Genomic DNA, 141,579 nt, shown 5'->3' with positions numbered 1-141,579 from the left:
AATTTCCCCTCTACTTGCTGTGCTGGAATCTTCTGTTGCCCCTGCTTGGCGCCCCAGGAGGTTGGCCCACAGGGCAGCATCAATGGGCCCCCTTGTCCTCTGTCTTCTGGCTGGACTGGGCCATCAAGGAGCCTGGCAGCAGAGCCGAGGGCAGGAGGCCAGCTCTTTCCCTGTGCCCAGCCAGGATGGCAGGTGACAGCTCCTGTGAGGCCTTTCCCTCTCTACCTCTCTCTGTCTCTCTGTCTCTCTGGATTCCAGTAAACACCTTCCTCACTCCTTCAGGCCCAATTCTGGCCCCAGGCACCACGATTTCCCTTTTGGTTTTCCAACCTCCTGCCCTCAACTTTGTAGATCATCCCTTTACTAAACTCTCCTCAAATTACCTGACTTAAGTGACCCTGACGGACACGTCCCTAAAGGCTGGTTAGGGTCAAGGATCTGGCCTCCCGCTGGCCCCTGGTGACCACAGTGCCACTCTTCCTCAGTTGCCACCAAAACCTCTCAGCTGTTCTGCTCTCCTGGCCAACACACAATACCTTCTAAGCCTGTGAGGCCCCATCTCAGGTGGACACACCCAGGGTCATCCGTAGGAGGGCCCCCCAGGCAAACCGCCCTACCTATAGGTCAACACACCCACCCCCTCCAGCACCCTTGCATTGTTCCCACAGTGGGAAGATGACGATTCCCAAGGAATTAAGCCCAACAGTCTGTTCTTGAAGTCCAGGTAAAGATTGTAGACCCTGCTCTGAGCCATTAAAGCTTTTCTTACGAACTCTAAGCCCCGAAACTACACTAAAAGTTTAAACTCATCATTGGGAATCCTTCACATCAGCTCACGTGTCCTGTCACCATGGCCCCGTGTTCCTTAGAGGCTCTTGTGCCCTCTTATACGACAAGTGATTCCTAACCTTCCTGCCCCAGATGGAGATTCAACCATTTACAAAAGAGCTGTTTAAAAACAAACAAGCTCATAGATACAGAGAGTACAGATTGGTGGTGTCAGAGGCAGGGGGTGGGGATTAGGGGAAATGGGTGAAGGAGGTCCAAAGGTACCAAAAAAAAAAAAGACGTTAAAGAAAATAGGCAGGACTTCTGTGGCGGTCCCAGTGGTTAAGACTCCACGCTTCCACTGCAGGGGGCATGAGTTGGATCCCTGGTTGGGGAACTAAGATCCTGCATGCCACACGGTGTGGCCAAAAAAAAAAAAAAAAAAAAGTATACAAAAGAAAACAGGGAGATTCTCCACTGACTAGAGGATAACAGAGGATCGTTGAAAAGAAAGAGCTCTTAGCGTAAGAAGTAGCCTTGCCATTGAGTTTATCAGAAGCAAAGCAGTGCTAAGAGTCACATGTACACAAAAGGGCTGAATGCTGGGGGGCCCGGAGACACGGCATGAAGGTGTGCGTCAGTCAGCCATCAGCTTGGGTTTGCAAGCAGGGCCATCCAAAAATGAAATAGGAGAGAGATAGTATGAGACAGATGGCCAGCCAGGATCAGGATGGACAAGGGCCACGGAACCACTCACAGAGTCCACTAGGCAATGATGCTACAGATGTATCTGGAATGGAAACCACAGCTCCATGAAGAAAGGCTGCATCTACATCTAGGGCGGTAAGTATAGAAGAGGAGCCCAGAATCCCTTATTGTACAAAAAAGCACAATAGCCTCCAAAGACCACTGGGGGATTGGCAACAGGACACGCCAGCTAATAGGAAGGAGTCCCAGTGGTGAACCAGGAGAATTTTCAGCATCAAATAACAGGAATGGATTCAAACAAACAAACACACCAGCTCACTTCTCTCTCACTGCCTCCCCTACACTCCCTGGCTTCCACTGGAGTGTGATTCCTCCCTGATTCTGGAAGCCTTTCTCCTCTTGTGGCCCCTGCTCCATCCTCTCCAGGCAGCCACTCCCAGGACCCTCTCCCAGCACTGGTCCAGCTCGGCACAGCCTTGTTGAGAAGGACTCCAGGGAGGACCGGTGCCCACTTAGGGCTGTTCTTAATTTCCCCTGATATTATCTATTAACCTCACAGAGCATTTCATAGTGCAAGGACTGGGCCTGTGTGCCTGCTTGCTACTCAGAGAAATTCCACTTCCTTCAACTGATAAGATGGGACCCTTGCCCCTCCCCGTCTACAGGTCAAGTAGAGTAAAGGTGGGATGGAAACTGTCCTACCCCCCCATGTCCTCCTTAAACAATCCTTGGCTCACTCTGTTTTCTTTCTTTTGACCTTCCCTTGCTCGAAGGGAAGACAGAAATAAGTAAGTTTGGCTCTTAGTAGAAGCACCCAAAAGTATTCCAGTGGCCTTTGTCAAGAGTGAGAGTAAACCCACGGTCCCTGCCCGTAGGAGCCGATACTTGATTACAAGGCTTCCTATGAATGAGTCCCTGCTCCGTAAAGAGGCAGAAATCACCATAGGTGAAATGTCTGGGCAGGAAACAGAATTCAGCGGTTTGTCAAAGACATAAAATGTCAATGCTCAGCGTCCTCAGAGGTGTTCAAACACACCCCCCTCATCTGATAGACGCTGAAACAAAGATGCTGAGAAAAAGGCCCAGAGAAGGAAATAGCTCTTCAGTCTGGTCCAGGACTAAAGAGTTCTGTGGTGGCAGCACCAGGCCCAGGCTAGTATTCTTCCCATATCCACGGCCCCCGCCCCGTGGCTCCCCTGCAGTCCTCAGACGCCCCGCAGCAGCCTTTGGCAGCCCTCTTGCTCAGGTCATTTTGAGTGTGGAGTTTTCTAAGCAGGCCCCTTCCCTAGAAACTGCTCTAACCAAACATGCAGGTCTGATAAGGAACAAAACAAACCTTTTCAAAACAGTCCCACCCAAGGGAGGGGGACGGGCCACTTTGTTTTCTTGTGTGGTGAGAACCGGGCTGGCCTGGAAGGGAGGCAAGACTGGGTCCTGGTCCTGCCTCAGGCATTTCACAGCTGCCTGATCTTAAGCAAACCCGCCCCTTCCTCTCTAGGCCTTTGTTTTTTGTTTGTTGGTTGGTTTGTTTTGTTTTTTTAATAAGATGGAGATAACTATTGTCCTGGATGACCTCTAAAGTGCCTGGTCAGAGCTAACATTTGATGATTCCATAGTTTTCTGGGAGGACGGTTTTGAGATCTTTTGTATTGCTTTCATACCACCTCATTCTACAGCAGCACAGTCCAATAGAAACATACTAGGAGCCATATATATACGTGTGTGTGTATATACACATATACATTTCTTCTAGTCCCATCAAAAAAAATAAAAAGCAGGTGAAGTTAATTTTAATAATAGATTTTACTTAGCCCGATATATTCAAAATATTTCATCATGTAATTAGTACAAAACAAATTATTGAGATATATCACATTATTTTTTTTGTACTAAGTCTTTGAAATCCAGTGTGTATTTGTGATTGTGGACTAACCACACTCCAAGTGCTCAGTGGGCACTTGTGGCCACTGGCTACCATGCTGGACAGCATAGGCCTAGGGTTTATCTCAGCAGTGACCAAACCCAACCAGACTTCCTACCTCGGGCCTCACGCTCCTATAGTCCATTATAAAAAGAACATCGTGTCACTCCCCAGCTTAAAAGATGTCTGATATCTCCTGCTCTTGGAAGACAAGGTCTGCACACCCTGTCATGATTTAAAAGACCCTCTACGGCTTCCCTGGTGGCACAGTGGTTAAAAATCCGCCTGCCAATGCAGGGGACACGGGTTTGGGCCCTGGTCCAGGAAGATCCCACATGCCGCGGAGCAACTAAGCCCGTGCACCACAACTACTGAGCCCATGTGCCACAACTACTGAGCCCATGCACCACAACTACTGAAGCCCGTGCGCCTAGAACCCGTGCTCCACAGCAAGAGAAGCCACCGAAATGAGAAGCCCGCGCACCACAGTGAAGAGTAGCCCCCGCTCACCGCAACTAGAGAAAGCCCACGCGCAGCAACCAAGACCCAACGCAGCCAAAAATATAAAATATTTATTAAAAAAAGAGAAATGCATAATAAAAGACCCTTCACAATCCAGCCCTAATTTCCCTTTTAAACTTTTCTCTCTCCTCTTCCCTTCCAAGAGGTGGCCACCACAGGCTTTTCTGTCCTCCACTTGGGGATCTCCTTGAGGATTCGTTCCTTCCTTCGTTCATTCAAGAAGCACCTACTAAACGTCAGGCAGCGTCGGGGGAGACGGACCCAACTCAAAGGGTGTAAGGCACCTTCTCTGACCGACTCTTACCCCTCCCCACACGCCCGCCCCACCGAGGTCCAGTCTCTCGAAGCCCCACCTCGCTCCAGGTTTACCCCTCGTCGTCACCCAGCTGGATGGTTTGTCCCCATGTCCTTCTCCCACAGCCTCCAGGGCAAGGAATGTGCATTCTTGGCGCTTTCTTCCACGCCTGCCATATCACGAATGTTCAATAAACCGATGAATGACCAACCAATCAATCCCCACTTTCTCATCTGAGGAACTAGAGCACGAAACAGGTTGAGGGGACCTTCAGGCCTGATGTCCCAGTATTGAAACTAGCCTTCCCACAGGGGGCCGGATGGGCTAGGATCCCCGCACAGCCTGAGACGCGCCCCCAACCCAGCAAGGCATTAACGTATGCAAGCTTCCCGACCACCAACCCCAACCAACCCGTCCCTGCCGGCGTGTCAGCTGGGGACCCGAAAGGAACAGGGGCGTGGCCACTGGGGACCCGAAAGGAATGGGGCGTGACCGCGAGGTACCCGAAAGGAACAGGGGCGGGGCGCAGGCTTCGGCGCGCTGGAGCGGGTGGGTAAGAGGCCTCCGACCCAGCGCCGGGGAGGAGCAGCAGAGCACTCGGCCCGGGGGGAGGTGGGCGTGGCGGCGGCGCGGGAGGAACTACAAATCCCAGGGGGCGTCACCCCGAGAGGCGGAAGGGGCGGTCTCGGGCGGGGCGGGCCCGAGCGAGACTGAACGAGGCCAGAGGGGTGTGAGGGCCCTGCTCCGGCTGCTGGCGGAGCGCTCTGGAGACCATGTCCAGCGGCAGCAGCTGCAGCCAGACCCCAAGCCGGGCCATCCCCGCCACTCGCCGGGTGGTCCTCAGCGACGGCGTGCACCTGCCGCCCGGGGACTACAGCACCACCCCCGGCGGCACACTCTTCAGTACCACCCCGGGAGGTAGGCACGGGCTCGGGGGTCGCCGCGCTCCCGCTCTGGGTGCGGGCGGTGTGGAGAACGGACTGGGCGGAGCTCGAGGGCTCGGTAACCGCCAGCTGGACGTGGCGACCTGGCTCCGGGGCGCGGCGACTGGGAAGAACGGATACGGGGCATCAGGGAGGCGGTGAGGGTCACGGAGGTGGCCACAGGGAGCGCACAGGGGGCCGCCTTCAATAGACCGCTCTCTGGGTGCGAACTCCAGAGCCGCGGCTGCAAATGCCACCACATTAGTTTCCTTCTTTCTGGGAGAGACAGCTGAGTCCTCTCACCCAAACAAACGCACGCTTCCAGGACTGGCACATGCTAAGGTGTGCTGCCCCTTGTGGGTGCTGGGGGCAGTTTTGAGGCGGAATAGGGTGGGGTCAGGGTGACCCACGAACCAAGAAGAGGCCGGGCCTGGGGTTTTTATGGAACAGGTTGTTGGCGTCACTGCCTCTTGCAGAGCCCTTTTTCCTTCCCGAGGCACCCCCAGCTTTGGGCTGAGGGTGCTCGCCTGCTCCAGCAGTGCCTCGACGACACGGGTGGCAGATCGCCCTTTTACGCGTGTGGTTCTCAGCGAAGGGACTTGGGGCCGCGGGCCGCGCTGTGCAGAAAAACACGTTCTTCTGCCCAGGGGGGAGGGGAGGGAACCGTGTGACCTCCCTGAGAATGGATGAGGAAGAGGAAGCTGAGCTGGCGCGGGTGGGGGCCCGCCTTGGGCTGTCCTCGGGAGCCTGGCGTTCCCTTCCAGTCCCGGAGTCCCGGCGCACGGGCGCTGATGAAACCTGCCCGCGCGTTTGCATGATGAAACCCTCGTGCTCACCACTTCCCTCTCGTCCTCGCGCTGTTTTCACCCGCTTCTGCCCTTCCCCCCTCCTCTTCCACCCTCTTCCACCGCTCCTTCCCAAACTACTCGAAAACCGCCGCAGATTCTGGCGCTCCGCTGAGACCCACGGGTGGGGACGGACGTGCGCGGGCGGGGCTGCAGCCTCGTCGCCTGCCAGCGTCGGGGCCACATGCTTATTTTCTCAGGCAGCTGTCCCGCCACCAGCGACCACTGCCAGATCCGAGGTCCGGAGCTGTTTGATCCAAAACATACAATGTTAGAGCTGTTAGCGATCTTAGACGTTCTTGTACAACGGTGCCGCCTTATTCTATGGAACGCGGTACTGAGGCCCCAAATACGTGCCCACTGTGCAGTGTCACACCGTTTCCACAGACTGAAGAAGAAATAGCAGCCAAGCATAGAGGGGAGAAATGCTGCCTCATCTATTAAAAACGATCCGAGGAAAAGTTCCCAGCAACCCTTGCTACCCCTCTTTGACTCAAGTTCTCTTTCCATGCTGGAACTTATATAGTCCATGCTGTTCTGCTTTTTCTGTGTCATGATGTGCCTACCTGGACTTTTCTGGACAGTTTTGGGGCTCCTTCAAGTGAGGGTGTGAACCTGTGCTTGATCTGTTCGGGGTGGGCACTGAGGCAGGCCTGAGGCTCAGGTGGCCCGATTTTGAAGCTTTGTTGCTAGATGGGGTGGGTCGGATTGGAGCAATAGCCAAGGGTGCCGTTGATAGGGAGCTCCCACTTCTCACTTTGCACTGGGAAATAGGGCTTTGGGGCAGACCTCAGCCAATCTTCCTCCTTTCGAAGGTCTTCAGTTGAGAGAGAGAAGAAGGGGCATCAGAGTGTAACTTCGTTTCTGAGGCCAACAGGAAGGAAGCTAGCAGTGCCCAGAGCCTAAAGCCAGGTCTTTCTTGTCTGGGGTGTCCAGCCGGGGAGGCACAGCTCACAGCCCATAACCTGGAGGATCCAGGCTTGCCTCTGCCTCAGCCAAGTTGTGGAGTCTTCCTCCAAAGCCCACTTCAGCCCAACCCTTTGCCGCCCCTTTGCCCAGGGCAGAGGAGCTTGACCTAATGGGAAAAGGTCATTCCTGGCCCCCTTCTGCTTCAGTCTGGAGTGCTGTTTCTCAGTCTTCGATGTGCGTACGAATTACCTGGGGACCTCATTTCAATGCAGATTATGATTCTGTAGGTTTGCGGTCGGGCCTAAGATTCTGCATTTCTTTTTCTTTTTTTTTTTTTTTAAATCTTTATTGGAGTATAATTGCTTTACAATGGTGTGTTTTTTAAATCTTTATTGGAGTATAATTGCTTTACAATGGTGTGTTAGTTTCTGCTTTATAACAAAGTGAATCAGTTATACATATACATATGTTCCCATATCTCTTCCCTCTTGCGTCTCCCTCCCTCCCACCCTCCCTATCCCACCCCTCCAGGCGGTCACAAAGCACCGAGCTGATCTCCCTGTGCTATGCGGCTGCTTCCCGCTAGCTATCTACCTTACGTTTGGTAGTGTATATGTGTCCATGCCTCTCTCGCTTTGTCACAGCTTACCCTTCCCCCTCCGCATATCCTCAAGTCCGTTCTCCAGTAGGGCTGCGTCTTTATTCCTGTCTTACCCCTAGGTTCTTCATGACATTTTTTCCCTTAAATTCCATATATATGTGTTAGCTTACAGTATTTGTCTTTCTCCTTCTGACTTACTTCACTCTGTATGACAGACTCTAGGTCTATCCACCTCATTACAAATAGCTCAATTTCATTTCTTTTTATGGCTGAGTAATATTCCATTGTATATATGTGCCACATCTTCTTTATCCATTCATCCCATGATGGACACTTAGGTTGTTTCCATCTCCGGGCTATTGTAAATAGAGCTGCAATGAACATTTTGGTTCAATGACTCTTTTTGAATTATGGTTTTCTCAGGGTATATGCCCAGTAGTGGGATTGCTGGGTCATCTAACTAGCTCCCAGTGATTGGTGTAAGTACCACACTCCGAGTACCCAGGAATTAGTGGAATGTGACAGCCCTCACCGTTTCAGTCCTCTGCGGTCTGACCAAAAGTGATGCTTCTATCCAGGTAAACTTCTCTTGAGGTTGGGTTTGGCATCCATCTTTAAACCAGGGTCTGGAGAGCCAGGCTTTTTTTTCTTTTTTTTTTTTTTTTTGCGGTAAGCGGGTCTCTCACTGTTGTGGCCTCTCCCTTTGCGGAGCACAGGCTCCGGACGCGCAGGCTCAGCGGCCATGGCTCATGGGCCCAGCCGCTCCGCGGCATGTGGGATCCTCCCAGACTGGGGCACGAACCCGCGTCCCCTGCATCGGCAGGCGGACTCTCAACCACTGCGCCACCAGAGAAGCCCGAGCCAGGCTTTTGACAGAGTCTTCCTGGGTGGGAAGTGTCAGGAACTACTGGAGTAAAGTGTCTGCCGGTCACTCTTGCTGGGAAGAGCACTGCAGTGTCTGTCCCTGGGGCAGAATGAGAGCAGGTGACCTGAGCCATTTCCATGCCTGTGACTCACTTTGCTTTCCATGGTCATTAACCCCACACAGGCTGAGTCACTGATCTGAAGTTAGGTATCTGGAGAACTTAAGAGAAATTTACTTCAGGGAGTGTCACAGATGAATATTTGAGTCTGTGGAGTCTTGTGGGTTTTTTTTTTTTTTAATTTTATTGAAGTATAGTTGATTTACAATGTGTTAATTTCACTGTACAGCAAAGTGATTCAGTTATACATATATATTCCTTTTCATATTCTTTTCCATTAGGGTTTTTTTTTTTTTTTTTTTTTCTTTTTTGGCCACGCTCTGCGGCATGAGGGACCTTAGTTCCCTGACCAGGGATCGAACCTGTTCCCTGACCAAGGATCGAACCTGTGCCCCCTGCCTTGGAAGCACAGAGTCCTATTCACTGGACTGCCAGGGAAGTCCCTCCATTAGGGTTTATCACAGCATACTGAATATAGTTCCCTGTGCTATACAGTAGGACCTTGTAGTTTATCCATTCTATATATATTAGAATAGTTTGCATCTGCTAATCCCAAACTCCCAATCCTTCCCTTCCCCACCACCCCTTTCCCTTAGCAACAAGTCTGTTCTCTATATCTGTGAAGTCTTAAAAATCTCCAGTAACACCATAAACCAGCAGAACCTTTGAGTGGGTCAGATACCTTCATCCACCCTTCCCCCACCAACCTCTACGTTCCCAGTTCCTTATTGGATGTTTGACCCCAAAGCTATAGGGGTTATTGCTTGGGTGGTAGTCATACCTAAGTCCCGGACCTGGATAAGGTTAATCAGAGGTACGCAGGTAGGACTACAGGTGTTACTGGCACCCTATTTGGTTAGACAAACAAAGTCTGTGCCCAGGAAGCTTACCTTAGGGCAGCTCCCAGGTCTGGCTGTGGAACAGACAGTGCCGGGAAGATGGGGAGGTGGGCTGGGCACTGAAGCTGGGGTACAGCCAGTGTCCCCAGACCTTAGTCACATTGTCTCTTTTTTTTAAAAAATAAATTATTTTATTTTATTTATTTATTTTTGTCTGCGTTAGGTCTTCGTTGCTGTGCGCGGGCTTTCTCTAGTTGCGGTGAGCAGGGGCTACTCTTCGTTGTGGCGCGCTGGCTTTTCATTGAGGTGGCTTCTCTTGTTGCGGACCACGGACTCTAAGCACGCGGGCTTCAGTAGTTGTGGCACGCGGGCTCAGTAGTTGTGGCTCGCGGGCTCTAGAGCACAGGCTCAGTAGTTGTGGCGCACGGGCTTAGTTGCTCCGTGGCATGTGGGATCTTCCTTGATCAGGGATCGAACCCGTGTCCCCTGCATTAGCAGGCGGATTCTTAACCACTGCGCCACCAGGGAAGTCCACATTATCTCTTTATTACAGGTTAAAAGAACTTGACATTAAGGCAAGGAGGGAACTGTAATGGGCCTCCTTTTACACTGGCCTGAGCTTCCTTTTAAAGCGTTTGGAACATTCCACACTACGTGCCTCATTAAAGACTTTGACGAGGACCCTGGTGTAGAGCATCCCAGACTCCCTCCAATGCCCATGGCCTCCCTGTTCTTAAGGCCTTTATGGCATGGGAAGACAGTGTGACCTCGAGGGCTTGCGTTGCAAGTTAGAAAGATGAAGTCACACCTGAAATAGAATTATAAGCATCAGCGTTTTATCTATAGACTGAAGCAATTAGACAGACACCCCACGCCACCCCTGAGAACCTGTATGATATTAAGTGAGAATTGCCCGCTCTAAGTAGTCGGCCTGGTAGGCCTTACATTCTAACAATGCAGACACAGCTGTTGGATTTGAATTGCCTTCAGAAGCTTATGTATTTTTTTCCTCAAAGGTGGCAGGGCCTCATTATTTGAAAAAGGAGTTTTTTTGTTTTTTCCTGAAAGAGCAAAGAAGTCCTTCATTACCACGTTTGGTGAAAGGGCCAGCAGGATGGTACCATATTGTTCTCTTGGTATAAAGTAGTGAGGCGTTTGCTTGTCAGGTCGTTATTTGATGTCGTTCCTGGAAGAGGAATTAGGAAAGGGCAGCATTACTGAAAAAAGGATTGCTTCTTAAGGTGAAACGGACAAAAGGTATTCATTTGTGTGCATAGATCCTTGTGTGTTCAAACAAACAAAGGAAAAATCTGTTACTTTCTCATCTTACTGAGATCCATGCCAGCATTCTTCCTGCTTTATGATTCATAACAGTGAATCATGTGTATTTGTTTACGTGTTTGTTCCCTAGGTTAGATAGGAAGTTCTTTCAGAGACGGCTTATTTTGCAGTGCCACCAGCTACGTGTGATGTCTAGAAGGTGAAGGGTTGAAAAGACTCCTGCAGTGAAAGCATTCTCAGGGTAACCTAGTGTCTCTACCACCAGGCCTGGGTCTGAGCTGGCTTAGTAAGAATATTTAGAATTTTCTTTTCTGTCCTTTCAGTTACAGGTATAGTTATTTATCTTGGAAAGTCCCAGAGGCAGAAGCTAACTTTCTCTGAACTTTCCCACTTATCCCAGTATTATTCCCAATCATTATGGAGCAGAAAGTGGAAGGAAGTGACTTTTTATACTGAGCAAGTCAGTATTGGGGCCCAGGTCTTAGACACTAGGATTGCTGCTCTTTATTTACTTGTTTGCAGCCAGTATTGCTGACTAGGTGGAAATAGGTGACATCTATCCATGGCATTTGGATGCTCAAGACATGGGCCTTGTAACCCCATTGCTTATGCCCATGAAGGTTCATGGGGAGAGCTCAGATACTAGACCCAGAGATACTTGCCTTGATGAGAATGGCTGTATCAGTTAGCTACTGCTGTATAACAAGCCATCCCCAAACTTAGTAACTTCAACAACAACTACAATCTGTTATTTCTCTTCATTCTTTGGGCCAGTTGGGCATTTTTTGATCATCTTGCCTGAGCTACTTCTGCATACAGTTGGCAGCTGGATTGCCCTGGGCTGGAAGGTCCAAGATGGCCTTAGCCACCTGTCTGGGCATTGCTGGGGACAGCTGGAAAGTTGGGCTCTCTTTCTGTCCTCGTGGTCTCACATCATTCAGAATGTGGGCTTATTTACATGGCAGTTTGCAAGGCCTCTTAAGGCCTAGGCTCAGAAGTCACATAATGTCACTGACATGGTATTCTGTCAGTCAAGGCAAGCTGCAGGCTAGCCCAGATTCAACGAGAGGGGAAAATAACTCCTTTGAATGAGGGAAGCTGCATGTGCAAACAGGGATTGGAGGATTTATGTGGACCACACTTTTAGACGATGTTCCACAAGGGCCAAGCCTCAAAGAACAGTCCTTTAAGGAGACTTAACTGCCCGTCCTGCTGTGTAGCCAGCAGAGCCAGGGCCAGGTGTAGAAGCAGACAGGAATCACAAGCCTGTGTATTGACTGTTGGTTTAAGAACAGAGGACACCTTCCTGATAATATTGAGTCATAGATCCCATGCCCCATTTTCAAGCCCTTCTGTCCAGCTCCAGAACGCAAACCATACAGATGGCCATGGTGCCAGGCCACTGGGCCATACATTCACTTGGTGTCATGCCTTCTCTTACTAACTGCCGCCCAGCCTACCTCTTTCCCTTTCAAGCAGCCGGGCTTTGGGTACACCCTTCAGAGGAGCCCGTGCTTGCCCAGCCCTGCTCAGCACTCGCATTTGAACATCCTTGACTTTCTGGAATACTGGCAAGAGGATGATGTCAGGTGTCTGAGCCCAGCAGTCCACAGGTGGGTGGGAGGGAGACTACTGGGGGTGCAGGCGGGTTCACAGTCAGCACACGCCTGGTGAGGCACACGGTGTGCAGGTGAAGAACTGGGTCTCTTGCCTTAAAGAGTGGGTGCGTATAAGTGGGCTTCTCTCTCTCTATTTTTTTTTTTTAAAAGGGCTCTGGGGAGTGGCAGGGAGACTTCACAAAGGAAGCAGACTTGGGTTTTATTTTATTTAAAAAATTTTTTTAAATCTATTTTATTTTATTATTATTATTATTTTTGGCTGTGTTGGGTCTTTGTTGCTCCACGCGGGCTTTCTCTGCCTGCGGTGCGGGAGCTACTGTTCGCTGAGGTGAGCGGGCTTCTCATTGTGGTGGCTTCTCCTGTTGCAGAGCACGGGCTCTAGACACGTGGGCTTCATTAGTTGCAGCATGGGGGCTCAGTAGTTGTGGCTCACGGGCTCTAGAGCACAGGCTCAGTAGTTGTGGCACACGGGCTTAGTTGCTCCGTGGCATGTGGGATCTTCCCAGACCAGGGCTCGAACCCGTGTCCCCTGCATTGGCAGGCGGATTCTTAACCACTGTGCCACCAGGGAAGCCCTGGGCTTCTCTCTTCTGCTCTTCTGAACAAAAGGGGAAAGTGGGCCTATATTAATTTGCTAGGGCTCCCGTAACAAAATCCACAGACTGGGTAGTTTAAACAACAAGTTTATTTTCTCCTTGGTCTGGAAGCTGGAAGTCCAAGATCAAAGTGCCGGCAGGCTTGGTTTCTCCTGAGGCCCTGTCCTTGGCTTGCAGACCGCAGCCCTCTTGCTGCCTCTGCACCTGGTGGGTGTCCTTCTTCTGTGGAATCTCTCTCTCCTCTTACAAGGACACCAGCATGTTGTTTTAGGGCCCCTACCCAATGGCCTCATTTTAACATAATGGCCTGTTTAAAAGACCTTCTCTCCAATTAGGGTTACACTGAGGTACTAGGGGTTGGGGCTTCTGCATGTGAATTTGGGGGGTGCCATTCACAAAAAACAGGGCCCCTCCCATTTCCAGCAACAACAGGGGTGGGGCATTTCAGACGGGCACTCCCCTGTTGGTAGTGAGTTTCAGAGGCAGCCTTACCTGGCTCTGCCAGGTGCACAGGGAACGGGGAGGAGCTGGGCCCGCCCAGAAGAATTCATTCAACTATTTTGTTCTGAATGTCCCTGTAAAAGCCTTGTCCCTTCTGCTTAATTTTCGAATCAACTGGCCTATTCCCTCATGGGGCCTGAAGGGGGGGCCCTTTGCCACTCGCTGGTGGCACCTTTGTTACTCCAGGACCTTCATAAGACCCCTTGACCCTTGAGAACATGGGCATCTTGGTTCTCTCTGCAGAGCTGGCGGGGCCAGACGTGAAGGGGAGGCTTGGAGGGAGCCTGCTCTTCTACTTCTCTACCAAGATTCTCTCCCAGACCGGTCGGCTTTGCTTGCCAAGCAGACTGCCCAGCAAGAACAGCCGCCCAGGCAAGGACAGGGAGGGAGAGCCCTGCGGGCCCGCGTGGCTGCAGCTGTGCCTCCCGGTCGTCGGGGCACCGCCGGTGAGCCGGCTGGAAGCTCATCCGAGTGCGTGGCTCCCGGGAGGCTGGCCCGCGTCCGAGCACAGGCGTCCGGCCCTCCGCCTGACCGTGTTGTGAAATGCTCTCCCGCCCCTGGAAGGGGAACAGCAGTTCTAGGAATTCCGCGCTTGTACTCTTGTTGGGCCTCACGTCCTGGGGAGGAGCGCTTCTGCCTGGGAGGCCCGGGGAGAGCGAGGGACCAGCGTCTCAACTTACAGGAGCCGCCGCTACCAGACGCGGCTTGGCCCCGAGGGGAGGGCGAGACCACAGGGGGGGCAGGGGATGAAGAAGGAATCTAGGAGGCCTCCCTCCCAGGGAATGTCCTGTTCTGGCCAAACAGGCGGGAAAGGAGGCAGAAATCTGGAGACCCCTGCGACTTCCCCAGTGGCCGGTGCGGTGGCCCCACTGCCCTGCTCGTTATAAACCGAGGCTGGTGTTTAGGGTCGGAGGTGACATGGACTGTGTCTGCCTCAGGATGGCTGCGAGGGGCCGGCCTTTCTGAGCCTCAGTTTCCTGTCTGCGAGTCGAGGACAATGTGTTTCCCTCCTGGGGGTCGAGGGGGCCGTGGAGACCTAGCAGGTCAGGCTCTGAGCGCCGCCCCTCTGCCCACAGGCAGACAGGGCTCACGTGGTGATGTGATCTTCAGGCCACTCCTGGGAGGTGCGGGTCTTGTTGGCACCGAGCTGTGGAATGAAGCTGGGACTGGGAGATGAGGGCTGGTGTGTGGCACACCCGGGTTTGAGCCCAGAACTGCTGTGTCCCCGGCCCCGAGCTAGTTACACTTGAAAAGCACCTGCCCACAAGGAGATCCTAAAAATAAACGGTTGGTGTCAGAGCTGAAACAGACCTGAGAGATTACCTCTAAATCCTGGCACGGGGTTGGTGCTTTAAAAATAGTTAGAATGAGCCCAGAACAAGCCCTTGTTTACCGGTGAGGAAACCAGACCCTAGGGAAGGTCTGCCTTGCTTTATATGTTCAAACAAGCTGTCCTCACCCCAAAACTTGCCTGGAGAAAAAATGCCATTCTTGCATTTGGTGCACATAAGGAGTTTAAAGTCCCAGATGACACCAGTTATCAAACATGCCATGGTTCTTTTTAATTTTTTGGCCACACTGTACAGCACATGGGATCTTAGTTCCCCCACCGGGGATCCAACCCACGGCCCCTGCAGTGGAAGCGCAGAGTCTTAACCACTGGACCGCCAGGGAAGTCCCCTTGTGGTGTTTTTTTTGTTGTTGTTTCTGTTGCTGTTTTTAAATTAAATTATTTATTTATTTATTTGGTTGTGCCGGGTCTTAGTTATGGCAGGCGGGCTCCTTGGTTGCGGCCCGTGGGCTCCTTAGTTGTGGCAGGTGGGCTCCTTAGTTGCGGCTTGCAAACTCTTAGTGGCGGCATGCATGTGGGATCTAGTTCCCTTACCAGGGATCGAACCCCAGCCGCCTGTGTTGGGAGCACGGAGTCTTACCCACTGCGCCCCCAGGGAAGTCACCTTGTGGTGGTTCTTGAAGCATGTTTCTGTGGACCAAAAAAGGATGGAGGACGCCTTTACCCTCCCCCATCTCCACCCTTGCCCTTTCCCCACAAGTCTCTTCGCAGGGTTGCTTGCCTTCCCTCTGATTTGTCCCAGTTCTTTGTGTTTCTTTGTTTTGGCCCCCATACAACTGATCCCTGGTGTGGATGGGACTGATTAAAGGGTAAAGTATGTCACCTGAAGCCACACTGGCCATGGTACTAGCTAGGGTTTGGTTTGTTTAGGGCTTACTTTGTGTCAGCCACTGTGCTGCCCCACGCAGTGACCCTGTGAAGTTGCACTGTCGTCACCACCATCATCCCCATTCTACAGAGGAAGAAATCGAGGCACAGAGACGTGGAGCAATAACGCCCAGAGTGGGTACAGCCAGCAAGTGGGAGAGCTGGGTCTCTGACCACCAGGCTGTAGGAAGAGCAGCGCTGTATTCTCTCCCACCAACCCCTACTCCAGTGTTGTTCCCACCCTTTCTCTCCATAGCTGGGAACTCTGGCAGCCCGCTGGACTTACGGCGATGCATTTGAATGGGCTTTCAGTTAGAAGGCAGCCTCAGTTATTCTCTATATGTAGTTCGAGACCCAACCTTGAACTCTCTCCCAGCACCCAACAGGATCCCAGCTACACAAACGGTTGGAAGTGTGATGGGGGTGGGGGTGGTCCGCCTCTCTTCTCCCCCCAGCCCTGCAGGGTGGCAGGTTCTGGATTCCCCTGCTCTGCACCTCCAGTACCTCCCATCTGAGTCGCCCATGGACCAACCCCCAGTTCGGGGCAGTGCAGAATTGGGGTGATTTGGATGATTCTCTGGCTCAGGGGGTTAGGGTCAGGGGGCTTGGATTCTCTGTTGCCAGCAGTACACACGGGGTAGGTCTCTCCCTGTCCCTCTGTGATCCCCACCTATGCCTCCATTTTTAGACTCCACACACTTGACAGTAATCGTTTGTTTCCAGGTCTTTCTCCTCCGACTAAGTGTGTGTCTGAGATCAGGGAGCTGTTCCTATATCTAACGGTCCCTTACATCCCTCACATCTGGCCTACTGTGGTCCAAAGGGGTTCAGTGAGGGACTTTTCCCTGGCGGTCCAGTGGTTAGGACTCAGCGCTTCCACTGCAGGGGGCACAGGTTTGATCCCTGGTCGGAGAACTAAGATCCCCGCAAGCCCCATGGCGCGGCCCAAAAACAAACAAACAAAGGGGTTCAGTGAGTGAATACACGACCGACCCAGCACACCTATTCTCAGGGCATGGGACTGAGCAAAGACCGGCAATTTTGTGGGTGAGTGTTAACACTTCTGATCCTTGAATACAGTTCTGGAGTTAAAGTCTAGCGTGGACGGGGCTGGTACACATGGCCTGGAGGTGCTGGAGGAGTGAGCTTACCACTCCTTCCCCAGCCCAGCAGAGAGCCCCCTGGGCTTTCATGAGGTGGGGAGGCTATCTTGTTCCAGCCACGGCAGTTTTAACTTGACTTACTAGGAAAGGAGATTCTGACCTTATATCCTTATTTATTTGTTTGCTTAATATCCCTATATCCTTATTACAGTTTTGTATTAAAAAAAAAAGTTCAGTGTAAAAGATGTTTTCTTTGCCTTAATCCTTATCTCACCCCCAGAGATAACCAAATACAAAATATAGTTCTGTGACGTTTTCATGAAATACTGTGGACAGTGTACACTTTTCTTATTCCAAATAGTACCTGCACAGCATTGCATTGTAGGTCTGATCCATAACTTATTTAACCTGTCCCTTAGTTTAAAAAAAAAAATCAAAGTTGTATATATATAAAGTTATAGGACTTCCCTGGTGGCTCAGTGGTTAAGAATCCGCCTGCCAATGCAGGGGACACAGGTTCAAGCCCTGGTCCTGGAAGATCCCACATGCTGCAGAGCAACTAAGCCCATGTGCCAGAACTATTGAGCCCGCATGCCACAACTACTGAAGCCCGCGCGCTCAGAGCCCATGTTCCGTAACAAGAAGCCACCACAATGAGAAACCTGCACACTGCAAGGAAGAGTAGCCCCCGCTCGCTGCAACTAGAGAAAGCGTGCGTGCAGCAACGAAGACTCAATGTAGCCAAAAATAAGTAGATAGATAGATAAACAAGTAAATAAATAAATTTATTTTTAAAAAAGTAGACAGGGACTTCCCTGGTGGCGCAGTGATTAAGAATCGCCTGCCAGGGCTTCCCTGGCGGCGCAGTGGTTGAGAGTCCGCCTGCCGATGTAGGGGACACGGGTTCGTGTCCCGGTCCGGGAAGATCCCACATGCCGCGGAGTGACTGGGCCCATGAGCCATGGCCGCTGAGCCTGCGCGTCTGGAGCCTGTGCTCCGCGACAGGAGAGGCCACAACAGTGAGAGGCCCAAGTACTGCGAAAAAAAAAAAAAAAAAAAAGAATCGCCTGCCAAGGCATGGGACACGGGTTCGAGCCCTGGTCTGGGAAAATCCCACATGCCGCAGAGCAACTAAGCCCACAAGCCACAACTACTGAGCCTGTGCTGTAGAGCCCGCAAGCCACAACTACTGAGCCCGCACGCCACAGCTACTGAAGCTGGCGCGCCTAGAGTCCGTGCTCTGCATCAAAAGAAGCCACCACAATGAGAAGCCCACACACCTCAATGAAGAGTAGCTGCCACTCACCACAACTAGAGAAAGCCCACACACAGCAACGAAGACCCAATGCAGCCAAAAAAAAAATAAATAAAAATTAAAAAAATAAAAACAGTAAACTGATTTAAAAAAAAAAGAAAAAAGACATCTCTCAATTCAGGAAAAGTCTCTTTTCTTTTTTTCTATTTAAGTAAATTCTTTTGATCAAATTTTCTTTTCTCTCTTTCTTGACTTCCTATTATCCAGGATTTGGGTACTATCTCTAATTGGTTATCTTTTTGTCTTCTGCTCCCTTTATTATCTGTTTCCTCCTGTTGGTTTTGATTTGTTTTGTTTTGTTTTTGATTGCTGCGTGCAGGCTTTCTCTAGTTGCGGTGAGCAGGGGCTACTCTTCGTTGAGGTGCACAGGCTTCTCATTGCAGTGGCTTCTCATAGCGGAGCATGGGCCCTAGAGCACACGGGCTTCAGTAGTGGCGGCGTGTGGGCTCCATAGTTGTGGCTCGCAGGCTCTAGAGCACAGGCTCGGTATTTGTAGCTCGTGGGCTCTAGAGCGCGCGGGCTCAGTAGTTGTAGCTTGTGGGCTCTAGAGCGCGGGCTCAGTATTTGTAGCTCATGGGCTCCAGAGTGCAGGCTTAGTAGTTGTGGCACGTGGGCTTAGTTGCTCCGCGGCATGTGCAGTCTTCCCGGACCAGGGCTCGAACCCGTGTCCCCTGCATTGGCAGGCAGATTCTTAACCACTGCACCACCAGGGAAGTCCCTGTTGGTTTATTTGAATCTCTCATTAAATGTTGTGAGCTTTTTTCAGAAATGCAAGGAGACATTTGACTGTTTATATTTAAGAGTGAGGTGCTTAAGAGCTGACCAGAAACCCCTTGTGAGTTGTGGAGACTGGTGGACTCAATCTAGTGGCTAGTTGGTTTTTTGCATTTGGGGTACCCGCCTCCCAAAATCCGTTTCTACAGATCTTTATCTTTACTCTTGATTCTGAGGCAGGGCAGGGCTGGGGATTTGAGGCCACCGTTCAGGAGATCAGCTTTACTTATTTTCCCTGTCACCCCTCCTCCTGGGTGAGGAATGTGTGGCACCTCTCCCTGTTCTCAGTCCCCATCCCCATTTTCCTTGATGCCTCTAATTCCTGAACCTTCCTGGGTTCTGACCCCGCTTGCTTCCTGTTGTAACCTCCACTGCCACCTTCCTGCATTAAGTTGTCACCCTTTCCTTCTCTCTGTTAGAACCACAACTCCATTCACTTTCTGTCTTCATGTATCGTGATTTGGAGAACAGTTGGACCCCTTTTGCATCCAGGTGGGAGCATGTGCTTCTACTTGTTCTTGGTGTTTTGCACGACTTGTGAGAGAAGCAGCAGGGAACACTGTCTTGGCTCTACCAGCTGGAAGCTGCCTAGATCCTCAAAAGCTTTTGTTTATAGAAACCTAGTGGAGGTGGGTCATTTTCCCTTACATGGAGAGGAAGTAGGCCCTCAGCTAAAGAGTGTTACGTGGGCACCGGCTAGTGTGACACCCACATGCGCCAGAGGATCACACTTGACCAGCACCTCGCTCAGCCTCGCAGGGACCGTGGCATCCCCTGCTGGTTCCCACTTCCCGTCCACGTAATGCAGGCCACGTCCCCAGTTCCGGGAGACAGCAGCAGCCTTGTCACCTAAGGTTTCCTGTTTTTGACAGTATGGGACTGTGTGTGTTTTGTAAAGTTTGCGTCTTCTGTGGGAGGCTTAGGGAATTTCCAGAAGATCACTGTTCACTGAAGCTGTGTGATGGTGGATCCCATGAAGGGTTGGAAGAAGAAAGGGTTAAAAAGCCAAAGCAACTTCATGTCCAGCTCCTATCCTTCACCAGCCCCAAATTAGTCAGTGGTGGCTTTGTGGTCTCCTCCCCTCCCAGGCTCCATGCCTTGTCAGCTGATTTTCTGAACGCCCTGTTTACCATCCTACAGCCTCCATCCCTGGCTGAATTGTTCTGATGGTGGCTGTCTTGGGTGCCACCTCTGCTGGCATTTAGATTATGGATTTTATTAACTGAAATGAGGATTTTTATTTTTAAATAAGTGCACTAGCCATAGGATAAAGGGCACATTGTTTATTTCTTTTTCTCTTTTAAGCGTAATTACTGACTTTTCAAATGCTGGGGGCTACTTCTGAGTATGTACCCTGAAGAATTGAAAGGAGGGTCTCAAGATATTTGCACACCCATGTTCCTAGTAGCATTATTCACAATAACCAAAAGGTAGATGCAACCCGAATGTCTGTGGATAAACACAATTGGTATAGCCATACAATTGAATGTTACTGAGCCCTAAATGGAAGGAAATTCCCACATGGGGTCCAACCATGTAGATGAACCTTGAGGGCATTATGCTAAGTGAAACGAGCCAGTTGCAAAAAGACAAATACTGTATGATTCCACTTATATGAAGCACCTAGAGCAGTCCAGCTCAGAGAGACAGAAAGTGGAGTGGTGGTTGCCAGGGGCTGGGAGAGCGGGGAGTTGTTTCCTGGATAGAGTTTCAGTTTGGCAGGATGAAAACAGTCCTGGAGATGGGTTGTACAACCACACGGATGTACTTACACTACTCAACTGTACATTTTAAAATTAGTTCAGATGGTAAGTTTTATGTTATTTCTATTTTACCACACTTGTTTAAAAAATTGTTGAGGGCTAGTGACCTTGAAAGAACCTCCCAGAAGCTGCTGACCTCCAAGTTCTTTTTTTTTTTAAATTAATTTATTTTATCTGTTTATTTTTGTCTGCGTTGGGTCTTGGTTGCTGCACGCGCTTTCTCTAGTTGCGGCGAGCGGGGGCTACTCTTCGTTGTGATGTGCAGGCTTCTCATTGTGGTCGCTTCTCTTGTTGTGGAGCATGGGCCCTAGGCCCGCGGGGTTCAGTAGTTGTGGCACATGGGCTCAGTAGTTGTGGCTCATGGGCTCTAGAGTGCAGGCTCAGTAGTTGTGGCGTACGGGCTTAGTTGTTCCATGGCATGTGGGATCTTTCCCGGACCAGGGCTCAAACCCATGTCCCCTGCATTGGCAGGCAGATTCTTAACCACTGTGCCACCAGGGAAGCCCTCCAAGTTCTTTTTTGAGGCAATTGAATCTCCAGCTCTTAGGTTCAACTCCAATGGGGTCAGTTCCCTACTCTGTGGTGAACAAACCAACAAAAAAAGCCAAGGTGGTATTAAGGAGTTTGGGATTAGCAGATATAAACTCTTATATATAAAATAGATTAAAAAGGTCCTACTGTATAGCACAAGGAACTGTATTCAATATCCTGTGATAAACCATAATGGAAAAGAATATGAAAAGAATATATATATATGTATGTATGTATATGTGTGTGTGTATATATATGTGACTGAATCACTTTGCTGTACACCAGAAACTAACACACTATTGTAAATCAACTATACTTCAATAAAAATAAGGAAAAAAATGATGGACTTCCCTGGTGGTTCAATGGTTAAGATTCCACCCTTCCACTGCAGGGGGCACGGGTTCGATCCCTGGTCAGGGAAGTTCCACATGCCGTGCAGTAAAGTGCCAGGCCGTGAGAACTAAGAAACAGAAAAATGGTCCCATCTCTGAAGCCAGGACGTCCTCCCTCAAGGAGAGGGCTCCGTTGTTCTCCATTTGTAGCCCACTGGGCTCATAGGCACACAGCCCTTCATGGTACAGGTGAGGCCCGAACGGCGGGGGGCCGGAGGCAGGCACAGAGGGTGAGGTGCACAGGGCCACCCGGCTGGTTGATAGCAGAGCCTAACGTACAGCGCCGTTCTGTGTGCTTTGCTGTCCACGCCTCCCCCTGGGAAACGTGAGCTCTGAGCTTTTGTCTTGCTGGTGATGAGGGGCAGGGCTGTCAGCCTCAGCAATACTGCCTCTCAGAAGAGGAGAGCAAGGCTGGGCGGCTATCTAGACAGGCCCGAGTCTGACTGGGACAACTCAGCAAGGAGGCAGAGTTCACCTTGGGTATCTCTCACCATCCTCTGCTCTCCAGCAGCCCGGGTCATCCTCAGCACTGGAGCCCGGTCTTATTAACTCACATCAGAGCTCAGATGCAAACCGGTCCCTCTCCTGGCTCCAAGGGTTAACAGAGAGGCACTGCTCGACATCGAGAAATGAATCTCAGCTCTTGGAATGTCTCTCAGTAGAGCCATTAAGTGAGGGACGTATTTCAGGGCTGTTGATAAGGAAGGGCATTCCTGAAGTCCTTGCATCCTGGTTTCTAAACTGGGGCCATTCACCATCCATCTGCAGTCTTTATTGATTTATTTTTTCATTGGAATATAGCTGATTTACAATGTTGTGTTAGTTTCAAGTGTACAGCCCAGTGATTCAGTTATGTAATACATATATATATAAATCTATTCTTTTTCAGATTCTCTTCCATTACAGGTTATTACAAGACATTGAATATAGTTTCCTGTGCTGTACAGTAGGCCCTTGTTGGTTATCTATTTTATATATAGTAGTATGTATATGTTAATCCCAAACTCCTAACTTATCCCTCTCCCTCATCTGCAGTCTTTTATTTACTTATTTATTTATTTATTAAGGGCTGCATTGGGTCTTCGTTGCTGCACGCAGGCTTTTCTCTAGTTGTAGCGAGCGGGGGCTCCTCTTCATTGCAGTGCGCGGGCTTCTCGTTGCGGTGGCTTCTCTTGTTGTGGAGCACGGGCTCGTCGTGCGTGGGCTTCAGTAGTTGTGGTACACGGGCCCAGTAGTTGTGGCTCACGGGCTCTAGAGCGCAGTCTCAGTAGTTGTGACTCACAGGCTTAGCTGCTCCGCGGCATGTGGGATCTTCCCAGACCAGGGCTCGAACCCTTAAGTGGTCAAGCGGATTCTTAACTACTCCACCACAAGGGAAATCCCCCCTCTGCAGTCTTTATCATACTTTGCATTCTACTTGTACATATATTTAATATTTCTTTTTATATCACCTTCTCTTTTAAATTTAGTTTTTATTATTACATATATCATGTAATATATAACATGTACTATTACCATATTCAATTATATCCTATTGTATTTATTAAAAGGAAGCTTGATATCACAACTGTATATGGAAAAACCAGACTCACTTGCTGTAAATAGAAGGTAGCTATAAAAAGAAACATAATGACAAGAAGACAGTTTTAAATTCTGGCTAGATTCCTCTGCCTGGTAATGGCTAGGAGCCTGGGGCCTGCTCCTGTTGAGAAGGGAGCCGTCAGCAAATGTTCAGGAGGTGTTATGTTACTAGGACCACGCTGGTGCTTCTGAGATAATCAGGATTAAACAAGGGCCCAATGGGAGTAACCTTCTCAGTCTTCACTCTTGTTTGAGGAATCAGCTGGCCTCCCTCCAGGCTCCTGGGTCCTCTGCTTGAGAAAACACTCCCTTTTTAAGGAGTCTCGCAGGCAGCTGCCCTCATAGGAGGGGTCCTGGGTGCTTTAAGGATAGTGAATCATAAGCCATGGTTCCTCACCCTAGGGTGACACTTGAGAAAGGAGAGTCACCCTCTCTCCTGTGTAGAAGCCCTGAAGTGCAGGGACGCATCGGAGCGGATAGGTAAAGGATGCTGGGGGTGGGGGTGTCTCAGGGGAGATGGGCTGAGTGAAGAGCGGCGTGGGGCGGGAGGGCTTGAGTCCAGACAGGAAGCGTTCTCATTTTTTACTGGTTGGGGGGATCACTTGATTTTTCTCTTTGCCCCTCTGTAAAATGGAGTTAAAAGATTCTGGATATCCCACGAGGGTGCTGTAAGGACAGAATTGAAAAATGCATAAAAAACGCACTTTCTCCGCTGTCGGATGTGATTGTCGTGAGTGGCGACACCGAGCACAGGGTCTGGGAGTGAGTTGGTGGGCTGTGAGCAGCAAGCACAGGGGAGGATGGATGCGGTCAGGTGGCCACAGGATCGCCCGTGTGACGGGGAGCCGGGGCAGTTTGGTAGCAGCAGGGTCCTGGGCTGCAACCAGGCATGAGTAAGCCTCACTCCTCCGTCCGGGCTTTTGCAGGAAAACCTGCCACCTGCGCTGCAGCCACACCTCAAAGACATGGGGGAAAACAGCAGGCTGGCGGGGAGCGGGCGGTCCGCCATGGCGTTATCAATGTCCCCGCCCCCTGCCAGGTACCAGGATCATCTACGACCGGAAGTTCCTAATGGAGTGTCGGAACTCACCTGTGACCAAAACGCCCCCGCGGGACCTGCCCACCATTCCCGGGGTCACTAGCCCTGTGGGTCATGAGCCCCCTACAGAAGCCAGCCAGGACCACCTGAGCAGCAGCCCAGAGGACAAGCCGGCGGGCGGTGAGTGGCCGGGCTCGGCCAGGCTCTCCCTGGGGAAGGGAATGCGAGTGGTCCCATCCGCTCAGGGGGAGTTCCAGGAGGGGGAATGATACTCCTGCTTGGAACTGCCCAGAGTCCAGAGGGTGCGGGTCGGGACTGGAGTGTAGAGCTTTCATCGGAACCAGCTTTCCCAGGGAAAGGGGCCCAGGAACCGGAGGAAAGGCGATGTGGCCTCAGAGAATCTCATTAGTGGGGAGCTTGCCAGGGGATCGCGCAGCCACTTCGATAAGTACTTTAATAACCTTTGTGTAACTGTCCCTGAAGTGCTGCCGTGTGTCTGTGATGCTCGGAACCCACCCGCGATATTTGTGGGCAGGAGGTGACATCAAAGTCACCGCGTCCTCACCCTCTAGGAAATTACATGTCTGTGGGATCAGAAAGGCAACCGGGATGCCTTCTGTTAGGGTGTCCATAGCGGATTCTGGAGACGGTAGAAACAGTGCAACCAGTTGTTTCTGCAGGTACCACATGGGGTAGCTGGGTCCTTCCTGGTGTCCGTTCCCCACACCCCCTGCCAAGCGATCAGAGCAGCCACCCCGACAGAGGCGTGTGAATGCCCTCTTTGTGGCATCGGGACCGGCTGGCCGGAGCATCTGTGCGCTCCCGCTACGTGGAGGACGCAGCATAAGCACTCGGAGACAACCTGAGTCAGCCTGGAGGCCGCTGACCCTTCACGCAGAGGCGGTACACCAAGCCCAGACAGGAAGCAGCTGGGACCTCAGGCTGGGCTGGCTCTGCGGACAGCAGCAGAGAACCCATCTCCCCAGAACTCATCGCCTGCAGGATGTGGTTCTTTATTAACTCGGGAACCCCACCTCCCAAGACAGGCCCCAGTTGCCTTGCCTTCAGACTTGGAGAGCCTTGGAGGGAAGGGAGGTGGACTCGGGCACAGAGAGCGCAGTTCCCTGCCCTTTGTTACAGGATGGAGAGAAGGAGGGATAGAGTCACGTGGTCGGTCCCCCTGCTTAAACCAAAGACTGGTAGTTGAGGATGGAGGTTGTCAACACCTGAAATGGTTGTGTCACCACTACCTGAAGGCTGTCTGTCGCCCGCACTTGCACACCCTCTTCCCTCCCAGTTTCTAGAACTGCTCTGGCCCATAACAAATGCAGGTTAGCCCAGCAGTGCCCCAGGCTGACAGCTCTGACCCCACAGTAACAGCCTAGTGGTCTGCATGGTTGTTGGGATGGGGTGTAGTGGAGGAGGGGGATGTGATTTTCCATTTTGCTTAACTGGCTATGAGAAGCCAGGGCTCCTGCCCTTGGACCCACATATTTGTGGGTAGACGAGGGTAGTTGTTCCCCTCTGGGCGTCACAGCAGACATCCTGCCCTGTGGAACTTTGGAGCAGCCTTGGCCAGGAGACTGTGAAGGAGGCAGTTCCATTAAAAAGGAAAACAAGGGAATTCCCTGGCGCTCCAGTGGTTAAGACTCCACGCTCCCAGTGCAGGGGGCCCGGGTTCAATCCCTGGTCAGGGAACTAGATCCCGCAAGCCACAGCTAAAAGATCCCTCACACGGCAACGAAGATCCCGAGGGCCGCAACTAAGACCACGCACAGCCAAATAAATAAATTAATTTTTTAAAAAAAGAAAAAAACAAGCTGCCGCAGCATGAATTACTTGAAAATTTTAATGGTAAGAGTTGGACAAGGGCAGTGAGTGGCTGAATTACCCAAATAGCTTCTGTATCGCAGGGTCAGGCTGTTCTGTGGGGAATCGGATGCATGCCTAGTAGGTCAGGGTACCACTTTCTAAACCAGAAGTTGGGACATGTGCTCAGAAAGGACTTACGTTTAAGAAACATTTGGGAAGTTGTATTTATTTCAAATCACAAGGAGCCATTCACTCTTATTACAAAATTCAGGGCTGTCACCTCTCCTGTGGGGAGACGTGGTCTCTGTGCTTCATTTGGGATTGGGGGAGGGAGCACAGCTGGACGTGTGTTTCCAGGAATTCCTGGTCCTGCCCTCTCTCCATTCTCCTTGGAAGCACAAACCTGGCCCTGCTCTCCTTGTGGGAACAGCAGAATGGGAAACCACGCCTCTTCTTGGCCTCTAGAATGTCAGCGCTACCACTTGCCTGTGGCTCACCTGGCCCTCTGTCTCTTCTCTCCCCAGGTGAAGAGTCACAGTTTGAGATGGACATTTAAAGGGCCAGCCGTCGGAGTGAGCAATGCCGCTTGGGCCCCAGAGGCCCGTCTCGGGAGAAGAGTCACACCAGCCAGGCTTTGTGAAAGTTACCATCCTGGGCAGCTGTCGGTGTGGAGCCTTCCAGCCCCGCCCGCTGCTCCCTCGCTCAGGGCACCTGCTCCCCTCCCCCTTCGTGGACACCAGCAGATACCTCCGTGTGCCTCCAGCCCTGCAGGAGCTGTCACCCCGAGGGCAGTGACCTCAGGCACACCCTGCAGCCCAGGGCCAGCTAGTGGATACGCTCCGGCTCTCCCAGCCCCCTCCTCCGGGGGGGCGCACCCACCCCTTCCTCAGGTTGGTGTGTGGGAAAGCTCCCCTCCCTCTCCCTTCCCAGGAAAGGAAATAAAAGCCTTCGCCCTAGGGCCAAGAGTTGGCCCCTGTCTGAGCTCTTTTCACCTCCATGTGGATAGCTAATGCCGACTACTCTGTACCATGCTTGTCAGGCGCTTTCTATACAGCATCTCACTTGACCGTCACACGGATCCCATGGGGTGAGTAGAGCACGTGATGGCCTCGCTGTCCAGCTCGGGAAGGTAACAGCGCACGCGGGTCCAGGACAGATGTCATCGGGGCAGGGTTGGAGCTGTACTACTCTCCATCTCCTGTTTTGCGGTGCTAGGTGCTACCTCTTTTCTGGGCTGTGTCGCCCCCAAATGTGTCCAGTGGCTCAGTCACCTTAGCTCTGCAGGCCCTTCCCTGAAAGCATCAAAGGGAAGGAGAGCCTGACCCCCCGCTGACATCGACTTACTGATCCACGTGCCCCTGGTGTCTGTCAAGTGTCCATTTGTATGAGCTGCCAGGGGAACACGGACGTGAGAAGCTCTCTGCCTTGGGGATTTCACTGAAATGTAAGATTTGCCCATGAGACAAGGTAGCATAAAAGAGGTTGTATAGTGTTGGTAACCAGCGAGTGGTCCATGCAAGGGGAGGCTTCATGGAGGTGATGCTACCGCTGGGTCCTGAGAACGACTGGCTGGGGGGAGGCAGGGGCCCATGTTGCCAAGGGCAGGTGGTCTTGGGGAACCAGGCTGTACAAGGACAAGACATCAAGTTCCCTGCTTTGGCCAGAGCGGGCAATTTGTGAGGGTAGGGGTGGCTTATGAATGACCAAAAAAGGGGTGCCAGATTTCTAAGGGCCCTGAATGCCAGGTAGAGGTCCCTGCTGAGAAGCAGCAGGTGTTTCTCATCACGGGGTATGCGGGGGGGGGGGTGGGTGGATGGCCTTTGACCACGAGGGCATGGCTGACCTGGACCTCACCAGCTCTGGACTCAGCACTTGTCAACCTGCCGTTTGGGGAGCAGAAGGCCTTAGTGGCCAGGTCCCTTGCCTGTTTTTTGTTTGGTTTTTTTTTCGGTACGCGGGCCTCTCATTGCTGTGGCCTCTCCCGTTGCGGAGCACAGGCTCCGGACACGCAGGCTCAGTGGCCATGGCTCACGGGCCCAGCCGCTCCGCGGCATGTGGGATCCTGCCGGACCGGGGCACGAACCCGCGTCCCCTGCATCGGCAGGCGGACTCCCAACCACTGCGCCACCAGGGAAGCCCCTTGCCTGGTTTTTTTCTATAGCTGAGTTGGAGTCTCCTCTCCTGGCAAAGAATGTGACGGCAGCTGGAATCCCTGTGCCTGGTGACAGTGTGCAGAAGGACCCGGCCGTGGGGACATGTTGACTCCAGGCATGCAGCACATCCTTTTCCCATGGCTAGGGAGTAAGATGGTGGAGGGGCCACCACCTGAGCAAAGGCAGCAACTAAAGCCCCAACTAGGATCAAACTAGAGATTGGCCCAGTCTTCCCAATGCCTCAGCTTTTCCCCTAGAAGCGTCTCCCTCTCCCCTTCTGACATGCAACCAGAGGCCTTGCTCACAAGTCTACATGATCACAAGTGCATTCCCCTTCTTGGTCCTGCCTCTCAGGATCCAAGGGACAGAGTATAAAAGTTGGCCTCTCAGGGGCTTCTCTGGTGGCGTAGTGGTTGAGGGTCCGCCTGCCGATGCAGGGGACACGGGTTCGTGCCCCGGTCCGGAAGGATCCCACATGCCGCGGAGCGGCTGGGCCCGTGAGCCATGGCCGCTGAGCCTGCATGCGTCCGGAGCCTGTGCTCCGCAACGGGAGAGGCCACAACAGTGAGAGGCCCTCGTACCGGAAAAAAAAAAAAGTTGGCCTCTCTGACAATAAGAATATTCTTCACAAGTTGTGAGCCTTTCCCACAGAACACAAGTATCTCTTCCAGAAAACCCAGGTATTTCTTGAGCATCATCCTGGCTGGGTGCTGTGGAGTGGCAAAGGTCTGTGACACAGTCCTTGTCCTCGATGAAGTTAAAATCTTGTTGGGGAGATAAGGCCCCCGTGGTCCCATTTAACATCCACTGAGATATTCAAGGAAACCTTCATAGTTGGGCCTGCCCACCCTCGGGCATCACCAAAAGCTCTGTTTTTGCATTCGGGGGACCCAGTGACAACTGTGGGGCAGGTGCCACATGCTATGAACCAGGAAAATACAGCTATTAAGCTACACTGTGTGTTTCCCAAGGAGCTTACAACCTGATCCAGAGATGAGGGGTACTGTGAGTGGTAGAAGGACACCAAGGGATGTCATAAAGCAATGCTGACGTGATTGTCCAATGCGCGGAGGCTGTGTCGATGCCATGGGTTAAGGGAACAGGAGAACCTTCACGGAGGAGAAGGGATTTTGTAGGACAGGTAGGGTTTTTTTTTTAATAAATTTATTTTTAAATTTTATTTTATCTTTGGCTGCGTTGGGTCTTCGTTGCTGGGCGTGGGCTTTCTCTAGTTGCGGCGAGCGGGGGCTGCTCTTCGTTGCCGTGCATGGGCTTCTCATTGTGGTGGCTTCTCTTGTTGCGAGGCACGGGCTCTAGGTGCACAGGCTTCAGAAGTTGTGGCGCGTGGGCTCAGTAGTTGTGGCTCACAGGCTCAGTGGCTGTGGCGCACGGCCTTAGTTGCTCCACGGCATGTGGAATCTTCCTGGACCAGGGCTCAAACCCGTGTCCCCTGCATTGGCAGGCGGATTCTTAACCACTGAGCCACCAGGGAAGCCCGACAGGTAGGGTTTTAATGTAGGGGGGGCCTTCCTGGATCATGGATGGCCTGAGGTACAGGGGCCAGGAGAGCACAGTAGCTGGAGAAATGTCAAAGCTGGTGGGTTTTCTGAATGTGAATCAAGAGGCTACCCGAGGGCAGTGCAGATGGGAAGAGGTATAGCCTCTGACCACTTGGTGAGGTGGAGGAAATCATGGTCTGAGTGACCCAGAAAGGAATGCCAGTTTAGGGGTGGCACAGAGTAAGCAGTGAGAAGGCCAAAACAGAACCTTGGGGAATGTTTCTAGCAAGCACAAGCGGAGCGTAGGGCCTGATCAAATGATTTTTCTAATCTCCACTGCTGTTGGCACAGCTGTGGGCATACCTCCAACTCCCAGGTAGCCAGACTGAGGTTCCATCGTAGGCCATCTTTCTACTGGTACCCTCTAGTGTGATGGTCACCGCTAAAGGACTCAAAAAAAGGCCCAAGGACACAGGGCCAAGCGCGAGGTCCCATGGTCTGAAACCAGTACTTCAGGAAGGGCGGGCTTCACCGACAGACCCAGCACGGGGTCTTTTCCAGCTGAGCCCACCCTCGTTCTGATTTAACGAGCCTTTGCTAAACCTCATGCACACGCGGCAGGATGCCAGGCCTTGAGGCGATGCAAGAGAATTTCAAGACAAACACCTGAGAAAGTATGAAGCGATCCCAGGAGGTGCGATGAAGTGCCAGTGACTGAGAGTGACAGGCCAGTGGGACAGGAGCAGGCGGAGCGTGCAGATGGCGTGGAGGCCGCAGAGGGGACCAGTGAGCGTGGGTGTGTCTGGGATGGACATGGTGTGTGTAAGGGTGTCATGTGAGGCTGAAGAGTGCTGGGTAGCACCAGGTAAACTGAAGTAGTATAGGATTAGATTACTGAGGGGAAAAACTGGTCGAATGCCTTCTCTATGTCTGGAGATTTACTACAATCTTATTTATGGTCCCAATAACATAAGGTGAGTGTTTTTATTTCCATTTCACACATGTCCATGGCTAGTGTGTGTCAGAATTAGGATTCCAACTCTGTCCAGCTCCAAAACCCATGCTTTTTTAAAAATAAATTTATATTTATGTTTTGGCTGCAATGGGTCTTCCTTGCTGTGCATGGGCTTTCTCTAGTTGTGAGCGGGGGCTACTCTTCGTTGCAGTGCATGGGCTTCTCATTGCGGTGGCTTCTCTTGTTGCAGAGCATGGGCTCTAGGTGTGCGGGCTTCAGTAGTTGTGGCATGTGGGCTCAGTAGTTGTGGCTCGCGGGCTCTAGAGCGCAGGCTCAGTAGTTGTGGTGCACGGGCTTAGTTGCTCCGTGGCATGTGGGATCTTCCCAGACCAGGGCTCAAACCCGTGTCCCCTGCATTGGCAGGCGGATTCTTAACCACTGCGCCACCAGGGAAGCCCAAAACCCATGCCCTTTGTACCATATTGGTTGGAACTGAGGTCTGGGCTTTAGGAGATTGGTGGCATTTTCTCATTTGTGCAAAGGTTATTTATCGAGTACCTACCATGTGCCTATGTGCAGGCACTGTTTTAGGCACTGGAGAGCAAAGCAAAGCCTTGCTTTCCAGAGCCGACCTGGCGAGGCAACATGCCTTTAGCAATTGAGGCAAGTGTGATTCTTGCTTTGTGCATCCAGCTTTCATTGCTGAAATCACAAACCTGGCCTCCTCAAAATAAGCTTCAGGATTTAACGAGTCCAGGCCTCCCCGACCCCCCTCAGGGGACACGCGCCCCTTGCTTCAGGACAATTAATCCCGTGTGGAAGAGCCAGCACCCCAGCGATAGGCAACAGACGCCTCAGTTCCTGGAATTAACTAGAACAAAGCCTCTCTCCTCTCTGCAGCCGGTTGAAGGAGTGTGAGAAGGTAAGGAAGCTGCAGATTAATTGGAGAAAAGTGTGGCACTTAAAGATTAGGTTTTCTTGGGACTTCCCTGGTGGTCCAGTGGGCAAGACTCCACGCTCCCAGTGCAGGGAGCCCGGGTTGGATCCCTGGTCAGGGAACTAGATCCCACACGCATGCCGCAACTAAGGAGTGTGCCTGCCGCAACTGAGACCCGGTGCAGCCGACATTTAAAAAAAAAAGAAAAAAAAGGATAGGTTTTCTTGAATGCACACATTCTGAAGAGTATGACTTGAATGTGTCCTGCAGGGAGAGTGGCAGAGAGGAGGCCCCATGACCAAAGTAGAGGTGCATCCCTCCTCCCCCAGCTGTTCAGAGGCCAGAGCACAGGGAGACAGTTGTAAAAGGAAGACTTTGAGCTGTCATTTTGTTCTGAAGAGGAAGGAAGGTTTTTAGTTTCCAGGTACGATAGTCAACTCAGTGCTGCCTCCTGCTGGAAGACTCCGTTAAAACAAGGAAGGGAGCATCCCTCTCAAAGTGACTCAGTTCCATTCATTCCCTTAGGTGAAGAAAAGCTAAGGGTGGTGCCTGTGTTCAAACTTCTCCTAGTCCGTCCACCCCAACCTGGGAGAAGCAAGACTGCCCTCCAAAAGGACAGGCAGGACTTGGAACTGTTAAAAACTTCTGAGCCTCTGTAGGAGAGGTTCCGATTTGCGTTGGAATCCTGGGTATAAGTGTACTTGTCACTCAGGCAATCCCCCAACTCCTGGGACAGTTTCTGCTTCTGAGCCCTCCGAGAATCACCGGAAGCCCACCCAGAGCTGTGTCTCCTGGCTCCCAAGCTGAGCCTCTAACAGACGAGGGACCTCTACAGCAAGCTAGAAAGCTCTGATATCTGCCAAGAGGCGTGTTGACACCCAAATACTCTGCAACCTGATGAACTTGCTACGCCTTTACTCAATTCACTGACCAGTTATGCCACTGGACCTGGTCCGATCTGGGGAGAGAGAGTAGTATAACTTTCTCTCTCTGAACCTGTGTAGATGGCAGCCTAGATTGGCCTTTTCGGGCAAGGGGCCATCCCGCTGCCCAGGGGCAAAAGAGATCTTTGTGTGCGGGCACTTTGTAGAGTGTGTGTCCTGTGGTTCATCCCCTCCACCTGTTCAGCCCTAGGTATGGGAGCGCTCCAACCGCAGAGGACACGATGGCAGCACCATTCTTCGCTGTAGTCAGGATTTAATTGGGGACTTCCTTGGCGGTTCAGTGGTTAAGACTCCACACTTCCACTGCAGGGGGCACAAGTTCGATCCCCAGTTGGGGAGCTAAGATCCCACAAACCGTGTGATGCAGCCCCCAAAAAAATTTATTGGAAGCACCACTCAACAGTGACAGAATGTTGACAGAATGTCCTATTTAGCACCTCCAACCAGAACCTCCAGCCACTGGCTCCTCTATGCCTCCTGGAGACTCCAGCTTCTTGCTCCAGACCTGTAGGGTTGAGGATGGGTCATTGGAAACAGGAGGGAGAGCTGTTGATCCTGACCCGTGAGACAGCTGGCCTGCGTGTGTGACACTCACATGTGGGTGCCACACACCGTGTATGTGACCAGAGGGGTAATTGGGTTCAGGGTGGAGGGGATAGCAGAGGACCCTGGCTCTTGGGCCTGCACCATGAACACTTAAATCCTGGAGTAACTGCGTGAAAGTTGGTGGTTCACTCAGAACCTTCCTTTTGTCGAGGAGGGGAAAGAAAGGAGGTCAAGATTTTGTCTCTTGGGACTTCCCTGGCGTTCCAGGGGTTAGGACTCCGCACTTCTGCTGGGGGCATGGGTTCGATCCCTGGTCTGGGAACAGATCCCGCAAGCCGTGTGGCCCAGCCAAAAAAAAAAAAGGATTAAAAAGGAATTCTCTGGTGGTCCAGTGGTTAGGATTCTGCGCTTTCACTGCTGTGGCCCCGGTTTGATCCCTGTTCAGGGAACTAAAATCCTACAAGCCTTGCCAAAAAAAAAAAAAAATTTCGTCTCTTCCTACACCTGAATGAGGCAAGCTCACTCTCAGGTGTCCCCTACTTTGAGTCTCCTCAGATAACTGCTGTCCTCTTGACCTTCCCCAGATGGTTGGGGGTTCCTGTACCACACAGCTTCCTTTACACTCAGCTTCTCACTACAGCTCATGCCCCGCAATTCCAGCAGAACAACCACCTACCACAGCCTGGTTAGGACTTGATAGGACTAGAGCAAGGGAAAATCCCTCACTCTTTCCCTGCCCACCTTTCTGGCCTTCAACAAAAAGCTTTCCATGGGGACTCCCCGGAGAAACTCCCTAGGGCCTAACCCACGCATTCTAAACAGGCTCTATCACGAGCTCCCGGAAGAACTGGAGGAGGAGGGATGCATCTTGTTTGCATGCTGTGATTTAAATAAATACGGGGAGTTCCCTGGTGGTCCAGTGGTTAGGGCTTGGTGCCTTCACTGCCGAGGGCCTGGGTGTCCCTCAATCCACGCTGTGCGGCATAAATAAATAAATAATCTTCGTCCCAGTCCTAAAGCAGAGCTCCTAAGACCCTTGGAATTTCCTGTGATGAGAGTAATACAGGTGTCTACTGGTAAGTTAATGAGGTGACTTTGTGAAATCTAAAGATGCCGGGCACAGGTCACCAGGGGAGCCAATCACGTGATTAGAAGGTTGGAACTCTCGGTCCCACCCGTGACCTGAGGGGAGAGGGGCTGGAGACTGAACGCAATCACCAGTGGTCAGTGATTAATCAATCATGCCTGTGTAATGAAGCCTCCATAAAAACCCAGAAGGAGAGGGTTCAGAGAGCTTCCTTGCTCGTGAGGATGTGGGGAGATGTGGAGAGAGTGGGGTGCTGTGAGAGCACGGAAGCGCTGCACCCTCTCCCCACACCTTGCCCTATGCATCCCTGCCATCTGGAAGTAAACAGTTTCTCTGAGCTCTGTCAGCTGCTCTGGCAAATTAATGGAACCCGAGTGGGGTGCAGGGCGTGGGAACCTCTGATCTCTACCCAGTCGGTCAGAGGCACAGGTGACAACGTGGACTCGCTGTTGGTGTCTGAAGTGGGGGAGGAGGGACAGTCTTGTAGGACTGAGACCCTAACCTGTGGGAGCTGATGCCATCTCCAGGTAGACAGTGTCAGAATTAAATTGTAGGTCACCCTGAGAATTGCCTGGTGGTGTGGGGGAACCCTCTCCCCACGCACTGGAATTGGTACCAGCATCAGTAGGTCCATGCCCTCGTAGCGCTCAGGATGGGACCTGAGCTTCCAACGCTGTTCCTCCTTATCACCCTGCCACATCAGCGCTTCTCAAGTTTTTCTGGGCCACACCACACGGCCTGCGGGATCTTCCATTGCGGAGCACAGGCTCCGGACGCGCAGGCTCAGCGGCCATGGCTCACGGGCGCAGCCGCTCCGCGGCATGTGGGATCTTCCCGGACCGGGGCACGAACCCGCGTCCCCTGCATCGGCAGGCAGACTCTCAACCACTGCGCCACCAGGGAAGCCCGGCCTGCGGGATCTTAGTTCCCTGACCAGGTGACGAGCCTGCACCCCTTGCAGTGGAAGCGCAGAGTCTTAACCACTGGAGCACCAGGGAAGTCCCAGCGCTTCTCAACTTTAGAGGGTATCAGAATGACCTGGAGGGCTTGGTAAGACACAGGTCGCTGGGTGGAACCCCCTGAGTTTCTGATGCTAGGTCTTGCAGTGGAGCCTGAGAATTTTTATTTCTAATAAGTCCCCAGATGAGGCTGATGCTGCCAGTCCTGGGAATGCACTTTAAAAACTGCTGAGCTACGTAACTTGACAACATCAGCTCCGCTCATCCAAGCCTATCACAGCAAACCTACATCCACGACAAGGGCCAGAGTGGAGAACCAGCCGGTCGGTGCCCCTGTGTCCTCGGATAGACAAAGACAACTTGTTTCCAAACTTCTCAGATGCCAGAGGAGCCCGTTACTGAACCCTCTGGGCTGCTTTCCCCAGGGATTGGTGACAACTTTGGCCTCATAGTGAGACAAGCCTCATTCATAGGAGAGAAATGCAATACCGTTCATCAACAAACATTTCTTGAGTGTTTTCTATGTGCCAGCCATTGGGCTAGGTGTCTGGGATACATCGGTGAACAAAATAGATAAAAATCCCTACCCACATGGAGAATTACCTCTTTCTAATAAAAGGAAGGATAGAACTCTTTTTAAATGTGTTGAGTAGGACCCAGATACCTTGTTACTGGAAGTAATCAGGAGTCTTTAGTCAACTCAGTTTATAAACACTAGAGATTAAGGTCCAAGAGCTCCAGCAGAGACTAAAGGAATGCTCCAGTGAGATGAAACACCACAATAATTACCTTCATCTTTCGGACAATTACAAGGAACACAGAGTGCTTTGTTTTGCTTTATAGAGGATTAAAAAACCACTGGGGCATGGGGTGGGGCGGGGGAGAGCAGGGGGAACCCTAGGAATCTAGGGTTCTGGGCATCTAACCAACTGCACTTTTTAAGGAAAGTATCCAGAGACTTTTGGCAAAGGCTGGTACAGGGATGGGGCATGCTTGTTTCCGTACAAGTTCTCTCTGTAAGACACTGAAGCCTTTGGGAGTCCAGAATCCTCTCTATAAAGTACACATACAGTTCTTCTGGAGGGCAAACACTTTCATCTTTGCCAGTGTCATGGATGTAATTCTTGGTCCACAGCTCAAGATGGCAAGGAATATATCTTTTTATAACTGTCGACTGAAAAAAATGCACAACCTAAAAGTTGAGAAGTATGTTTTATTTTGCAGACGAAACTGAGGACTTAAGCTCAGAAGCCAGCCTCTCAGATAGTTCTGAGGGACTGCTCTGAAGAGGTAAGGGAAGAGCCAGGGTATGTAGGAGTTTTTGCAACAAAGACCCCGTAGTCGGAACATCAAAAGATTACTGTTGGGACTTCCCTGGTGGCACAGTGGTTAAGAATCCGCCTGCCAATGCAGGGGACACGGGTTCGAGCCCTGGTCCGGGAAGATCCCACATGCCGCGGAGCAACTAAGCCCGTGTGCCACAACTACTGAGCCTGCGCTCTAGAGCCCGTGAGCCACAACTGCTGAGCCCACATGCCACAACTACTGAAGCCCAAGCACCTAGAGCCCGTGCTCCGCAACGAGAAGCCACCACAATGAGAAGCCCGTGCACCGCAACGAAGAGTAGCCCCCGCTTACCACTAGAGAAAAACACTTGTGCACAGCAACAAAGACCCAACGCAGCCAAAAATGAAAAAGTAAAAGATTATTGTTAATTAAAGAAAACCAGACATCTCGAGTTAATGAATTTAGTGTGCTTTTCTGTGCACGCATGATGCAAGAGTCTGGGCTCACTGAAATCACTCCTTTGATATGCACCTTAGCTTAGCTATCTAGGGCCAGCATCCTGCTTTCTCCATCCTAAAGCCCCTCAGGGTGCACAGCTGGGGCGGCTATAATGTGACGGCTTGATGGCTGCAACATCCTTTGTCTACTGATGTGGCAGGTGACATTTTTCATCCACATAATCCAACCTAATTTCTCATTACAATCTCTTTACATTTCTTTGTATAATCCAACACAGAATTTCTTGTGAACTGTGTTCTGTTGCGGGTGGTACATCCAGGCTTCATTTGAGGCTCCTCTCTCTTCCTGGGGACAGGGTTGCAGGTGTCAGGGTCCGGGCAGCTGGTGCTTGATGCTATCTATGCATTTAGGCATCCACCGAGCCTTCCCTCGTCCCACCTGGTATCCAGTTATGGGCCCACGTGTGTCATTGAAGCCTTGGCCCTTCAGCTCCGGCTGCTCCCTCCGCTACGTATGGACCAGGTTAGAGGACACGGGAGTCTTCCTGCCTCCTCTGGGCCACACCAGGGCACCCACATCTCCGCAAGGCTGAGTCCCAGTCTATCTGGACTTACTACATAGTCATGGCCCATCCCTTTCTCATCTCCTGGGTAATCTCTTCGTGTGGGAGGAAAAAGCATTTACCCCAAACATCTTAGTTATGTGCAGCGTCCTTTCTGTTCTTCTAAGAACATGTATTATAGGGGTTTATTTTTGCCGCACGGCTTGCGAGATCTTAGTTCCCCAACCGGGGATCGAACCAGTGCCGCCAGCAATGGAAGCGCAGAGTTCTAACCACTGGGCCACCACAGAAGTCCCTGTAAAGGCTATTTCTTTTTCATGCAGCGCTTTCTCCCGGAGGCACATTAGAACCACGTGGGAAGCTTTTTTAACGCTCTCAGTTTCTGGATCCCTCTTTTATAGGGTTCAGTTATATTGTCCAAAGGGTATTGTCTTTTTTTTTAATAAGATGTTGGGAGTAGGAGTTTATTAATTAATTAATTAATTTTTGCTGTGTTGGGTCTTCGTTTCTGTGCGAGGGCTTTCTCTAGTTGTGGCAAGCGGGGACCACTCGTCATCGCGGTGCGTGGGCCTCTTACTACCACGGCTTCTCTTGTTGCGGAGCACAGGCTCCAGACGCGAAGGCTCAGTAGTTGTGGCTCACGGGCCTAGTTGATCCGCGGCATGTGGGATCTTCCCAGACCAGGGCTCAAACCCGTGTCCCCTGCATTAGCAGGCAGATTCTCAACCACTGCGCCACCAGGGAAGCCCACTGTCTTCTTTTTTTTTTTTTGCGGTATGCGGGCCTCTCACTGTTGTGGTCTCTCCCGTTGCGGAGCACAGGCTCCGGACGCGCAGGCTCAGCGGCCATGGCTCATGGGCCCAGCCGCTCCGCGGCATGTGGCACCTTCCCAGACCGGGGCAGGAGCCCGTGTACCCTGCATTGGCAGGCGGACTCTCAACCACTGCGCCACCAGGGACGCCCATGTCTTTTTTGTTTTAAGCGCCCCAGGTGATTCTAATGCAAAGCCAGGGTTATACACTTTGTGGAAAGGGAGAGAGGGAAGGAGTGTGGCAAGAAGACTAAAGAGGGAAAAGAGGGGAAATTTACGATTTCAGAACTCTTCTGCTACATCAAGTAATAGCTAAGCAGGGTTAGTTATTGTGAGTTTTAAACAAAGCCCTGTTGTAACCAAGCAGGATGTTATGGGGCCTTCCCAGGACAGAACCCCTCCCCCATATCCTCTGCTTTAGCTCCTCTCTGAAGCACCTAGATAACAGTATCTGGCACACATTTCCTGAGTTGTTTTCCAGACGCTAAAACCACCACCAAATGGAAGAAATTAACTACTTGATGACCATGAGCACGTAGCCCCCAGCCCTGCTGGAGCCTAAGGATTGTTAACCCCTGTGACACCACCCTGGCCAATCAGAGAACTGTGCACCCTGGGACTTCCCCTTCCTCATCTTGCCTTTAAAAATGCTTTCCTGGGACTTCCCTGGTGGTTCAGTGACTAAGACTCTGTGCTCCCCATGCAGGCGGCCTGGGTTTGATCCCTGGTCAGGGAACTAGATCCCATATGCTGCAACTAAGACCTGGTACAACCAAATAAATAAATATTTTTTAAAAAATAAAAATGCTTTCCAGAAACCCATCTGGGAGTTCGATCTTTTGAGTACTAGCTGCCTTGGACTCCTTTCTTGGTGTCCTGCAGTAAATGCTACACTCCTTCACCACCACACCTTCCCTGAGTTCCAAAGTCTCAGGTGGAGGAGATGTCAGTAGATTGGCTTCACTTCGGACCCAAGTTTGGCTCAGTAACACTTTGGAAAAGGAGCACATTAGAGAAGCTCGTGGGGAGATGAAATAGAGCTAGAGACACTCTGCTCCCTGCTACTCCAACTGTGATCCTCAGCCTAGCATCCTTGCCATCACCTGGGAGCTTGTTAGAAATCTCAGGTCCCATCCCCAGATGTCTGGCTTCTGTGAAGTACTGCTTGAGCCACTCCAGCTGGCCCTCCATATCAACAGGGTCTGCATCTGTGGATTCGACCAACTGCAAATCAAAAACACATACTTTTTAAAATTCCAGATAATTCTAAAGAGCAAAACTTGAATATCTCATACACCAGCAACTATATACATAGCTCTTACATTGTATTAGGTATTATGGGTAACATAGAGATGATTTAAAGTGTACAGGAGGATTTGTGTAGGTTGTATGCATTTTATATAAGGGACTTAAGCATCTGAAGACTTTGGTTTTCTCAGGGGCCCTGGAGCCAATCCCCCTGATTCCAAGGGATGACTATATTTTACTAAGGGCAGGCTCCTGGGAGGAGGCAGATCTAATAGTGGGTTGTTAAGTGGTAGGAATTTCTGGAAAGCTTCATTCATTTCTGAGGGAACAGCAAGAAAATATTCATGCAAGAGGTGAGTGTAGGTGCTGACACAGAGATGTAAAATGGACACAGATTTGGGTCAGTTTCTGCAGAATTAGAATCCAGTTCAGTTCACATGTATCTCTGTTTTCCTTTTAAATGAGAAGAAAATCCTCAGTTCCTTAAGGGTCTGGACCATTTTTTCTCTGCTCCAAAGGTGACAGAAATAGTGTTGTTGAACCCAAGTTCACGTACCCAACACACAGTGAGGCCCTACAAACCAAAACCATCAGCGTTTGGAGCAGAGAAAGGCTTATTGCAGGGCCCAGCAGGAATGGGCAGCTTGTGCTCAGAAGACCCAAACTCCCAGATGGTTTTCAGGGAAGAGTTTTTAAAGGCAACGTCTGGGGTGATGGCTGCGGGGTGTGTCACTTTCTCCTAATTGGGTGGTGGTGAGGTAACAGTGGTGTTCCAGGAATGTCAATCATCAACTTTCTGGTTCCAACCAGTCTGGGGTCTCAGCAAGTAGTCACCATCCTCCACCTGGGTGGTGGGGTTGGGGGAGGTCTTAGTTCCTATATAAACAACCCAAAGATCTGTGTCAGATTGTGATGTATATCCCTTGAGGAGGAACTAGGACTCTGTTTCATGGCTGAACTGTTGTTTTTGACTGCTTTTCCTTTGCTTCTGCATTCCTTCACTTCTCTAATTAATAACTGCTTGAATGTGGTCTTTGGAACTCAGGGAAGGTGGAGGAGACTAAAGCCTTTTCCTACAAAAAGAAGTGGGGGAGGGGAATTTCCTGGTGGTCCAGTGGTTAGGACCTTGCGCTTCCCCTTCCCCTGCAGGGGGCACGGGTTTGATCCCTGGTCGGGAATGAAAATCTTGCTAAGCCACGCAGCACAGCCAAAAAAAAAAAAAAAAAAGCGGGGGGTGGGGGGAGGGAAAGGCTTTTGTACCCTGGCAGTTTCAATCCCCCTTTTCTGTGATGCTCCTCAATCTTTAGGGGAACAGGTACAGGACAAGAAAGGGAGGGAATAAAGTTTTGGATACAGAGGTTAACCATAAACTCGGCTGGGGAACTCGGTTTTGGGGGACTAGGTTTCAGTAGGTTAGTTCACTTTAATACCTGTCTTGGGAGTTCCCTTGTGGCCTAATGGTTAGGATTCCAGGTTTTCACTGCTGGGGCCCAGGTTCAATCCCTGGTTGGGGAACTGAGATCCCACAAGCCACGCGGCCAAAACAAAAACAAAAATAAAACAAAACAGGGCTTCCCTGGTGGCGCAGTGGTTGAGAGTCTGCCTGCCGATGCAGGGGACATGGGTTCGTGCCCCGGTCCGGGAGGATCCCACATGCTGTGGAGCGGCTGGGCCCGTGAGCCACGGCCGCTGAGCCTGTGCGTCCGGAGCCTGTGCTCCGCAACAGGAGAGGCCACAGCAGTGAGAGGCCCGCATACCGCCAAAAAATAAAAATAAAAATAAAATAAAACAAAACAAAAAAACCTGTCCTGGTGTTACCTGAAAACTGGGTCTCCTCTTGGTGGATGTCGAGCCATAAGATATAACCAAGCCAAAGATAAGAAGAAGGAAGGACTTAGTACTTGTATCAAGTAAAGAGAACACCAGGGATCTTTCTCAAAGTAGTGTTTCCAAATAGCAAAACTGGGAAAGTTTTAACCTAAGGGTACGTGCATGTTCATGAAGGGGCTTGAGCAGTGGACAGTCCAAGCTTTAGTTGATTGAAGTCAGGAGGGTCAGAAAAGGTCAACATCATCACCCCTTAGGTTCCAGTTGATCTGGTGATTGAGCACTTGAAGAGGGATTTAAATTCTGCAAAACAGCTCAAGACAGTGCTTTAGGCTAGTCCTTACCATTGAAGTAGAACTGGGAGTCTTTACATCTGATTTGTTATCTTTGCCATTGTTAATTCTCTTGCCTGTTAAGTTTGTCCTTTTGTTCCCTTAAGATCATTATTACAGTAAGTCCCCTACATACGAACAAGTTCTGTTCCGAGGGTGCATTCGTAAGTCCAATTTGTTCATAAGTCCAACAAAGTTAGCCTAGGTACCCAACTAACACAATCATCCATATAGTGCTGTACTGTAATAGGTTTATACTACTTTTCACACAAATAATACATAAAAAACAAACAAAAAATAAAGAAAACATGTTTAATCTTCCAGTACAGTACCTTGAAAAGTACAGTAGTCCAGTACAACAGCTGCCACACAGGGGCTGGCACTGAATGAACAGACAAGAAGAGTTACTGAGGGGCTTCCCTGGTGGCACAGTGGTTAAGAATCTGCCTGCCGATGCAGGGGACATGGGTTCGAGCCCTGGTCCGGGAAGATCCCACATGCCACGGAGCAGCTAAGTCCGCGAGCCACAACTACTGAAGCCCGCGGGCCTAGAGCCCACGCTCGGCAACAAGAGAAGCCACCGCAGTGAGAAGCCCGCACACCGGAACAAAGAGCAGCCCCTGCTCAATGCAACTAGAGAAAGCCTGCATGCAGCAACAAAAACCCAACACAGCCAAAAATAAATACATAAAATAAATAAATTTATTTAAAAAAAAAAGAAGAGTTACTGACTGGAGGAGGGAGTGGAGGTGAGAGATGGTAGAGCTGCAGGGTCATCAGCAATAGGAAACAGAGGGCAAGCTGCAATTTCACTCATGCCGGATGTTGATGGCACAGGTTCTGGTTCCTTGCTGGAACTGAAGCAGGAGAGAAGGGGGCAGGGCACAATCTTTAAAAGAATGACATAGCCCAGGGACACGACATAAACTAATTAGAACAGGTCCAAGATGGCGGACAAGATGACTTCCACTAGACCTTGAGCTTCTGAATAGACTCATTGTAACACACCCACGGGTGCCATGACAGTTCCAAGGCCAACCATAAAGGTCAAAAAGGGGGCGGTGGCCCAATTCCTGGAAATATCCGCCCCTTCCCCAAAATACTTGGAATAGTCCTCCCTTTCATAAGCCTATGAAATTACCCACCCCTATAACAACTGACAACCCTGTACCCTAGGGGCTGCTCTCACCTTCTGACATGGCCCACATGGCCCTCTGTCTGTGGAGTGTGTTTCTCTCTAAATAAATCCACTTCTTACCTATCACTTTGTTTCTCACTGAATTCTTTCTGCCATGAGACATCAAGACATCATGCAACAGACTAGCAAATTTAGCAGATGTTGACATTTTTCCCTATTGACTCAGGTTTTCTCTTTATAGAGGTAAAAGGAAAAGGTGGGAAGATTTGTCTACACAGCTATTTCTACTTCCAGCCCTCTATTCACTTCTCAATCCATTGCAATGTGAATTCTGCCCCCACCACTCTATTACTCCATTGAAATCATTTAGGACTTTTAAAATGAATGTTACCAAACTAAAGTTAGGTCTGCTGGCCAAACGTGAAGCAAATTCAATCTACCAACACCAGGATGTGGTGAAGGAAAATACAGCATTTATTGCAGGGCACCAAATGAGGGAGTGGGAGACAAGCTGCAGATCCACTCTCCAACTTGGTCTTTGAGTCTGGGGTGTTTTAAAGGGGAAGACCAAAGAGGCTGGGATTAAACACTGTCTTGTGACATTTCACATTTTGATTAAGAACACTGGTTCTGGGCTTCCCTGGTGGCGCAGTGGTTGAGAGTCCGCCTGCCGATGCAGGGGATGCGGGATCGTGCCCCGGCCCGGGAGGATCCCACATGCCGCAGAGCAGCTGGGCCCATGAGCCATGGCCGCTGAGCCTGCGCATCTGGGGCCACAACAGTGAAAGGCCCGCGTACCGCAAAAAAAAAAAAAAAAAAAAGAACACTGGTTCTTAATCATAGTTTCGAGAGTCAGAATGTCTCTGGTTTACATTCTGTGGCCAGGGTCTATTAGCTCATCTTGCCCTGGAGAAACAATCTGAGTTTGTACGTTAATGGTGATGTCTATAATAGCAATTTTAGTATATTAACGATGTTATTGACCACAGCAATTTTAATCATCTGACTCTGGTTGATTACTGTTCAGTAAACAAGGAATTGAGCTCAGAGGGGACAAGAAAGGGAATGAAGTTTTAGATAGAGAGATTAATCATAAATTGAGTAAGGGAACTCGGTTTTAGGGGGACTTGGTTTCAGATCATTCATGACTTTCATTTAAAATGCAGATGCTGTCCAGGGTTCAATCCCCAGACCACTGCCCTTTGAAAACAATGCTATACCAGTGTTTTTCAAATTTGGGTCATCAAATCGATTTAGTGTGTCACTACTGGCATTAAAAAAAAAAAAGATATAGGGAATTCCCTGGCAGTCCAGTGGTTAGGACTTGGCACTTCCATTGCCAGGGCCTGGGTTCAATCCCTGGTCAGGGAACTAAGATCCCACAAGCCATGCGGTACCGCCAAAAAAACCCCCCAAAACAGGGACTTCCTTGGAGGTCCAGTGTAAGACTTTGCCTTCCAATGCAGGGGGTGCGGGTTCAATCCCTGGTCCGGGACCTAAGATCCCACATGCCTTGCGGCCAGAAAACCAAAACCTAAAAAGAAGCAATATCGTAACAAATTCGATAAAGACTTAAAAAAAAAAATGGTCCACATTAAAAAAAAAACTTAAAAAGCAAAATAAATAAAAACCACTGAAGAGTATACTTAAAAAAAACAAAAAATACATGAACAAGATTTCTTTAATAGCTGGAAATTTTACATCATCTTATTTCCGTTCTTCTTCCTTCATAAGATAAAGTGGAACATATATATATGCACCCACATATAAAAATATATAGGTAATTAATACATATGTGTATATATCTTTTTTTACTAAAGGCTAAATACTTCTCTGCAATAAAAATATGTATAAAAGTTGAAATTAAATTTTTATATACTTTCTGTGACCATAAATCTCTAGTGTTAAAATATTTCTTCAGTCAATTATCAGTATACAACTGATCGAATAAACATAGTATACATTTTGATTACTAAACATAAAAATTAAAATTGTATTAGAGATGCAATTCTTAATGAGACTGAGGATTCGATTTTCAGTTAATCCATATATCCATGAATATCGCTACTGCTAGAATGAGACAGGTTCAGCATCAATTCTATTCCTATTTTTCGTGTTTATAGATATAAGAGCTGACAACCTCTGTTTACATAAACAAGCAGATTCCCATTTAGAAATCAGTTCAACTCAATTCTTTCAACGACTTCAAAGTTCTATGCCAAATCACATGGTGATCTCTTACCAATTACTTTTTTTGTTGTTATTTTGTTTTGGCCGTGTTGTGCGGCTTGCGGTATCTCAGTTCCCTGACCAGGGATTAAACCTGGGCCTCCACGGTGAAAGCGCCGAATCCTAACCACGGAATTCCCCAATTACTTTTTTGATTTAAATTTTCAATTAATTTTAAAGTCACAAAATTAAGCCGCCCATCTCCAGACGCCACTAGGAAACCTGCTCAAAGTGGCAGATCACGAGGGCAGTACAACAAACTACTTCTGGGCGGGAAGACGTTTCCCACGTCTAACGGTGAGGAAAGTCTGCAATGCACATCACAGCCTTCAAAGCCTCTAGGCTGCCAGCGCTCTCAAGGCGCCTCATCCGCGCGGTGATTTCGTCCCGGTCACGAAAATGCGCAGCGTCCACCCTGAAATGAAGTGAGCCCTAGAGGAAATCCAACGAGTAATCTCATCTCCTCCGCCTTCACGTGGCTCGGTCTGTAGCTACCCAGCCCCGAGGCCCCGCCCACCTCTGTCTGCCCTGCCGACCTTAAAGCGTCGGCTTAGAGCGCGCCTTCCCTTGGCAGGCGGTGTACTCACTGCGAATCTTTACTATTTGAAGGCTAGAGGGCCAGTGAGCGACTCGCGCGAGACGCAGACAGTATTCTCGCGAGAAGTCTGGGAGGCGGCAGTGATGGCGGCGGCGGGAACCGTACCCGGCCCGGGAGTGAATGCAGGACCCGGCCCGGCAGTGGCTGCAAATGCAACACCGGCAGAAGAAGGGGAAACGAAGCCGGTAGTAGCGGTAGCAGCCGCTCCGGCCGGGGAGGGGACGTCTGCTGCTCCAGCCGCGGAGCCTGGCTCTGGAGAGGCCGAAAGCGGGTGAGACGTCCTGCAGCCCAAGGACAGAGGGAGGGAGGGGGACGAGGGGGGAGGGGAGGGAGGCCCGCCCCTCTCGGAATCCCGCGGCTCCTGGGAGCCCTCCGGCCCGCCCCTTCCGAACCCAGGCCCTGCGGCCAGCCGCTCGCCCGGCTCCCTCCCGGACCTTAGTCCCGCTCGCCGCTTGGCCTGTCCCCTCTGAACTGTATCTCAGGCTACGCCTCTTTCGCACCTTTTAGGCCAAGTTTCTCCTCCTACCTCCCGGCCCTTGCACACCAGCAGGGTGCTGATAGGTCACTTTCTAGCAGGAACCCTTCAAAAATCCCAGAGAGGAAACCACTTTGCGCTGCCAGACTGGTGGAAGTAATGGTCCCTCTGAAAACAGAGCGGAAAAGCTGCATCTCTTCGAACCTCCCCCAGGACCAGTTCCATCCCCTGTAGACTTGTCTGTAAGAGCCGATTAGGTTTCCTTGATGCGCCATGGGCTTGGGTTTATCTTGGCTGCATTCTTCCTAATGCTGGACATCCAGTCTGAGAACAGTCTTTGCTGAAAAAAGTAGGAGTGAAGTTCAGCTGTACTTTGATCATCATCTTTAGGAATAGGTGTTTTCAGGTGTGTTTCTCTTGAAAATTCTTCTTTCTGAGTGCTTTCTTTATTTTACAGGGATGCAAACTCAGTTGATGTAAGTGGTGGCTTGGAGACAGAATCCTCTAATGGAAAGGATATGCTAGTAAGTATTTCTTTTGGATGTTTGCAAAGCAAAATAGGGTTGGTTTTTAAAGTTTTTAAGCGAATCAAAAATACAGTCAGGTCAACTAACTTGATTCTCTCATGGTTCTGTGGACACAGGAAGGTGCTGGGGATACTTCAGAGGTGATGGATACTCAGGCGGGCTCCGTGGATGAAGAGAATGGTCGCCAGTTGGGAGAGGTGGAGCTGCAGTGTGGAATATGTACCAAATGGTTCACAGCAGACACCTTTGGCATAGATACCTCGTGAGTATTTTTCGTAGACTTTGTAAGAATCACTTTGTAAGTGTTAGATCTCAACACGTCCAACAGTTGAATAGTCAGTGCGTAGGCAAACGTAAATGCGTAGTGTTTCCTGTGTCTCCTGATCCCTGTTCAGTGAGTAGTAGGCTTTGAATCAGGAATTGTTTTAATAGCCTGAGCATGTCTTCTCTCTACTAAGGGCAAGCCCTCAACAGGTATAATGATAGTTATTATCCCTGTGTTTGCACTTCGGGCCTGGACGGGAGACAAACCATGTAATTACAAAGCATTAAACAAACAAATCTGAGACAATGTCATTTAAACCTTGTATTGGGTATTGTGGATTTGGGGGAAAGGGTTGGTGTATGTAGTGGAAAAAGCCTGATGTCAAAAATTTGAGATGGCCAGTCCTCTTCATGCCTGAGCCATCCTTTTTTTCCTTTTGGTTTCTAATTCACTCCCTTTAAGTGTCCTGAATTCTCTCCTCAGCAAAACCAATTTCCAGTCTTTACACCTCTTCTAGTGAATTAAAATCATTTTATGAACGATTGAGAATGAAAGACGCCTTTACTTATTCTGAGTATTCGGTCAACAGCTAGCAAGGCAGCATTACTGACTCACTGTCTATGGAAATAACTATACTGCTGCCTCTGGGGTGTTCTTTATGGTCCGTATTATACAAATACATTTAGATAAGACTGTCTCAGAATAGGGTTGCGATGTCAATTCTGAAATTAATCCCCCTTGGATGGGTTTGTGAAGAAATAACCTTCCTTTATAATTTGATAACTGCTTTCTAGTTAAAAAGTTAAAGAAATACTAATGTTCTGATTAATATGTGACTGGTGAGCAAGGATAGAATGTTTAAAAAAGAAAGAAAGTTACTGAAGGATCAGGAAGAAGTGATCTCGGTAGAAAGACCTATAGGGAAAATATATAAGGTGGTCAGTTAGAAAAGACCTAAAATTGGGCCACTTTTGCCAAGGAGAATTTGGATAAACAGGGTCTAGGAAAGGAAATTTATCAGAGTGATAATGTGGAACAATCCATCAATGAATCAAACCACAGTTCAGAAGTTTGGTAGAGACCAGTTTGTACCTGAATTTGAGAAGTTATACCTAAAACCCAGCAGGTAGGACAGATTATTGTTTATGGCTGAGATGGAGGAAGTGAGTGAGCTAGCAGGGTATGAAAAAGGCTGCTCTAAACACCTGATTGTATTTGAATTAGGTAACTATATACCTGCCTATCTCTTCTGTAAGTGAGCTTATCACAATGGACTGTTTAATGGAAGGGGCTCTAGAGAGAGCTAAAGGTAAGGGAACTCGATCTTAACAGTCCTAAGGATATTTCTTAATTCCTTGAGTGGTGGCAGTAGACACACATTTGGGAACATCTCTTTAAGGATACCTTAAACCAGTTTCAGCAAAGTCCAAGATAAACCTGCCTTTATTTTGATTCCTTCTCTTCCAACTTAAACCAGTCTTCTGTTTTTCTTTTACTTTCTCCTTTTCAGGACCAAGCTCTCCCTATACTTTTCCAGTCACCCAGTACAGCCACCACACTTCTCTAATGCATGGTTCCTGTTAGCCCTCAGTCTCTCCCTCCACCAGTTTCTTCCTCTCTGCCTTCAAACAGGCCTTCTCTTGGCCCCAGCTCACCTCTTAGGAGATTTCCTCTATGATACAAGCAGTCTTAGTGGTTAGGACTCCTTTTATTTCATGCCCACCCCCATCAAATCAGCTACCAAGCTTGACCAGTTTATTTTCTTCTTGTGCACTTGCTTGTCCTTTCCATTTTTATTGTTTCACTCGAGGTGAGGGCTTTTTTTTTTTTTTAACCTTCTGCTGGAACGGCTACAGAAGCTTCTTCCATATTCCTGTTTCTAATCTCTTCTTCCCTTCAGACCCATCCTATCACTAAACTTACTGCTTTCACAAGGTGGCTTCCCCTTCAAGCTGTTCCTGTTACCCACAGAGAAGATCCACTTCCACGGGCATGTAAGGCCTCTTGTACTTCTTACCTTTCAAGCCTTATCTTTTACCATACCCCCGACAACTCCCCTCCCCTGGCCAAACTTGTGTACACCAGTTTGCCCCTTGGCCTCCTAGTTTGCACTTTCTCATCTTTACACAAAACAGTTTGCCTGTAGCAAAGAAGACCAACTCATCTTTCCAAATCCTAATTTGTGTCCTCAAAAAATCTTCCCTAACTCTTAAATCTGAAGTTACTCCTTGGGTCCTTTAAACTCTTAAATAAGACTAACTGTCATCTGTAGGATTCATTTGGTAATGAGGCAAGTCATGTTTTGTGACTTCTGTGTTGTTCTTGAATAATTATTTACATTTTAAAATTAATCTTTTTATACCTGTCTGCCCTTTCCAACAATGGTATTGGCACTTTACAAAGATACTTGGATATAATATAAATACAGATATTTAAATGTAAAGATATTTAAAGAGACTACTTTGTCTTCTTCCACAAGTCGCCTGGTATACTCTTTTAGGTGCTTACAAACTATAATAAACTAGCTTGGATAGGGCTCAGGTCAGAACCTTGCAGATGCCGAATTATCAACTATAACGGATAATGTCTTACTAAATTTTTGTGACAGAAAAATCCAGGTATTTGTAAAAATATGAGCCCTGTTTTGGTGACCTTTTTTTTTTGACCCTGCTGCGCAGCATGTGGGATTTTAGTTCCCCGACCAGGGACTGAACCTGTGCCCCCTGCAATGGAAGCGTGGAACCCTAACCACTGGACCGCCAGGGAATTCCCTTGGTGACCTTTTTAAGTTTTAAGAGTATATTAATATATTAGCGTTATTATGTAACTTTCACTGAGGGAGAGGATCCCCGTTGATTTACTTCTCATAAGTGTGTGTTCAGAACTTCACTAATTTGCACAATTTGGCTGTTCTCCAGATCCTGTCTACCTTTCATGACCAACTACAGTTTCCACTGCAATGTATGCCATCATAGTGGGAATACCTACTTCCTCCGGAAGCAAGCAAGTAAGGACAAACTCCGGAGTACTGCAAAGTGACTGTCCTCTGGTTAGCTGGCAAAGAAAAGGGATTTGGGCTCAGGCGAATCAGGAAACCTTTGCTTGGTAGCTGGTAGAAGTTACCTTGGGGCTTAGCTCTGAATAATTGCTATTGTCCATTTCAGATCAAATGATGACTCTATTCTTTGCTGCTGTGGTTGTTAATCTGTGGACCACCTAGTTGAATATTCTTTTGGTAACAGGGATATATTACTACAGGTAACTTTTTCTTCCTTTTTGTTTTTATAGACTTGAAAGAAATGTGCCTTAGTGCTTTGGCCAACCTAACCTGGCAGTCCCGAACACAGGATGAACATCCGAAAACCATGTTCTCCAAAGATAAGGTAGAGATAGAATTATTGTAATTGCAATTATGCCAAAGAATCAGGAGGAACTTCTAAATACAGTGGACCCTTGAACAGCATGGGTTTGAACTTCACTGGTCCATTTATATGCAGGTTTTTTTCACTAAGTACATCCTACAGTACTACACATTTCAAGGTTGATTGAATCCTTGGATGTAGAACCACGAATACAGAGGGCTGACTGTAAACCTACGTGAGGATTTTTGACTGTGTAGACAGTCGGTGCCCCTAATCCCAGAGTTGTTCAAGGATCAACTGTACAGTCTAACAATAAGTTCTTTCCCCCCAATTTTTATGAATATATGACTAATTCAGTGGTTACTTTGTTCTCATTTCATGTGATTTACTAACTTCCTGGTGTGTGCTCATTGTGTCATTGGCTTAGCTATTAGAAGGATGAATCCTTATATTAAAAAAGAGTGTATTTAAAAAAAAAGAAAGATAAATCCTTAAATAGTTTTGATTGGCTTTATAGAAGCAAACAACTGTCTGTCCCACAGTTAATAATCAGACCTTGAGGTGAACCTTCTCAGCTTAGTTTGAGCTGTTTTTATGGATGCCAATCACAGATTTTGTCAGGGGAAAAGGCCAGTTTATTAAAAAGATTCATCCTTTATTGTTAAACTGGAAAACAGCATGACTAAAGTCAGGACTCAGAATTAGATGATCAGCCCGTCCGTGAGTCTTTCCTACTGTGACTCATGGTAACAAAATATGACTTAAGTAAATTTTATAACTTTGAAGTTTACGCTGTGACCTGGTATACACGCATATGTACCTGCTCTCATTTAAAACTGGGGCCCCCTCTGATCTTTTCCCTCTGCGTGCCGATATTTTCTATTCTAGTCAACGCTAGTATTCACCTACAAAATTGATTTTATAGCCTACTAATTGATTGCAGCCTTCAGTTTGAAAGACACTGGTTGGGGAATTCCCTGGCTGTCCAGTGGTTAGGACTTGGAGCTTCCGTTGCAGGGGCCACGCTTCTACTGCAGGGAGCACGGATTCGATCCCTGGTTGAGGAGTTAAGATCCTGCAAGCCGTGCGGCCAGGCCCAAAAAAAAAAAAAAGAAAAAGAAAAAGAAAGACACTGGTTGGTGTAGGGTATTTAGTGAGACGAATATCTTCAGGATCAGACTGACCAGGGCCTTTTCTACTAAACAGAGAGGTTAGACTTAATCCTGTAAGCCGGAGGAGTCAGCTGAGGGTCCCCTCCCCACGCCTCACCCCCCTCAACCTTTTTTCCTACATTAAAAAGAATGCATTTAAATAGAGGTGTGCTGTGATTAGGTTTGCCTCTTATTTTTTTCTCTAAATTGTTATTCTGAATTTTTCAAATATATAGAAAAATTCAAATAGTACAATGAACATCTGTTTATTCTTTCTCTAGATTTGCCAGCTGTTACCATTTTGCTGTGTTTGCTTTATCTCCCCATATCTATATATTCCCCCTAAGCTCATGTGAGACTAAATTGTAGGTATTACACTTTACCCAATATTCTCTCATAACCACAGTACGGTGATCATACTGAAAAACCTTAATGTTGGTGCAATACAACTATCTTATATATACAGATTATATTTTTGTGTATTGAGTGTATATTTTCTGAGTATTTTTATTGTCTAAATGATATCCGTCATAGCTTTTTCTTCTATCCAGGACCTGATCAAGGATCACACATTAAATTTAGTTGTAATGTCTCTTTTATCTCTAGAATAGTTCCTTTATTTACTTTGTTATTTTAGTCTACTATAACATTTGAAATTTTGAAGAGCCTAGACCGTTACTTGCCATGATGCTCCTCAATTTGCATTTATCTGATTATTTCCTTATGATTAGGTTCGGGTTAAACATTTTTGGCAAGAATATTATGTAGATAGTGTGTGTTTGTCACATCAGGAGACATAAGATATTGCTTTGTTTTATTATTAGTGATCCTAAATTTGACCACTTGGGTAAAGAGGTTATTTATTAGTCGTCCTGAATTTAACTACTTGATGTTTCCATTGTAAAGAGACCCCTTTTTCTTTGTAATTATTAAGTAATTTATCCTTTGAAGCAGTGGTTGTAGCAGCCATTGACTGTCCTAGCCTGAAGCAGTTAATAGAATGGTCATTGTAAACAGAATACATTTACTGGTTTACAGTTCTTCTGTAAAGAAGAGTCCTCCCCCCCACCGTTGTTGTTGTTTTGAATTTTAAGAATCACTGATTTTTATAGTCCATTATGGGATTTCTGGATTTCTGATGCTCAGATTTGACCAGTGTAGACCCATCCCGGCTGACTCCTGACACTTTTTGATATGTCCCTCTTCAGTCTTTGAACTCTTCCTTACTTTCTGGAACAACAGAACATTGTGCTTTGCCTGATTCAGCCTCGTTCCTTTTAGTAAAGATTTGGTGTTCACGGAACTGATTCTGGCGGAAGGTGTTAGCGGCGGACAAACTCTGGTGGGCTGGGGGAGGTGGCCTAGGAGGGGGGGAAGTTGGTGCCAGAGGATCAAGCTCAGAGATTGTTGTAGTCATGCAAGCAGGGACTGGCGAGGACCACAGTCAAAGCAGTGGGGGTGGAAAGGAGCCCTGATTGGTGAAAAGTTTCTGAAATTTAAAAATTCATTTAGTGGGACTTCCCTGGTGGTCCAGTGGTTAAGAATCTGATGTTCCAGTTCAGGGAACACGGGTTTGATCCCTGGTTGGGGAACTAAGATCCCACATGCCGCTAGACTACTGATCCCTCACACTCTTGAGCCTGCGCCAAAACTAGAGAGAAGCCCGCACGCGGCAACTAAGACCCGACACAGCCAAATAAATAAATAAATTAATATTTAAAAAAATTCACTTGGTGACCATTTAGACGTGCAGGCTGTGCGAGAAGAACAAGAGTGACTCCGTGTGTCAAGCCTGTGACTCTGGGTGACGGGCGATTCTGAGTGTTAAGAGCAGATTTATGAGGTGAGGTACAGAGTTCAGTCTCGGTCAGGAGAAGTCTGAGGTGCCTGCGGGGTTTCCAGATGGAGATGTCTCTGGTGGGAAGGAACGGGAGCTCAGGAGAGAGAGTACCTGGGAGTCATCTTACAGAGTCAGGGCAGGTCTTTTCCCTTTAACTGGATTATGAGCCCTGTGTGACTAAGAGTTGTATATACTTGTTTGAATCAGAATCTTTTTTTTTTTTTTTTTTGGCTGTGCCTTGCTGCATGCCGGCTCTTAGTTCCCCGACCAGGGATCGAAGCCGTGCCCCCTGCAGTGGAAGCGCGGAGTCTTAACCACTGGACCACCAGGGAAGTCCTTGTATATGTATACTTGTTTGAAATTCCCCACAACCTATATGTTGTTCGCATGCAATTATGTATTTGTTCAGTTATTAAAAGGCAAAACATGAATTTGTCTTTTGATTCTGACAAGGTCTTTGAAAATGCTGGGGGGTTTTTTTTGTGAATATAATTTTGAAAGCAACTATAAAAGCTTTAGTATATTTTGTTTTAAAAATTAGGATATCATACCATTTATTGATAAATATTGGGAGTGCATGACGACCAGACAGAGACCTGGGAAAATGACCTGGCCAAATAACATTGTTAAAACGATGGTAAGTAGGCTAAAATTGACTAGACTCAACATTTAGAAAACCAGTGTTCCTTGTAAGAATTTATATATATATATATATATGTGTATATATATATTTTTGGTCTCACTGAAATAGTGTGATGACTGAGAAAATGAGAACAACCTAGTATTAAATCTTGGAGCGCAATTGTAAATTTTAGTAGTTTTCACACAAAATCAGTGAACTGCATATTGTGTCTTACATGAAGACATGGTAGTTTTTTTTTTTTGCGGTACGCGGGCCTCTCACTGCTGTGGCCTCTCCCGTTGCGGAGCACAGGCTCCGGACGCGCAGGCTCAGCGGCCATGGCTCACGGGCGCAGCCGCTCTGCGGCATGTGGGATCTTCCCGGACCGGGGCACGAACCCGTGTCCCCTGCCTCGGCAGGCGGACTCTCAACCACTGCGCCACCGGGGAAGCCCAAGACATGGTAGTTTTATGTATGATGCTGAAACCTTTGTCCAGTGCACTTTGGCAAGTATAATTTTTTATATTGAAATTGGAGACAATTGTTTTCTTGGATTAAAAAAAAAAAACTCTGAACATTATTGTCCTTAGAATTAGAGAGAGCACCTGGGGAGAAGTCAGCACAAGCTGTTAACAGTATGTATCTCTGTGAGATGCAGGGATGGGTGAGGGTTATGAAGGACGGTGGCTCTCATTTTTTTAAGTTTCTCTATTGTTTGAATTTTTTGATGGTCATGCATTAATTTTCTAATCAGGGAAAAACAATACTGTTGTGTGTTGGGTTTTTTTCTGGTGGGGGGCGGGCTTTGGGGTTTGGAGATTACACCTAGGGATTGGAGTTAATGGTTCATCATCCATTCATTTTAAGTATAAAATTTCCAGTAATACTAAAATGCTGTTTCCTTTTAGAGTAAAGAAAGAGATGTATTCTTAGTAAAGGAACACCCCGATCCTGGGAGTAAGGACCCAGAAGAAGATTACCCCAAATTTGGCCTTCTGGATCAGGTACATTAATATGCTTCATAATCCCCTTTTGATTTTTAAGCCATGGGGACAGAGAGAATCAGGCTTTGTTGACATTTGTATGTTTGCCACGTACAAATGCCCATAGCATGGTGGGTTCCAAATAAATGGTTCTTACTACACATGGAAAGAAAGAACACTCACCTTAAACCAGGAGACTGGTGTTTTAGTTCTGGCCCTTCCCTAAAATGTTATGACTCGATGCGTATCATTTTTATCTTTTTTAATTTCCATTTCCTCACTTGTAACACAAATATGCCATTCCAAGTTATTTCTCCTTTTCTTTCCATCTCAAATTTTGCTCTAAAAACATTTGTTAGTGTGAAGAAAAATTTGCTGTGAAGAAGAATTTGTGTTGTGTATCTAGCATAATATGAGGAAAAAGAAAACTTCCCCTCTTTGTTTAAATGGCAGGTGTCACATTCAGCATCTCAGGAGGTCAAATCTTTCAGCTGTGCCTTAAAATGTTTGATTTGCCCACATTGAAAATTTAAGATTTCATATAGAAATTCAGATTTCTGCCTTTTCTTGTAAAATGCAAAGCTCTAAGAGAAAAAAATTCGAAGCTCTGACTACACTGGGTCTAGTTCCCACAGGGAGGTGCGCCCCCCAGCACGGGTTGGTTGCCACTCATCCTCATTCTTAAACCACTTGGAGCCTTACACTTGGCTGCGTCACGTGTGATACTGGCTGATCCCTGAAGCATCTAAGTTTGGGACCTCTGCAGGTTTCAGATCTAGGTTGTCATTCAATTAGAATTTCTCCTGTTCTTTTGAGCATTGCCAGGTTGGTTTGATTAGATAGCCTCCCTTTATAATTGAATATTTTTCCCTCTAGGATCTTAGTAACATTGGTCCTGCTTATGACAACCAAAAACAAAGCAGTGCCGTGTCTACCAGTGGGAATCTAAATGGTAAGTGTTTCAGTGTCTCATTGATGAAATACTTGTAAGCTGTTGAATTCAGATGTGCCTAGAATTGGGCAGTCTTTGGGTTGACTCTTAACTGGATATTTACTAAGATGCTTTAAAGTCCAAATCTCAATTTTTAGGAGCTAGCCAAGGTTTGACAGATGGTAGTAGGGGAGAACTTTTTTGTCACTTTACACTACAGTTTGGTCTTAAGTGAAACAGATTTAGCATAAGACAAGGTACAATTTTAAGGTCAGATTCGCTGTGTTTATATTAGACTCCCCATCTGTATCTTCTTAACTAACACTTTAGATTCACTTGCTCTGCGCTCTTTTTCCTTAATTCAGCTGTTATATAATACACTTCCTGCCCATCTTCTCATTTTTCTTGCCCTTAATCTTCAGCTTATTCACGTGAGAGCATTTCTGTGTTATCACCCACTGTAGCATATTTTTCTCTCTAACCCATCTAAGAGCAGGAAAGCCCTTTGCTGCTAAGGGTAATCTAATGAGAGTGGGTAAAATGGGGAGGTAGCTAGTTATTCATCTGACACACGGTGTCATTACCTTGTCTTTTAGAGTGGTAGCATCTTAAATATGTAATCATTCCACTGTTACTAATATTCTGAGATGGGTGGGAAATAGCTAAGTGTATTGTTCATCTTTTTACATTATTTGTAAAAATTATGTAATTGTTAAATTACATAATTGTAATTTTAATCTCCTTTTAATTGTTAACATTTGACAAATACATGGTGCCACTTCTGTTCTTACAGGTGGAGCCTCTTTTGGAGGTAAATTCCTCCTCTGTCTTCTTTCAGCCTCTCAGACTTAAGTATTTTGTGTTTTGGAAAATGCTTTTCGCTGAGTTGTGGTAGAAGCTAAACCTAAGTTAAATTTTTAAAGCATTGTGGAGATGGTGGCAGTAGCACTCGATATGAAACAGTAGTTCCGGTTTAATGTTAGTAATTGGAAGCTTGTACGTTGTCATATTCTGCCTAACATGGCCAGCAGTCCCCTTTGTGTTGCTTGTTTTGTTCAAGATGGATCTAAAACTTCTCTCAAAATAATTGAAATGCAGATGCCAATAAAAACTTAATAGTTTTTTGATTAAGGTAACTTGAACTAGAGATGTTAATGATGCAGCCGTTTAACATTAAGCCTTTTATGAGGACTAGGAATGACAACCTGGTATGTTCGTAAAAGGAAGTTCAGCATGAATCTGGTCCTGTCTACGCAGAATATGACCTGCCTTCAGTGTCTTGATCCTCTTTTTTTTTCTTCTTTTTTTTTATTTTTTTTGCGGTACGCGGGCCTCTCACTGTTGTGGCCTCTCCCGTTGCGGAGCACAGGCTCCGGACGTGCAGGCTCAGCGGCCATGGCTCACGGGCCCAGCCGCTCCGTGGCCTGTGGGATCTTCCCGGACCGGGGCACGAACCCGTGTCCCCTGCATCGGCAGGTGGACTCTCAACCACTGCGCCACCAGGGAAGCCCATTGATCCTCTTTTTATTGCAGCGGAACTGCTGATAATTTCCAAGCTTGCCCCAAATTAAGATACAGTACTTCATGCAGTTGTTTACATAAAGGTGTTTTCCTACAGTCCAGGGATATTTTCTGGAAGTTCGAAAAACAAACAGAGGAATGACAGAACTGGACAAATATTTGAGTACCTTTTTAGAAATATACAAGGTAGTATTCCTTGTGGCCCTTGTATGTAGCTCATTTTTTTAAAAATAAAATTTATAAATTCTCTATGGGTATTTTCTCTTAATTCCACAAGCCAGGTTAGTCTAACCTAAATTTGGGGCATTGGCACAATTTTAATAATTGGAAAGATCGCCTGCTAAATTTAAAGCCGCCCTTCCTGCTCGTGTCACAGACAGCCATACTGGATGCCTAGCGGCACTGGACAGAACCACCTTTTTAGTACCTCTGTTTTTGTTTTCCACGTTTGGTGTACTTTTGTCTTGTTGGAAATTCAAGTCCAGTGCTTTAGCAGATGCTGTGCCTCTCTTATGCTTATGGAGTGTGCGCCATGTGGAGTTCAAGCACGCGCGCACCCCCCTCGTAGTGGGGATATTCTCTCCTTATGGGTGTTTGTATTCATTTGGGTGGAAAAGGGTTTTATCAATGCACTTGTGTCTAGCTGTGGGTGTTTGGGATCTGAACGAGTGAAAATGCATTTGTGTCACATCCTCGGAAAGTGTACTAGTAGTTGCAGTTCATTTAAGAAGTGAAGGCCTAAACTATAACACAGGTATCGTTAGTGCTAGGTTCACTGGACTTACTGCCAGAACTCAGAGTCCTGGGGTGGGAGCCGCTCGGCAGACTCGTTCTGAACCAGGGTGAAGCGCAGTCTGCTTTCAGGCAGGAAATCCTCCTGTGGTGTTACACAAATGCACGCAGGGAGTGTTAGCATCCCCGTGGGGCATCTGGCACAGCTCATTGAAAGTGATCTGCCTTTTCTTTAAAGGGGGAATTGCAGCGGGAAGCAGTGGAAAAGGAAGAGGAGCTAAGCGCAAGCAGCAGGATGGCGGGGCCACAGGGACCACCAAGAAGGCCCGGAGGTGGGCAGAACACCCACCCCACTCACCACTGTTAGAGTGCCCTCTGCGGCTGGCAGAGTCCGTCAGCGGGGAAGGGCTCAGGTGTCTGAGGACGCAAGCCTGTCCCTTTTCTCAAATCCATAGCACTTTGAGGGGTAAATGAGCCCCAGACTAGGTGACCTGTTTTAGGAACTTGTTACTAAGTGAAACAGCCCTGGGGCAACAGCCCTGGGGCAGCACACCTGTGGTGATTTACCTGGGAGTAAAGTTCCATTAAGGCATCTTGAGGAAGAGTAGATGGACCAGAGAGAGTGAAACAGATACTGAATGTTAGCTCTTTTACATAAACTTTCTGCCTCTCCTCTCTGATGGCTGTTCCCTTCACTTTGTTCAGTACTGAGGTGGCGAGATCCAGGTCATTTCTTATTCAGCCTGGAAACAGGTAGTAAATGCTCATATCTTTTGAGTTTCTGTTCATTAGTTATAGTAATAAATATGCTAAAGGCAGCTGCCCTTGTTCCTCTGCACCCTTTCTCCCCTGTGGTCTACTGGCTCAGTTTCATAGGTATCCATACAGATTAAAGTAATTTTCATTTCCCCGTTTTGCCTGCAGAGGGCAGGATCATCTATTTGAATAATGAAAAGCATTTGAAGTTACATGTGTTCCAGCAGAACTCTAATAAATCAGAGGCCTTTCTTACAGAATTGAAGGCACTGGAGCTAGAGGGGGTTTTAGTTTCTTGATTTTATTTTTTCCTTTCTGCAGTGACCCTTTGTTTTCTGCTCAGCGCCTTCCCCCTCATGGCTACCCCTTGGAACACCCATTTAACAAAGATGGCTATCGGTATATTCTAGCTGAGCCCGATCCCCACGCCCCTGACCCTGAGAAGCTTGAACTCGACTGCTGGGCAGGAAAACCGATTCCTGGAGACCTCTACAGAGCCTGCTTGTATGAACGGGTTTTGTTAGCCCTACATGATCGAGGTAGGTAAGCTATTAATGTTCGTGTTGGACCCAGTGTTACTTTGAACATCTGTCGTCAGCTGTGTCCCGTCTAGAATTCGACGGACACGTCATTCTGCTACCGCTCCCTTACCCCCATCTCTGACTACACGCAGCCGGGATGTGCAAGAAATAATTTCTTCCTTTTCTCTTCTTATACACTCTAGCCAATTATATATGGTATGTGGGGTTTTTTTAACTTCCTATTTTGAACTAATTTTAAACTTACAGTACAGTTGCAAAAATAATAGAATTTCCATATATCCCTTATCAAGCTTCTCCTAATAATAAGATCTTACATAACCATAGTACAGTTATCAAAACCAGGAGATTAAATAACATCAGTAAATGGTATGAACGAAACTAAAGACTTTATTTCAATTTCACCAGTTTTTCCTCTAGTGCCTCTTTTCTAGGATCTCACATTGCATTTAGTTATTTCTCCTTAGTCTGTTGCAGTGTTAATCAGTTACTTTGTTGACTGTTCCTCAGTGAGGGTCTGTCTGACTTTTTTTCATGATTAGACTGAGGTGTTGCACTTTTGGAAGAACACCGCAGACATGAATCCTTCCCACTGCATCACCTCATGAGCTGGTGATGTCGATGTATGTGTCTTATTATTGGTTGTGTTAAGGTGGTTTCTGCTGTCTCTATTGTCTTTCCCTTTGTAGTTCATAAATATCTTAGGGAAAGATACTGCGAGGCTATGCAAGTATCCCGTTTCTCTGTAAAGTTTTGCCCACTAATTTTAGCATCCATCAGTGGATCTTGTCGGCAACAGTTGTTAATGTGGTATTTGCCTGATCGTTTGCTATTCCTTTTCTTTATTATTTAATTGATTATTTTTATCAGTGTGCATTTAACAGATATTTATTTTGTTGCTCAAATTACTCCAGCTTTGGCCATTAGGAGCTTCTTTAGGTTGGTTCCTTTTTTTTTTTTTTTTAATTGAAGTATAGTTGACTTACAATATTGTATTACTTTCGGGTGTACAACATAGTGATTCAATATTTTTATAGATTATACTCCATTTAAAGTTATTATAAAATAATGGCTCTATTTCCTGATGCTGTACAATATATCCTTAAAGCATCATTGTTTTTTTTTAATTGGGGTATAGTTGCTTTATTTATTTTTTATGTTTTTATTGAGTGTTTGTTTTATGCATAGTGGTTTGTACCTCTTGATCCCCTAACCCTATCTCGCCCCTCTTCCCTTCCCTCTCCTCCTGGTAACCACTAGTCTGTTCTCTATATCTGTCAGTCTCTTTCTGTTTTGTCACGTACATTCATTTGGTTTTTTAGATTCCACATATAAATGATCACAGAGTATTTGTCTTTCTCTGATTTAGTTCACTGAGCATAATACCCTCCAGGTCCACCTACGTTGTTGGGAATGGAATCTTGTGTCCTTTTGATAAGCCCCATCATTTTTTTTTTCCTTACTTGCTGATGTCACAAGATGTTTTTGGTTCATCTCACATTTTCCGTGCTCCAGGCCAAGTATCGGCTCCGTCTCCAAGGAGCCCGGGTTCCTTTGATTGGAGAATGGTGTTTAGAAATGAAGATGTGAGTGTTCTGTGTGCTTACTGTTACAGGGTGTTGCTTCTAGGCTCCCTCCGTGGACCGAGGTGGGAAATGTATGTCGGTATCCTGAACGACACATATATACATGCCTATACTGAGTTTACTTTGCTACCTTGGATTTTAATCAAACACCACAAGGTTATTTCAGCCTTCCACCTTTCCATATTTGTAACTTCTTTCTTGAACAGTAAAACCTGACTCTAATTACCTCCAATACATTTTCTTACTCGTTCATGTCTAATATGCACATAAAGTGGTTTGAGAATTGCAAACCACTGTAGGAAACATTCCCTAACTAGATTACAGCATTTATGAACAGCTCTTTCTGTCTTAGCCTTGCATATCCCATCAGGATAATGCTTACTTAGGTTAGGTTAGTTCTTTCCTTCCCCGCCTCCTTCAGCGTGCTTGTTTTTCATTTGTGATACGGTAGGCTCAGTTGTTAGTGTTGGTATGCCATTTGGGGTTCTCCCACATCTTGGGGGCGTGTGCATCTGTGTCAGGGGAGAGTTTGAAGGGTATGTGCAACATTACTGCAGTTCTAGAGCTACTGTTGTTCACAAAGGTTTGCCCAGAGTGTCATCCCTCCCCACCCCTGCTGCCCCACTCTCATTTCCTCTTTTTCTCCCACTTTCCCACCCACCCTCTACTTGACCAGTCTCTCTGGTTTCCAGTTCATCCTTTATTCCTTCTGCACAGGTGAGCACACACGCGTGTATTTCCTTTATCTCCTTTTTTCGTACATGAAGGGCAGCATGCTGTAGATAGTCTTGCATTTTGCTGCATGCGGTTACTCCATGCCAGTTCAAAGAGCTCATCCTCAGTTTTTTCTTTTTTTAACTTTATGATATGGCATTATGTGGAGGTACATGGTTTATTCAACCACTCTGAATATGGGCATTTAGATTGTTTCCAGGGTTTTGGATTCATCAAAGAGGCAGTGAATAACCACGGGTGTGTGTGTTTTTGTATTGGTGGTGGTATACGTTCATGGTTGAATTCTAGAAGTGGAATTGCTGGACCAAACGGTAAGTACGTATATACCTAGTTTTTGTTAGATATTGCCAAATTCCCCTTCAAATGGCTGTGCCGGTTTGCATTCCCACCGCAACGTAGAGAATGTTTGTTTCCCCATAACCTCACAAACAGAAGGTGTTGTCCTAGATTTTAATTTTGGCCAGTCTGAGAGGTGAGAAATGGGAATCTCAGTGTTTCAGTTTGTGTTTCTTTGAGTTTGAACATTTTCTTTCATGTTTAAGAGTCATTACCTTGTGAATTATGTTTGTGTGTTTTTATTTCCCATTTATCTGTTGGAATTTTGGTCTTTTGTCCCTTTATATGCTAGGGATGTTAGCCCTTTGTCTGTGGAATACGTTGTAAACATTTTCTCCCAGTTTGTCAGTTGTCTTTTAACTTTATGACTTTTTTGTCATGCAAAACTCTTTTTAATGTATAATAGTTCTTTTAATGGCATAATTTATTCAATTATTCAGAGAATAGCATTCATTATCTGTTAGAATGTGAAAGTGAATTTAAATAAACTACTTTTAGACAAGTGTACCTCATGGATTTCTTTGCTGTTTTTCTGAAGTATTAATGCAAATCCAGATAGCATATTATTTCACCCTGAGATATCTCAGTATTTATCTCCAACAAGGCTTTTTTTTTTTTTTTTTTTTTTTTTTTTTTTTGTGGTATGCGGGCCTCTCACTGCTGCAGCCTCCCCTGCTGTGGGGCACAGGCCCCGGACGCACAGGCCCAGCGGCCATAGCTCACGGGCCCAGCCACTCCGCGGCATGTGGGATCTTCCCAGACTGGGGCACGAACCCTTGTCCTCTGCATCGGCAGGCGGACTCTCAACCACTGCGCCACCAGGGAAGCCCCTCCAACAAGGATTTTAAGAAACGTAACCACTGTGCCATTATCTTACCTGATAGAGGTGAATAATAATTTCTTAATTATTGAATACTCAGTCCATATTCACATTTCCACAGTTGTTTAAAATATGCCTCTTTCAGTTGTTTCTTTGAATTGAATCTAAACATGTCCATATAGTTATTCCATTGGGAAGCCCATTCATTGTTTCTTGAATTGATGCTAAAAGCTGTAACACTTGTACTGATGCTAGTCATTCAGAAGTGGAGTCAAGTGAAGTCACTTGGACGTAATCCCTCAGTTTAATGACCATTGTACATGGATCGGTTTGACTCCTGTGAGTGACAAGCATACTTTGATAGTAAGGAAGGGCCAGATAAGTGACTTCAGGGTTTAAGAAGTGAGCCTTATTGTGTTTCACTATACATAATAGCTATAGTTCTGGAGGGGAAAAAATGGGAGAACGCTGGCCCTTATTTAGCAGTAACATGTTAGAATTTAATACGTAGGATAGCAGTGCCTGCCTGCTGTTTATGCTGAGCCTTTTAAAAGTTAATAATAAATCTATATTGTATCTTTTAAACTTCTTATTTTGAGATAATCTCAGATTTATTTAAAAAAAAATTGTGAGAACAGTGCTAAACTTTTTTTTTTCCTGAACTACTTGAGAGTCAGTTGCCATGATGCTGTTTCACCTTTGAGAACTTTATTGTGTATTTCTTACAAACAAGGACATTCTCCTTGTGTTACCTAGTGCTGCATAATGAATTACCATAAAACTTAGCATTCTAAAACTACCAGTGTTTATCATCCCATAGTTTCTGAGAGTTGGGAATCTGGGAGCAGCTTAGCTGTGTGGTCTGGCTCAGGAAAACTCAGAAAGTGGCAGTCAAGCTCTTAGCTGGGGATGGCGGTCTGTTTCCAAGATGGCTCAGTCACGTGGCTTTGACGGGACACCCTCAGGTCCTCACTGTGTGGGCCTCTCCATAGACTGCTAATTTGTCCTCGTCTATGGAAGCTAACTTCTCCTAGAGCAAGTTCTCCAAGAGAGCTGTAAAGAGTTTGACCTGTCTTGAAGTGGGACAGTCACTTCAACTTCATTATATTTGTTAAAAGAAATTAGTTGCTAAATTCAGCCCACACTCAAGTGGAGGGAAATTAGGCTCCACCTCTTGAAAGGAAGAATATGAAAGAACTAGTGGATATTTTTTTAAACTTTCACATCTTACAGAGCTGACACAACGATCAAAATCAGGAAATTAGCATCTGATTACAACCATCCGGTGCTCATGTTCTATCCAAGCTTGCCCAGTTGATCCAGAACGTCCATTATAGCAGAAGGGTCCGGTTGAGAATCATTTGCTGCATTTAGTTGTCGTGACTCTTAAGTCTTCAGTCTGGAACAGCTTCCCCATCTTTCCTAGACTTTGACCTGGGGGCTTTTGAAAGTTAGAAGGCAGTTATTTTACAGAATATCCCTCAGTTTGGTTTCATCTTGTTCCTAATGATCCAAGTTCTGCATCCTCAACAGGAATATCACAGAAATAATCTCACATACTACATCCTGTAGGTGGTGCAGGACTTGAATGTGTCCCATTACTGGTGATGTCCGCTGATCATTTGGCTAAGGTGGTATCTGCCAGGTTTATCCACTGGAAAGTTACTCTTTTTTCCCTTTGTAATTAAAAAGTTTTGTGAGGAGGTAGACCCTTTAATATCCTGTTCTGTCACAGACACTTAACCTTGCTCAGCCCCACCTAATGGCTTTAGGACTGAATTGATCAGGAAGGAGTAAAGGAAGAAGTATTTGTATTTGAGAAGGTAGAATTTGCCAAATACCTGAGAAAGTTCTGTTAAACAATGTGCATTTAATTTAGGGAGGTTATCATTGTATCTCCTGAATACAAGAGCCATTGCGGGGTCACGGAAAGAGTGCAGGGCCAGGGCTTCAATCAGGTTCTGCCAACTGCGGTGTGATCTTGAACAGCCACGTGGTCTGCTTCTCCACTGGAGGTGGGAGTTGTGAGGGGGAGTCTGTCTGGCCATCTGTCTACCTACTTACCTACCTACCTATGAAAGTACTTCATAAATCGTAAGCCTTTATAAAAGCTAATGAAACTACATTTTGTTCTTCCAGCAGAATTCAGACAACTTCTAGAGTCCCACAAATACTGTTTCAAATGCTTTTCCCTCAGTTAAGTCCTAATTGGGTTGGAGATGCTTCTACAACTATAAAATCAACCTACACAGCACGAAAATACTCTCCTGCCTTTTGTCATTTTTTGCTTCACTTCCAAGTCACAGTGTCCCTTCCAGTTGGTTTAGATTGTCCCCTTATGTTACATAATGGTCTCTTAGTAAAGTAAGATTCAAACTATATGCAAAGGTCGAAAGGTGAATACAATGAAGCTCCATAGAGTTTTCACCCAGATTTAACAGTTATTAAGGTTTTGCCGTATTTGTTTTATCCGCTCCTTTATTTCACTCTTTTTAAAAAATTTTTAAGAAGTAAGTCTCACCCTATGTACTCTTAAAAATATGTATCTCTAAAAAGTATGGAGTTTGCCTTTATAGCCACAAGCTCTTATTACACTTAGCAAAACATATAATTCCTTGCTATCATCTGAATTCAGTCCAAATCAGATTTCCTTGATTGTCTCAAATATCGTTTTATCTTCCCACAAAATACTTACTAATTACAAAGGGGAAATAGTAATTTTATAGTGGAGAAACCTGGAAGGCACCACCTTAACCAAGTGATCAGAGTTTAACATCACCATTTGGACAGCAAGTGCTTCCTGACCTGACGTACTGAGAGGCCCAGCAGTACTGCAGTGGTGTCCCGGCAGAGGCATGACCTGGACCCAGACAGGAGGAAGCATGGGACAGACAAATGTTTGAGGGACATTTCTACAAACCAAGTGACCCAGTACCCTTCAGAATGTCAGGGTCGTGAAAGACCTGAGGAGACGCAACAACTAGATGAAATGGGGGATCTTGGATTAGATTCTGGAACAAAAAAAGGATGTTATTTGGATAATTGGCTTAACTCAAAGGTGACCTATAGATTAGTGTAACAGTATTGTGTCAGTGTCAATTTTCTGGTTTTGATCCTTGTGTGATGGTCACAGATGGTGTTAGCACTTGGCAAGCCGAGTGAAGGACATGTGAGGACTCCACTATTTTTGAAACTTTGAAATTGTTTCAAATAAAAAGTCTTGTAAAGGGTGGTTTATTCACATCAGGATCCAAACACATTACAATTGGTTTGTTATATTAGGGAATAGACAAGTATAATTAGTTTTAACCTGCCATCTTAAATAATCACATTTAAGGGCTTCCCTGGTGGCGCAGTGGTTGAGAGTCCGCCTGCCGATGCAGGGGACACGGGCTCATGCCCCGGTCTGGGAAGATCCCACATGCCGCGGAGCGCCTGGGCCCGTGAGCCATGGCCGCTGAGCCTGCGCGTCCGGAGCCTGTGCTCCGCAACGCTAGAGGCCACAGCAGTGAGAGGCCCGCGTACCGCAAAAAAAAAAAAAAAAAAAAAAAATCACATTTAGTAAAAACTGATTACTCAACAGCTTTCTTCCTTTTTCTTTCTTTCTCCTCCTTCATCTATATCTGGAGACTTTTAAACTCCTGAACTAATATTTCAAATTCCTGACTTGATATTTCTGATTTTTTATTTCGTTTTATTGGAGGGTAAGAGTTTGTGGCAGTTGTCTCCAAGTATTTCAAATAAGTTGCAGGCCTTTGTTTTAATCTCCATCACTGCAGCTCCCCAGTTAAAGATCTCCGATGACCGGCTGACTGTGGTTGGAGAGAAGGGCTACTCTATGGTTCGGGCTTCTCATGGGGTTCGGAAAGGTGCCTGGTACTTTGAAATCACGGTGGATGAGATGCCGCCAGACACCGCTGCCAGACTGGGCTGGTCCCAGCCGTTAGGTAAGCTGGGGCTATGATACGGACGTGGCAACTGGTGGAGAGGTATAGACCATCTGGCTAAGCTTCATGACTTGTATGCTTATTGGATTGTGGTCATAAAATTCAATTCCTGAGGGTTTAGGTGGTTTGCAGTTCCTAGGAATATTTTTATAATTCATTGCTTGTGAGAAATAGTTTGTTAGCCATTTTACAAAACTGGCAAAAAAGTAAAAAAAGAATATTTTCCTTTAGCAAACCAGAGTTGACTTGCAGTTCTGACTTCCTGTATATCTTTTTATTGGGACAGGTAACCTTCAAGCTCCCTTAGGTTATGATAAATTTAGCTATTCTTGGCGGAGCAAAAAGGGGACCAAATTCCACCAGTCCATTGGCAAACACTACTCTTCTGGCTATGGACAGGGAGATGTCCTGGGATTTTATATCAGTCTTCCTGAAGACACAGAGACAGCCAAGTCACTGCCCGATACCTATAAAGATAAGGTGAGTCTGTCCTCCCGAGAGATTCCTGGGTTGAAGACCTGTGGCGGCTGATGCCTTCAACTGTGTGTTCTCTTAATGATGCTTATCCATTTACGTCTTTCCCAACGTTTCATTTTGAAAATTTTAAGACATAACAAAATTGAAAGAACTTAAAAGTCAGTGTCCGAATACCCATCACCTAGATTCTGCCACTAACATGTTATGCATTCATTCCTCCACCCGCACACCCACCCACCCACACATTCATCCATGTTTTTTTAACCCCCGCCAAGTACTTAAGGGTGCATATCATTAGCTAGAGATTAACTTTTGTTTAGTTTTTTCTTTTGATATAAAATTTACAATATAAAATGAAATGTACAAATTTTAAGTGTACGTTCACTGAGTTTTGAGGTTGAGCCAATCCCCCGTGGAGACGTTGAATCTTACGCCTCAGGAAGTTCCCTCATACTCCATCCTAGTCAGTGCCAGCTCCTACCGGCACTGAGGCAACTACTGTTGTGAATTTTACCCGCATCACAATTCTGTTCCATTCGTTTTGCTTGTTCTTGAACTCATGTAAATGGAACCATGCAGTGTGTGATCTTTTGTGTCTGGCTTTTATTGTTTGTTATAATGCTTTTGAGGTTCTTCCATGCTGTTACAGGAATCTGTGGTTTGTTCCTTTTTACTGCAGGGTAGTTTCCATTGTGCGATACCACAGTGCTTACCCATATTCCTATTAATGGACACTGGGGCCATTTCAAGTTCAGGTTTATTATACATAAAGTTGCTATGCGTATTCTTGTACAGACCTTTTTTGTCAACATGTTTTTATTTCTTTTTAGTCAATGCCTAGAAATAGAATTACTGGGTCATTATACATTTAGTTTTATAGGAGATTGTCAGACTCTCCATTCCCACTAACAGTGTATGAGTATTTTAGTTGCACTACATCCTTGCTAGCATTTGTTGTTATCAAACAATTCTAGCCACTTTGGTGGGGTGTGTAGTAGTATCTCATTTGGTTTAAATTAGCATTTCTTTGGCGACTAATGATATTGGACATTTTTTCATGTGCTTACTGGCCATTCATCTGTCTTCTTTTGTGAAGTTTCTGTTCAAATATTTTGACTTTTTTAAAAAATTGGGTTGTTTGTCATCTTAATGAGTTGTAGAAGTTCTTCATATATTCTGGATTACAGTCTTTTGTTGGAAATGGCTTTTTAAAAAGTATTTTTCTCCTACTCTGACTCTTCTATTCATTTTCTTAATGGTGTCTTCTGATGAACTGAAGTTCTTAATTTTTATGAAGTGCATCTCAGGTTTTTCTTTACAATTATATTGGTTTCTATGAGTTAATAAATCTTTGCCTGCTCTCAGGAAGTCATGAAGGTATTCTTCCATGTTTTCTTTGAAAACATGGTTTTAGCTCTTAATCTAGGTTTCTGATCCACCTTGAATTCATTCTTGTGAATGACGTGGAGTAGAGGTCAAGGTTAGTTTTTTTTTTTATAAATTTATTTATTTATTTTTGGCTGTGTTGGGTCTTCGTTGCTGCACGTGGGCTTTCTCTAGTTGTGGCGAGCGGGAGCTACTCTTCGTTGGCGGTGCACGGGCTTCTTATTGTGGTGGCTTCTCTTGTTGCAGAGCACGGGCCGTAGGTGTGTGGGCTTCAGTAGGTGTGGCACGCAGGCTCAGTAGTTGTGGCGCACGGGCTTAGTTGCTCCGCGGCATGTGGGATCTTCCCAGACCAGGGCTTGAACCCGTGTCCCCTGCATTGGCAGGTGGATTCTTAACCACTTCACCACCAGGTAAGCCCCCAAGTTTAGGGTTTTTTTTTCTGTGTTGATACCCACTTATTCTAGCCCCATTTTTTGAAAACTCCTTTCCTCATTTCTTTGGTTCCTTTTGTGACAGTCCAGTGACTGTGGAGATCGATTCCTGGGCTCTCTGTTCCGCTGATCTATTTGTTGACCTTTATTTCTGCCAATGCCACACTGTCCTTATTATGGTAGCTTTAGAGTAAGTGCTTAAATTGGGTGGTGTCTCCTCCAAGGTTGTGCTGATAATAAGCAGTCAGAGCACATTGTATTGGTGGCATCACACTGCTGACTGTCGTCACTCCTGCCACCACCTAGAACCTTCAGCCATATGAGTGCTTGGTTCTACAGTGCACAGAGGTCTACGGTTACCACGAGGATACTATTGGAATCCTTAAAATTATTTACTGTTTCATTTCCATTATAAAAATTTGTTTTTAATTTGAATAAGCAATTACTAATATGTCCATAAAATGGAATACTGTGGAACTGTTCAGAAGAAAATGAATGTCAGAGAATTCCCTGGCGGTCCAGTGGCTAGGACTCCACGCTTTCACTACTGAGGGTGCAGGTTCAATCCCTGGTCAGGGAACTAAGATCCCACGAACCACCTGGTGCAGCCACAAAAACAAGTTAAAAAAAAAATTAATGTCATATGTTTACCTGGGAGTGAATAGTTAAACAGTCTTAGGAACCAGTAAGAAAGGAGTGACCCAGAGACCACCTGTGGGAGAAACAGGTAGGGAACTAGGAGGGAAGGAAGTGACCCCCCCCCCAAATCTTAGTAAGGGCCTTTTGTGAAAATATTTAACAAGCATGTGCCATCTGGTAATTCTAAAGACACACATAGTTGTTCAAAATCTAACAAAGCTGACTCTGCAAAGATTTTAAATTTCTGTTCAGAACACAAGGACTCAGTGCTATTTGTGTGAATCTGGCTTTCCCCCCCCCCATGATGATGTAGCTGATGCTTCATTTTTCCTTTTTTTTTTTTTTCTTTCCTTCTCTCTTGGTTTTCAAGGCTTTGATAAAGTTCAAGAGTTATTTGTATTTTGAAGAAAAAGACTTTGTGGATAAAGCAGAGAAGAGCCTAAAGCAGACTCCCCATAGCGAGGTGAGTCATGGTCATCAAAATGTCAGAATTAGAAGAATTTGAACATTGGGTCCAACCCCCTTATTATGAAAGTGAGGGAATTGAGGCCCACAGCGGGGGATGAAGGGATTTCTGCTAACACAGCAGCAGCAGGGCCAGCACACTCTCCTGCCTGCCGTGTTTTGTTCTTTCTGGGCTACCTGCTGCTGCTATGAGAGCAATGACCTGGATTCTTAGAGAAAAGGGGGTATAAAACAGTGGCCAAATCAGAAAGCCTGAGGGCAATTGAGGAAGCAAGTCAGAGATACTTATCCTTTGTCAGAGGAGGTAGCAAGTGCGGAAGGAGGAAACTGGAATAGGAGATTCAGGGTCTCGGTATGTGACCCGGGGGGCAGCAGGAGCTGTGATGGCTCATTCAGTGCCTTCTAGAACTTTCCTGCCTCCCTTCTCCAGGGTTGTTGGGAACATGTTTGCCCAAGGTCATGGCACAATCAAAGAAGGGCTGGTGCATCTGGACCAACCACAGGGGCCCAAAATAGAAGGGGAAGGGATGGAAGAAAGTTCTGAGCTGGAAACATTTTTCCATAAAAATGCTGTGAAGCCACATGCATCAGTAATAGAAGCAAATGTAGGAGAAATAAACTAGGATTCCGATTGTTTTTAGGGAAAAAGTAGTAAAGGGAAACAGTTAATTGAACTAAGGAGATGACACAGCCAGAAAATACAGCCAGGCAGAAGATAGCTGTCGCTGGGAAGAAGAGGTAGAGAAAGTTACTTCAGAAAAAGGAGCCTTTTCTGAAGTCCATCCATAGTGGTTAAGAGAATATTCCGGATAGTTTTGAGAGAGAAAGGACAAAGAAATAAGGATTCAGAGACTTTTTTTTTTTTTTTTTTTTTTTTTTGCGGTACGCGGGCCTCTCACTGCTGTGGCCTCTCCCGCTGTGGAGCACAGGCTCCGGACGCGCAGGCTCAGTGGCCATGGGTCATGGGCCCAGCCGCTCTGCGGCATGTGGGATCTTCCCGGACCGGGGCACGAACCCGCGTCCCCTGCATTGGCAGGCGGACTCTCAACCACTGCACCACCAGGGAAGCCCGGATTCAGAGACTTTGACAGAAGATCGTGCGAGATTTTCAAAGTAGAAATGCAGAAGTGAGGACCTGAGGCAAGGGAAGGGGACAGATAAATGAGCTCAGAAGGGTATAGTTCCAAGGGATCAGTGGATGACCAGTTACCTTTTATAAATATAATGCAATGAAAAACAGAAAGTGGAACTGTTTGATATAAGTAGCATAGGAATTCAGAAAGCAAATAAGCCTGAGGACCAAGGAAAAAAGAAAAAAAGGCACCATTGCACCTCAAAAAAACCCCCAAAACCTGAGGACCAGCTGGAATAGAGCATGTAGATAGGCTCTGAAAAATCTAAGGTATTACATAAATGTCAGCTATTGCTATTACACAAGCTACATGCTATTCTTAGGATTTCTTCAGGTGCTGCCACCATATTGCTGATAAAGGGTTCTCCAACGGAGTTCGTTTTTAGTTTGTTCTTTTTTACAATTCTGAAGTAAAACCATGGTTTTTATTTCAGATAATTTTTTATAAAAATGGTGTCAATCAAGGTGTGGCTTACAAAGATATTTTTGAGGGGGTTTACTTTCCGGCCATCTCGCTGTACAAGAGCTGCACGGTACGTATCGTCTGTTCATCCTGTGAACACAACTTGAGGGAGATAGGTGGACGGTTGTGGTGAAAGAGCCACTGATGGGATTCTAGAAAGAAATGTGAAAGGCCTAGGAGTGGGATGGGAGCATATTCCTACTGTTACTGCTTGTTCCAAAAACATGTGGGTCCTCCACGAAGTATTTGCTTGGACAGGTAAAGATCATGCAGTTATGGTAAAGCCCCCATACCTTTCCTTTGGATGTACTGTGTGGTCACTGTTGTTCAGTATAAAGGATATAAAGTATTTACACGCATAAATCAATTTGGTGTTATGTGTCGTGATAACCTACCATCATTAGTAACTGTTGCTTATAGTGAATTTTAAAAAAATATGATCCAGCATGAAGGGACTATCATTAGAGCCTACCAGCTAAAGAAACCAAATTATTTGAAAAGGCAATGCCTGGAAGTTTCCATGTCTTCTTACTCTGTCAGTAGCCCCCATTGAAGTAATATAAGGAAATCTTTAGGTGATAAACAGAAATCAGCACAAGTTTATTTTATTTACCTAATTCTTGATGGCTATTATAGGATATTGACCACCTTTAGCAGTATTAATGTATATCATTTGTTTCAGTCATACCGTGAATATCACAGCTACATTTAAAGCGAGAAATTTCCCATGTCACATTAAGGTTTTCACTACTTTCTTCTTTTGTTTCTTCATGTCTGCTTGGATTGAATTTATCCCAGGTCTCCATTAACTTCGGACCGTGCTTCAAGTATCCTCCAAAGGATCTCATGTACCGCCCTGTGAGTAACGTTGAACATGTCTGCGTGCATCCTCAGTCTTCTTGCTGCAGTTACTCCAGTCTCACCTCACCTATCTGTTCCTTGTTCCTCCCGCAGATGAGTGACATGGGCTGGGGCGCCGTGGTGGAACACACTCTGGCTGACGTCTTGTATCACGTGGAAACAGAAGTGGATGGGAGGCGGAGTCCCCCGTGGGAACCCTGACCAAGTCCCTTTTTCTTTGCAGACACGGACTTCCTGGGCATAATATGAGCGGGTTTTGTTTTTGTTTTTTAACTGTGACAAATGTTTTCCTGAAGATACTGCAGAACATGGCCTCTGCTGTAGCAAATTAGAGGCCGGGTGGGTCTGAGAGAGACTCCTTGCCCTTCAGCACTGTCCCTTCTATCACGGCTTTTACTTCGTGTGCCATTCCCAACAGCTGCCGACCCTGGGATCCCATAAGCGCCCTGTGAACTGGGCCTGTGCCATGTACCCCACCAGCTGAGACTTGCTGCTTACTGTGTTTTCTAAGGAATGGGTAACCTTGCCCAAGTAGCTAACATGTTTAAAGACATGTCCTTCTGTGGGCATTGCCTCCATCCTGCCTGGTTCCCAAGGAAGTGGTGGGCCTGTTTCTGAGAACAGCTGAACTCCATGGCTGTACATTCCAAATCAGTCTAACAGCTCTTCCCTTTCACCGTGGGTGTGTTTTTGTTATTAATTTTGAGGTGTACCTTTGAACACTGGGATCTATAGTAGAACTATACTTGTGAAGGGAACTTGCTTGCAGCTTTAACAATTAGAAACTCTTCCCAAATAAAACTTGTCTTCGAGTGTGTGTGGCACTTTGCTTCCCTTTCAGGTTGGGGTCCATGTGGCGACAGTGTCGGAACAATAAGGCACTCTGAGGAAGGGGAGCCAGCCTTGGAGGAGAGACAGGTTTCTATCTCCACCCTCCCCTGTTGCTTCGTTCCCTCCAGCCAATTTGACCACCCCCTCTTATCCTGTGAAACCCCTCTCAAGAAGGTGAACAGGGGCACTTCCCTGGGGGTCCAATGGCTAAAGCTCCGTGCTTCCAATGTAGGAGGCCCAGATTCAATCCCTAGTCAGGGAACTGGATCCTATATGCCGCAACTAAAGATCCTGTGTGCCACAGCTAAGACCCGGCACAGCCAAATAAATATTTTAAAATAAATTTATTTATTTTTGGCTGCATTGGGTCTTCGTTGCTGCACGTGGGCTTTCTCTAGTTGCAGCGAGCGGGGGCTACTCTTCGTTGCAGTGTGTGGGCTTCTCGTTGCGGTGGCTTCTCTTGTTTCGGAGCATAGGCTCTAGGTACGCGGGCTCTAGACCGCAGGCTCAGTAGTGGCGCATGGGCTTAGTTGCTCCGAGGCATGTGGGATCTTCCTGGACCAGGGCTCGAACCCGTGTCCCCTGCATTGGCTGGAGGATTCTTAACCACTGCGCCACCAGGGAAGTCCTAAATAAATATTTTTTTTAAGAAAAGGTGAACAGGAACTTAAAAGGGTAAATGGTCTCCCTCCAGTTTTTCCCTTTGAACTTGTGTGTTGATCTGTGCAGGTTATGTTCCTGCCTTGCTTATCTTCCTTTGTAATACCTGATGATTAAAGGACAGTTTTCAGAAGACTAAAAACTGGAATGTAAGAATGAGCCTTCCCCGGGGGTCCCTAAGTGCTTCCTTGTCCTCCTTTTAATCAGTGGCAATGCAGTCCTCCCAGGATTGCTCCAGACTTCCCTGTGTGTAACTTCCTACCTAGGTTAATAGAGTGGTTCACCAAGAGTCCGGTAATATGTTGCCAAGGATCCCTATATATTATGCCTGTTTAATTTCCCAAATTTCAAGTGACTGTTGGTATCTTAACACAGAAGCTTTGACTAATGTATTTGTCTCCTAATGAATCACCCAGACCCAGGGTCTTTGTTTCGGTCATTCCACCTCTCTTAACAGGAAACCCAGCAGAATCAGGCTGAGGTCTATTCATTCGTGGTCTTATGGAGCAGACTTGGTTATAAAGCTTCTGGATCATCAGGGTTTGAAGAACTCTAAGTAAACGAGGATGGTGTTATCTAGAGGAAGCTGGAGATGAATTCTTTGTAGATGAATTACCACACATGTAAGTTGTGCACCCGCTCTCCATTTAAATGGTCAAATTAGGGTTTTGTGCATTTCGCTTTCATACATTGGAGGTTACAGAAATAATGATTTTTGCCTGTTTATACTGCATATTCTGTGTGTGTGTGTTGATTAGATTCATTTGAAGGGCTCAAAGAATACCCACTCTTCTTATAGTCCTATATGAAATGGTTTCTGTAAGCAGATCATCACTGACAATTCATTTTATTCCAGTGTAAAATTAAACAAGTGAGAAAATACCTCCCCAGGTACCTCAAAGACACAGTTGCATAGTTTGAAAAAGGCAAATTATAATCAAACTCAAAACCATGGTGTGTGTTGAAAGCCCATTTGTTTACTCTCAGCCTGTTCTCTTGAAACCGGAGCATATGTTGCTCTACACATCTTTCAACAAGTAACCCTTTCTCTTAGCTGGGAGTGGATGATAATTCTGTTCTAGAAACACTTTTACAATTATCCCATCTCACTCTGAAGCTCCTGGCTGGATAAACATAATTTCATCTATGCCTAAAATAGACTGCTAAGAAACAATCAGAATAAATATTAATAAATATCTCTATCAGTTCTAACTTCTCAATACCTCAATAAATTATAACAGCATTCCTGCTGCTGCTCATTTGTTTAATAAATAAGCTAGAACTCTAATTCTAAATGGTGTAAATCATCAGTGCTGTTAGCACTGGAATGGAAAAGCTTCAAGTGATAATGGTTAGGTTTTCATCCTACTTACACGTTTTAGCCAAATAACCCCATCTCAACTTACATTTTTTAAGCACCAATTCTCTGAATCTTGGAAAGGGATTTTGCTGTCACCCTATCACCCCTTCTTCCAGCCATCTCCTCCAAAACAGTAAAACATTGACCTGTTAAAGCAGAGAAATTGGCAGCCCCGAGTCAAGCTAAGAGGAAATGTAATAGACTCCAAACTAAAGATTCAGCTCCCTTTTTAGGTCTAAACAATCACTAATGGGAAAGTAATAAAATTTGCTTTTGTTTGATTTTATCTTAGTAATACCATTCTGTCGCTTGCCTTTGGTTCTATCATTTTAATTAGGTAAATAAAAATCTTCAGTCATAATCTTCATCTTCCAATGCCCGTTGATCAGCTACCAGCTATAGAGTTCTTTTAAGAACTGATTTAGTCTTGTGCTTATCGTGTAAATTAAATTTTTATGAAAGATTCCGGTAACAGATCCTACATAATTAATGACCTAAGTCCCCTGGAGTTTTTCCTTTGAGTGAGGTAGGGGACTTAGTTTAACGAATTAGTCTTCATCCTTGACTCCTTTAGTATGAAGTTGCAATTGACTGGCATGGATTTTAAGAGTAGAGTTTTAAAACAGGTACAGACTAAAGTTTTTGTGTTAGTTACGATTCTTTATTCTGACTACTGCTCATGGAAGAAGTAGGGGAATCAGTCTGATAATTAGTTTTGTATTTTTTCATTAAGATAACTTGAACTAGAGTTCTGGACGGTATCTGCTGTGGGAGTTGCTTGTTCTTTGGCGCAGTTCTCTACCGTCTTGGTGGAGGAGCAGAGGGTTTCAGGAGGCTCTATGTAAGACCTGCTCTTTCTGCACACATTGCCCGCAAGGCATGGAGCTCTTGAGCTCATCAAGCGTGCGGTCCTAATCCTTGTATTTTGCACCCTCTGCACCCTGCGTTCGTTAACTGGTAGCATTTTAAAGATGTTTCTAGGTAGACAAGTAAGGACCCAGAAAAAAAATTTTTACAAATATTTTGGGACCCCTGTGCTTCATTTTACAGCTAATCAGTGAATGAAGTTAAAAGAGCCTTGTCCCCACTTTCTTGGTACTAAAATGTTACCCATCTGAGTTCTAGTATCATACTGGACACGCACCACCATCCCATCCCACTGTCCCTGGATGAAGATCTTTAACAGACTTGTAGGCTTCCAGCAGGGACCTCCTCGTGAGCCTGCAAGCGCGCTCAGCTGGGAGCCGTTGGCAGCAGCAGGCTGGTCTTCAACACCTGGCTTCCAGAGCGGGGCGGGACTCCAGGCGCTGGCGCAGGTGGTTGGCAAAATCCACCTGGGTCTGCGAGAGGACCTGGTTGATGATAGTCTTTGGCAGCCATCCCTAGAGTTGAAGTTAGAAGAATTTGGCCATCTTGTGGGTGACAGTCTGCTCTACAGACGCTGCCGTGCCTGGTCACACACCGGGTGGGTTGCCTAGGCTTGGCCTTCTAGCCCTGTTGGTCCGTGCCCCCGTTCAGTTGATCAGGGTCAGGGGCTGGAGGACTGCATTACTGCCCTGCTGTCATGACCGTGTCAGAAGCGCTGGATTTGCTGTCCAGGCAGATTTCAGCCCTGTCTTCCCAGTGGTGTGACCCTGAGCTAGCTACCATACCTTCTTGGGCTGAAGTTTCCTTGTTTTTAAAAATAACTACAGAATTGAAATTTGATATGAGAAGTAAGAGGGAGCCAGTGCAGGCTTCTGAGATGATGGAATAGCAGTTAGGCCATCACTCCAGTGTCCCCTCTGCAACGGTCTAGTTCCCTCAAAATGGAGGCTCTTTCCAGTTGTGTGCGGGATGATGTGGGAGCAGTAAGAGCCTACTTTGCTCACCACCGCCTGTCTCGAGCACCCCCCACCCCGCCCCTTACCTTGAGGTCAATGTTGAGCAGCCAGGTGAGTTTGGTCTTTGAGGGGCTTCCAGCCAGGGGATGGAGCACCATGCAGGTGGGGCCGTGCTCAGCTCTGCCGGGTGAAGACACGTCAGGTCAGGGGGACAAGGCCGAGTTCTCAAACGCTGACTAGTCTTCCCAGATCTCATCAGAGAAGTGTCCTTTGCCAAGGGTGACATTTAACAGTTGGCACGGTTACCAGCTCATCAGAACAAATGCTGACTGGAGCTGGAGCTGAAGCCTGGAGGCCTCCTGCGGTGCCTTTTAGTCGCTGGATGACGGAGAGGTCAAGGAAGGGTCCAGGGTGGTGCTAGGGCCCCTGGGAAACTCAGGTAGCAACTGTTCTAAGTGGTATGGGTTCTGTTTTAATCAACATTACAGTGGGACCTGAGCATACCAGCTAAACCTCAGCCCTACTTTTTAAAAAATCTTTATTGGAGTATAATTGCCTTACATTGTTGTGTTAGTTTCTGCTGTATCACAAAGTGAATCAGCTATACGTATACTTATATCCCCATATCCCCTCCCTCTTGCGTCTCCCTCCCACCCTCCCTATCTCACCCCTCTAGGTGGTCACAAAGCACCGAGCTGATCTCCCTCTGCTATGCGGCTGCTTCCCACTAGCTTTATATTTTACATTTGGTAGTGTATATATGTCCATGCCACTCTCTCACTTTGTCCCATCAGCCCTACTTCTTGTTTTAGAAAATTACTGAGGTTCTTAAACTTGCTGGGAGGGTCAGGACAAACTGGTTATGTAAGTGTGGCCAGTCTTGTCTTCCCCGCACTGCAATGGAAAATGAGACTTCCTCTGTGAAAGGTAGCTGAGGGTAGGAACCGAGGATTGGTTTCTTAGAGCTGGGGATGTATCACACACTTGGCAGGTGCATGTCCCCAGCCTGTGTTAAAAAAGGGAGCTTTTAAGGCTGCTGCCAGTGTTACCTGATGACGCCCTTCTGCTCGGGCATCTCCCCGTAGTGTGTGGCCATGCCAGCCAGCACACACACGGAGCCCCGGCGCTTGGTACAGCGCACACTCACGAAGTCTCGGGGCCCCACAAGGTTTCCTGCCGCCTCTGCGGCCAACTCGTGAGTGATGACTGTGTCTTTTCCAATCTTCTGCAGGACCTGCCAGGCCACAGAGAACCAGAGTCACTACTCAGCCAGGTGGGGGGCCGAGGCACACTGCAGCTCACAGCCCCCTCCCGACTGCTGTGGCCATCCTTCCGCCTGGGCCTCCCCACCTTGATCTCCTTGACATTCGGGTTCCACTCGCCCATGGCCTCCATGTGCTCCACGAGCTCTTCGTAAAGCCTCTCCATGGGCTGGTCCACTACCACCTCCAGCCGGAACACCTTGCCCACGTCTGGGATCACTTTACTCAACACTTCGTCCCCATTCGCCTATCGGCAGGGAAGAGAGGAGCCCCAAGGGAAAGGTTAGAAAAAAATATTCCCGGCCTAGGACACGTAGACAGTGCCAGGCAAGGGAGGAGGGGAACAGCCAGGGGAATTCTAGGCTAAGCCTGAGTAAGCCTGGAACCATCTCTGATTAAGGTAGAGGAGGTCATCTTTCCTGCTGCCTGCCTCGTACATCTGCTGAGGACTGGGGAGGTGACCTGCCTGTTCCCTGGGCCCTTTTTTCCTGGGTGTAAATGTTGATGGGTGTGGGTAAGGGCCACCTGAGAAGGCCCTTACTTGACTTCAGAAGCTCAAAGATCCTGAGAGAGACGCATCTGGGAGCAGGGAAGGTGGTTTACAACCAGCTAATTTCACACATAGGTTTATTTTAAAAGTCCAATCCCTCATTTTACACCAGAGGGATGTAGGGCCTGAGAAGGTCAGTGAGATGCCCCAGGACCCTTAGCTAAGAGCATTGCTGGGCCTAGATCCCAGATTTCCCAACTCGCAAACTTGTAGTCTGTTAACTCTGAGAACTTGGAGAAGGAAAGATCTCACCTGAACTTTGGCCAATGGGTAGCATGTGAGCTTTTGGTGAAGATAAAGCCGCCAAAGTCTCGGTAGAGCCGTTGGCCTTTAACACACGCCTTGTTCCCAGCTCCCAGTGAAGGGGCAGTGCTCAGGAGCAGAGCCCCCCAGAGGGCCTTGGGCCACCTGTATCCCAGTCCAGCCCTGTTGCGGGTGAGCCCAGGTCACCCCTGCGAGGTCAGCCATAAGGCGGGCTAACAGCACAGACACTGTGCTTCAGCATTGGAACTTCTGACCCAGGGGGATGAGGCCTGTGCTGCCCCTGGAGTCCCTGTTTTGCTTGGTCTGAATGGGTGTACAGTGCCTTTGGAGGGGAGCTAGGGATACAGGAAAACCGTTTCTCAAACGCAGTCTCCAGGACGTCTTTGTTGGGAGAGAGGGGTATCTGGGGATATATTCTTGGGAAAGGAGAATTCTCAAAACTGCTTGCTACCCAGTGACTGTTGCACAAGGCCGGACTTCTGAGAGGAGCAGAGACCCCAGCTGGCCTCGAGCATGGCCCGCGAAGAGCGAGGAGCTGTGGGTTCCTCCGCACCCGCCCTTACCTGCTGGCTCTCCTTCTTCCAGCCCTCCTGGTCACTGAGGATGCCCAGGGCCCTCTGCATGGCCTCCTCTCCCTGCTGGATATAGGCCAGTTCTTGGTCGCTGTAGAGAGCGTCTTCCAGCTGAGAACCTGGACACAAAGCCACGGAGAGACTGAGCTTCCTAGCCTCCTACGAGCTTTCACCCCTTTCATCTCTGAAGAGCCCAGACCAAAGCCATATGGTCCAGCCTGCAGGTTAAGTTAGACACAGGGGACAGGGAGGGGGGTCTAGCCATGAACAATGCCATTCCCATCAAAGTGAGTGAGGACGCCTGGGGGATGCGGGGGAAGGGACCAGAGATACATGCATATCGTTTGCCCGCCCCCCCCGGGAGCCTCCCGCCGCTGGTAGAAGCCCCAGAAGCCTCAGCACTTACCGAGCAGAGAGCCGCGACCCCGAACCTGGTTAATCCAGGCAGCTGGGGTCGGGCCCCTCGGGGCCCTCCGGTTCAGCTCCTGGCCGATGGCCAGCACAGCCTGGTGCCTCAGCCCTGCAGGGAAGGGAGGGAAACTGTTGCTTAGGAGCAGAAAAGCCCCTCAGAGAATATTCCACCCCATCGTCTCATCACAGAGGAGGAAGCTGGCCTGGGACAGAAAGTGACTTGATGAGGATTACCTCCAGGGCCAGAAACCTGCCTGCCTTCTGGGCTGGCCAGGCCTGGAGGCAGGGCCACACTCAAGCTTGCTGAAGTTTCCTTCTTGAAAGGGAGAGAAGCTTTGAACAACCTATCCTGCTACAGAAGGGGAATTACAGACACCTGTCCCCTGAGGTCTGTGTGGCCTCTGCGTGAGTAACTGCTCCGTGTGCCCGGGGGTTCCCGCTGATCTAGAGAGAACAGCCCCACGCCGGGTACAGGTCTTCCAAGTGCGGCTTCCATCTAAACTGTGGCCACCTGAACGCAATGTAATTAGAAAGGACTTGCTTAGGTTTGTCTGTGGTCCCTTCAGTGACAGCGACAGCAGCGGACTGACTCCAGTGACCCTGGTTTCCGCCTCCTGACTGATGACAGCGAGACTCCCCACCTCACCCACCTTCCCTCTCTAAGTGCTCCTCGGCTGTCTTACTCCCCTTTCTTGTCCTTCGCCCCGTCTCCCGCCTGCCCTGCCTCAGGCTTGCCAACACAGCTTCCTGGAGTCCAGGCTGACTCCTGCCTCTGCCGCCACGGCTCGGACTTCCCTGGCACCCTTGGTACCCATCCTAGAGACAGGCAGAGTCAGGAAGAAGCCAAGACAGCTCGGAGCCCCGGAGGGGAGGCCGGGGACGACAGAGTCTGCAAGGCACCCAGGAACCTTCGTATCCAGCTGCGTTCTTCAGCGCAGGGGACACTGAGGTACGGGAGGGAAAGGCTTGCACAGGCTCCCCCAGTGAGCGGCACCCCTGGGACCTGTCCCCCCAGGCCCACACCTTCCCCACTAGACATTGCCTGCGGGCTCCTGGTCGGCCGGACAGGGGGGCCCCAGGAGCTCACCCTTCATGTTGCGCACGTGTCGGTAGGAGCTCCCGGCGCACAGCTTAAACGTGGCGAGGAGCATGGTTCCTTGGCGGTGGGGCAGGCGTGGAGGCTGGTGGTGGTGCTTTTGGCTCCTCTCCTGGGCCGTCAGGGTTGGCCTCTGGGTCCTGCAGCCGCGGCCGGACCGTGCGTCCTGCGCCTTAAATGCCTCCAGCTGAAGGCTGTGTTTCATCATCAGGAGATAAAAAAGTCATCACTCATCGTGTAAAGGAAGGCACCAAGGATAGGAGGATTGCCTCACAAGGAGCCTTTGGCCATTTGCGGGGAGTGCGGGTGGGGGTGGGGAAAGGGCTTGGGAGGCTGGTGCCTGACCAGGCTGGATGGAGGGGAGAGAAAAAAAGGAGCAGCAGAGGTCAAGGCAATTTAGAAAAAAGTATGCACATGTGACAGTCGTTCTCAAGCAGCAGCTGTTTAAAATGCAGCTTCGTAGCCCTCATGCTCAGAAATTCCAGATTTAACAAGTCTAGAACTGAGGCTCTGAAACCTATATTTAAAAAAAATTTTCCCAGGTGATGGCCATGAAGGTATTCTGTGAACTGTACACTAGGCTTTGAGAAGCTCTGCCCTGGGATAGCACCCAGGGCTTCTGATAGGGTACAGGCAGGCAGAGCTGGCAGAGGCCACCCAGCCCCAGCATGAGGGGCCCGAAGCCTCGGGAGGAACGGCGCTCTCCCCCGCCCCCACCCGGTTCTGCAAGAATTGAGTCGTTGCCCCTGCAGTCGCTGACCCACAGGACACCCTGAAAGGACTTGAGGAAGGTGATCAGGGTGAGGCACACTGTGCTCTGGGGAAACGGGCAAAGTGAGCCCTTAGACAGTTACCAATCTTACAATGCTTTAGAAAGTTCTTAGGAATCTGGATTCTTACATCTTCTCATACTTAGAAAAGCACTAAAGTCATGAACGGAGAAACCCGTTGCTTGTGACCAGGAGCAACCTTCTACCAAAATGTGTGCCTGAGTGCAGGTACCCTTCCCCTAAATCACACGTAAGCCAGCGTCCCCTGTACCTCTCCCTCTTTAGAGCAGTTCCTCAGAGCTATCTGCGAGGGTTTCCCAGGCTATAGTCCTCAGTAAGTCCCCCAATAGAACTGAAACTCACAGCTCTCTTGTTGTACGTTTTTCTTCAGTCAACAGTTTTGCTGACCGTGAAGGAACACAGAGCTAACTTCTCTCCTCTGTCTGAACACTATGAGGATTCAGAACCTTGGTAGCAGCAAGGGCCTTTTTTATTCCCATCCACCTCCTCAGCGAGTCCAGACGAATTTGGGTGAGTTTCTCCTGGTTCTCAGATCTCCCAATAATTGGTTGATAATCCTGAGTTTTATTTGGTGGTGTATAACAGGTACCTGACGCCCAGTTGAAAGATACTGGGGGAGTGCCCCACCCCCGCCCAGTTCTGCCTCCAGAAAGACACTGAATGGTCTGGACTGAGTGACTAGGTGTGAGGCTGGCCAAATGTCTTTCCTCAATTAGGCCAACTAAGGGGTGTCAGAAAGCCAAGCTCTGACTAACACCCCAGCCAGATTGATGTAAAATACATATGGAACTTATCTTACAAGTACTTACTTAATTGGGAACTAACCACTGAACTGGGTAAGAAATTAAAGAATTCTAGTGGAAACCCTGATGGCTTAATAAAACTGTTGAAGGATCAAGATCAAGGATTAGTTACAGGGCTTCCCTGGTGGCGCAGTGCTTAAGAATCCGCCTGCCAATTCAGGGGACACGGGTTTGAGCCCTGGTCCGGGAAGATCCCACATGCCGCAGAGCAACTAAGCCCGTCTGCCACAACTACTGAGCCTGCGTGTCACAACTACTGAAGCCCGCATGCCTAGAGCCCGTGCTCCACAACAAGAGAAGCCACCGCAATGAGAAGCCTGCGCACCACAAGGAAGAGTAGCCCCCGCTCGCCGCAACGAGAGAAAGCCGGTGCACAGCAACGAAGACCCAACGCAGCCAAAAGTAAATAAATAAATAAATTTATTAAAAAAAATATTAGTTATATATGACTGATAACTGATGAATATGGTTATAATTTTTATGACTTTTTGTCAGAAGTATTACTGGCTTTTAATCTTTGTTTTCTAGGTATAAGGAAACCTTAAGCTAAGTATGACTTATAGCAGCTTGGTAAATTAGACCTTTGTAAGCAGAACTGAAACATTTATCTTTTCTTTCTACTTGATCGCTCCAGAAAGTGGAAACTTTCAGGTTCCTAGTAGCCTTATCAGGTGAATAAGGAAGGTCAACTCCTGGCAGGTGCAAGAATGTCAAGGTATTTTGGAGACCTTGAGAAGAGAGGAATTCACCCAAATCTATAGTTATTGTGGCGGAATCTGATGGCAAGCCCTTGGCATGGCTTTCCTGGCTCAACTTGAGAGGCCTTTTAAAAGTTCAATCTGAAATTCCTTATGAAAAGTTCCAGGAAAAACAATTTAAAAGAGCCTATATAATCAATTACACATTATGTAAATAATCAGGCCAAGTTTATTTTGCAAACAAATTAGCCTTAATTGGGCTATATTTGGTAGAAATGAAGGTGATTTTAGAGAAAAAAAAAGTTCTAGTGGATATTAAGTTCTAATGTTGTCAATTGTCTTCCAAGTTTGTACTTACTGCCCAGGGCTCACTTCTTTTGTTGGCTCCTTGTTACATTATTGTGAAGTTTAATTGAATTATTAAAAGGACATTGTAAGTTTGTTTCTGGAGCTTATCACAGTAATCCTTGGATGAAGATCAGATGCTTCATGACCTGTAACAAGATTACATGTACTAGAAAATATATCATTTAAAGGATTTTAAAGGACCCTCCAATGAAAATAATGACAACTAGGCGACTTGATTAACCAGATAAATAGTTCTACATAAGATCAATGATTGTAATAGTGTAACCCTAGATATGGGAAGAAGCAGTAAGAGGGAAACTATTCCTGTATTTTCCAGTAAGAGGGAAACTATAACAGACTAGTAAGACTATTATGGGCCTAGTTCAGTAACAGCACATTGAGTGGCCTATATCAGCGAAATCCTCACCAGACCTAAGAATGAGCCTTCCTAGCGCCATGGGACAAATTGGTCATGAAATGCCTCCTAAACCTTGGTCAAAACTATGACCAAGGGGAGGGTACTGCCAACTGAGGAATGTTGCCCACCATCCATTTCTACAGCCCCTGCAGTCGCTGACCTATAGTTACCCCTAAAAGGACTTCAGGGCGAAGACCGTGCTCTGGAAAACTGGCAGAACTGGCCCTCAGGTAGTTAGAGATTTTCAGGAGAAAACTTTTCCTTGTGACTAGCGGCAACCTTCTCCTGAGATGTGCTTGGTTGCACATACCCTCTTCATGTAACTCACACATGCTTCAGAGCAGTTCCTCAGAGCTGGGAGGCTGGCTCCTGGGCTACAGTCCTTGGTAAGTCTCCAAACAAAACTGAAAAGTCACAGCTCTCACATCGTGCGTTTCAACTGACGGTGGAAATGAGCTGTTCAAGGTCACGCAGCTGGTCGGTGGCAGGTCTGGGACGACAACCTTCAGACCATCTTCTCACGGCTCCTCCTGCAGCCCCCCGACACTTCGCGTGTCCAGCTGTTCAATTACTGATGCATCCATTTCTATCAACAGCCTTTACCAAAGCCCTGTTTAGGGTCACTTCCTGTCTCAGGGGTTAGTTCCGGAGCAAGGATGACACCTCAGGGCTGAGTCCTGTCAGCTCACAGAGCAGAGGGGAGAACGGGGCCGGAGACACAAAGAGAGGGGGCCTGGGCCTGGCCATGCTCCACGCCCTTCTTCACGCTTTCCCGAGTAACCTAGGCTGGCCAGGCTGTGCCATAGGTCCTGGCATGAGCTGAAAGGTTCAAAAGGCAGGGTATTGGGGTGCCCAGCCCAGTCTTTCCACTTTGGGGGGCCCTGTGGTCTGAACGGGGACTCGCGAGAGGCCCAGTCTCTCCCCTGCAGTTCCCATGCTCCGGTCCAGGCCCAGTGAGGGGGATCTCATTCCAGTCTGCATGCTGGTCTCCAGTGACATCTTTTCCTCTCAAGGTTGACCTTGAGGTTGCTTCTGAGCTGGATTCACCTGGCAAGAAGGTCGGGGGTCGAGAGAATCACATTGAATTTGGCCCTGGGCCTGGGCCTGCCCCCCAGGTGAGAGAGTTCCGTGTCCTGTCACCACTGCACGGAGATGGAGGGAAGGGCCCCCACCAGGTCTTGCTGTCCCCCTCACTCTAGAAAGGACGAAACGGACAGGACCTGCCTGGAGCCAGGCCGAGTGCCTAGTGTCCAGAGGGAACAGGTGAGTCCCACACGCCCCCTTCAGGCCGTGCTGGCACAGTGGGATGCGGCCAGCGACCCGGAGAAACGCCTGTCCCGGCCTCCGCTCCGAGCAATGGCTGCCTGGCGGCCCAGCTCACCCTCCAGGGCCCCCGTGCCCGCCGCCCGCATGAGCTGTGAGGCCTTAACCACCCAGCCTTCTGAAACTGGCTTGTCCCTTACTGTGGGTCCCCCTAGGGGGGCTGTCTCGGTCCTGATTTGTGTCATGGCGTGCGCATGTTTGCTGTCTCCTCTCTGGGGCTGGTTCCCCTGCCCTCCCAGTGCTCAGCTCCCCGCGGCGGCGGCTCAGGGCAGGTTCCTGCTCCTTCTCTACAGGGAGCAGCTGGGGAGCTGACTCTGACTTAGGAACGCTGCCTGTGGGCTTTGTTTCCAGCCCTCTGAGAGTCACAGGGAAGCTGGCACCAGAGGGAGAGCCTTGGCCTCTTGTTTGTCTCCAGCCCGAGCCAGCCAGCGGCGTGGAAAGAGGTCGGAGGGCCCGGCTTGCGGGGGCCGGGGGCAGCAGGCCAGCCGCCCCAGGCTTCTCCTCCGTCCTGGCCCATGTGCGCCCTCGTGCACACGTGCCTCTCGGTGGGGAGGGGAGGGGTTACCATCGGACAGGCCGGGCAGATCACGTTCAAGGCCCTGCCACTGCTGTCGTGGGGAGAATTATGGCCTTCGTGACGGGGAGGAGGTGGTATGGGGAGACTGCAGGATCGGGGCACAGGCTTCTGCTGATGTCAGAGCCTGCCACTGACTCTGGGATGGGTGTGGGGTGCTGTTGACCTCCTCCTGGGCCAAGGTTCTCTTCCTCAGCCTTTGCAGGCTGAGCGCCTTGTTAACTCTCACGGTCCCTCTGAGCAGGAAGGTAGGCAGAGAGGTCTGGGAATTCCCTCTGGTTCTGGAAGTCCTCTGTGTCTGGCTTTGCTTTTGGATGAGGGCAGAGCCCCCAAGGGTGGAGACCAGAGGGCACCACAGGCCAGGAGGGAAGAGATGCGGCCCAGGCCGTGCAGAGTGCTGTACAGGAAGGCCCAGGGCCGGGGAGGGAGGACCCCACTCATTCGCTCAACAATCCTTTGATGAGTGTCCACTGTGTAGCTCTACAGTTACAGGGGAAAACGAACCATGTGACCCCCTATGGGGAGCTGTAGGGCAGATGAGGAGGTTCAGAAGTACAGAGGAGGAAAAAAAAAAAAAAAAAGAAGTACAGAGGAGGGAGCACCTGACGACACAGGAGGAGGAAGGGGGTGCTTCTGGGGGGAAGTCAGATTAGGAAGGAGTCAGCCAGGTGGGAGAGGGGCTGGGGGCCAGGCGCTCCAGGTAGAGCATGGAGCGGGCGGTGGGGGGGTGTGGAAATCTGAGGGGTGCTCAGCTGTGGAATGTTCGTAGGGTGCGGAGGGAAGTCAAGGCTGGAGAGAGAGGCAGAGGTCAGAGCCAGCTGGGTGGGCGTGGGAAGATTCCTCCGCAGGTTCCCGGGAAGCAGAGGCCGGGAGTTGAGGAGGGGACCTGGAGCTGGTGTGGCCCGGCCCCGAGGAGGTGAGTACTGGGCATTGCCAGCGGCCTTCGACCTTGGGTGTGTGGGGAAGCTGTGGACTGGAGGGCAGAAAGCACAGAGGTCAAGTTCAGACAGACTTCCCATCCCACTCCCACCACTTACTTTATGGTTGGGAGCCCCTCACTTCAGTCTGAACTTCCTCATATATAAAATAGCAGTATGTTTTCTTTTTCTTTGTGTAATCCTCTCAGGGTGGTTATAAGGCTTGAATCAGGTAACAATACATCAAGAGCCCCCAGGACCAAGCCCCGACTTCTCAGCCAGTGTCTGGGCCCTCGCGACTCCCCCTAGCCACCCTTCTCATCTTGCCCAGCTCAGTGCGCTCCCGAGATGCCCTCAACGTTCATGGCATCTCACAGCGTTACTCCCTGAAAGGCTTCCCTTTGGGCATCCCGTCCCCCTACTCATTAGTTAGAACTCAATACCTTTGGGCCCCCCCCCCACAGACATTGATCACAGTAACAATAAGACTGTTACGCATTCCCCACACACATCTTTTTTAAAAGACTGTTTTAAGAGCTGTTTTAGATTCACAGAGAAACTGAGAGGAAGGAACAGAGATTTCCCGTAGACCCTCTGCCCCCGCACCTGTAGATCCCCCCTCTTTCCGTGTCTGTGAGCTCCATCCATAAGGCCCTGTAAACGCCATGAGGACTTGGATCCTTTCCAAATTCTTGATTCCCCAGCACTTAGCACAGTGCTAGATAATTAATAGATACTGAATAAATGTTTAGTAAATGATTGGGAAGCATGGAGCCTGGCACTTTGTAGATTATCAATAAGTACTGATTTTCTTCCAGCTCTTCCTTCCTGCTTATAGGGTATGTGCTTATTTAATATCTAAAGAGTGGAGTGTTTTCCCCCAAAGGGGCCGTTGTGAGAGGGCAGCAGAAAGTTAAGGCAAGTTTAACTCATTGGGCTTGAGGTCATTATGGATTACCTCCCTTCACAGAATATTTTTTTTTAATAAATTTATTTGTATTTACTTATCTTTGGCTGCATTGGGTCTTTGTTGCTGTGCGTGGGCTTTCTCTAGTTGCGGCGAGTGGGGGCTACTCTTCGTTGCGGTGCGTGGGCTTCTTATTGCGGTGGCTTCTCTTGTTGCAGAGCACGGGCTCTAGGCGCGCGGGCTTCAGTAGTTGTGGCTCGTGGGCTCTAGACTGCAGGCCCAGTAGCTGTGGCGCACGGGCTTAGCTGCCCCGCGGCATGTGGGATCTTCCCAGACCAGGGCTCGAACCCGTGTTGCCTGCATTGGCAGGTGGATTCTTAACCACTACGCCACCAGGGAACCCCGGAGAACATTTTATGTAATCCAGCACTTAATTCCTCAATTTGAGTTGGTTGCCGTTATCACTCTTCTTTTTTTTGGCTGTACCACGTGGCATGCAGAACTTCCCCATCCAGTGATCGAACCACGTCCCCTGCACTGGAAGCACGGAGTCTTAACCGCTGGACCGCCAGGGAAGCCCTGTTGTCATTCTCATTTGTACAGAGGAGACTAAGTGTAAGCCCAGCGAGGGCAGGGACGGCATCCCACGAGTCTGGAGGGACTCCGCAGATGATAACGGCTGGCGTGGAGCGCTCCTGAGCCAGGGGTGGCTCTAAGCTCTTCACACGTGTTCACTCACTCCTTACCACCGCCCAAAGAGCTGGTGCTGTTAGATCCCCATTTTACAGACAAGGAGCTGAGAGGTGCCGCTGGACCAAGTTCGGAGAGCTCTGAAGTGAAGAAACCGGGACGCACAGCCTGTGCTCTTCACCTTTTTTTTTTTATTGAAGTACAGTTGATTTACAGTGTTGTGTTAGTTGCTGCTGTACAGCAAAGTGACTCACTTATACATACATATATATATATATCCTTTTTCATATTCTTTTCCATTATGTTTATCACAGGATATTGAGTATAGTTCCCTGTGCTCTACAGTAGGACCTTGTTGTTTACCCATTCTCTGTATAATAGTTTGCATCTGCTAATCCCAAACTCCCACTCCATCCCTCTCCCACCCGCCTCCCCCTTGGCAACCACAAGTCTGTTCTCTATGTCTGTGAGTTTGTTTCTGTTGCGTAGATAAGTTCATTTGTGTCATATTCTAGATTCCACATATAAGTGATATATGGTATTTATCTTTGTCTGGCTTACTTCACTTAGTATGATAATCTTTAGGTCCATCCATGTAGCTGCAGATGGCATTATTTCATTCTTTTTTATGCCTGTGTGCTCTTCACGTTTTAAAATCTCCTGTTTCTCTCTGAAAAGCAGGGCCCATATTTGCCTCTCATGCCTGACAAATCTCAGGGTGATGCTCAGCATGCCCAGCTATCCCCTTACACTGGTTCCCTTGTCCTCGTCTGCCTGTTTCCAGCAGGTGAGCCAGGGACGTTGGCAGGGGCCACAGTTAAAGCTCTCTGTCTTCTGTAATAGCCTAACCAGAAGAGCAACCTGAAGGCAGGTGGGCCGAGTTGAACTTCCCAGGTATTTTATTTGACCTGCACACTATTTTTAGAAAATTTTGGATTAGTTGCCAACACAAACTGTAGGGACAGAAAACAGATCAGTGGTTGCCAGGGGCTGGGGAAGGAGAGAGGAGTTAAATTCACAGGGGCAGGGGTGATGGTGATATAACTATATGCAGTTGTTAAAACTCACAGAATTGTACACTGAAAAGAGTGAATTTTACTGTATGCAAACTTATTCGTCAATAAAACTGGGTCTTAGGGATGAATTCCCAGGCAATCTGGGTTTCTGACCTTGGATACGGCCAGCACTGGGCCCTCTCTCTTCCTTGTGGTTCTAGCTGCTGGCTGGCTGGTGCTCTGACACCACTCAATGCTCTGTGTTTCCAGAGCAGCAGCATTTGAGACCATTGTCTACCCCTGGGTCCTGCAGCAACCGCTGCTGAATGTCTGAAGTTAGGGGGAAAAAAATTTTTTTTTTTTTTTTAAAGGAGAATAGGTACAAAACAGGAGGTTGAGAAGAGGCAAAGCAGTGAAGTGAGACATGAGAAAAAAAAGAGGACTTGATTTTATTTTCTGCTCCCAAGGAGCCCTGGCAGAGCTGGAGGAGTAGACAGCTAGGGGAGTGTGAACCAGGGTGGACAGCCCCAAAGCTTTGGGACAGGTAGGTACGTGCCATTTTCTAAGGTGGGTTTCCTAATTCTTTCAGGCTAGGAGGTCTTGGGTCACTTAACTAGATACAAAACCTGCTTCTCTGGCAAAAGCAAGCACCCATGAAGCAGTCTCTTGCTCTTTATCCCCAAAGGGGTAATATGCAAGGTGGAGGTGGGGCACTGCAGTTGGGAGGAACACAGACTGAAGAGTATCTGTTGCCTCCAGCAACCCTGACAAGTCCTCCCCCACCCCCAACCCCATTTCCCTGGGATGCTCTTCCAGACGTCGGCGCACCAATCATCTCCAGACTCTTCATGCCTGGGGGGCTGTGGTCTCCAGCGAGGGCAGTAAGAGAACATCTCCACATTCAGTGTAAGGATCTCTGCTATCACTCCACTCCGGGATGCTCGGTGAGTCCTGCCGTCCTCATCCTTTGAGGCATTACTGGTCTCTGAAGCATCTTATCTGACCAGCCTGAATTCACTGCATTCCCCATCCACGCATCTGTCCATCAACCCATCCTTCAACCCCAAAAATATGTACTGAGACTTGATATATGCCCGGTATCATCCTAGATGTGGGACTACAGGAGTGAACATGACAAAAATTCTGTCCTTAAGGGTTTACATTCTAGTGGGGGAGTGGAGCAGACAGTAAAGAAGTGAAACTTATGTTGGATTGCGATACTTGCTCTGGTGAAAAGCAAAGCTGCCAAGGATATAGGTGGGGGGAGGGGGGAGGTGTGCTATTTAAAACAGGTCGTGAGGGAAGGATTCTTGCAGTTATCTGGGACAAGTATGTCCTAAGCAGAGAGAACAGGAAATTCCGGCCTCGTCCAGAGCCTGCTGCATCTGCTCTGCCTGCTGGCCTGCACCGTCTGCCGTCTGTACCTCGCTCTGCCTGACCTGCCACCCATACTCCTGTGAGCAAAACTGAGGCCACTCTCCAGCCATCACATCTGGGGTTCATGCTGATGTGGCATCCCTGAGAAGCCCTGCACAATGGCAGCGTGAGGGCATCTGGTTCTGCTAAGTATCCAGGGCCTGTTGGGAGTTTATCCGAGCAGGGTGGGAGAGCAGATACTGTGGCTTAAATTCAGCCGACAACATGCGACGTAAGGTCAAGGGCCAAGGAAAGGGGAAAAGAACAGCTGGGAGAGGGAGAGAGAGGCTGCTGTACCCAGTTACATCAGAATAAAGATCGCCAGGAAAGGGGCTGCAGTAGACCTTCCTTGTTTGTTTGTTTTCCTTGAAAGTGGTCTCATGGAAACCTCTATCGGAAGAAACGATTAAAGACAAAACAAAGGTATAGAACTGAGATTGGTTCTGAAGCCTGACTAACAGTAGAGGAGTACCTGCAGTGGTCCAGGAAAAAAGCACGATTTCAGTACCTGCAAAAAGCCTGGACTGGCCAAAGCTGAGGGCAGGCCGTTGCTCTGAGCAGCAGGGAGACTAACAGGAGGGAAGCAGGAGTCTCATTCCACCCTTCAGCTCTCTTTGCTGCTGCCTGTGTGACAAAGGTCTAAAGGCAAGATGTTATTACGCATAACTGAAGCCCAGCTATGGCTTGGAAATTCCCGAACTACTGTGGAAATTCTCTCCTTTGAACCATGACTCTTTTGATTGCATTTGGAATTCTGTTTGAAGGAGGTTGCAAAGACGAGTACAGTGAATCCGAATCTCTTGAAGGTGCCGGATATTCTGAAACAGTGGTGCTCAGAAAAAAGCAGAATGCTTACAGAATGCTGTAATTCTGCTGACTCTCCAAGAACATCTTCTTGTAGTGAAAGTTAGCCACCTCTTCCGCAAGTCTTCCCTTTGTGTGGGAAGTTAATAACAAATTCTGGCTATTCAACAGTAAGGTTGGAGATGAAACACACTAGATAAATCATGAAGTGCGATGGTTCTTCACAAATTAGCTACCTTGAAACCAACCCAATGATGAATAGCTCAGAAGTCTGCATTTGGCGCAGTTTTAAAAACACCTGAGCTCATAAAATGTGGTATATTTAATACTATAAAATAACTCAAACATAGGAATTGGCTATAAATATCTTCCCTGCAAAGAATATCTTTGCTCAACAGACTATAAAATAAGTATCTGGAATAGTTTTACAGTTAAAACTGAGAATCAGGGAGGATAAGTGACTTGCTTGAGCCCAAGGTGCTAGAGAGAACAGAGTCCACGTTTCGGAAAGTACAGCCTCTTACGCTTCCTGTGTGATCAACATCATTCCAGAAAAGGGGCATCACTTGGCTTGGCTGAGAATAACCTAGATATATCAGTCACTGCAACACGATTTTATCTGTGCTTTTTGATCACAGCATAGGAGGCTCAAGACTCAATCCAAAGGACTAGAAAACCTAACGAAATTAACAATATTTAGAGAAGTCTGTTATGTGGATCTCGGAAACGCAGCTGGGATAGCTGTTGGTGAAGCAAACAGCTGCTTCTCAAACAAACACCAGCTTCTCTTATAATCAGTAAGTGCAAAACTTCACGGAGAGAGCCCTCCTCAAGCCTGAAAACTTGTTTTTCTTATCAGAAAAAAACATGACAAGGGGAGAAAGGAGGATCCACAGGATATCTGGTATGAAAATATTCCTTCATAAGTAACTAGTAGGTTGGAATTGTGACAGAAGGGAGATCCCAGCATGTGTGTGTATGGACTGCTTATACCTTTGATAGCAGAAATTTAATGACTATTCACTGAAGGCAACTCAAACTTGGGAAATAATAACATTGCAATTTTGAGATTCATATTTTATTTACAAGCAAATGAATATTCCCTGTAACCATTAATTTGGGGGGAGAAGAGCAATATAAAGAAGTAGTTGCTGGCTCCACAGTGATGTGTGAAAGGAGTCCATGCCACTGTTTCTTTAAATGATTTTGTTATTAAAAAAACCAAAACAAAACGATTTCTTCACGTTGCATATGTGAAAGAATCCCAAATAAAAATGACTTTTCAAAGCTCTGCAGTCTCTCGTCAAATGTGTCACTTGGTTTGATGACAGCCCCTGCTCCCCAAGAACTACAGCCTCTGAGCAGAAGACTTAATACTCATCAAGAGTATCTGCTCGAGGGATAGACAGGCCTCGATCCTTCAGGGCCTGGACTTTCAGCTTCTCGGCTTCCAGCTTGGTCTGCTGCTCCACCCTCTGTTCTTCTAGGATTTCTTCAATAGACACTTGCTGGAGGGGTGTGTCACTCTCCTTTTCCAAGTCCTACAAAACAAGCAGGTTTGGAAAACTTCACCTGATGACCAAGAATAGAAAACATCATAGATCTAAAGGCAAACCAGTTCCTAAATGGATTCCTATATCCAGCTTGGGTTATTTTTTGTACTTGAGATAGGGCAGAAATATCCTATGGACAGATAAATTTTACAAAGAAATGGCTGGCAATGCTCCTATAGAACACATGTGAGTGTGGTTTAACAGGGATCAGTATCGGCATGTATAACAAAGCTTTCGTGTATCCAAAGTAAAGTCCTACATTAGACAAGTACTCCTTCTCTTAAAAAAAATATATATATTAGGGCTGCTTACAGCTATTTCCCCAGCCCCAGGGAATCCAAGAAAGAAGGTACTGAGGTCAAGATGGCTTCAAATAAATTTTGTACTTATACATGATCAAAGTCAGCCTAATTTCTGGGGGTTTGTGCTCAGTAAGAAGGTAGAGAACACTGATTCAAAGTAGCACCACCACCTGCCCCCCTCACCCCCCGGGCCACACCCGGTCCTGGCTCCATCCCGGGCCAAAGGCAATAAACTGTCCCTCTGCCGCATTAACCAGGAGTTGTTACATTATAACACAGGACTTCTTCCCCCTTCATGGCAACAAGTCTTCTAGAGAAAACCTCAGCAGACCAGTTAGGTTACTAAACCATTTTGGCCCCAATGTATTTCTCGCAAATATTGGCTACTTTTCCCACTTAATATGGCATAATATGCTTAATATTTTTATTTTTGAACACCTTCTAAACATTTGATAACCAATTTTATAATGCAGAACCTTGCTATAAAATTATCTATCTACAGGGCTTCCCTGGTGGCGCAGTGGTTGAGAGTCCACCTGCCGATGCAGGGGACATGGGTTCGTGCCCCGGTCCGGGAAGATCCCACATGTCGCGGAGCGGCTGGGCCCGTAAGCCATGGCCACTGAGCCTGCGCGTCTGGAGCCTGTGCTCCACAACAGGAGAGGCCACAACAGTGAGAGGCCCGCGTACCGCAAAACAACAACAACAAAAACACACAAAAAAACAAAACAAAAAAATTATCTATCTACAGACTCAGTTCACTCTCCTTAAGATGAGTATACAGGTGTCACTCTGTGTTTTAGTAACATGGAAAGCCTGTACCGACAGGGCATTCTTATTTCTCATCCTCCTTTCTGACTTTTAATTATAAAATTCTGGGAAGGCATCAACACATACACAAACTCTCCAGACGTTCCAGCCGACCACTGGATACTTATCTTCAGATGCTGCTAAGGCCTCGGAACCCGCAGGCAGTGACACAGCAGATGGAGGACTCTCACCAGAAAGGTTAGAATGAAAGCCGCATAAATTACATAAGCAAGCCCTGCCCTGGGTCAAAAGTTAACTGCATCCAGCAAAATATATATTATCAAGTGTAATCTTCCCTCACAACCCATGGGCAGCAGGAGGGAAGATGATGTTCTTGGCTTAGTGTCCTACTTCTTGGGCTTTTCAGTATTATGTGCTGAGCTGTTCATGTGGTTATGATAATGCTGTTTCCTAACAACCAGCTTATTACTTAAGGCTGTGTGTCTCATCATCCTTGAGGTAGAATCCAGGGACTCTGCAAACAACTGAATGTTTACAGAATCCAAATGGCCTCTAGGTTTGAGTTTTCCTAGAACTGGTTCATAATGTCTTCAAACTTACTACCGATCCATAGAACTATGTAGGCATTTCCTGAACCATATTTCTTTAGTGGCAGCACTATAAGAATTCTGCAGCATCCAAACCATAACGTACAAAAAAAAAAGAGCACTTTTCTCCACAAAAGGGCTCCCAGGAAACAATGAGGCTTCAAGAATAAACACAAGTTCACTGCTCTTCACATACATCTACACAGGGGCATGTCTGTGCCAATGTAACTGGCACAGAAAGCATGGATGTGGTGTTTACTACTGTACAACTGAAGCACAGTATGCGTGGATATTTTAACTTAAATCTTTCCCCCCACAGCAAAGTAATACATTTCCTCTTTAAAACAAAGAGGTGACAATTCCCGCTGCTTAAACATACATCGAAGCCAAAAGTATCAACCACAACTACATTTTTTAAATTAGAAAAAGTTATTTCATAGCAATACTTGTTTCTAGCTGTTTCCGACATGAGGTCTCTGAACAAACATGACCCTGGCAAAATTACCTCCTTACTTTGTCAAATGGTTTACCATTAAAAACAGCTACGGACCAAACTACTTCACTCCAAAGACTCCTGTAAACGTGATTTAAGATGTGGCTAGGGATTGGGAAACTTTACTGAAAACTTTAAAGATAAAATCAAGCAAACACCAAGGTTTGATTTTCCTGGAAAACCCAATAATCAGAAGCATGAGGACCGAGTCAAAAGTATTAAATAAAGTACTTTTCTTTTAAAGTAAATGTGTCTCATGTAAAATGTGAAATCAAGTTTTATTTTCTTTAAAAATGTCTGAGTACTTCTAATATATATTTTGGGGGAAGAGTTTTCTAATAGTTCACACACACAGACATATAGACCTACAGTAACACCACTTTAGAGGATTTAACTTTTCACCTGCCAGCTGGCTTTCCTGACAACAGATAACAGGTACCTCTCCTCCTTGGCTGGGAGCTAAGTATGCAAGTGAAGTTGAGCCCATCCTCGGAAAGTTAACAGAAAGGCTTCTTCTGCAGCCATTCTTTCCCCTCTCCGCTTTAAAAAACACAGATATCGCACTGTATATGCAGTGTGTCTTTCCCCCAAACACCACTAATTACCTTTATGTCATGAAAAACCATTTGTAAACAATTGTTTAAATGACTGCAAAATATTCCAGTGTTAACAAGCCACATTTCATTGAATTATTCTTCTCCTGTTAGGTATCAAGCTTTAATTTTCTGCTATTAGAGATACAATAACAACATACTAACGAACACATCTGTGTGGGACAGTATTTACATATATATATATATGTATCTATGGCTGCTCCGTGTGGCTTGTGGGATCTTAGTTCCCCGACCAGGGATTGAACCCGGGCCCTTGGCAGTGAGATCGGGAGTACTAACCACTGGACCGCCAGGGAATTCCCATGTAGGACAGTATTTTTTATGATATCAGGTAAAAATCAATGGTATTTTGCTGCTAATGGGATCAAAATCTTTAAAATGCCAGGAGGCGCTGAAACAAAGTTAATTGTTCTCTGTAGCTTTCCTTTTACAATGTAGCTTTCCTAAGCTAATTGGGTGGTTTCCTTGAGAAGCTGGGTGAAGGTGGAAAATATATTTTTTCCTTCTTGAAAAGACAAAAAAGAAACCTAACTGGCATGATTATCAAGAGCCATAGCAGCTTAACAGTTTTCACTTACTATTTCTCCTAGTAGGACCACATTTTCTCCTCTGACCACAAAAATCCCTCGAGGAATATCACCGTATTTTTTGCCCACATGAATACGCTCCACAGTCTGATGTAGCACTAAGTTAGCTATAAGTGTACAGGGAAGAAACAAAAATATTTAGTTCAAATTACTTTATAGGTAAAGGTCCATTACTCAATCAGTTATTTTGAGTAGAAAAGATTTAGCTGAACATGACTTTCAAACTTTCTAGTTCTGGAAAAAGCTAAAATTTCAAACAATCTCTTCCTATTACATTGAGACAAACCACTTAGGAGACTTTTAAACAACTGCAAACTGAGAGAGTATTTGGGATTATGTTGCACTAATAAGGAGGATGGTGGAAATAAATGAAGAAAATTAAATTCCTTATGAGTTAGTTGCTAATATCAACATGGCTATAAGAAAATATAAATGACAGGGCACTTGGAAAACTCTAAAGCCCAAACAACTGCAGAAATTAAAACTCTGGGTTTATTTGGAAGGAAACCATTTTTCTATGTTGCGTGGGTATGTGTGTGTGATGATTTACCGAAGATTTAACTGTTTCAGTACTTAGGATTCATTTAACCCAATGTAGGTATTCATGGATTACGATATAATGGTAACCTATTTTTTCCCTTTGTCAGATAACCATAATCTGGTAATCTGAAAGTAAAGCCACTATTTACCACTTTTCCCTCATGTAGTCTGATGAATTTGACTTAAGGTTTAGAACCACAATCTGTGAAGAATAATTCCTTTTCCTCTTCCAATTGGTGCTGTTTGTCTTACGTGAAGAAACGCGGTATCTGTGCTCTTATCGTCTATAATTCTTACATGTGTTTCAATTATGTTGTTTTTCCTCAGGCCCAAAGCCACTGACCTAAGCAGATGTCCAGCAAATGGTGATATGAACTGAGAAGTTCCTTAAGACAGAAGCAAATATAAGGTCTCTTTAGAAAAATGCAGGAGGCAAAACCAAGACCAAGACCTTGAGTCTAACGTATCCCAAGGTATAAAATCCTGAGCTTAATGTTGGGGGTCCCTAAAAAGCTTCAGCAAAGGCCTCTGACCCACTTTTCATTGGACAGGGAGGGATTACCTTCAGGGCAGGAACTGCTTTGAAGAGTAGTCGCACCCAAGCCAATGTACAAATGAGCAGCTTTTTCAGTGGACTGAGTTTATTTCTATCATCTGGCTCCCTCTAATGGGGAAAGTAAAAAATAGTCCAAAACACTGTCAGCGCATGTTCTAATGAAAATCAGGTTTTAGAAATACAAGCTTGTAAACACAAGCTTTTGAACCACCTAATTGTAATTTAGAAAACAATGATGTAATGATTCAAACCAATATTCCATTAAGCCAGACACATGAAAAAAGTTGCAGACAAATAAACTTCGATATGAAATAACACAAAAATACAGTGGGCAGCTCTTATTATCCAGAGTACAGGAGAAGTCCGTGACTAATACGTACCAAATTGATCAATGCTTCTTAAAAAGCCTATAAGTGTCCTTCCATCTCGAAGCAGGACCAAGTGCTTTTCTGGGGAGAGGAAAAAAGATCTTTAAAAAAATGCACTGTTGGGACTTCCCTGGTGGTGCAGTGGTTAAGAATCCGCCTGCCAGTGCAGGGGACACGGGTTCTAGCCCTGGTCCAGGAAGATCCCACATGCCACGGAGCAACTAAGCCCGTACGCCACAACTACTGAGCCTGTGCTCTAGAGCCCGCGAGCCACAACTACTGAAGCCCACGTGCCTACAGCTTGTGCTCTGCAACAAGAGAAGCCACTGCAATGAGAAGTCCATTAGCCTGTGAGTTTACAGGGTAACAACAAAAACAAAGTTCATAGCAGATTAAGCTCTACCACTTCTTCTTCCAGTGTATTTAAGGCAGAGTTCACTGAGGAATTAGAGGGATGACCCCGGCAGCACGGTGTTTAGATGCGAAGACTGGTGATGGAAGAATCCGAGGAGGCGGCAGAGTGGGGAAGGACTGGGCACGTAGTCAGGGGGCCTGACCGACTGGTTCTAGATGCTGATGCTTGACAGTTAAACCCTCTCAGTGTCATGTCAGTTTCTATACCTGCAAATTTGGAAATTGAATCTAGGTGATCTTTATGATCTTAATTCTAGAATTATTTTCCCCTCAACTGAGATGGAGAGCTTCTATTTCACACTCTGGAATCAGGGAAGGTTTTAAATAAAAAAAATACCTCAGACATGCAGAATGAGGATACTGATAATAAAACTAGAGCAAAAGTTCAATAAAATTTATGGAGAGCTATGTGCTGTTCTGGGGCCTAGATATAGAGTAGAGCAGGGGTCCCCAACCCCTGGGCTGTGGACTGTTGTCCAAGGCCTGTTAAGAACCGGGGCCGCACAGCAGGTGAGAGGTGGGCGAGTGAGCGAAGCTGCATCTGCCGCTCCCCATGGCTCCCCACAGCTCGCATTGCCGCCTGAGCTGTCCCCCGCCCTGCCACCCAGTCCGTGGAAAAACTGTCTTCCGTGAGACCGGTCCCTGGCGCCAAAAAAGGTTAGGGACCGCTGCGGTACAGAATAACATTTAGAGTCACCAACCTTATGGAACTTACATTCCTGGTGGAGAAAGTCAAACAAATTTTTTAAAATGCCCTATAGTGCGTAGTCCAGCGGAATAATAAACAAGATAGCAGGATGAGAAAAAGAAGGGAAGAAGCTACTGAAGAGAGGGTGGCTAGGGAAAAGCTCTCTGAAGAGGTGACCCTGAGCTGACACTGAAGAATGATAGTCCGTCAATAGAATAGGTAGCCAAAGTCATTCATTTGTTCCTTAATGCCACGGATAAAGTACTTTCTAGATGCAGAACAAGGAACAAGACAGTGATTCTTTCCTGAAGGAATTTATAGGCTTTCTGGGTCTATAAGCACCACAAGAGAGCAAATCTTAATTATGTGAGACTGAGAGAAACTATATCTAGCTGGAGCAGGTATCTGAGTTGGACATTTTTGGCCATAGGAAGAGTGACAGGGAAGGGGAAGAGGAGGGAAATCTGTAATTGAGGCAGAAGAAAAAAGAGCTATGTATCCAAATGTCTGGCGAAAAGTTGAGGGTGTGAAGGGAAATTACAGGAGATGAAGTCAGAAAAGTCCTGGGAACAGAGGCTGAGTCTGGATGTGACTTTCCTGGGAGCAGAGGCTGAGTCTGGATGTGACTACACAGGGAACAAGAAAACTCTGAAGATTAAACTGGCAGAAAAGAGAGAACGGTTTTGAGGCTAGACCCAGAGTCTGAGACATGAAGAAGAGACCTGAACCAGGGGAGAGATAGGAAGGGAGAGGATGGGAGGACCAAGACACTGCAGTTATAAGGGATGGGATTTGTCAGCCAAGTGTATTTGTATATGTGGGTATGTGTGAGAGAGTGGGGTGCTGAAGAGATGAGTTAAGGAAGATGTAGGAATTCTGAGTCATCATGTCAGGGAGGACCATTTACCAAGAGCTGGGAGTAAAAGAAGCAAGCTCAGTGGAAGGTGATTAGCTGTAGTGATTCTGAAGTGGTATCAGGACACCTATGTAGAAATGTCAACTGGCAACTGGAGATGTAAGACTGGCCAAAGAAGTCAGGATCGCAGCAGTTTTTGAATAAGTCCACAAAGAGGTGATATAATAATTAAAGTCCAGGAGCCCTCCTAGAGATTTAAAGAAAGAAGCAAGCCAAAGATGGGACCTAAGTGTCCATCTATTTTAGGGAACAATAACGGTTGCAGAGGTAAGAAAATCAAGTACCAGTGTTGGAGAAATCAAGAAAATGAAGAATCCCGTGGTAACGGTATCACAGTGTTGCAGAGGAGACGGAAGAGCTCGGAGAAGTGCATCAGAAGGTGTCTTTAAGACTGCAGTTTCAGTAGTGTGTTGGCAAAAGAAATCAGATTGCAGGGGTAATAGAGGTAGGTGGTCTATTGCAGGTGGTCAGGAAGTAGAGTTAAAATGGAAGACTACTCAAGAGGTTTGGGGGTAAAGATGTGAAAAAAGGGATGGGAATTTGATGGTGAAACACAACTGAGAAAAAATTCGACAGACAAGAACACACATGAAGGGGAGGATTCAGAGGGGGAGCGAGAGAGAATATGAGAGCAACAGGATATTAATGGAAGAAGGTTCCAGAAGCAGTGGAAGGAAAGAGAAATAAGACACAAACTGAAAGGGAGGAATACTTCCTATTCAAATGAGAGGATGAGTGAAAATAGAGAAAGACTGAGGAGAGTGTCTGAGTGTCACAGTGAAGGGTACATATGAAATGGTTTCAAATCTTTCAGTAAAGGAGGAGCTTGGAATCTGCACAAAAGGGGTTAGAGGCTTGAGAAAAGCAATTATTTTTAGTAGAATGGCAGGATGTGTTAGGGGCCTCAAATAATTCAGATACATAACAAGAGAGGTGAGGGCAAAAGGGCATCCTCAGATAACTAAGACTGAGGATTTCACCACCCATTACAGACAGGCTTGTATAGTGGTTATTCATACATGACTTTGGTCCAACCTACATTTCCCTTCAATAGCAAAATCACTAATTTGGATCTAAAAAGTGATTTCAAACGACAGGAAGAGAATTTAATCATAAACTCACTCTTTAATTTACATACATAGCAACTGTTGAGATTCCTGTAACTTGTTTGGAACTGTGCGTAAACCGTTTTGCAGCAATTACAAGTTAATGAGACAGATCACACGATTGAGACTTTAAAAATGTTTAAGGAATAATTCACAGATGAGAGTTTGGAAAAAGGAAAGACAACTGTACAGAAGTGAGCTCCTCTTCAGGACAGTGACTAGGAATAAGGGCGCTCTTAATAAATGCGAGAGAAAACTGTCTAACAGAAGAAAAAAGTAAGTTTGAAGTGAGTGACTCAAGTCTTTCTGGAAAAAGCAATACCTGGTCCGGCAGTGGTCTCCATTACCATAACCCTAAAGTCTAAATACCCTCAACGGTAAAAGATTGCAAACGGCCACACTGCATAAATCCTATGTTTAGTGCTAATTAAGTCCAACTGCTGTTGTATTACTCTTTTCGTTTCTTGAAGAATCCTTTCTCTAAGAATTCTCATTCATCCACCAGTAACCACCTGGTACTTCGAAATGCCGCAGGTGGGAGATAATGCACCGGGGAGGCGGCCAACTTTCACACTTGGGCCTCAGCAGCCGCATCCCTGAAAAGCAGAAGTGAATTCCACAGCTTCCCCGGGGGCCGGTGAAGGCTGCGAGAGACTGGATACAGGGAGCAGGCTAGGAGGTGGGCAAACGGTGTGTCCCGTGGCTCCTGCATCCTGTGGAAGATGCCAACGCCGGACGTCCAGAACCTTACTAAAAACACACCGACCCCAGCCCAGACTCATTCTATGAGCTCCCTCCTAAGAGGCACCCTCCTGGGAAGAAGGGTCTCACCCCATACTTCACTCGGAGGAGATGAACTACTCACTGTCGATGTCCTCGATGAGGCTGGCGGTGCCAGGCATATAGTTCATTTTGAGTTGAGATAAGGCTGCAATGTATAGTGGCGGTGGGCCAGCGCGACCAATACGTCCTTCCTCCTATCGCAGTCGCCGCCTCAGCGGGACCGGGACAGGAACCCGGACCCGTACCAACTCCTCGCCCCGGCTTTCAGCAGCCGGGGCCTGCCGGAAACGCCACCATATTACCTCCACCCACTTCCGGCATCACGTGCCCGTCCTCAAGAAGAGGCGGGGCCGTAGCGCGGTCCTGGGATACGCTTTCCGCAACCCTGATAAGAGGGGAAGAGGAATCTAGATTGGATAGACAGTGGGGAAATGTGTTCTCCCTTTTAAAGGAACACGGGGCCGCCCCTCGTTTTCCTGCTTCCCAGACCCCAGAGCCAAGGACCTCCGTCCTTCCACTCTCAGGACGCGGAAGCTGAGGGGGCGGGACCCGGCCTGGGATTGGCTGTTGCCGGCCGACCACCCCTTCCCTGCGGTCCAGTCGCGCTCCCCCGCAGGCGCCTGCGCAATGGGCCGGCCTTGGGGGGCGGGAAGCGCCCGGGGGCAGTGGAGCCGATGTCGGCCTTGAGGCGCTCAGGCTACGGCCCCAGTGACGGTCCGTCTTATGGGCGCTACTACGGGCCTGGGGGTGGAGATGTACCCGTGCACCCACCTCCGCCCATATATCCTCCCCGCCCCGAACCCCCCCAGCCTCCCATTTCCTGGCGAGTGCGCGGGGGCGGCCCGGCTGAGACCACCTGGCCGGGAGAAGGCGGAGGAGGCGATGGCTACTATCCCTCTGGAAGCGCCTGGTCGGAGCCGGGTCGGGCTGGAGGAGGCCACCAGGTAAGATTTGCGCCATCTGTCCCAGGGGGGTCCGACAGGGTAGTCTTTGGGGGTGAGGGCCATTGGGATTGATACACCTCCAAGAGTTTGTAATGAATCGTGTTTCCTGTGTTTTCCTTAGTGGGGCTTTGGAGAGACAGAGACTAGGATCGCGGGTGGCGGGGTGGTTTGCTTGTGTTCTCTTTGCCCCTCGTCTTCTGCTTCAACCATAATAAATGTCTTACCATGAAAGGAGGAAAGAAGATCCTGCGCTGACCTGCGAAGCTGAGTAGCAGGCTGCGAATCTCTCGCCTGGGGACGAGGTTGGGCTGGTGTGGCCCGGCTCTTGCTTTTCGGGTCCTAACAATTTTTCCTGCGTGGCTCGTCAGGTCGGCTCTCCCCGAGGAGAGAGGTGGCTGCAGCCTCCTCCGTCACTCAGCAACCCCTCCCGCCGGGAAGGAACGTGAGGGAAGGAGAGGGAACTGGGCATTTAGCCCTTTGCCCCTAAAGCTTTGCCCCGCATTGGATCACGGATAATCAGTGTAGGAAAGCACCTTTACTTGGATTGTTTTATTTCATCTTTACGGTGACTGCAACTAAGTGTCATCACAGCGTTCCTATTTTACGGTGAAAGAACTGCTGGCTGTGAAAGGTTAACTCACTCAGTATATTCGGACCTCTAACATTTTATTCTGTGTCGTCGTGCCAGAAATATATTTCTGTTTTGTTAATGCAATATTCTTCGTAGAGAATTATCGTTATACGGTGGGGGCATACGTCTCCTTTGCTTCAGGAATTATAACATCCTCCTTGGTTGAAAATGTGATAATGAAATTTCTAAACATTGCTGGTGGGAATGTAAAATGATTCAATGGTTTTGGCGGTTGCTCAAAACGTTAAGCATACTGCTAGGATATTACTCAGCAAGTCTGCTCCTAGGTATACACCCAAGAGAACTGAAAACACGTCCACATGAAAACTGGCACACGCATGTTCATAGCAGCGTTATTCATCATAGCCAAAAAGGGAAGTATCCCAAATGCTCATCAACTGAAGAACTGATAAAATATGGTATATACTCAGCAAGTCTGCTCCTAGGTATACACCCAAGAGAACTGAAAACACGTCCACATGAAAACTGGGACACGCATGTTCATAGCAGCGTTATTCATCATAGCCAAAAAGGGAAGTATCCCAAATGCTCGTCAACTAAGGAACCGATAAAATATGGTATATACTCAGCAAGTCTGCTCCTAGGTATACACCCAAGAGAACTGAAAACACGTCCACATGAAAACTGGCACACGCATGTTCATAGCAGCGTTATTCATCATAGCCAAAAAGGGAAGTATCCCAAATGCTCGTCAACTGAAGAACTGATAAAATATGGTATATACTCAGCAAGTCTGCTCCTAGGTATACACCCAAGAGAACTGAAAACACGTCCACATGAAAACTGGCACACGCATGTTCATAGCAGCGTTATTCATCATAGCCAAAAAGGGAAGTATCCCAAATGCTCGTCAACTGAAGAACTGATAAAATATGGTATATACTCAGCAAGTCTGCTCCTAGGTATACACCCAAGAGAACTGAAAACACGTCCACATGAAAACTGGCACACGCATGTTCATAGCAGCGTTATTCATCATAGCCAAAAAGGGAAGTATCCCAAATGCTCGTCAACTGAGGAACTGATAAAATATGGTATATACTCAGCAAGTCTGCTCCTAGGTATACACCCAAGAGAACTGAAAACACGTCCACATGAAAACTGGCACACGCATGTTCATAGCAGCGTTATTCATCATAGCCAAAAAGGGAAGTATCCCAAATGCTCATCAACTGAAGAACTGATAAAATATGGTATATTCATACAATGAAATTATTTAGCCATAGAAGGGAATGAAGTACTGAGACATTCTACAAATGGATGCACCTTGAAAATATGCTACATGAACGAAGACAGTCACAAAGACCAAATATTGTATGATTCCATTTATGTGAAACGTCCAGAATAGGCAAATCTGTAGAGACAAAGATGTGTCATTGCCAGGGGCTGGGGGCCTGGGGACATTGGGGAAGATAGATAAAAGGTATGGGGTTTCCTTTGGGGAAGATGAAAATATTCTGGAATTAGTGATGATGATTGCACAACTCTGAATATAGTAAAGACCATTGAATTGTACTCTTTAAAAGGGTGGGTTTTATGGTATCTCTTTAAAAATTATATGAGTAAAAACATGTAGTGAGAGGTTAATTGTGAAGAAAGGTCCATAATTTCTGTCTAAACGTAGAATAAGTAGCCGTGGGACTTCAGCCCCATGACAGAGTAGAAAGATGAAATGCTTAGCGTATAGGTAGGCAAACTAGACCGAGGCTCACTTGAAGGGAAAGAGGAAGGACTGCTGAACTGACGACTGCCCGGGCCTGCTATGTTATCAAAACAAAAGTGTGTTTTCAGGTTAAGGTTAGAGAAGTTAAGATCTTAACATTGTGCAGGGAGTTGTCAGGTATTGGTGGAGTACAGGTGTGCACACAGGGTGGGTGATGGTGCTGGAGGGATTGGGCTTAAAGCTGGAATGTGTAATGGGCATTTGTAAACCATTTCAAGAGTCTGTCTTTCAGGGTGATGTTTCTGAAACTTGAAAAGTGTTGGATGATAGGTTTTTTTACATTTTAAATATTTATTTATTTATTTATTTGGCTGCATCGGGTCTTAGTTGCAGCACATGGGATCTTTAGTTGCGGCATGGGGGATCTCATTCCCTGACAAGGGATTGAAATCCGGCCCCCTGCATCGGGAGCGCAGAGTCTTAGCCACTGGACCACCAGGGAAGTCCCTGGATGATAATTTCTTATGCAGCAATAGGAAACTAATAAAAAAGATAAACATGTTGTCACACTTGTTGCAAATTTTTTTTCTAAATTCGTTGTTTATCTTTTGACTTTATTGTGGTTTTTGCCATGTAAATTTTACATATTTATATAATCAAACATGTCAGACTTAAAAAAAAAGGTATAGCAGCCTTTTAAAACCTTACTCTTGGAACTCCCTGGTGGTCCAGGGCTAAGACTCCACGCTCCCAGTGCAGGGGCCCGGGTTCAATCCCTGGTCAGGGAACTAGATCCCATGTGCTGCAACCAAAAGATCCCACGTGCTGCAGCTAAGACCTGGCACATCCAAATAAATAAATATTAAAAAAAAAAAATAAAACCTTACTCCTTAAAAAGTGTGGGCTGTGGACCAGAAGCTTCAGTGTCACTTGGGGTTTTGTTAGAAATGCTCCAGACTTACTGCTACTGCAGTTTAATGAGATCCTTAGGTGATTCATATGCACGTTCATGTTTGAGAAGCATTGCTCGGCAGAATTGAATGTATTGAGATGATGTTGCACTGAACCACTACAAAGGCTTGACTTTATATTAACCTACTTAAATATTGCAGGGGAAAAAACGGAGAACCTCTCCCTGTGTTCTTTCTTTTCTTACCTTGTTAGCTATACTTGCAGCACTGCAGTTTGATTCCTACACTAGCAGCATACGCATCACCTAGGAGCTTGTTGGAAATGCTGTATCTGAGGCTCTGCCCCAGACCTGCCGAATCAGAATGTGCATTTTAACCAGATCCCTGGGGGATTTACGTGTTCCCCCAGAACGAGTCATCTGAGAGTGCTGAGATGCAAGCTGGAAGCTGCAGTTTCTTCTAACCTAAGCTGGGAAGTGATCCACTATCACTTCTGCCGTATACTACTGGTCGTGGAGACCAGCCCCAGTACAGTGTGGGAGGCCACTTCACATGCGTGTGAATGCAGGAGGCAGGGGTCTTTGGGAGCCATCTTGGAGGACAGCTACAGTGGGAGGGTTTGGGGAGACAGCTTAGTTAGGCTCCCAATTAGGTCAGAAAAGAAACAAAAAGGGCATGTGTTTCAACAACGTCTGAATGTAGACAGGTTTATTTTCAACATTTTATTATAAAAATTCTCAAACATCTAGAAAAGTTGAAATTGTATGTGAAAACCAATATATCCACCACCTAGATTCTATGGTTAGCACTTACTATGTTTATCACATGTATCTATCTTATTTTTTGGATGTGTTTCAAAACAAGTTACATAGGGGACTTCCCTGGTGGTGCAGTGGTTAGGAATCCACCTGCCAATGCAGGGGACATGGGTTTGATCCCGGGTCCGGGAAGATTCCACATGCCGCAGAGCAACTGTACACCGCAACTACTGAGCCCACATGCCTAGAGCCCATGCTCTGCAACAAGAGAAGCCACTGCAATGAGAAGCCTGGGCACCACAACGAAAAGTAGCCCCCACTCGCTGCAACTAGAGAAAGCCCGTGTGCAGCAGCGAAGACCCAATACAGCCAAAAATAAATAATAAAATAAAAATAATTGAAAAAAATATTTTAAAAAACCAAGTTACATAGATTCGAAACACATTTTCTTTTTTTTTTAAAAAAAAATTTATTTGGCTGCACCAGGTCTTGGTTGTGGCAGGTGGGCTCCTTAGTTGCAGCTCGCCAGCTCCTTAGTTGCAGCATGTGAGCTCCTTAGTTGTGGCATGCGAACTCTTAGTTGCAGCATGCATGTGGGATCTAGTTCCCTGACCAGAGATTGAACCCTGGCCCCCTGAATTGCGAGTGCAGAGTCTTACCCACTGCGCCACCAGAGAAGTCCCTCAAAAAATTTTCAAAGGTGTGTATCAACTGCAAGTGAGGGTTGCAGGAGAAACAGAAGGTAATTCTGAATTTTTAATATTTCATAGGATTAAAGATTTCATAGGAATGACAAGAGGAACAGGTTTTTATGGGAAGATATGTATGGTTTAGTTTTTTATATATATAAATTTATTTATTTATTTATTTATTTAATTTTTGGCTGCGTTGGGTGTTTGTTGCTGCGCGCAGGCTTTCTCTAGTTGTGGTGAGTGGTGGCTACTCTTCGTTGCGGTGCACAAGCTTCTCATTGCGGTGGCTTCTCTTGTTGCGGAGCACGGGCTCTAGGCACGTGGGCTTCAGTAGTTGTGGCATGTGGGCTCAGTAGTTGTGGCTCACGGGCTCTAGAGCACAGGCTCAGTAATTGTGGCGCAAGGGCTTAGCTGCTCCGCGGCATGTGGGATCTTCCTGGAGCAGGGCTCGAACCCGTGTCTCCTGCATTGACAGGCGGATTCTTAACCACTGCACCACCAGCGAAGCCCTGGTTTAGTTTTGTACCAAAAGAACTAGTGATTGGTTAATAGAGGAGCTTAAAAAAAAATACAAAGACTTGCCAAGTGTTTATGTACTGCCTTTATTTCATTTCTGCTGAAAGCCAGTTAGTGACGGTGGTTACTGAGAGCCAAGCTCTTGATGCAATGTATGTGATTGATTAGAGAGACGTCTGTGATTTTCTGTTTTTGTTTTGTGGTTTTTGATGTCCAATTTTAGAGTCTGTGGTGTTGAGGAGTTGTCTGGGAACAAAACAATAGATATGGGGCTCAGGAGGGAGACAGGGCTTGGAGACGGTGATTTGAGAGTCATCAAATGGAAGCATAAGTGAATTACCAAACCAGGTTATGCTGCCATTGGAGAGCTTTGAGATCTAGGATGGGTGAGAGAGAGAGAGGACCCAGAAGACAATGAGCGAGAATACTTGGATAGAAGGAAAATCAGAATGTCATGTGATACAGACCAAGCGAGGCCACAGTTATTTTGCAGGCGAGTGATATGAGAACCGGAGAGAAGCAGTTGGATTGGCAATTAAAGAGGTATCATTGATTTTAGTGGTGGGAGTTTAAAACAGTATTTAAGTAATGAATGGGGGGTTTGGATGGCAAGAGAAGTGGTGTAAACTGTTAGTAAATGAGAAGGTGGTCACTTGACTGGGAACCAGGATTGAGGGAAGAATTTTTAGGATGAGGTGGCCTGAGGATGTTTGTAAGCAGAAATCAACAGTAACAAAATAATAGTGGGGGACTTTAACACCCCACTTAACACCAATAGACAGATCATCCATACAGAAAATAAATAAGGAAACACAAGCTTTGAATGACACAATAGACCAGATAGACTTAATTGATGAGAGTAAGCTAGTAGATTGAGAAAAAAGATGCTAACAAAAGGATGGAATATGGCTTGGGGAGAAGCAGATTAAGAAGTGACTGAAGAGCTGAGAAACCCCTTCCACAGCTAGAGGGGGAGAAAGGAAGCTTTGAGTTGTAGGAGAGGGGCATTGGAGGAGTTCCTGGCTCTTGATGTCCTTGTTGATGAAGAAGGAGGCTAGGTCATCTGAGGGTAAAGGAAGTGGGATGGGATACACTGGGAGCTTGATATGGTAAATGTTGAAGCAAGTGCTGGGGGAAAGGAGGCACTGTAGGGAAGCATGGAAGAGACCCAAATGAGGTTAAAGCTGAGAAATTTGTGATGATGGACAGTACAGGAGCATAAAGTGCTTTTTAGTGATTTTGGAATATATCACTATAAAAATAATTTGTAATGTGTTTTTCTAATAATTTTTTTTTTGGTCTAATTCTTACAAAACATATAAACAAACTTGTAAATGGATCTTTGGTAGTACCAGCACTACTGAGATTCCTCTACTGTTAGATTTGCTTGGGCTGGGGTTATTTTTTGGAGGCATGGTGGCAAGTGACTTTGTAAACCATACATCCACTTCTTATGGGACTATATAGTTCTATGATAAACATGAAAGGCGTTGACTCCAGACGTCACCTGAGATATAGGTATTTTTTCTCAAAAGAGAAGAAAGTAAATAAATTTCTTATGTTCTTGCATAATTTTAATCAAATTTCCTTTGTCACAAAAACTTTAATTCACATTATTCCCACTTGTGAAAACCTTTTATCATATTTGTTTAGTTTACATCATCACCTTTGTTTAGTTTCAGACAGCACATAAAATGTTTGGAGAGACTTTGGCACATGATAAAATTGGCAATTTGGTCTATAGAACAGCTGTCAATTCAGCCAGCTTCCTGTGAAACCAAACGCTATTTCATAGAATTAGTGTCATGTTAGAAGGGCCTTGAGCTGCAGACTTTGATTGTTACTGGGGATATTTTTAGATTTGTTCCATTTTGTCCAAAAGGGGAAAAAAAGCAAAGGCAGTCTTTTTAATTAAGACTTAATAAAATTAATAATTTTTACTGCTTCATTGAGGATATTCTTTTTTTTCATATAAAAATTATGATATATTTACATATTGTAAATTTTACCATTTTTAAGGTGTAGTTCTGTGAGTTTTGACAAACGCATATGGTTATGTAACCAGTACCACAATCAAGGTATAAATATTTATCCATCTTTTAAAAAAAGGACTCCTAGGATAAGGTGGAAGATTTAATTTTTATTCATCTCTAAACCCCATTAAAATTACAGAAAGGGAACTGTGTTTCTTACTGTTTTTAAAAGTATTTTATGAACTTATTTGCATAATATATATGTATGTATGTGTACACATAGATATATTCAGTATTTTGAATGTGTCTCAATCAGTTGCTGTCATTCTTTTATTGCTTAAATGGTCCCATATGATGCCAATGGGAGCCCCCTCTTCTTGGCTTCTAAGTCCTTTTGGCATGACCCATTGATTTTTGACAGCTTCTTTGATTTCTGGTACAAGATATGCCAGGCTTATTGTATAGTCTGGCCCAGATGTTATAATCAGCCATTCTTTTAAGAAACCTTGTTTTTGTTTTGTTTTGTTTTTTAATTGGAGAATTTTATTTAGAAGCTATATATGTCAGGATCCAGGCAGGAAAACAGAACCTACACTAGTTCTTTTAAAAGAGAGAATTTGATTTAGGAAATTAGTTAAGTGGGTATTGGAGATCTGAAAAGGTAAAAAGAGAAAATGTAACACAGAAGATAGTTACTGCAGGAAACAGCCTCAATTCCTGGGGCTGGGGAATAAAGAGAAGAGGTTGGGGGTATGAGAACCTGGAAACTTGGAAGAATGGCCTGGTATAGCTGGCACCGAGGAGACACTGCCGAGCTGGTGCTGGTACCTGTGAGGGAGTTCTCGGGAAACCAGGAGTCTGCAGACTCTGCTGACTGACGCTGCCCTCAGGTTGAAGGGCTTTGCTGGGCTGGCACTGGCAGGAATGGGAAGCAGGCGAGCAAACAGGAGGGAGCAAGTCCATTCTCCCCTCCTCTAACCTAGTGCCCCCTATTGGCAGAACCAAATAGTAAGCAAGTGGCAAAGAGAAATGTTTGCAGACTCCTGATCCTGCATCTCAGAGCCAGTTACAGAATGCTGTGTTTGGAGCTGAGGGCCAGTAGCTTAATAACTGGTACAGAAGTTACATTTGGGTGCTAGGTATACTGATTGCTGTTGTGTTGTCATTGCTTCTAGACCTTTTCAATGGACAGAGTTATATAAAATAAGTATTTAAAAAAATTTTGTTGGAGTGAAGTTGATTTACAATGTTGTGAATAAGTATTAATATTTTAAAATAGAAAAATAAATAAGTTCATATTTGTGTTAATTCAAATTTAATGTCATAGATTATTTTTACTTCTTAGATTGTATTTATTACTTTTGTATGGAAAATTTTGGTTCCTAACAATATTAAGGTAATTACAAATACTTGTACAATCCTACAATAATATATAAAATAAGTTCAAAATAATGCCAGGTTGCAGCTCTGGCATGACAGCATGAGGAGCTCTGTGGGCTCAGTCCTCAGTGAAACTGGTGAAAAATATTTTTAAAAAACAACCAAATTAAAGTCTCTGGAAATGGTCTTAAGGAATTTAGCAAATGAGGAAATATTTATTTTAGAAAATTTACTAGAACTCGGTAAGAACAGTGAGATTCTGTGCCATCCTCCACCTCTCCCACCCCCCAACCCCCAGCTCAGTGAGAGAGAAACTCCATTAGCCTGGAGCGGCAAATAAAACAAAGTTTCTTCGCTCCCCAGGTCCCAGTCCTCCTGGGTGGGCAGCACATCGACATTGCTCATCTTGCCCCCAGCTACTACTGCAGAGGCCACGTTCTGGGCAAGTGTGGCCAATAGTGGTGGATCCTACCCATGCCCTGTCCCTACCTGTGGAATGGAGGCTTTACCTTGGGTAGGGCACTGCTGAGAACACTGGGGCTCTGCTCACCCTTACCCTGGCTTGTAAGGCAAGCTGGGAAGGTCTAAGGCTACTGCCTTTTCCCCCTAGATGCTCAGCTTTTAAAGCAGGGGTGTCTCTCAGAGAAGCACACCATGTCCCCAGCCCAACTGCGGAGTGTAGCTCAGACATTTTATCTGGAGGCAGACGCAGGCTGTAAAACCGGTAGCTCCTAATCTTTTCCCAAAGGAACTGACTTTATTTGCATCAGAATATGGAGAAGCTGAAGCCAAAGGATGTTCTCAAAAACTGTGGAGAGTGTCCTGAAAGGCATTTGGGAGATCAGTAGGTTCACTGCAGATACAGACCAGGCTGCAGGCCAGCCAGTTTGCTGGAGAGAACTAGGGAAAGAGATCGCTGGGAGGGGCCCTCTGAGGTCAGAACACATCTCAAACACTGACTTTGGGAGGTGTCCCTTCCAAGGAACCCAGATTTGATTGGATCAGTTTGTAGAGCAATTTATGTCCCAAGTAAACAGTAAAGAAATTAGCTGGAAATTTGTGGAGCTTTAACAGCTAGGTGTGGTCGAGGAAAGATCGACATATATATACATCTATGTAATACATATATTTATATATACTCATTAAAGAAATTAAAAAGCTGCATTAGAAAATATTCACTTAATGCAGAAGCAGTAAAGGAAGAATAGAGGAACAAAACCAAACATGAGATATAGAAAACAGAAAAATAAAATGGCAGATGTAAATCCAACTATATCAATAATAACATCAAGTGTGAATAGATTAAACAATCCAATCAAAGACAGAGACTGTCAGACTGGATTGAAAAAAAGAAGATGCAACTATATGCTGTGTGAGATAATGGGAAAAAAAATATATATATAGGTCTCTGCCCCAGGTTCCTGGTGTAGAGCTCCTGAAACCCTTGTAAATTCCTAAGTCATAAGAGAACTAGGAACATCTTTTGTTCTAGTATTTGGTGTCTGAACCTGGTTCCTGACACAGGGCTCCTATATCCACTGGAGTTTCCTGGGTGACAGGAGTGTCTTTTATACTAATGAGGCAACTCTCGGTGTTTTCATGGATGGCTCCTGGATAGGGCTGGTCACCAGAAAGACCAACTCATGATTAGAAGCTTGGAATTTTCAGCCTCATTCCCCATTCTTTAGAGACTGGAGAGGGGTTGATCATGCCTACATGAGGAAGCCTCCATAAAAATCCCAAAAGAATGGGGTTCAGAGAGCTTCCAGATTGGTGAACACATTCACATATTGGGAGGGTGACACAGTTAACTCCAAACGGACAGAAGCTCTTCTGCTCAGGACCCTCCCAGACTTGCCCTATGTATCTATTCATCTGCCTGTTCATCTGTATCCTTTATCATATCGTTTAATAAATTGGTAAACTTAAGTATTTCCCTGAGGTCTTTGAGCTGTACTAGCAAATAAATCCAAGAGGGAGGAGATCATGGGAACCTCCAATCTGTAGCCAAGTCAGACATAATTTGTGGGTAACCTGAGGACCTACTACTTGCAATTGGCATCTGAAGTAAGGGGTGGGTAGTCTCATGGGACTGAGCCCCTAACCGGTGGAATCTGGTGCTATCTCCAGATAGAAAGTGTCAGAATTAAGTTGAATTGTGGAACACCCAGCTGGTGTTGCAGAATTGCTTGGTGTGGGGGAAACCGCCCCCACATCTGGTATCAGAAGTGTTCTGAGTGTGGTAACAGTGTGAGGATAAAGGAGAAACGTAAGAGTAGGAGGTTTTTCCTTCTCAGCTGTCTACAGGAGACATACTTCAGATTTAAAGACACAAATGGCTTGAAAGTAAAAAGATGGAAAAAGAAATATCATGCAAACTGTAGCTATAGGAAAGCTGGAGTGGCTATGCTAATATCAGACAAAATAAACTTTAAAACAAAAAATATTACTAGGGGGCTTCCCTGGTGGCGCAGTGGTTGAGAGTCCGCCTGCCGATGCAGGGGACACAGGTTCGTGCCCCGGTCCGGGAAGATCCCACATGCCGCGGAGCAGCTGGGCCCGTGAGCCATGGCCGCTGAGCCTGCACGTCCGGAGCCTGTGCTTCACAACGGGAGAGGCCACAACAGTGAGAGGCCCACGTACAGCAAAAAAAAAAAAAACAAAAAAAACCCTATATATATATATATATATATATATATATATATATATATATATATATATATATATATTACTAGGGATAAAGAGGGACATGATGAAAAGGTCAGTCCATCAGGAAGATATAACAATTATAAATATGTATGTACCTAACAACAAAATACACAAAGGAAAAGCTTACTGAAATAAAAGGAGAAATAGACAATTCAATAATCGAGACTTCAGTACCCCACTTTCAGTAATGGATGGAACAACTGGACATAAGATCAACAAGGAAATAGAAGATGTAAACAACACCGTAAACCAACTAGACCTACCAGACATCTATAGAACACTTCATTCATCAACAGAATATACATTCTTCTCAAGTGCACATGGAACATTCTGCAGGATAAACCATATACTAGCCATAAAACAAATATTAATAAATATAAAAGGATAGAAATATACAGAGTATGTTTTCCAACTATAATGTAATGAAATTAGAAGTTAATAGCCAGAAAAACTTTGGGCAACTCATAAATATGTCAAAATTAAATAAAACAGTCCTAAAAAAACCAGCAAGTCGAGGAATAAATCAAAAGGGAAATAAAAAAATACTTTGAGATGAATGAAAATGAAGACATAACATACCAAAACTTACGAGATGCAGCTAGAGTAGTAGTGCTTAGAGGAAAATTTATAGTCATAAGTGCCAGTATTAAGAAAGAAGAATGATCTCAAATCAAGAACCTAATCTTCCATCTCAAGTCACTGGAAAAAATGAGTCAACCAAACCTAAAGCAAGCAGGAGGAAGAAAATAATGAAAATAAGAGTGGAAATGAGTTAATAGAGAATAGAAAAACCATAGATGAAATCATTTCAACTAAAGGCTGGTTCTTTGAAAAGATCAACAAAATTGATGAACCTTTAGCTAGATTGAACCAGAAAAAAAGAGAGAAGACTCAGATTACTAGAATCAGAAATGAAAGAGGGGACATTACTACTGATCTTACAGAAATAAAAAAGGATTATAATGGAATATTATGACTAATTGTATGCCAGTAAATTAGGTACCTTAGATGAAGTGGACAATTCCTAGAAAGATACAAACTACCAAAACTAACTCAAGAAGAAATAGGAAATCTGAATGGATCTATCAAATATTTAAAGAACTGACACATATTCTTTACAAACTCTTCTAAAAAAACAGAAGAGGAGAGAATACTTCTAAACTCATTCTGTGAAGCCATTATTACCCTGAGAGGAAAACTAGGCAAAGACATCACAAGAAAAGAAAATACAGACCAATATCTCTTATGAATATGGATGTGCAAAAATCCACAAAAAAACCCTAGTGAACTGAATCCAGCAATGTATAAAAAGAATTATGTACCATGACCTAATAGGATTTATTCCAGGAATGCACGGTTGGTTTAATATCTGAAAATCAATTAATGTAATACACCATATCATTCAAATAAAAAACAAAACCCCTATGATTACCTCAATAGATGTGGAAAAAGCATTTGACAAAATCCAAAACGTTTTCATGATAAAAACACTTTAGGAATTCAAGGAAATTTCCTCAACCTGATAAAAGACATCTGTGAAATACCCACAGCCAACCTCATATTTAATGATGAAAGACTGGATGCTTTCCCTTAAGATCAGGAACAAGACAAGGACACCTGCTCTTGCCACTTCTATTCAGTATTATACTGAAGGTTCTAGCAAGGGCAACCAGGCAAGAAAAAAATTAAAAGGCATACATAACCTATATGTCTACATGGAATAGAATTGAGAGTGTCTATGGTCAGCTGATTTTTTAAAAATTTATTTATTTTACTTATATTTATTTTTGGCTGCATTGGGTCTTCGTTGCTGTGCGTGGGCTTTCTCTAGTTGTGGTGCGTGGGGGGCTACTCTTCATTGCGGTGCGTGGGCTTCTTATTGCGGTGGTTTCTTTTGTTGCGGAGCACGGGCTCTAGGCATATGGGCTTCAGTTGTTGTGGCTCACGGACTCTAGACCACAGGCTCAGTACTTGTGGCACACGGGCTTAGTTGCTCCATGGCATGTGAGATCTTCCCGGACCAGGGCTCAAACCCGTGTCTCCTGCATTGGCAGGCAGATTCTTAACCACTGCACCACCAGGGAAGCCCATCAATTGGTTTTTGACAAGGATGCTAAGACCATTCAATGGAGGGAAAAGTCTATGGCACAACATATGGTACCATGACGACTGGATAGCCACATACAAAGAATAAAGTTGGACCCTTATACCATATGTAAAAATTAACTCAAGGGACTTCCCTGGTGGTCCAGTTGTTAAGAATCCATCTTGCAATGCAGTGGACGCCAGTTCGATCCCTGGTCAGGGAACTAAGATCCAACATGCTGTGGGGCAGCTGAGCCTGCGTGCCACAACTAGAGAGCCCGAGTGCCACAACTACAGAGCCCATGCACTCTGGAGCCCACAACTAGAGAGGAGTCTGTGTGCCACAACTAGAGAGAAGCCCACGCGCCACAACGAGGAGCTGGCGTACCACAGGGAAAGACCTCACATGCCGCAGCTAAGACTCGATGCAGCCAAAAAATAAATAATATTTAAAAAATTAACTCAAAATAGGTCATAGACCTAAATGTAAGAACTAAAACTGTAAAACTCTTAGAAGAAAACATAGGGATAAATCTTCATTTCTTTGGATTTGGCAATGGTTTCCTAGATAAGACGCCAAAAGCACAACCAACAGAATAAAAAATAGACAAATTGGACTTCGTCAAAATTAAGAACTTTTATAATTCAAGGGACACGATCAAGAAAAGAAAAGGAAGAAAATGCTTGCAAATCAGATATCAGAAAAGGGACTTGTATCTAGAATATATAAAGAGCCCTTAAGACTGAACAACAAAAATATAAATAACCCAATTTAAAAATGGGCAAAACATCTGAATAGACAGTTCTCTAAAGAAGGTGTGCAAATGGCCAATGAGCACATGAAGAAATGCTCAACATCACTGGTCCTCAGGGAACTGCAGATAAAAATCACAGTGAGATATGACTTCACACACACTAGGATGACTATAAAAACAAGCAAAACCACAGAAAAAAACAGGTATTGGTGAGGAGATGGAGAAATTAGAACCCTTATACTTAGCTGATGGGAATATAAAATGGTGCAGCTTCTTTGGAAAACAAATGCCAGTTTTTAAAATTGTTAGAGTTAACTGTATGACCCAGCAATTCCGCTTCTAGGTATATAGCCAAGAGAACTGAAAACATATGTCCACATAAAATGTTATTTATGAATGTTTATAGCATCATTATTCATAATAGCCAAAAAGTGGCAACAATCCAAATGCCCAGAATGGATAAGCAAAATGTGATATTTGTATACAATGGAATATTTTTTGGCTACAAAAAGGAATGAAGCTCTGATACATGCTACAACATAGCTGAACCTCAAAAACATGCTAAGTGAAAGAAGCCAGTTACCAGATATCACATATTATATGATTCCATTTATATGAAATACCCAGAGTAGGCAAATCTATAGAGATAGAAAGTAGATTAGTGGTGTAGTGCTGTGGGAATGGCAGATAGGAGGGTATAGCTAAAGGGAACAGTGTTTCTTTTTCAGGTTTTGAAATGTTCTAAAATTGGTTGTGGTGATGATCACACATATCTCTATGGATATACTAAAAATCATTGACTTCGACAATTTAAAATGAGCGAATTGTATGGTAGTGAATTATATCTCAGTAAAGCTGTTAATACAAATAATAATATCAATGTTATGACTAACAGTTCCCTAATGGATGCAGTTTAGGTTTCTTCGCAGTTCATCTGGTCTTTAGAATATATTCCACTAAGTGTGTACAAAGTAAGATGATTCAAAAGTCATTAGAAATAATTCTTTTTTCTGTATGGTTATGTTACCAATTTGATGTTTAGTTATCTCATCAGTTGATTTTTCCTGTAGTAGAAAACAACTCCAAGAGTTGCGGCTTACAACAATGAATATTTATTTCTTGCTTTTGTTCTGTGATGTCGCTGCAGGGGCTCATCTCCAGGTTCTGGGTTGGGTTCAAGTTTGTTCATGTGTTTTGTTCTTTCTGGGACTCAGGCTGAAATGACAGCTCCTATATGGGATATGCTAGCCCATGGTGGAGGGCAGGAGTGCAAATGGGTTCCTAGAATTTGCATTAATTCCTAAATCCTTTGTTTAAAACTGGCATGCTGTCACTTAGCCATATTTGTTTGTTTTGCATACAAGTTTAAATTACATTTTAAAAATATGTGAATTTATACCTGTTCTTCCAATTCGATTCATATTAAGTATAATATGAGATAAAGTTATCAGTTGAAAAATGAGGGGGTAGGATAAGAGGATACTGGAGATTTGAGGGGACAAGAAGGTGAAATAGTTGTTCTGTGAGTGGGATGAACATACTGAGGAAGTGTGGTGCAGTTGCTAGGCAGTGCTGAGTGTCTGCTTGTGTGAAACCAGAGAGCTTGTGTTTCTCTGCACCAATATTTAGGTGAAGTACAGATGTGGAACCAGTGGATAATTGGGTTTAAACTGGGTTAGGTTTTGCACGTGAGAACATCCGAGGGAAAGAGTGGTAAGGGATTTAAGGTGTTGAGAAGCTGAGTAAGGAAGGAGTGAGGATAAGGTGGGTGGAGAGGTAGTAAAAATGTGTGGGGTACTTCGGAGGATCAGTAGAAAAGGACAGAAACCAAGGAAGTTCTGGGGATTTAGGTGTTAGTTCACCACTGCTGGAGTGAGTCAGCTTCAACTCTGGTCTTTTCACCTCTTTAATTAAGATTCAGATTCTTGGTAGAGAGAAATCAATTAATTAGTCAAATACCACTTAACCGGGGGAGGCAGGGGGATTAGTCAGGGGAATTTGCCTGATTGAGAAATTTGGTTGTTAGGATCTGAAGTTGCTAGTTTCTATATTGCTCTAGTTGCTGTATTATGTAAGGGAGATGTTACTTGCCCAGCTTGTATAATGTCATGTGGAATAATTGCATGCTTTGAAAACAAAGTATTATGAAACTGGTAAGTAGTGCAGTTAAGCTCAGATGGTGATAATTAAATTCTCAGAGACTACAACTGCCAGTGAATTTCTTTGTGAAACCATATTTGAAGATTTGAATATCCTCTTTAAGCTTAAAATTAAACTATAAAGCTCAGAGCAAAATAACTCAACTTATGGGATGACAAATGTATATATTAAAACAGCCTGAAAAGTTTTGAGTTGATCTAGTTTCTTATCAGAGTGTATTGGCTTATTGAAAATGATGACACTAACTTTTTGAGGTAAAATGAAAGCTGTAGAGATTAATGCCATAGCTAGATTTTCTCCTTGGAGTGGTAATTATTCTACGTAATTCCTGATTCCGAGTTAGTTGTGGGCTGCCAGCAGAAACCTTAGCCATAGCAGAAAGTACAGGAACATGAAAAAACTAGGGTGTGGCCAGGCAAAGAAGTTGAGTATTGAAGGTGTATGCATTTTAAGTAAAGTTTAGTATTAAAATATTACTTCAAGTTTCAAAGTTGTTGAGATAGGTAAGTATTATACTACTCTTCTTAACAATGGCAAAGAACTACAATTGTGCTTCACTAATTAAATTAGTTAGTGATGGCTTAGTGATTGGAGAGGGATAAAGGAATTGAATGTCTCTGGTTTTGCTAATTAACTTGACACAGTAGACATATCATTTGTTATAATTGTCATAATGCACAAGAATAGTTAATATTTGCTTTGTTCTAGGGCAAGTGATTGACCATGTATCTGCATCAATTTTAATAATGAGTGATTTTAGAGTGGGGTTCCATTGCTTTTTGTCTATTGCCTATTTTTTTTCGATACTTATACCTGCCTCTATCAACTTTTCAGAATGATGTAAGGATGTTAGTAAAAGTGAATCTATTTTCCTTTTTGTCCTTAGGAGCAGCCACCATATCCTAGCTACAATTCCAACTATTGGAATTCTCCTGCCCGACCTCGGGCTCCTTACCCAAGTACTTATCCTGTAAGACCGGAAATGCAAGGCCAGGTAGGGTCTAAAATTGACAGACTTTCTGAATTTTTCTTAATGAATCGATTTATTTTCAGAACCTGTGGAGATTTCATAGTGAAGGTGTGTGGGCTTTTGTTATATAATGCACTCTATCTTAATCATTTTAATGTTTTTAGCTCAGAGATAAGGAAATATCTAGGCAGATACTACCTATAGCAAAGGTAGCTTGATGCATGATAGATTATTTCTCAGGACCTGGAAACAACAAACGCAAAATGTACTTATTTCTAAAAATTTGACCTTTTATGGAGCTATAATTGACATATAACATTATATTAGTTTCAGGTGTACAGTGTAAAGGTTCAATATTTGTATACTTCCCAAAATGATCGCCACAGAAGTCTAGTTAACATCTGTCACCATACAGTTGCAAAGTTTTGTTTTCTTGTGATGAAAACTTTTAAGATATACTCTCTTAGTAATTTTCAAATATTACAGTACAATATGTTAACTATAGTTACCAGGCTGTACATTACATCCTATGATTTACTTATTTTATAGCTGGAAATTTGTACCTTTTGACCCTCTTTACCCGTTCCTGCACCCCAGCCCACTGCTCCACCTCTGGCAACCACCAGTCTGTTTTCTGTATCTATGAGTTGGTTTTTTTTAGATTCCACATATAAATGAGATCTTATGGTATTTGTCTGTGTCTGACATTTCATTTAGCATAATGCCCTCAAGGTCCATCCATGTTGTCCCAATGGCAAGATTTCCTTCTCTTTTATGGTTGAATAATACTCCATTGTGTGTGTGTGTGTATATATATATATATATATATATATATATATATATATATATATATATCACATTATCTTCATCCATTCATCCATTCATCCAGCGATGGACACTTAGGGTGTTTCCATGTCTTGGCTGTTGTAAAATAGTGCCGCAGTGAACATGGGGTGCAGATATCTTTTCGAGTTAGTGTTTTTGTTTCCCGTGAATATATTCCCAGAAGTGGAATTGCTGGATCATATGATAATTCTGTTTTTAATTTTTTGAGGCACCGCCATACTGTTTTTCACAGTAGCTGTACCAGTTTCCATTCCCATCAACAGTACACAAGGGTTTCCTTTTCTCAACATTCTCATCCAATACTTATTTCTTGTCTTTTTGAGAATAGCCATTCTAACCGGTGTGAGGTCGTATATCATTGTGGTTTTGATTTGCACTTCCTGATGATTAGTGATGTTGAGTACCTTTTCATGTACCCGTTGGCCATCTTGTATGTCTTTGGAAAAATGTCTATTCAGATCCGCTGCCCATTTTTTAAATCAGATTGTTTGATTTTTTTGCTATTGAGTTGTATGAGTTCTTTATATATTAACTCCTTACCTTATCAGATATATGATTTGCAGGTATTTTCTTCCATTCAGTAGGTTGCCTTTCTTTCTTTTTTTAATTTTTTAAATTTACTTATTTAATAAATTTTTTTTTGGCTGCGTTGGGTCTTCATTGCTGGCTGCGGACTTTCTCTACTTGCGGTGAGCGAGGGCTACTCTTCGTTGCAGTGTGTGGGCTACTCTTCATTGCAGTGTGCAGGCTTCTCATTGCTGTGGCTTCTCTAGGCGCGTGGGCTCAGTAGTTGTGGCTCACGGGCTCTAGAGCACAGGCTCGGTAGTTGTGGCGCACGGGCTTAGTTGCTCTGTGGCATGTGGGATCTTCCCGGACCAGGGCTCGAACACGTGTCCCCTGAATTGGCAGGTGGATTCTTAACCATTGCACCACCAGGGAAGCCCTGCCTTTCCTTTTGTTGATGGTTTCCTTTGCTGTGTAGAAGCTTTTTAGTTTGATGTAATCCCACTTTTTAATTTTGCTTTTGTTTTGTTGCCTTTGCTTTTGTTGTTAAAGATTTTGACTTCTTATGACAAATATTAAATTTAAAATATTTCAAGCATTCTGAAAGAGTACAGAAAATATGTACATCTTTTTTTATCTAGCTCCTAGCTTTGTCAGTTTTTAAGTTTCAGATTTTTAAAAAGAAGTAAAATAAATACGGTTGAAGCCCCATATAATACTTCTTTCCATTTCTTAAAGTTATATTGTCTCATATGTGTTTTTATGCTTTTACTACTTGTATATGCATTTTTATAGTATTATTTAACATGATTTTAAACTTGATATAAGTGGTTTCATACTAGCATTCTCCTGCAACTTGCTTTTCTTTAACTCAACATTGTTTTTCTCTTTTCTATTGTACAACATATGAGACGAGCATTTCCCTCGTGTATGGAATTGGTGGGTTTGGATACGTACATCTTTATTTAATATAGCCAAATTACTTTTCACAGTGGTTGCCAATGAGGAAATGAACTTTTCAATTTCAGCACAAAAGGCAGCTGGGATTTTCATTGAGATTGCATATAGATCAATTTGGAGAGTAGCAGGTATTACTTTTACAGTTAATGTAAGAGGAAGACAGAACCCAAAGTCATGAGTCACAGTTTTTCTCAGCAATGTTAATTTGTCTGATTTCATCAGTTGTTCCTATTGATAAAGATTATTTTTGGGGACTTCCCTGGTGGCGCAGTGGTTAAGAATCCGTCTGCCAATGCAGGGACACGGGTTCGAGCCCTGGTCTGGGAAGATCCCACATGCTGCAGAGCAACTAAGCCCGTGCGCCACAACTACTGAGCCTGCGCTCTAGAGCCCGTGAGCCACAACTACTGAGCCCACGCGCCACAACTACTGAAGCCCACGCTCCTAGAGCCCATGCTCCGCAGCGATAGAAGCCACCGCAATGAGAAGCCCACGCCCTACAACGAAGAGTAGCCCCTGCTTGCCTCAACTAGAAAAAAGCCCACACGCAGCAACGAAGACCCAACACAGCCAAAAAAAAAAGGGAGTCAACATATTTTTTTTAAAAAAGATTATTTTTGGAGATGACATTTCTCCCCCTTAGATAAAGGCATTTATTACATGTGTATATTACATATATTCAAGAAAGATTCACTTTTAATTTAGTGATGACTTTTTGAAAGCAACAGCAATAATCTGAGAGAGCTTTTAGATACAAAAATTGTTGGATTCTGGGCTTCCCTGGTGGCGCAGTGGTTGAGAGTCCGCCTGCCGATGCAGGGGACACGGGTTCGTGCCCTGGTCCGGGAAGATCCCACATGCCGCAGAGTGACTGGGCCCGTGAGCCATGGCCACTGAGCCTGCGCGTCCGGAGCCTGTGCTCCGCAACGGGAGAGGCCACAATAGTGAGAGGCCCGCATACCGCAAAAAAAAAAAAAAAAAAAATTGGATTCTAAACCCAAAGGTGTCTAGACATATGCTTGTATGGGATTGGCACACGTGTATTTTCTGGTGAAGCATCACATGGGGATTATACATTTATCTTCTGACCAAAACAGACTCCTGTAGTGGTATGTAGATATGACTGGTTTCCTTTTTTAAAAATTGAATGGTTTCCCTCCTTTGCCTTCTATCTGCCGCCTCATGTTAGCTTTGCCACATGATCAGTCTTCTCTTATAAACCGGGAGTGCGTAATTTCATGCACTTTCCCCCGGTAATGTGGAATTTATATCCGTTTCTTCAGAATTGATGAATGTTGGGAGGGCCCCTGAGCAGTCCCCAAAGCTGATTAGCCTGTTGTGTTCAGGTGCAGTCTATGTGCTACGCAGGAACAGGGGACAGTCTTTGAAATACAGCTTTCCTCATTTTCAGCTAATAGTAAGGATTGTTGAGGAGCATGTCGGACGGTCTGTGGAGCAGGTTTAGGCAGTATGAAGTAAACCAGCTCAGGACAGAAGATTTGGGCTCACCAGACTGTTGATGAAATTCATGAGGTATTTTCTGAGTTCTTCAAACTAAGATTGCTTCTTATTTGCTTTTAACGCCTTCATTTGTATCAAGGACTGTCTTCTGAAGCCCCAGTAGTATTTTCTTTCTCTTTGGCCTCTGTATCAGGGCTTTGAAGCTGGGCCAAGAACTCCTTTATTTTCTTTGCTATGCTGCCAGGCTACTCTTCAGAAGACTTAAAAACTTTGAACAGTTCTGAACTAAGATCATAAGCTCATCCTTAGTCAACGTCTGTAGCAACTGCAAGGCTAACATATGTTCTTCCGACGCTGATCGTTTGTAAACATGCATGTTGTAGCTCTGATCCATTGACCCAGTGGGTACTTGGGAAAAGCATGATAAATACACAGCTTCTCTAGTGATGATTGTGGTGGGGTGTTTTTGTTTAAAATCCTCTCATTGGTCATGAATGCAACTTGTTTTTCTAAAGCTTCTTTTCCACGTATCTAAAGGATGAAAGATGGATGTTTTCACATTGATTTTCTGATAAAGAAGCTAATTCTCTTGGGTTCTGGGAGATCACACCACAGAACACTGAGTGCCTGGGAATAGAAATGCTCTAAGAAACAAAACTGAAGTCCTCTTATAATGTTCTGAATTGAGAAATCATGATACAAAAGGACTTTCATCAGAACCTATAACACCTTTTCATTTAACTTAAAGGGGACCTGGGTTGTAAAATACAGCTTATTAAGTACTGTGGTTTGGAGCTCCTATGAGACAAAAATTGGAATAGTTCTATAAGGAGAGATACTGCATGAGGAAGTAACCAGTGGATGATAATAGATTTGGCAATTCCAGAAATGAGTATTAGTAGAAACTCAAGTTGATGTCGACTGCTGATAATTATGAAGTCTTGGAGTACTTTTGTGGTGAAGCCTTCCATGTTTTTCAAGATAAGCACAGCAGGAAGAATTGTGGTGTTGCTAATGGAAAAAAAGGTTTTTTTCCCACTTGGATTGGGTCTGTTTGCTGTTTGATATTCATGTATCAAATGGAAAGGGAATCCGTTGAACAAGTATATCACTTTCTGAGTGAGAGACCTGATCAGTTTTCTCCTCTTTGGATTCTACATCTATAAACAGTCCGTCAATTGTAAAACCAACTTTTGGAAGAAGTGTTACCTCCTGAATAATCTTTAGCTTTTGCAATGAGACATCATATGATGTGACATGATTTTGACTTTTAAATGCTAAGTCATATTTACATTTACCCCTAGAACAAGAGCAGCACTTGGGATGTTTTTTGAGTTTTAAGAACTCCAGTCTCTTGATTTCTTCTGGAATCCAGAATGAGACTTCTACAGAAATTCAGTGACTATCAAAGATTTTGTTTAATTCTTCTTGCAGTTGCTCAGTTTCAGATTTTCTGTTGCCATGTCAGCTGACAAGTTTCAAATCACAGCTTGCTGTCCTTAGATACAAGTTTCCCTTCATGAAAGTAGTCTACTTGGACATAGATGGAAGTAGCTATGGTCCAAGCAGCCCACCAGTTTCTAGACATACTTGGGATTTCATGACTTTTTTTTTTTTTTTGGCTGCACCTCACTGCATGCTGGATCTTACTTCCCCGACCAGGGATCGAACCCATCATGACATTTTTTTTTTTTTTTTTTTGCGGTACACGGGCCTCTCACTGTTGTGGCCTCTCCCATTGCGGAGCATAGGCTCCGGACGCACAGGCTCAGCGGCCATGGCTCACGGGCCCAGCCACTCCGCGGCATGTGGGATCTTCCCAGACCAGGGCACGAACCTGTGTCTCCTGCATTGGCAGGCGGACTCTTGACCACTGCGCCACCAAGGAAGCCCAACCCATCATGACATTTTTAATAGCATATTTTTTTTTACTATAAAATACAACTTTATTACTAAACATTTGGGAGATAAAAGGGAGAAAAAAGACTAATTCTGTCATCCTAATATATCCATATTTTGGTAACTTTGTTTTCAGCCTTTCCCCTATCATATTTACACAGCTTTACATTTGTCTTTTAATATGACAACTCATTTTACATATGCCTTTTAATATGACTTTTCATTTATCGTATGTACTTTACATGTTATAGGGTGAAATAACAGAAACTTTCTTTTAATAGTAAGGAAATTTTCAAACATAATCCAAAGTAACAAGAATAGTGCAATAATCTCCCATGTACCCATTATTCAGCTTCAACAGGTATCAATACATGGCCATCATGTTTCACTTATATATCCTTAGAGTATTTTGAAGCAAATTCCAGACATCATGTTATGTCTTTTGTAAATACTTAAGCATGTATCTTTAAGATATAAGGAAGTTTTAAAGATATTACCGCAATGCCATTATTAAAACTTAAAGGAAAAAAACCCCAAATAATTCTTTGATATCATTAGGTGTCTGGTCAGTTCTAACAGTGAGTTTTTTTTAATTAATTAATTAATTTTATTATTTCTTTTTTTGGCTGCGTTGGGTCTTCGTTGCTGTGCACGGGCTTTCTCTAGTTGTGGTGAGTGCAGGCTACTCTTCGTTAAGATGCGTGGGCTTCTCTTGTTGAGGAGCACAGGCTCTAGGCACGCGGGCTTCAGTAGTTGTGGCACGATGGCTCAGTAGTTGTGGCTCGCGGGCTCTAGTGGGCAGGCTCTGTAGTTGTGGTGCAAGCGCTTAGTTGCTCCGCGGCACGTGAGATCTTCCTGGACCAGGGCTCACACCCGTGTCCCCTGCATTGGCAGGCGGATTCTTAACCACTGCGCCACCAGGGAAGTCCCTAACAGTGAGTTTTTAAGACAGAATAAAATTTCCTCAATGAATAACCCATAGTCTACTTAATCATTCCATCAGTACAGGACGGTTAGGTTCTTTATAATTCTGCGTGATGGTGAATCATGCTGTGATGAACAAATTCATGCCTATAATTTTTTCTCTAGTTGAATAATTTCCTTAAGAAGGATTTCTAGAATTTGAATAACAGTACAAAAAGTCGCATGATTTTTTTTTAATCTTAAGTCTTCAGCTGTGTATGTTGCATAAGGGATTGTTTGGTCAGGCACAGCTGCCTGTAGGCAGAAGACTTGATTAGCCTCACAGTGGCTGCTCAAGGAATGCCTGGCTGGATTTTCCCTCACCCCTGTCCCTGCACGGAATTCTTTGGCCGTGTGGTGATAGTAGCCTGTCTTTTATCCTCTTGCTATAAAACTGTGGCTAAGAATTTATTTTCCACAGAATTATGCCCTCCTTCCCACTTCAATCTACCCCTCTTTTTGTTGTGGTAGATTTGGCATCAAATTTAAATTTCATTTTCTTCAGTCATTAACAACTGTAGAAGATATCAGGATTCTTTTTTTTTTTTAATTGAGGTATAATTGACATATAATGTTAGTTTCAGATGTACAGCATAATGATTCGATATTTGTATACACTGTGAAATGATCACCATGATAAGTCTAGTTAATATCACAAGATTCTTATTCTTCTACCTAAAATGGGAAAGATTGTCTAGTTTTAGAAGGATGAGTCCAGGAAAACTTGATTCTGTTTTTACCATTTTAACCAGGTAAAGTAGAAATTAATAGAAAACGCTAAGGTAATCGTTTAGAGTTTAGCTTTAATCTTGTTTGGATTACTAAACTGAGGATCCTGGGTGTCAGTGATAGTCTGGGTAGGTGACGTAGAACTGCAGTAAGCAGTATATGAGGAATTTGTCTGCTGTTATCATTTGGGGAAGCAGAGTAGGATAGTATCAATACAAAGCACATGGGCTTGGAGTCAGATCTGGGTTCGTTTCCTGACCTTGCCACATTAATACTAACGACAATTTGTATTATAAAAATTGCAAATCGTTGAGCATACTACGTGCCAGACACTATACTAAGCATTTTATATATGTCATCTCATTAATTTTTACAATAACCCTGCAGATATGTTTATGATTTCCATTTTCCTGCTGGAGAAACTAAAGCTCAGAGAGGGTAAACACAAAGCCAATGGCAGGGCTAGGTCTTTCTCTGTGGTCTTTTTTTCTTTCTGTTGTATTATGGTTACTTTCTTCTTTCTCTCGCCATTCTCCCAGGTTTCCCGGAACACCCTCTTCAGTTTGTGGGGACAAGTTCCCTGCCGTTAGGTGCAATTGTTAGGTGCACTTATGGAAATGGCTGAGAAGCACTAAAGGCCATCACTTCATCCTTCATCACAATATACCCATTGTTATGACAAAGACTCTAAGGTGATAATCTGAGTTTAATATATGTATATGATTATAATATATGAAAGAATACCTCAACGGTTGCTTAGGTAGTTCATATTTTCATTAGTTACTGATCTCCTTTCTTCTCAAAGTTTTCGAAGTGAGGGCATTTCAGCTCATCTACTCATTCATGTTTTTTTTCTCCCAACTTTGCTTTTTTATAGAGTTTGAATTCTTATACAAATGGAGCATATGGCCCACCATACCCCACTGGCCCTGGGACAAATACTGCTCCATACCCAGGGGCTTATTACACATCTGGGTATGCTCAGACCAATTACTCCACAGAGGTTCCAAGCACTTACCGTTCACCTGGCAACAGCCCAACCCCAGTCTCTCGTTGGATGTATCCCCAGCAGGACTGCCAGACTGAAGCAGCCCCTCTTAGGGGGCAGGTTCCAGGATATCCTGCTTCACAGGTGAGCATTCATCTGTTGTGTTTTTATTTTTTCATATTAATGAATGGTACCAAGTTTTTTTTTCTGTTCACTTCAAGAGGTTAGGTTTTTGGGGGTTTTTAAAAAATAAATATATTTATTTATGGCTGTGTTGGGTTTTTGTTGCTGCGTGTGGGCTTTTCTCTAGTTGCTGAGAGCGGGGGCTACTCTTCGTTGCGGTGCGTGGGCTTCTCATTGCGGTGGCTTCTCTTGTTGCGGAGCACGGGCTCTAGGCACGTGGGCTTCAGTACATGTGGCATGCGGGCTCAGTAGTTGTGGCTCGCGGGCTCTAGAGCAAAGGCTCAGTAGTTGTGGTGCAGGGGCTTAGTTGCTCCGCGGCATGTGGGATCTTCCTGGACCAGGGCTCGAACCCGTGTCCCCTGCATTGGCAGGCGGATTCTTAACCACTGTGCCACCAGGGAAGCCCAAAAGGTTAGGTTTATATTTTTTAATATTCTATGAATGATCCCATGTTTATTTCTCTGTTCACTTCAAGGAGAGTTCTAGTATGTCTTTATTTGTGCTTCCTTATAGCATATGGGTCCATTTATTTATAGTATCTGTGGGACAGACTTATGCTGTGCTTCAGCCACTGAAGTTTAGGCCCTATTTTTCTGAGTTTGATGGTCACCAAATCTGCCCCTGATATCTTTGGAACGAAGCTTTTTTAGGTTTGGAGAAAATATTTGCAACTCATTAGAAATACTACAGTTAGTCCCATAGCAGCTAAAATATACCCTGTTAAGCCAAGGGGAAGCATCTCTGAGTCTGTTTACACTAGAATATTTTCATTACTTCTTTAAGTGTTTTTTAGCAATGACCAGTGTATTTCCTTCCTCTCAATCTAGAACCCTGGAATGAGCGTGCCCCATTATCCTTATGGGGATGGTAATCGTAGTGTTCCACAACCAGGACCAACTGTACGATCCCAGGGGGACTCCTGGGCTCCTCCGGGTGCTTATGGCATGGGAGCCCGTTACCCCTGGCCTTCAGCTGCCCCCTCAGCACCACCTGGGAGTCTCTACGTGAGTGAGAGCGCTTCATCATGGCCGAGCAGTGGCTCTCCTCGGCCACCTCCTTCCCCCCCAGCCCCACAGCCCAAGGTAGGAGGCTTCTAGACGTTGTCCTCTTAATGTCTGGGTAATTAAGAGAGCACAGCGTGGAACTTTTTCTGCATTGGTCTGTGTTAAATGGGGACTAACTTCAAAATGTTGGTGGCTACTACCTGTAGCTTTACCTAGCCCAGTTTACTTTTTATTTAAAATAGACTTTATTTTTTAGAGCAGTTTTAGGTTCATTCCTTTTTTTAAACGACAGGAGAATGCTCATTTACTAAAATTCGTTGTAATACCATTGGTATGTTAGACAAAATCAAAGATTAGATTTTATTACCTCAGTCTCCTGACAGAAGACAAAACCAATGTGAAATTGCATGGTTTTATGAAACCACACACTTGAACATCATTTGCTTGTGGCCAGGTTCCTTTTTAAGATTTGTCTTCAGGTTTTATCTCTTTAGGGGAAAAAACTAACTCCTATTTATTAAGTCACTGGACAGATTGTGAGGTGGTAAGGGTAGATTATGAGGTATTCATGATGATGACCTGTCTCAGGGTAGATTCCAGCCTTTATACTCAGGAATTCTCTGCCTTTTATCTTTTTAGGGCTGTATTCTCAGATGATTAAGGAGGGCCGTCCACTTGTATGGGTGGGGAGGCTTTTCATGTACCTTCCTGGTCAGGTGAAAGATGTGGGCTAACAAATCTGATGTTGATGGATCCCCATTAAAACAGCTTTTTTCCCCTCTTTGCTCTCCTACTCCAAGGATTCCTCATACCCCTATAGCCAATCAGATCAAGGCATGAACCGGCACAACTTTCCTTGCAGTGTCCACGTCCATCAGTACGAGTCCTCGGGAACAGTGAACAATGATAATTCAGAGCTCTTGGATTCCCAAGTCCAGTATACCGCTGAGCCTCAGCTGTATGGTAATGCCTCCAACGAGCATCCCAGCAATCAAGATCAGAGTCATAATCTTCCTGAAGAGTGTTTATCTTCAGATGAAGGGACTCCCCCAAGTATTAAGAAAATCATACATGTGCTGGAGAAGGTCCAGTATCTTGAGCAAGAAGTAGAAGAGTTCGTAGGAAAAAAGACAGACAAAGCATACTGGCTTTTGGAAGAAATGCTAACCAAGGAACTTTTGGAACTGGATTCAGTTGAAACTGGGGGCCAGGACTCTGTCCGGCAGGCCAGGAAAGAGGCTGTTTGTAAAATCCAGGCCATACTGGAAAAATTGGAAAAAAAAGGATTATGAAGGGATTTAGAACAAAGGGGAAGCCTGTTACTAACTTGACCAAAGAACTCTTGATTTTGGTTAATTACCCTCTTTTTGAAATGCCTCTTGAGGAGAAGAAGCAATACATTCCAACTTTCCTTTGATATAAAACTTGAAAAACTGGTAAAGGACTTGGAAGAACAGTTGGGTTATGAGTTGTTTTCAGTTTTCAGACCAATGAATGTAATAGGAAGCTATGGAGTTTATCAGTATTGCCAAGTAGACTCACCCCTTAAGAAATTTATGGGTATCTGCAAGCTGCTTCTTATCAGCAGGAGGGAAATCCACCTTATGTAACAGGCTTATCAGAAACCTACCGGATAAGACTGGATGTTGTCTGAGACAAACAGGCTCTGTTTTTTTAAACATCTGGATTACTTGTCACATTTTTGTACATTGTGACTGCTTTCACCGTACACTTTGTGTGTAAATTATAGCTTGGACTTTAGCCTTCTTGGACCTCTGTTTTGTTTTGTTACTTGTAGCTCACAGATATAGTGTTATTCTCTACTTCTTGGTACATTTTGTAGTAATATGTTTGATATAATTACTCAAGAGACTATACTGACAGCCAGATAGTGTGGCAGTTCTGGATGAATTTGTATCTTTTCACCACTTGAATATATTGCACTGTGTAGTGAGTTCTTGAGGTAGATTGTCTCCTTTTTTGTATAGATCATTAGGTTAGAGTTTTACCACTTCTATTTTTCGTGTTACTATTGGAAGGTTAATTTGGAAATGGCATGGGTATAGGAATGAAAATGGGGCTATTTCCTTTTTTGCTGTCTAAATCGTATTTGGATGAAGATCCACTTTAAAATTTCCTTTCTTCCCCCTTAATTATCTTTTTACTACAGCTGCTTGCATATGGAGCAGTGTGATGAACACAGATTAAAAATTAAATGCCACAGCACGTAGAAATAATAACTGCAAAAGTAATAAATACAACCATTTGGGAATGCTGTTCTCCATCTAAAATATTAGCGTCACCATCAGGATCCCTATGAGGAGATTCCAGCTCAGTGTATCTGCTCAGTTTACAGTAAGAAACAACGAGGGTAAAAGAGGATTCATGCTCAGGGAATGAATCAGCCATAGCTAGAGTGGGAAATTGTGTTCTTCTTTTAAAGGTAGATTTGATGTTTATCTTTGTTTCCCTAGAATAAATTGCATAGACAGTATTGCCTATTTTATAAAAAAGATGTTTACCATCACTAATAACAGTCATTTTAGAGCCAGATTTAAGGAAGGGATATTGAAAGGGTCTCAGCTGGATTTGCTCAGGTAGCTCTATGCTATCGTGTAGAAGAGACTTAGGTAGATAACTTACTTTTTTCATCTGAAGTGAGTTCCAGTATGCAGTATCTGTTATTGGAAAAACTGCTGTTTCTTAATAAAATATCCAAGTGATTTTTTTTCTTGACTGCCAGGCCTATTAACAAGAAAATAAATCCACCAGCCATCTCCTCTCCTTATAAAAAAAACCCAATACAAACATATTATATGACGAGAAAAAGTAAAGTAAAAATACTGGCCGGGCCTTAGGTTGGTATGAGTGTTTTTATGAGATAATATAGTGACAATTTTATTCTAGGATTTTTATTTTTGGTCTAATATAGGAATGTTACAAAAGGCTTTTCTATGAAAATTTAAAAGTTGTACTTGAAACTAAATATTTAGAAGGGGGAGAACCTTAAAGCTAAGTTAACATAAACCAGTGAGACAACGACTAATACAGGAGAGAACACTATTTTTTAACTGAGTGCCCAAGATACCAATTTCCCTGAGGTCTTGATTTTTTTATCTATAAATCACACATTATACACACACACATATATATGTGTGTGTGTATGTTTTTTAACAGTTTTTTTTTTGTTTTGAGATAATTTTAGACCTCCTGAAGAGTTGCAAAAACAGCGGTTTCTCTATACTCTTCGCTCACCTTCCCTTTATATTAACATCTTACATAGCTGTAGAACATTTGTCAAGTTAAGAAATTAGCCTTGATATAATGCTATTAACTAAAGTAGAGAGTTTTGAAAGTAGGGATTTTCTAGTCTTTTCACTAATGTCCTTTCACTGTTTCAGGATCCAATCCAGGATCCTGCCTCGCATTTAGTTGTCATGTCGTCATAGCGTCCTCCGATCTGTGACAGTGTATCTTGACACCTGATGCGGTAATGTATTTCTGGTGTTATTAACCTTAGCCACTACCTGAGGTGGCGTCTGCTAGGATTCTCTGCTGTAAACTTACTATGTTTTCCTTTGTAATGACTGAATGTTTGCTAGAGATAATGTGAGCTATGCAAATGTCCTGTTTCTGCTTAAACTTTTGCCCACTCATTTTTGTACCCACTAGCAGATCTTGCTTGTTACTACTGTGGTGTTCGAATGTGACTTTGTTTCTCTTATTCCTTCTACATGTATTAGTTGGATTCTTTCTGTAAGGGAGGACTATTGCTTCTGGATTTATAATTTTAATTATAATAAGATATTCAGGGTAAGTACAGACTTAGAACTTAAAGGTGTAAACCATGCTAAAATGATTCCAAATGCCAGTGTCAAGGAAAGGAAAACTAAATTGCAACCTGTGCCAGAAAATACAGTGAATATAAGAAGGAAGATAGTATTCATTTTTTGTGGATCTGATTCAGTTCTTGACTTAGTATTGACTCTTGACTGAATTCAGGTTTTTTTTGGTATTTCACATCTGGACTTTTAAAAAGTGTCTAAGTTTAATATTACTGTGGGGATAATTTGTGTCAAAATCTTGAATAAAGTTATCCAGATCTGGCATGTTAAACACAGCTATGTTCTCTATAATAAGCCACTATTGTTCCAAATATAAACGCCAATGTAAATATTTAGATGAATTTAAGTCCCAATGAAGTATTAGCAAGATGGGCTGGTCTCTACATTGTTGGTGGGGAATTCTTTTAAGTGCTTTGAAAAACGGGGTTTTGAAAACAGTTTTGTAGTTGGTTAATGTAATACCATTAGAGGTGGGAAGATTTTTTTTAAGCTGAAGAATATGGATTAAATTGGCGCTAAAAAAAGTTTTTGGGGGGATGGATACTTGAGGACTGGAGTTTTTCATCTTTTTTTCTTTTTAAAAAAGTTATGAGTTTGAAGACTCAAATAATTCTATGGAAGTTAGCAGTTTAAAGAGTCAATTCTGGGACTTCCTGGCGGTCCAGTGGTTAAGACTTCACCTTCCAATGCAGGGGGTGTGGGTTTGACCCCGGGTGTGGGAGCTAAGATCCCACGTGCCTCGCGGCCAAAAAACCAAAACATAAAACGGAAGCAATATTGTAACAGATTCAGTAAAGACTTTATAAAAATGGTCCACATCAAAAAAAAAAAATCTTAAAAAAAAGTCAATTCTATGAAAAGGATCACTCTTCGGTTCCACTCCCATTTTTCCTTCTACAAAAGTAACTACTTTCAATTGAGTTTTTTAAAAAAATTATCTCCATATTTTTTTAATAACACAGTTGTATTGCTCCCTTTTGATTTATCAATTTTAGGTCATTTCTACTGATTTTCTGTTGTAGAGGATGAAGGTTAGGTCTCTCTGCCTCTACCATACACACATCCCAGCTCTGATCCCTCCAGTTTCTCAATCCACTTACATGGTAATTCTGTTGTACGTTATTATACTATGTAAATGCTGCCCAGAGCTCAGTCATGCAGTAAACTGCTTGCTTTTCTTTTCCTGAACAACTCCTTGTTTTCTCTGGAATGAATCATTTGTCATACTTATTTTGTTTGCCTATGTGCTTATGACTGATTTGACCTCAAACCCTCCATCATTTGTCTAAATCTTCTCTTAAGATGCTCAGACATATTTTATCAATTTTAGGCTCCTGAAGACACGTTCCTGGAGCCCTCTGACTGCAGCACTTGTACGTTCCTGGTGCATACTTTCATTCTGGTGTCTTCTGTTCATCCTGGGGATTCTCTCCACCCCTTCTGTTGGATTCCTTTTTTCCATAGCCTGTGTCTTTCTCTTTCTCAGTTTATTCCCTCATTTTGGTAGAGCATGTTCCCCAGTAGCTTCCTGGAAAAGGGTGCATAGGAAGTAATTTTTTTCCATCTGGCATATTTAAAAATGTGTTTTCATGATCCTTTGTTTAAAACTTAGTGTTTCTTCCTGGAAGCTTGTAGGATATTTTTGTCCCCTCTACAGTATGGTGTTGGTGTGGGTCTGTTTTTGTCCACTTTGCTGGGCACATTTCGTTCTGGAGACTCCTGCCCTTAAGCCCTATAACATTTTCTTGAGTTTTGTTGTTTGTTTCTTTTCCTCCTCTGCTACCCTAATCTCTGTTACATCTTTCTAGAATTCCTGCTGTTTCTGTTAGAGATCTCTTAGACTGGTTCTTTGATTTACTTATCTTTTCACTTTCATTTTTTGCCTTTTTGCTGTACTTTGTGGGGGATTTACTCACCTTTATCTTCCAACTGCACTGAATTTTGTTTCATCTATCATATTTTTAGTTTCTAGGAATTTTTTTGTGCTCTGTGTTCTCTATGGGATTCTGCTCTTGTTTGTGGGTGTAGCATCTTATATCTCTGAGGATATTAATGATAATTTCTTGATTTTTTTCTTCTCAAATAAATTTCCTACAAAGTTGCGTTTTCCTTTCTTTTTCAATCTCCATCTTTTTCATGTTAGAGATATTTTTCGGATGTCTATTACTTCTTGGTTGTGTTTTTTTACAGCATTGTTATACTGGAGACCCCAAATTGCTTCTAGAAAATGCTTCCTGACTATTCTGTTTAATTATTATTTTTTCATAATCTTTCTTGGAGGGAATAGCTATTTTGAGTTGAAGTTGAGAAGGGAGGATCATCTGGATAATTTTTACTCCTCTGTGAAGATAGGAGGGTTTTATATTCTATGTGGCTTTTCTCATCAGGAGTGGTGGGCAGTAGCACATTTGTTGTAATAAAGTGTTAGGCAGAGGAGATGCCAGCTGCTGAGAAGGGAGGATTTAGGGGTTTCTGAGATCAGGGCACATTTTCTGTAGCCAACTTTTTTTATTTATTTATTTTTTTTGCGGTATGTGGGCCTCTCACTGTTGTGGCCTCTCCCTTTGCGGAGCACAGGCTCTGGACGCGCAGGCTCAACGGCCATGGCTCAAGGGCCCAGCTGCTCCGTGGCATGAGGGATCTTCCCAGACTGGGGCACGAACCCGTGTCCCTTGCATCAGCAGGCGGACTCTCAACCACTGCGCCACCAGGGAAGCCCTGTAGCCAACTTTTAAATGTTCTTTTATTTTGCAATATATACCTTATCCTGGTAAGCTAATGCCAAGGGTAGTATTGCCAGATAAAATATAGGACCCTCAGTTACATTTGAATTTCAGATAAAACAACAAGTCACCTTTTAGTATCAGTGTATTCCACATATGGCATGGGACATAATTATACTAAAAATGATTGTTTTTCTGAAATCCAAGATAACTAGGAGTACAGTCATCCCTCAGTATCCGTGGGATTGGTTCCAGGACCCCGCCGTGGATACCAAAATCCATGGATGCTCAAGTCCCTTATATAAAATGTTGTAGTATTGCATAAAACCCATGCATATCCTCCCATATACTTTAAGTCATCTCTAGACTAGTTATAATACCTAATACCATGTAAATGCTGTGTAAATAGGTGTAAATACAATGTAGATACTATGTAAATAGTTGCCGGGTATGCAGCAAATTCAAGTTTTTGGAACTTTCCTGAACTTTTTTTCTTTCCAAATACTGTCAGTCCATAGTTGGTTGAGTCCGTGAATGTGGAACCCATTGATAGGAGTACCAACTGTATCACGTTATTTATTTATTTATTTTTTTGGCCATGCCACATGGCTGGTGGGATTTTAGTTCCCTGACAAGGGATTGAACCCAGCCCTCAGCAGTGAGAGTGCGGAGTCCTAACCACTGGACTGCCAGGGAATTCCCTGTTCTGTATTTTTTTCATTAAAGTTTTTATTTTGAGATAATTGTAAATTCACATGCAGTTTTATGAAATAATTCAGAGCTTTCCTGTACCCTTTACCCAGTTTCCCTCAATGGTAACATCTTGTAAAACTTTACTGTGATGTCACCGCCAGGATATTGACGTTGATATGGTCAAGATACAGAACAGTCCCATCACCATGACTCTTCCTCCTGTTGACGTTTCACAGCCGCACCTGCTTCTCCTTTCCCACCATGCTAAACCATTGGCAACCACTAATCTGTTCTCCATTTCTAAATTTTGTCCTTTTGAGAATGCTGTATAAATAGTATTGTATAGTATGTAACCATTAGAGATTGTTTTTTTTTTTTTTCCATTCAGCATAACTCTCTTGACATTCATCCAAGTTGTTTCCTGTATCTGTAGTTCTTTTTTATTGCTAAGTAGTAGTCTATGATATGGATGTACCACAGTTTGTTCAACCATTCATCTCTTGAAGGATGTATGGGTTGTTTCCAGTTTGGGCTATTATGAATAAAGCTGCTATGTACATTCATGTACAGGTTTTTGTGTGGACATAGTTTTCATTTCTTTGGGATAAATGCCCAGGAGTGTAGTTCTGGGTCATATGAAAGTTGCATGTTTAATTTTTTGGAAACTACCAAACTATTCTAGAGTGGCTGTACCGTTTTACATTCCCACCAGCAATGTATGAGTCTCTCTGCATTCTTGCCAGTATTTGGTGGTGTCACTATTTTTTATTTTAACCATTCTGATGGGTAGGTAGGTAGTGATATCTCATTGTGCTTTAATTTGCATTTCGTTAATGGTTAATGATGTTGAACATCTTTTCATGTGCTTATTTGCCATCTGTGTATTCTCTTCTGTAAAATGTCTGTGTGTGTCTTTTGCCCACTTGCTAACTGGGTTTATTTTAATAGACTTCTTATTGTAGAGTACTTTAGATGTACAGAAAAATTGTGATGATACTACAGAGTTCCCATATACCCCACACCCTGTTATGAACACCTTAAATCAGTGTTGTACGTTTGTCACAATTAATGCATCAGTATTGATACATTCTTGTTGACTAAAGTCCATACTTTATCCAGATTTCCTTTGGTTTTACCTAACACCGTTTTCCTCTTCCAGGATGCCATTCGGGATACCGTATTACATTTAGTCATCATATCTCCTTAGGAACCTCTTGGCTGTGCTGGTTTCTCAGACTTTCCTTGTTTGTTTTTTGGTTTTTTTTTTTTTTTTTTTTTTTTGGCCACGCTGTATAGCTTGTGGGATCTCAGTTCCCCGACCAGGGATTGGATCCGGGCCATGGCAGTGAAAGCCTGGAATCCTAACCACTAGTCCACCAGCGAACGCCCATGACTTTCCTTGTTTCTGCTGACTTTGCTAGTCTTGAGGAGTACAGGTCAGATATTTTGTAGAATGCCCCTCAACTGGGATTTGTCTGGTGCTTTTCTCATAATTACACTTGGGCTTGGATTTGGGGGAGGAAGACCACAGAGGTAAGTGCCCTTTCTCACCGTATATCAAATGTATTTACTATCTACATAGCTCATACTGTTGATGTTAACCTTCATCACCTGGCTGAGGTAGAGTCTGTCAGGTTTCTCCACTACACAGTTACTATTTCTTTTTTCCTCCTTTTCGTACTGTATTCTTTGGAAGTCCCCATTTGCAGCTCCACACTTAGGGGATGGGGAGTTATCCTCCATGTCATTGAGGGTGTTTATCTACGTTAATTCTTTAGAATTTACCTGCAAGGTAGATTTGGTCATTCTCTCCCATTTATTTATTTGTTTGTTTAATCAGTCATTTATATCCGTGTGGACCCATAGATATTTATTTTATACTTTGTGTTGTGATCTAATGCTACCTTATTTATTTTGTTGCTCAGAATGTCTTGCTTTGGCCATTGGGAGCTCTTTCAGTTGTGTCCTTCTGACATACCCCCATGATTGTGGGGGGCTTTTTTTTTTTTTGGAGCCCTCCTCACTTTCTGGCACTACATGATTCTTCAGGCTCATCCTGCATATTTCCTGTTCCAGTGCTAGAACCATTTGCTCCTCCAAGAAGCCCTGGTCCCTCTTACTGAAGAATGATATTGAAAATAAATTTGGGTTCCACTGTTTGTCTTTTCACTGCTGAGTTTTAAGAATTCTATGTGTTTTCTAGATACTGGTCTTTTGTCAGATTGGTGCTTTGCAAGTATTTTATCCCAGTCTGTCGCTTGTCTTTTCATCCTCTTAACAGAGTTTTTCACAGAGCAAAAGTTTTTAATTTTGATACAATCCTATTTATCAGTTTTTCCTTCTGAGAACTTTTGGTGTCAAGTCTCTAAGAACTCATTGCTTACCCCCAGTTCCTGAAGATTTTCTCTTATTGTTTCCTAAAAGTGTTGTATTTAACTTTTGCATTTGCTACGTTTACATATGCTCAATTCGACAACCCTAGCCAAGAGGAAACCTTGGCTTGATGGAAACCTCCAGGGGCCCAAGGAGACACCTTGCTGCACAGCTTCAACTGAAGTTATCAGCTCAAAACAGTCTTCATTGAAGTGAGACAGAGGCAAACCACTTTCCTCAAAGTGGGGAAAAAAAAATCTAAGATTATTCAGCTTGAGGGCAGGAACTATTCAGTTGTGGCTATAAAGTAATAAAATGCATTTTTATGAATGGTTTATGGACTTATGAAAATCACCAACTTTGGGCTGGAAGAGAACGTCACACTGATGTCTCTATGGTTCCTCTAGTTCTAACATTCTTTTATAAACAAAGTCAGTAAGTGGTACTTGCCGCACAGCAGCAGCCTGTATATTCTTGTTTAAAATGTAGATTCATGACCCCTCTGATTAACTATCTTGGGTTTGGACCTGAAATTTAAAGAATCTACTTAGCATACCCTTCTATTCATTAGAGTTTGAGAATCACTGTCACAGCCTGGCCTTGTTATTTTATTGTCAGATCATCAGAAGCAACTGCGGAGTTTTCTCAACTTTTGATGCCAACGTGTCCACCAGGGGTTGAGAACTTCTGTCTCCAAAAACTATGTATCCTCGTAGCACCTAATGCCTTGATAGGCACTCAACGCAATACCTTTTGATGCCTAACAATTATTCCGACTTTAGATGTGAAATCCAGTTGTTTCATGACCCTTAGACTGTTGCTTTTGCTCTTTAGGCAGCTTACTGGCCATTAGCATTATCTTTTGCACTGGAGCATGGAGTCAGCAAACTACCACCAGGGACCAAATTTAACCCACTGCCTGTTTTTGTAAATAAAGTTTTATTGGGACACAGCCACACCCAGTGGTTTACATACTGTCTCTGGCTGCTTTTGTGCTACAGCAAAACTGATTAGATGCCACAGAAACCTTACAGCCCACACAGCCTAAAATATCTATCTGGCCCTTTACAGAAGAAAGTTTGTTGTCTCCTGTGCTGGAGCATTGAAAGGGAAAAAATAGACTTTGTTTCAGATTTTACCTTTTAAGCCTTTTTCTGGTAAAAGATTTGATTGCAACAGCAATAGCCAGTGAAATTAACTGGTGGTTTCTTTCTTTTTTTAAAAAAATTAATTTATTTTATTTATTTATTTTTGGCTGCGTTGGGTCTTCATTGCTGTGCGCGGGCTTTCTCTAGTTGCGGCGAGCGAGGGCTACTCTTCATCGCGGTGTGCGGGCTTCTCATTGCGGTGGCTTCTCTTGTTGCGGAGCACGGGCTGTAGGCGCGCGGGCTTCAGTAGTTGTGGCTCACAGGCTCTAGAGTACAGGCTCAGTAGTTGTGGCGCACGGGCTTAGTTGCTCCGCGGCATGTGGGTTCTTCCCGGACCAGGGCTTGAACCCGTGTCCCCTGCATTGGCAGGCGGATTCTTAACCACTGTGCCACGAGGGAAGCCCAACTGGTGGTTTTTTGAGAGATATCATCAGATATTCTCTTTCTGAAACTACCTACCTGCTGGGCCTTCTTGGAAACCTAGAATTTATACTTCTTAAGGCAGTGTTTCTCAAAGTGTGGATCTCATGCTGTCTGCATCCAAATCACCAAGAGGGCTTGTTTAGAATGCAGATTCCTGAATCCCACCGAAGACCTACTGAATGGGAATTTCTGGAGGTATGCCTGGACATGAGATTACTCCCTCTCTTGTAACTATTGGTGTATCTGTTCTCTGTTGTAGCAGTCAATGTGATACATTTCTTTTTTTTTTTTGAGGTTTGAACCCAGAGTATTTATTGTCATGGGAATATGAAGAAATGTTCATATTCCTGTGCTTTTCTTTTTCTTTTCTTTTTTTTTTTTTTACATATATCTCTTCTTTTTTGGATTTCCTTCCCTTTTAGGTCACCACAGAGCACCAAGTAGAGTTCTCTGGGCTGTACTGTAGGTTTTCATTAGTTGTCTGTT

General features: G+C 45.3%; 5 protein-coding genes and 1 pseudogene across 7 annotated transcripts; 3 read left to right on the top strand and 3 right to left on the bottom strand.

Moving 5' to 3' along the window:
* The first annotated feature begins 4,983 nt into the window (after positions 1-4,983).
* EIF4EBP1 (eukaryotic translation initiation factor 4E binding protein 1) lies at positions 4,984-26,489 on the top strand. The gene is made up of 3 exons (XM_065899968.1): positions 4,984-5,132; positions 24,028-24,207; positions 26,364-26,489. Exons 1-3 carry the CDS (start codon positions 4,988-4,990, stop codon positions 26,393-26,395), a joined length of 357 nt encoding a protein of 118 aa, XP_065756040.1. The 5' UTR covers positions 4,984-4,987; the 3' UTR covers positions 26,396-26,489.
* Positions 26,490-45,481: 18,992 nt separating this feature from the next.
* Positions 45,482-73,228, top strand: ASH2L (ASH2 like, histone lysine methyltransferase complex subunit). 2 transcript variants are annotated; one of them, XM_065899770.1, is made up of 16 exons: positions 45,482-45,681; positions 46,343-46,409; positions 46,529-46,674; positions 49,596-49,684; positions 49,966-50,060; positions 53,572-53,667; positions 54,561-54,656; positions 55,512-55,587; positions 58,058-58,151; positions 58,897-59,114; positions 66,371-66,538; positions 66,825-67,018; positions 69,842-69,934; positions 71,503-71,601; positions 72,330-72,389; positions 72,486-73,228. In XM_065899770.1, exons 1-16 carry the CDS (start codon positions 45,494-45,496, stop codon positions 72,591-72,593), a joined length of 1,887 nt encoding a protein of 628 aa, XP_065755842.1. In that variant the 5' UTR covers positions 45,482-45,493; the 3' UTR covers positions 72,594-73,228. The 2 variants fall into 2 exon arrangements, with proteins under 2 accessions (XP_065755842.1, XP_065755843.1); XM_065899771.1 differs by lacking the exons at positions 45,482-45,681; positions 46,343-46,409; positions 71,503-71,601 and having other exon boundaries at positions 46,556-46,674; positions 72,486-72,593.
* A 2,457-nt stretch (positions 73,229-75,685) lies between these two features.
* STAR (steroidogenic acute regulatory protein) lies at positions 75,686-81,352 on the bottom strand. The gene is made up of 7 exons (XM_065899788.1): positions 81,213-81,352; positions 80,121-80,234; positions 79,706-79,833; positions 78,417-78,575; positions 78,116-78,300; positions 77,153-77,246; positions 75,686-76,625 (listed from the first exon to the last, which is right to left on the bottom strand). Exons 1-7 carry the CDS (start codon positions 81,274-81,276, stop codon positions 76,512-76,514), a joined length of 858 nt encoding a protein of 285 aa, XP_065755860.1. The 5' UTR covers positions 81,277-81,352; the 3' UTR covers positions 75,686-76,511.
* An 11,545-nt stretch (positions 81,353-92,897) lies between these two features.
* Positions 92,898-102,481, bottom strand: LSM1 (LSM1 homolog, mRNA degradation associated). The gene is made up of 4 exons (XM_065899939.1): positions 102,266-102,481; positions 98,289-98,357; positions 96,804-96,919; positions 92,898-93,446 (listed from the first exon to the last, which is right to left on the bottom strand). Exons 1-4 carry the CDS (start codon positions 102,309-102,311, stop codon positions 93,276-93,278), a joined length of 402 nt encoding a protein of 133 aa, XP_065756011.1. The 5' UTR covers positions 102,312-102,481; the 3' UTR covers positions 92,898-93,275.
* Positions 102,482-102,829: 348 nt separating this feature from the next.
* BAG4 (BAG cochaperone 4) lies at positions 102,830-132,090 on the top strand. 2 transcript variants are annotated; one of them, XM_065899980.1, is made up of 5 exons: positions 102,830-103,127; positions 120,268-120,375; positions 128,591-128,845; positions 129,712-129,966; positions 130,689-132,090. In XM_065899980.1, the coding sequence occupies exons 1-5, from the start codon at positions 102,858-102,860 to the stop codon at positions 131,178-131,180; spliced, it is 1,380 nt and encodes a 459-aa protein (XP_065756052.1). In that variant the 5' UTR covers positions 102,830-102,857; the 3' UTR covers positions 131,181-132,090. The 2 variants fall into 2 exon arrangements, with proteins under 2 accessions (XP_065756052.1, XP_065756053.1); XM_065899981.1 differs by lacking the exon at positions 120,268-120,375 and having other exon boundaries at positions 102,858-103,127; positions 130,689-131,180.
* On the bottom strand, positions 124,147-125,327 carry LOC136141897 (origin recognition complex subunit 3 pseudogene; annotated as a pseudogene).
* Positions 132,091-141,579: the final 9,489 nt, after the last annotated feature.

The sequence above is a fragment of the Phocoena phocoena genome, chromosome 21 (assembly GCF_963924675.1).
Source record: "Phocoena phocoena chromosome 21, mPhoPho1.1, whole genome shotgun sequence".
In the NCBI taxonomy this organism is placed as follows: Eukaryota; Metazoa; Chordata; class Mammalia; order Artiodactyla; family Phocoenidae; genus Phocoena; species Phocoena phocoena.
This window is presented reverse-complemented; position numbering and strand designations above follow the sequence as displayed.

Bases quoted from the DNA above. Each gene is read 5' to 3' on its own strand.
- EIF4EBP1 (XM_065899968.1), top strand. From the start codon at position 4,988: ATGTCCAGCGGCAGCAGCTGCAGCCAGACCCCAAGCCGGGCCATCCCC. The intron at 5,133-24,027 runs GTAGGCACGGGC...GCCCCCTGCCAG, and splicing joins CTTCAGTACCACCCCGGGAG to GTACCAGGATCATCTACGAC. The intron at 24,208-26,363 runs GTGAGTGGCCGG...TTCTCTCCCCAG, and splicing joins AGAGGACAAGCCGGCGGGCG to GTGAAGAGTCACAGTTTGAG.
- ASH2L (XM_065899770.1), top strand. From the start codon at position 45,494: ATGGCGGCGGCGGGAACCGTACCCGGCCCGGGAGTGAATGCAGGACCC. The intron at 49,685-49,965 runs GTAAGGACAAAC...TTGTTTTTATAG, and splicing joins CTTCCTCCGGAAGCAAGCAA to ACTTGAAAGAAATGTGCCTT. The intron at 69,935-71,502 runs GTGAGTCATGGT...TTTTTATTTCAG, and splicing joins AGCAGACTCCCCATAGCGAG to ATAATTTTTTATAAAAATGG.
- STAR (XM_065899788.1), bottom strand. From the start codon at position 81,276: ATGCTCCTCGCCACGTTTAAGCTGTGCGCCGGGAGCTCCTACCGACAC. The intron at 79,834-80,120 runs GTAAGTGCTGAG...CTTTGTGTCCAG, and splicing joins GGGTCGCGGCTCTCTGCTCG to GTTCTCAGCTGGAAGACGCT. The intron at 77,247-78,115 runs GTAACACTGGCA...TTCACCCGGCAG, and splicing joins GAGCAGAAGGGCGTCATCAG to AGCTGAGCACGGCCCCACCT.
- LSM1 (XM_065899939.1), bottom strand. From the start codon at position 102,311: ATGAACTATATGCCTGGCACCGCCAGCCTCATCGAGGACATCGACA. The intron at 98,358-102,265 runs GTGAGTAGTTCA...TCCTCTCCCCAG, and splicing joins CCTCATCGAGGACATCGACA to AAAAGCACTTGGTCCTGCTT. The intron at 96,920-98,288 runs GTACGTATTAGT...GTACACTTATAG, and splicing joins AAGAAGCATTGATCAATTTG to CTAACTTAGTGCTACATCAG.
- BAG4 (XM_065899980.1), top strand. From the start codon at position 102,858: ATGTCGGCCTTGAGGCGCTCAGGCTACGGCCCCAGTGACGGTCCGTCT. The intron at 103,128-120,267 runs GTAAGATTTGCG...TTTTGTCCTTAG, and splicing joins GGGCTGGAGGAGGCCACCAG to GAGCAGCCACCATATCCTAG. The intron at 129,967-130,688 runs GTAGGAGGCTTC...TCCTACTCCAAG, and splicing joins CCCCAGCCCCACAGCCCAAG to GATTCCTCATACCCCTATAG.